At 49.7% G+C, this 139,588-nt stretch overlaps 5 protein-coding genes and 3 long non-coding RNA genes across 8 annotated transcripts; 3 read left to right on the top strand and 5 right to left on the bottom strand.

The window, feature by feature from the left end:
* The first annotated feature begins 25,244 nt into the window (after window positions 1-25,244).
* Window positions 25,245-70,291, top strand: LOC115603280 (leucine-rich repeat and fibronectin type III domain-containing protein 1-like protein). The gene is made up of 3 exons (XM_030475049.1): window positions 25,245-25,502; window positions 57,242-58,636; window positions 67,881-70,291. Exons 2-3 carry the CDS (start codon window positions 57,261-57,263, stop codon window positions 68,389-68,391), a joined length of 1,887 nt encoding a protein of 628 aa, XP_030330909.1. The 5' UTR covers window positions 25,245-25,502; window positions 57,242-57,260; the 3' UTR covers window positions 68,392-70,291.
* Window positions 70,292-73,198: 2,907 nt separating this feature from the next.
* On the top strand, window positions 73,199-83,623 carry LOC115603240. Its single transcript, XM_030474982.1, has 22 exons — window positions 73,199-73,210; window positions 74,565-74,629; window positions 74,882-75,033; window positions 76,918-77,039; window positions 77,508-77,587; window positions 77,727-77,852; window positions 77,977-78,056; window positions 78,171-78,291; window positions 78,420-78,509; window positions 79,503-79,607; window positions 79,952-80,129; window positions 80,474-80,547; window positions 80,722-80,871; window positions 81,053-81,207; window positions 81,414-81,528; window positions 81,606-81,731; window positions 81,874-82,050; window positions 82,258-82,413; window positions 82,547-82,648; window positions 82,863-82,965; window positions 83,090-83,149; window positions 83,230-83,623. Exons 4-22 carry the CDS (start codon window positions 76,919-76,921, stop codon window positions 83,355-83,357), a joined length of 2,247 nt encoding a protein of 748 aa, XP_030330842.1. The 5' UTR covers window positions 73,199-73,210; window positions 74,565-74,629; window positions 74,882-75,033; window position 76,918; the 3' UTR covers window positions 83,358-83,623.
* A 7,607-nt stretch (window positions 83,624-91,230) lies between these two features.
* On the top strand, window positions 91,231-98,756 carry LOC115603221. The gene is made up of 20 exons (XM_030474962.1): window positions 91,231-91,440; window positions 91,888-92,009; window positions 92,478-92,557; window positions 92,687-92,812; window positions 92,937-93,016; window positions 93,131-93,251; window positions 93,380-93,469; window positions 94,462-94,566; window positions 95,076-95,253; window positions 95,598-95,671; window positions 95,846-95,995; window positions 96,177-96,331; window positions 96,546-96,660; window positions 96,738-96,863; window positions 97,006-97,182; window positions 97,391-97,546; window positions 97,680-97,781; window positions 97,996-98,098; window positions 98,223-98,282; window positions 98,363-98,756. Exons 2-20 carry the CDS (start codon window positions 91,889-91,891, stop codon window positions 98,488-98,490), a joined length of 2,247 nt encoding a protein of 748 aa, XP_030330822.1. The 5' UTR covers window positions 91,231-91,440; window position 91,888; the 3' UTR covers window positions 98,491-98,756.
* A 15,921-nt stretch (window positions 98,757-114,677) lies between these two features.
* LOC115603241 (maestro heat-like repeat family member 5) lies at window positions 114,678-116,375 on the bottom strand. The gene is made up of 6 exons (XM_030474984.1): window positions 116,251-116,375; window positions 115,888-116,043; window positions 115,653-115,754; window positions 115,336-115,438; window positions 115,152-115,211; window positions 114,678-115,071 (listed from the first exon to the last, which is right to left on the bottom strand). Exons 1-6 carry the CDS (start codon window positions 116,326-116,328, stop codon window positions 114,944-114,946), a joined length of 627 nt encoding a protein of 208 aa, XP_030330844.1. The 5' UTR covers window positions 116,329-116,375; the 3' UTR covers window positions 114,678-114,943.
* A 1,457-nt stretch (window positions 116,376-117,832) lies between these two features.
* LOC115603243 lies at window positions 117,833-118,972 on the bottom strand. Its single transcript, XR_003989840.1, has 3 exons — window positions 118,941-118,972; window positions 118,218-118,395; window positions 117,833-117,873 (listed from the first exon to the last, which is right to left on the bottom strand). It is a non-coding gene; the product is annotated as an uncharacterized LOC115603243 (long non-coding RNA).
* A 1,316-nt stretch (window positions 118,973-120,288) lies between these two features.
* Window positions 120,289-120,787, bottom strand: LOC115603242. The gene is made up of 3 exons (XR_003989839.1): window positions 120,695-120,787; window positions 120,491-120,570; window positions 120,289-120,376 (listed from the first exon to the last, which is right to left on the bottom strand). It is a non-coding gene; the product is annotated as an uncharacterized LOC115603242 (long non-coding RNA).
* An 8,924-nt stretch (window positions 120,788-129,711) lies between these two features.
* On the bottom strand, window positions 129,712-131,402 carry LOC115603231 (maestro heat-like repeat family member 5). The gene is made up of 6 exons (XM_030474978.1): window positions 131,278-131,402; window positions 130,915-131,070; window positions 130,680-130,781; window positions 130,363-130,465; window positions 130,179-130,238; window positions 129,712-130,098 (listed from the first exon to the last, which is right to left on the bottom strand). Exons 1-6 carry the CDS (start codon window positions 131,353-131,355, stop codon window positions 129,971-129,973), a joined length of 627 nt encoding a protein of 208 aa, XP_030330838.1. The 5' UTR covers window positions 131,356-131,402; the 3' UTR covers window positions 129,712-129,970.
* Window positions 131,403-135,270: 3,868 nt separating this feature from the next.
* Window positions 135,271-135,769, bottom strand: LOC115603236. Its single transcript, XR_003989835.1, has 3 exons — window positions 135,677-135,769; window positions 135,473-135,552; window positions 135,271-135,358 (listed from the first exon to the last, which is right to left on the bottom strand). It is a non-coding gene; the product is annotated as an uncharacterized LOC115603236 (long non-coding RNA).
* Window positions 135,770-139,588: the final 3,819 nt, after the last annotated feature.

The raw sequence follows: 139,588 nt of genomic DNA, 5'->3' as shown, positions 1-139,588 counted from the left end.
TAACTGTGTTTATCAGACCGGAAGATGCAGCCAGCTGGAAAAAAGAAGAAAAAGGAAAACCACTTGGCAAAGCAGGTTCAGAAAGTCTGCAAGTTGCCCTCAACTTCTTTACTGCAAGGTTAAGTGAGAAAGGTCTGATCTTGCAGAGCAAACAGAAGCAATGTAGAGGGATTAAGATCCCCACAGCACCTCCATGAGCATGTGGAAATCTCCAAGGAATGACCTCAGGTTTGTTAATGAAAGATAACTCCTTTAACTCCTTGCTATTAAGTTTCCAAAGAGAAGGATGCTCATGCCCTCAGCCAGACCACTCAGGGCAGACTCCAGCCCTGAACTCTTTGATACCTCTTTTGCTCCTATTTTTCCTTGCACTAAACATAGAAAGAAAGAAGTGACAGCACTGCTGTAGGAGAGCACTTACAGCCAGACCCCTCTGTATCCTGCTGCCAGCTTGGCTTTCTCCAGCACAACAGTTTTCCATGACATTCACAATCCAATCAACTCCCTTGTGCCTTATGTAGGCCATCAGGAGTTGCAACACCAGGAGGCATGGCATAGGCATAAAACATAGGTGTATGAGTACCACTATATGCCACTCTGAGCCCAAATGAGCCCAAATTCCAGCACACTGCAGGCATAAGCTGGAATTGCATGCATGCAATGAAATCTCATGATGGGTGCAAGGTGGATATCATATTGGACATGCTAAAGAGGCAACCTAAAGCTCCTTTGAAAGCACCTGAGTCCAAAACCTTGACCTCATCAACAATGGATGCATAAGCAGAAGAACACTGAGAAAGTGTCATGGACTCAATGATCTTAAAGGTCTTTTCCAACCTATTTGGTTCTATGATTCTACGGAAATCAACTCCTAAATGTGGCCAGAGCAGCACATCTTCTAGCATGCAAAGGCAGAAGCTCAAAGCATCAGAGGAGAAGGGAATGGAAAGGAAGAGAAGGGAAGCGAAGGGGGGAAGGGAAGGGAAAAGACGGGAAGATATGTTTCACCTGAAAACAGGAGCTTTACAGGACAGAATCCAGCTTCAGACCCACGTTTGATTCTTCCCCTCTCCTTTGTGTGCAATAGCCTGGGCTGAGTTCTCATTTTGGAGGTGTTACCTGAATAGTAACGCCTGTTGGGGTTGTGTTTAAGCTTTCCTGTTTCCAAGTCAAGCCAATGCAATGATGAGGATTTGATTTGCCCTCGCAGAGAGCCTGGCTTGGGGCTTTCTCTTCATGCTGTGAAGACACCGTGTTCATCCAGAAAAAAACTCCATCACCATAATAAATACAAAAGAAGAACTTGAGCCAAACTCGTACTTCTGGGCAAAGTGCTCCATGTTGTGAAGTCAGCACCGAGCTGCAAATATCACTGCCTGGCATGGAGCTATCACCATCTGCCACTTTGCTTTAGGAGGACCCTTTCCTGAATGGAGAAGAAGAGGCATGGCAGGAATTTGCCTAATCACCCATGAATGAGGGGGCTGTGCCAGCATAGCAGGAGGCGTGCTCCAGACTGACAGCCAGCTCCAAGAGGCATTTAATAGCCTGGCTTTGCTTGCTGGGGTGGGACAGGCTTGGAACAGGCTGGAAGGGAAAGCGGCTGCTCGGTGTCAGAGCATCTCCCAGTTCACCCCAAGAAGAATGAGCGTCATGCAGGTAAGCACCGAGCAGTGGAGTTTAAGTGCAAGTGTAAGGATGTTCTCCTCTTGTCTCTTAAGAGGGCAGTAATTAAGCAAATCTGCTATTTCACATCATCGCCAAGTGTGCCTCGCCACAGCGAGGACCGTGACAAACACCAACACAGGGAGCAAACAGATGGCTGCGTCCCAAAGAATAGCAGCCCAAGATGAGCGCCAGAGCAGAGCAGCAACAGTGAGGATCATCAACATGGAGGTTTTTGCACTTTGCTACAGCCTTGGGGCTCACAAACCTCTGTTCTTCGTCTTCTGCTGAAGTTCAGAGAGTCAAAGCCAGGTCAAGGTTGGAAGGGACATCTGGATGTCATCTGCTCAAGCAGGGACATCCGGAGACGGTTGCCCAGGGCCATGTCCAGACAGCTTTTGAGTATCTGCCAGGATGGAGACTCATAGAATCACAGAATGGTTTGGGTTGGAAAGGGCCTTAAGCTCATCCAGTTCCAACCCCCTGCCATGGGCAGGGACACCTCACACTAGCCCATGTCACCTAAGGCTCTGTCCAACCTGGCCTTGAACACTGCCAGGGATGGAGCAGTCACCACTTCCTTGGGCACCCTGTGCCAGTGCCTCACCACCCTCACAGGGAAGAACTTCTTCCTTATATCCAACCTGAACTTCCCCTGTTTCAGTTTGAAACCATCGCCCCTTGTTCTATCGCTATAGTCCCTGATGAAGAGTCCCTCTCCAGCACCCTTGTAGCCCCCTTCAGACACTGGAAGCTGCTCTGAGGTCTCCACGCAGCTTCTCTTCTCCAGGCTGAACAGCCCCAGTGTTCTCAGCCTGTCTTCATACGGGAGGTGCTTGAGCCCCTGCTCATCCTTGTGGCTTCCTCTGGACTTGCTCCAACAGCTCCACGTCCTTCTTATGTTGAGGATCATGCTGCTGCTGCCCTGAAATCTACCCCCAGAGTTACAAACACTGCTCATTTTTAATGTTCTTCCTTTTCTCCTTCCTTCTGGTCACCTCATCTCCAGCTGAGCCCACTGCCCTGCCACAACCCACCCCATGTAGCTTTCCTCCCTGGCTCTGCCTGCAAGTCCCTCCTCCAAGAAGAGGGAAAAATCCTTTCATTGCCAAGGAAAATTGTCCCCAAAGCTTGTTGCAGTCTGGCAGGGAGCAGATGAATCATGCAACGGGCCTCTGAGCAATAACAGCAGGAGCCAGCTAGTGTTTCAGAAGAGGTAGCTCCAGGGCCACGGCCACTGCACAGTGAGTGCATCTCACACAGGTCTGGTGCTGAGTCCTTCTCTTCACAAAAAAGGAGGTTTTTTACATAAAATAACTCTCCAAAGCAAACTAAAGGATCTGATGGGGGACAATCCAGAAAGCTTCTCTGCGCCAGAGGAATGTTTTAGGGAAAACTCTATAGCTCCAGAAGATGCTACATTATAAAAGCACCATCTGTTTCTTTACATTTTCCTTCCATCTGGGTATTTTCTGGAGAGATTTTATAGCTTTTTGCACTTTTAAATACCTCCTTCCAAAAGAATAAGCATACTAAATGGGAAGGAAATCCATTGAGAGCTCCCTGGGGAGACTGGGAAGGAATAAAAGAACTTGAAGGATATTCTTGAGACGTTCCAATTAACAAAGACCTACACCCCAGCAGTGCTGGATTCGATTTGCAAATGGCAGGTGACTCTCCAATGAAATACAATTTGTTCCTTCTGTTTAATAAACTGCCTCCCTCCACCTGGGAGAAAGTAAAAGACGCTCTTGAGGGTTTAAAGGAGCATTTGAGAACTTAAACCCTGATGGAGAGGTCAGAGAGGGGCTCTCATCTCATGGCACAGCAAGAGCACCACGACTGTGCCATTCTTCCCACCATCAGACCACAAGATTCAATAACAACCAAGACAAAAGGACATCAAGTCTCCTTTGTGCTGGTGTTGTGCTGTGCCAGCACATCTCCAGAGAAGCTGATAGACTTACAACACGGTTTTACTCACTGTTTTCCCTGTGTTTTTCTCTCTTCCTGGAACTGCAGGAGAAGAAAACCCACAATCACTGCATGTCATTTGAATCCTGTTCGCAAGTGCCCCAGGGCAAGCACCACAATGTCATGACGAGACCCAGAGGAAACCATATCATTGCTCTTCCCCATGTGCCAAATCAAAACCTCACATAAATACTTAAAAGTTGACATCCCCCACCCCCGCCGAGCTCACACAAGTATTTCCTTAAGAGAACTCAGCCGTTTGGTGAGCTACAAATGTGGTATCAGTAAAAACTGATGCTATAACAAATCCACAGAGCAGAAGCAGCCAGACACGCCGTCTCCTCAATTCTCTCATGTTCACAAACGTTTATTGATGGACACATGCAGAGTATAAACCCTGAAATCTCTGTTCCAACAGTGCAACCATAACATGCCTCTCCTTGTTCATCCATAAACACCTCTAGGCTCGCTGCCCCAACAAAAGCAAACAACCCTCTCTTGCCCCAAGCCTTTAATTTCTGGTCTCCACACTGGCACATTGATCGATATTCCAGCCAGTTCGTTCCTCTTTCATGCTCAGTCATTCAGAGGCAGTTGTGACTAGAGTCAGAACTAGCTGAAAATGGTTGAAAATATGGGGCAGTAGTTGAAAATAGGGGTCAAGAGCTGATAATAGGGGTCAACAGATGAAAATAGGGGTCAGCCACAGAAAATGACACAAGATATTACACAAGGAAGGAGTTGTATTCAAGCAACTTCAGGCTGGATCCGGAGAGACAGCAGCAGTAGAATCAGACCTCAGTGACTGGCAGCTGTCAGGCTGGTTTTCCTCGAGGACAATACTACAGAGAGAGAAAAATAAAGAAGAGACAAGCACATCTTCCAAGTGCTGAGCCCTGACTTCCCAGCGGGGTCTAAAGAGCTAGAAAGGCCACGCTCTCCCCTTTATAACCCAAGGTGACAACTGAAGCTGCAGAAGGTGGCAAGAGGGAGAGTTTCTCTTGCTTGGATGGGCTGCAGCAGAGCTCTGCCACTTGAAGAGCAGCTGTGGAGCCTCCCTTACCCTGCCCCAACAGATCAATAACTCCCCAAGCTCCTGGCACATCTAAAGGATGCCCCCAGTTATCCCACTCCCCACTCATTTCAGTTGGTGAGGACCAAACACCAAGGGAGACCAAGAAGTGATGTGACCATGTGTCTGTACTGGAATAAGGAGGTCTCTGGCTTTGGCAGCGAACATCTCTATTTGCTGCTCAACAGAAGATGCTTCTGCAGCTGTGCTAAGCCTAAAGTTAGGCAAGAACATGCCAGCTCTGGTGGCACTTCCTTTACTCCCCCATAACATCTGGTCCTGAGAAGATCAGTGCTTTTAGGGCTGAAACCTGACGTCTTGCAAACAGCAGGGCTCACCTCATTTTTCTTGGGATAAGCCTGCTGACACTTTTTTAAGTAGACATAGTGCTTTATCAGAACCCCAGGGTTATATTTTAGGTTCTCTTCTCCTCTACAACACACCTCTGCACAAGCAAAGCCAACACCAAGGTAGAGCATCCCACTTTTGGCAGATGCAGAAAGTGGTCAAAGAGGCAGAATAAAGCACCAAGCTTACACAAAGCCTTTTGCACTCAGACACGAAGAATGTCACCTGCACCATTTATCACACAGACAACCTGGAGATGACTTGATTACAGTGCATCATACCTTAAAGAAGAGAAAACACCCGGTATTAAAGGATCTTTAAAAGCAGAGGAAGGAGCTGTATTGCAAATCAATGGCTAGAAGCTGCAGTCAGTGATTCAAATTAGTACCAAAGCTCATGCTCTTAATGATAAGTAGGATTGAGCTTTGAGGAAAACTGCCATGGGAGGTAGAGGATTTGCCACTTGTGCCTTGGTACCAAGACTAGATATTTCTGGAAGAGATGCTCTACTCCCATTTATTTCTTCCAAGGCAATTAGCTGTCATTTAACAATCAAGGGAACAGGAATAGTGACCCAGCAGCCTCTCCTTGTCATGCTGAGGGTAGAGGATCTAGTCAAAATCCAAGTAGGCTTAGACAAAACCTCAATCCCTGCTTTTAAAAAGCATGTCCTATATGGAGCTAGTTAATAAAAATAGATGCATGAGGTACCATTCAAATGCAAACAGATACCATGTAAAATGAAGCAAAGCCCTTGCCCAGAGATGTAGTTCAGGTGGGAACTGGAACATTTTGCTTGTGAGGTTTATGCTAAGTAAGCTCGGAGGGAGAGAACTCTTAGACTTTTGCAGTTGTTAGTATGGCAGATACATCGTTTGGTTTTAATTATCCTTGGGAAAAGTTAAATCAGCCTACAATAAGTAAGACCATATGGTTTTCCCTTGTCCTGTAAATACATGTCATTAAATCCCATTGAAGTTATCGACAAACAAACACCTTTTAACACAAACCTGGACATGCGTTCACATTTACTTTCCAACTCAAGGCCAAGCAGCCAATTCCTATTTACACCATGGATACTTTACAGATGCTTAAATAGAGCATAGCACACAGGAAAAAACATGTGCAAACTCCTCTGTAACTAATGGTTCAGGCTTGAAGTGTATTCTTACGATGTATTCTTTATCATACTGTGGCGCCTGTTGCCTTTAACAGTCTCTATATTAAGCTGCTTAAGCGATAAGCCACCATAACCTTACATGGGAAGAGCTTCTGAATAAGAAATAAATACCCATATCCATGTTTTACTGCTGATTTGGAAATTCATTTCCTTTTTTAAGCCATGACAACCATAAAACAATTGGTTGAAGGGGATGGAAATATGGATTTTTAGCTCCGTATCTGCTGTTTGCAAATGTCCTGGCTCTAATTCAGCCATGAATTCCCAGTTCTTCCTGGGAATAAAACCCAAGCAAAACATTTATTTAGTATAGAATGTAATTTTACTTCTCAGTCTGTAAAAGTGCATCTTTCCCAGGTAGCAGATAGACCAAAAGCTTTTATGCCATAAACAGGCTAAACCTGACATTTCTGCTCCTTGTTTGCACAGGAATCCAAACTACATTATGATGCTACAGTAGCAAACATTAAACAGATGAAGGCTCAGAAGTCAAATATGTTGATGAAAACCAGCTAAGGGCAAAAAGCCAGTGGGATACCAACAGCCCAGTGAGCTTCCATCCATTGTTCAAGCCAGTATTTCTGTGTGGAAAGCCACTTTATAATAGGTACGACCCTCCAGAGCTGAAGCTCCTTCACAAGTTCTAATTCCAATCAGGTTTCACTTCTTTTCCATTAAAAACATACTACTGGTTGCAGTGTCTTCTACAGAGATGGCCACCACCAATGCAGCAGCCCTGTACCTGCCACATCTACAAACAGTTCCCAAAGGCAAGAAAAATTGGCATCTGCCCCTAAATTCTTGCTATTTCCACTTGACATGAATATTCATGGAAAAGCTGATTCTTTGGCTTTGGAATCTCAACTCCGGTAATTCTGCCAAAGACTCCAATACGTAAGGAGAAATTAATGAGATTTTCTACTAGATCATTGGATGTTTTTTGCTTGTTAAAAAAGAGCTTGAAGAAGAAAACATATTTGTTAAACTCCTTTTCACGTGGGGAAAAGTCAGTTATTCACAGCTATCGTGTTCACGGTAGCTGTGCTTTTGCAAAGGGTCTCTAACCTTTAAGATAATTTGTAATGCACTGACTGGAGCATGGCAGAGCCATTGAGTCCTCAAAAGGAAGTTAAGCTGAATAATAACATAAAGGAAACACAGTGGAGGAAAGAGTTAGACAGTGAAAATGTCAGGAAGGTGGAAAACCTTCAGAAGAGTTCAGTAAGTTGCCTTGCAAAATACAATCTCCTGCTACCCAAGCAGGGCCTTTTATTAGGTGTTTTGGAAGAAAGTCCAGCCAATAAATCACTATTTTATGAGGAAGAGCCCTCAGCTTTCCAATACTAATAGCACAAGCTCAGAAATGAAATTAAAAGTGTATTTTGCAGAAAGCAGGAGGGGGAGGAAGAGGGGGAAGAGAGATAAATAGTTCAAAGGCCCTTCCACTTGCAAATGCTGCAACAGCCCAAATTGCTTGAAGAACATCCTCCAAATTCCTCCTCAACTTCACTCATACACCTTCTTCGGTTTGATTTCAGTTGGGAGGACAAGGATGACAGCAGAGGACCATGAAGTCATTCAGTATTGAGCACTACGAGAATGATCAGCAACCCAACATGGACAAACATATGCCTTTAAGCCCCATTATGAAGTTTAAGTGAATTGTAGCTGTTGAAAGGACATGTCATCCCTTGAGCCTTGATGTAGAAGCAAGTTTTGAGTCTTAGGGTTTGTTGACTATTTGGGTTTGTTGGGTATTCATTTTCAAAAACAAGGTTGGTCTTCAATGCAGGACCTTGGCCAGATGACCAATGGTGGATGGCCATTCCTATCCACCATGTTTCCCACAGCAAGGGGTTCAATCCCTCTGCATGACAACCTAATCAGTGTAATCAAGCTGGTTATATCTGGAAAACACAATACGGAAACCCCTTCCCAATAGCACTTTTAATCCTGGTTATAAATCTAACTTTACTTAAACCCTAGGCTGGGTACACTAGCTTGCTACCAGAAATAAAGCAAGATATCGGCGCATGTTGTGCTTGGTTGGTGTAACTATCTAATTAATCTAAGTAAAAAGCAGTTGCTGTGTTATTCCTGTGAAGCTGCCTCTTTGAAATGTCCCTTTTTTTTATAAGAAATATGGGTTTTTTGGGTTATTTTCAGTTTGTGCTGAACTTAAATTGCTTTTCAGTGAATGCAAAGCAAACAAAAGGGGCTTTGCCCTGCTGCAGCACGATGGGAGGATGTGCTAAGTGGGCATCTTGTGTGCATGTGAGAAAACAAATTAACGTCCAGAAAGCCACTCTTCTCGACCCCTCCCTGCCACAGTTCGGTTCAGGACAGGGCATTTTCACAGTGCAAAGGATGCTTCTTCATCTCCAAGCAAAAAACAAACCCCACCAAAACCCTGCAATCTACTGAAACGAAGAGATTCTCTGTGAAAGTGTGTGGGTGTAGTGGGAATGAGGTTTGGGATGCTCAGTGCTGCTTGTACAGGAAGCCCAGTTTTGACAGAAACAGCACAAAACAACAGCAACAACAACACTTTTTTCCTGATTATTGACAGGAGTTTTACATAGGTTTGGCCACTTCATTTCTTTGGGCTCTGCTGTCAAGCAGGATTAAGATCCAGGCTGCCAGTACAAGCCTCTTCCCAAGCTAGATTAGACCATCTCATCTTTGTAAGACAGAAGGAAAAAAGACCAACCCAGCAGAGGAAAATAGAGATTCTGCTCACACACAGTCGTGCCAGTGTCTCAAACTGCTCAGAAGCCAACGCTGCATGTTTTGAGCAGGCAACTCGCAGGAGACGGGATATGCACTTGCTATGCCTGCCCTAGTTTGCGTTCCCTTTACATTCTGTGGCCGTGAACAACACAAAGTCTTTTTGTGTTCTCCATAAACCAGCTAGCAGAGCCCCTTACTCCATCCTCTTGAGGCAGAGCATCTCTCCCTCTTGGCAAGAGCATCATTAAAGCTTGCATCAGTAGAGAAAACTAAGTGCAAGGGGTTATTCCCCATGCTTTCCTAGCAAAAGCTTCCTTCCTCCTCCTCGCTGTAGTTATCTTGGATGAGTTATCAAGCAGTATGATGGAAACACTAAGTAAAACCCTTACAAGGAGCCAGCTTTTTGGAAGTAGATGACAGCATAAGTATTCAGAAAAGGGCTGTAAGTGCTGTCAACATAATGTATGTCAAGAAATAGAGCCTGGTCGGGGATTTGGATTGCTCCTGTAAGACTCTTGTTTTGGTGTTGCTTATTCTTTAAAGACTTTCCTTCAATTTCTATGGGGAAGCAAATGTTTGATAGTTTATGGATCTTACTTCCTCTTATTAAAAAAGTGCAGCAGCAGGGTGTTAAAAATAGAATAACCTTCAGCATCAGAGTGAATGCCTCCTGCATACAAATCGAGCCAGAAGAGACAGATTCAGAAATGCTTTGTGTATACTTCATTTATCAGGATCTCTTCCTCCAGCTATGGCCTCTGCAAGTGCCCTAAATTGTCTTGTAGACTCATTTCCTTTAGAGAGAAACTCCATGTTTACCCTCTTGGAGATGAAAAACAAATCTCACACACGACTCATTATTTGCTTTAATCATCCTGATTCTGTGCTTACCATAATTAACCTGGAAGAAAGAGGCTGGTGGTTGTATCGCATCACTTGGTAAACCCGCTAAGTCAGCAAAAAGATTTATTACTTCTCATGCAACATGGGAAAAAAACAGGCTTTGAACCATGGACAACTTCAGTGTCGTAGATTTGTTGTACTTTTTATTAATATCAATATTTTACTTATTACTAAAAAAATCAACTGTAATTTTATTAATAAAAATACTTTAAAACAAGTATTATTTTAAATCTGAGATTTGATTGGGATGCTCATTAGAGCTTTGTATGCAGATACACACTTTCCAAGTTCTCCAGCATTCCATTTCTAGCCTGCAACTGCACAGGACACCAAGAGCTATATAAATACAAGCCAGCTTTGCCAAAACCAGTAGGAAAATTAAAAGCCAGGAAAAGAGTGGTAAAGAGATTTCTTCCCACCCTGACCTTACTATGAGATGCTTTCTTCCACTCATTTAATGAATGCCTTTCACATATTACCTCCAAACTGCACACGTGTGCACCATGCGCTGACTTTCAATGAAGATCCCTGGCACGGAATGAATGCAGACATCTGCAGCTCTGCAGGTTTTGCACTTCAAGGACCAACATTATGAACTCTTCTGGTTATGTGGATTTTTATATATATATCTCTATATATATTTGCCAAACTGCTTGAATAGAAGTACATTTCTCGCCTGTTTTCAGGTTCAAAGGTGAACATCTGATACCGAGCTTGAAGCATTCTCTCTTTTGTGTGCTCAGAAGAAATACATTAGTTTTTCAGTGCTGCAGAAGGCACCACCCCCCTGCCTGGGTTTTCTCCTTCATTAACATCAAAGAAAGGACCTCGTAGCCCGGATATAATCCAGCCATCAGGCTGACTTAGCAATGAGATGTTCTGTAGTGACTGACATTGCTCTCTAACTCAAGGGAAATAGAAAACCCAAGTGTGTGTGAGAATCAGTGTGGATATTCACCCCTCTTTTGACAACTCCAGTATGAGAGCAGCCCGGGAAAGCCAGCCTCAAGAACACATATCAACAAGCAAACCTAAAATCCCTGGGCTGCTCCATACTACTCTGGTGAGCAGTCCTATAGTATTTGATGCCAGGAGGACACTTGAGAGCCAAATGCCTTAGCCCAACACCTCAGTCAAAGCAATAAATCTGTGCTTGAGGCCAGTGATGTGCAGAACCTACTCTGCAAGATGCGGAGCACGTGCCAGCCACTGGGTGAGCAGGTCTCCATGAGGATCCACATCCAGACCAATTTCTGCTATCAAACACAGGCTTCCCAGGGCAGTGGTGGAGCCACTGTCCCTGGAAGTGTTCACACACCATGTAGACAAGGCCCTTAGTGACATGGGTTAGTGGTCGCCTTGACAGTGCTGGGGTAACTTGATGATCTTAAAGGTCTTTTCCAACCTGGTTGATTCTATGATTCTATTATTGGACTTCTATGCCTCAGCTGATCCTGTGATAGCAGATGGAATTCAAGAGTTTCTTTGTACACTAGGGGATTCAACTGGATCACTGCCATGAGTTGTTCTTGCCATCAGAAGCATTCACCCTTGAAGACTTGAAAAGGAAGCCTGTTCCAGAACGTAGTTACGCACCTCTTCCACCATGGAGTAAGTCTTTCCCTTCTTCCCATACATATAAGAATACTGTAGATGTGTAGTCATGCCACAGACCGTTTGGTTGTCTGGATTCCCTTCTACTTGGGTTATTTTGGAGACAATTCCTTTAATTTTGTCTTCACCAGGGTGGGCAGTACATTATTCCTTCACAAGGTATACACTCCCTGCTTTGCATAAGCTGCTATTACCAACGATTATACAAATTACTTAAGCTGCAGCTATTAGACTAAAAATACCAGATGATCCTAGCTATAATGATAAAAGAGCAAGGAAAATATCTCTAGGGCATCAGACAGGCTCATGAAAGGGAAGCTTTACAACTCCCTTTTCCATTGCTCCTTCAACTAATGCTCATAATTAAGTAAAAAGGGGAGAAGCCTTTTTGCTCTGCAGTTCTCTCCCTCTCCCCCTCCTTAAACTGTTCCATTAATCAAGTTGCTTTCAAAGTCAAACTGCAACAAACAGCCTCCTCTAGGAAACACATGACCCATTACTAGGCCTTGAGTTAACTGCATCTGCACAGTAATCAACTGAAAAGCAGTGCAGAAAAACTGTTTGAGGTCAAGTTGGATGTAGAGGTATGTAAGCCTGGTCCTTGTTCATACAAGAACCCTGCTGATGAAAAGCAGAGCAAACCTAAATCTACATACAAGAGGAGCAAGAAGTCTACTTCAGGTTAGTTATGCCCTTCTCCATCATTCCAGCAGCATAAGCAGTAACCAAACCATTGTGTGTTACTCAGGAATATAAAGACCTCTTCACAGCCAGAGAGTCGAGCATCCTTGCACTCACCAGGAACCCAAGAAAGAGGCACAATTTCTTGCAGTAAATTACTCCTCTCCATGTTTCTCGGGACTTCCCTCGGGCTTCCCACTTGCAGCTGATACAACCACAAGCAGCATTTTATGTGCAAGTCAGGGCTCCCAGTCTTTCTGACTGAATCATCTGCCACAGAAATCTAATTTTATCAGGAGCATAAAACAGTTCTTCTCATTTCCAGCCTGCAGGTGAGCGGCTGAACTGAACCATCAGTATTTCTAGCAGTGAAAAACTTGACATTCATATTCAAGGGTCTTACCCTTGCCAAGTAGACGTACTCATCATCCTGACTCCGCCTGTCCCAAGGTGGTCTTGAGGGACTTGAAGGCTGGTGTCTCTGAGCAAGCCCTGCTCAGAAGGGAAGGTGGAGGTGGCTTCTCTCTATTTGCTCTCCCTTGAACTCCCAAGACTTCAGGAAGCTGTGTTGGCTTCAGGACTGCATCCTACTCTTCCCTGGCAGCAAGCTCCGCTCCCACTCAAGCCTCTTTACTGCTCTTATGCCCATTCCCAAGCAGCTGGATAAGGAGATCATCAATGGGAGGACAGATTTCCACAAAGCACTGCTGGAGCCACTGCCTTTTTTCCCTATCAACAGTTTTTCTTCATCTGATCATCATTCTTCTACTGATCATCACAGTTTCTTCTCAGCTGCAGCCCCAGGAAAGCCACTTTCCAAGTCTTTCCCAAGACCAAGGCACTTTATGGCTTTGGGACCTGCATGATATGAAAACAAATGGATTTTCCTTCTCCCCAGCTGCTGGTTGTCTTTGATACTTTGCATGAAACAGAGAGTGAGGAGTGCTAAGAAGTGGGGATGCACAGTACATGCTCATTGGAAACCCTGAAGCCTTAAACTTTGCTCTGTAATGTCACCACCACCACCAGTTTTCAACAGAGTTCAAGTTTGCTCCCAAATTCTCTGGGTTTTGCAGGGTTAAGTTCATGCTGGGGAGAAATAAAAGACTCCATGAGCTCCGAAGCAAGTGGTCCTGTGTTTCATGGAAGGAAGCTCTGGGATTTTTCTGTACAGCAAACCAAAAGTCTGTATAATGAGATGATAATGCATTACAGAATGCTGGAATTGAAGAAGTTGAACATTATTTCAACCCCTCCTAAGTATCCACCTCCCTGTCGCTTCCATTTCTGTTGAGTTTTTGAGCTGCTTTAATAATTAAAGTCATTCAGTGCTTTGTTAAGATGTGCTATTTGAAGGAGGTGATTGAGGCAGCGAGAAGAGTAGGCAAGTACGTTGTCTCTCAACGTACAACCAAATGACATAGAAGCAAATCAAATAAAGGGGGAGCACCCAGGAAAGGAAGTTGGAGGAACTAAGGAGTTAGCAGAGAAGAAAAAGCGAGTTTAGCTGAACAAATCACTTGCCAGTAAGAAAACAAACTGATCCAACCATACTAAATATAACAATCCCCCCCCCAGTCTGGAACTCTAGTCCAGCACCTTTTCTGAGCGTGAGTCAGTTATCTTTACATCCAGGTTCTCTTCTAACCCCAATCACTGACAAGACAGAACCTGCAAGCCTTCCTCTCCAGAGCTTTTCAATATCACACTGAATCTTTTTGCTTCAGGGTCTGATTTCTTTTCTCTAGGAACACCTCCCATCTCCTGATCATGGGAGATTACAGGCAGAAATACTCAGCTGCCTGCTGGAGTCCGTCTGTCCATCCTCCAGACCTAAAGCAAGTTCTACCTTTTTCAAAAACAAAAACCAGGACTGAATTAACAGTTTCTCCACTAATTCTGGTGTATTACCCTTAAGAATGGGAACAGTAGCACAATGCATGCAGCAGTTAATACCTTAACCACTTGATTGGAATTGCTGGCACAAGCCGCGCTTGCAATTACTTTCCCTGGGTGTTACTTAAATACCAAAGCCACAATATGCCACCACCAGGCCCCCAACCTTGCTTTCTGAAAGACGAATTAAAACAGCTTCCATTGAGAGGGAAGATTATCACTTCAAAATCCCATTTAAAGACAATTTCGCCTGCTCAAGGCTTGACGCATGAGCCTGTAAATCCTTTCTGACCGCTCCAGGGCAGCATTAGAGAAAAATTCCACTGCACAACTGAATTTATTTTGAGCAGCACATCTGATAATCAAGACAAACTCCACGATATGGCAAATCAAACTCATGAGAGCTGGTGCAAACGGTGCTGCCTGTACAGGAGGCTGTGCTATTTCTTCCACCAGCTTCAAGCAGTGACTCACATCAATAGGGGAATAGGGTGCTTCTGTCTTGACTAACGTTGTTTACAATAGGACGCCCCACAGAGGTGACAGAGGCAAGCATCCCAGTGTATTACTAAAGTCCCTGGGTTTTTGGTACACAAATAGCAGAGCCTGATGCTTCACGACTTGGCCTTAACCACCTGCATTGTGCTCTCTGGGGAGAAGCGTTAGATGAGCTTCCACTTCTCAGCTATTTCACTGCAGCAGAACAGAACTCCCAAACATCATGTTTGCTGCTTCCCCTGCTCCCTTTGAAATAAAGATCTTGCTGCCAGCCAAGATGCACTAACTTCTACTGGGTCCTCTGAGGCCACCACAGCATGGAGTAATGTCAGGCATCTTCATGGATTACTGTGTTGAACCTCCAACACATGTTCAGGTTTGGAGAAGGACTTCATGGGGGTTGCAGATTTAAATGTTGATGTTAGGGACATAAATGCTGCTACTCAACATACTACTGCCTTTCTTTAGTGAAGCCTGGGGAAAAGAAACTTTCTAGTAGCAGTACAGCTCAGGTATTTTGGAGTGTACTCATAGCCAACAACAGCCTGGATAAACAGGAAGGAACAACAGTTAGCAAAAACCAAACAGCACAATCCAGAACCGATTCAGTGCTATTAAAGATAATTTTGAGTTACACCAGGTGTGATTCTATCACGATAGATGGGTCTTGCAGAATTCAGGCAAGTAGTTCATCAAGTCAGCAGCACATGCAAGGGCTTGCAAGGGAATTAAAAACTCAACTTGATGGAAAAAGTGCCAGAAAGCTGCTGCCCAGGCTCAAGCCACAACTTGTTATTGCCTTTTCACAACAAAAGGTCAGAGAACTTAGTACCATTGCATGGAGAAGTGTTATTAATCACATACAGCCTTCACTGCTGTATGCGGGGCGATAAGCAATAATACATGATTAATCTTGATGCTCCCCATGCAGCAGAGGGAAGCGGCTGGCTTGGGCCCTTCTGGAATTTAATAGGAAAAAGTTCAGTCAACTCTGCTATTGAATGATTTCATGACTTCAGAAGAGAGGTAACTAGCAAAGTTCCAGCTATGGAGCAAGAAATCCCTGTCAATGGGGTTGCAGATGTTTGCTTTCATGCTGAAACCAAGGACCACAGCAAGATAAAGAGAAAGATATAGGGCATTTAGCCTTAGTTCCCATGATCAATGTCTCCTTGGGTGGCAATGCATCTTCTCATGGGGAGCTAGAACAAGGCCAGAAGGCAGATGAAGAAGAGTATTCCATTAACAGACTTACCCAGGTCTTCTTCACCTCCAATATTTGCATTCCTCCTTTGGTTTGTTTGCTTCTCCAATATTAAACATGTTGGGTCACAGAGTCATGATGAAAAGCCAAACACTTGGTAGTGCTTGCACATCCTGCTCAACAAATTCAACCGAGCGACATGATTAATGCAGTTGAGTTCAGCAGCGCTAACAAAGCAAGTCAGGTACTTTCTGCTCCTCCTTTGCCATTATCTTGATGCTGGTTACATGGTGAAAGTTTTTGTTATCAAGTGACAGAGGCAAATGAATCAGACCTGACAAATGAGCTTTGATATGGAGACGTCATAGACTGAACGCTCAGCCCGTTGCTGTAAGAGTCACTCATCTACCTCAGATGTTACTCAGATGAGTTTAAGAGACCTAATTTGATTTCTGGAACAAAACCAGAGCCTAATCTTTCCCCCTCAGGTCTCTTCCCCCTGTCCCAGCAATACACAAAGAGCCACAGTGAAGAGGAAAGATACAAGACCTAGTAAAGTAAAAGATCTGCAGCACTGCTGGCTCACAGTTCACACGCTTCCAGGTGAAAGACAGAAATGAGCATCTGAATGAGACAACTTCAGGATGAAAGCAGTGGGTCTTCTCAGGAGACTCCACTGTCACTGACAGCTTTACATAAATCTCTGGCAAACCAAGACAAGTCTCATCTAACCCACATTAGACTGTTTTCAATGCCTTGGGTCCATCCTAGGCCCTATTTACCTACATTGCTATCAGCGACATCTTCTCTAGAAGAGGTACAGATAAAGAGGATCACATGTGCATTTGCCAATTTGGTCTTCATATGGCATTGCTTTCCCTTCTGATGAACTGCAGTTCCGTGTGGAGAAACACAGCAGAGAAGAAATACAACTCCAAGGTTGCCTATAGAAGCAATCCTCTATCAGCATCCAAGCATCCCCAGGAAGACGCAAAGGCGGTGCAATGAAAGAGTGGTGGCAAAGTGAGATCAATGGGCTTCGTGTACCTGCCTTCTCTCCTTTCAAGGAAAAAAAGAATCGTTCAGAGGTTGACATGGTAACCAGCTGCAGTGTGGGACACGTGTGGCACTTCACAAAGGTATAGCCCCTATTGAGGCAAAGATGCGCTGAAGTCCGCAATGCAGCCCCTGTGCTCCAAGCAGAAGCTGCGTGCAGCAGGATGGCATTCACTTGTAACATCTTGGAAGTTGAACAATAAGATGAATTATGGTATTTATCTCTCAAGAACCTTATCCTGCAAAAAATTAGCCGATGTGATAGAAATAACCGTGTTCAAACCAAAAGAATGGGAAGCCTGTAACCAACCTCAGTATGAGAGAAACTAAGAAGAAAAACAGACAAAGAGTAACAGTTAAAGAAGAGCATCCTAATAGCATGAAACAGGTTGGAGAGAGGGCTAGCAGCAAAGCAAGGACTACAGAGAAGGTTAGAACAACATGAGCAGTGGTGTGGCTGCCTTAGTGACCTCACAGGGACCAGTTCTCAGGTGCAAGAGCTGCCTCCCAAGAGGTGTTTGTGTCTACCCCTAACTTGGAGCAGACATCTCTTGTTAGCTTTTTCATTTGCTGAGGAGGCCTCTGACACTGATGCCAACAAGCAGAGGAGTCTTTTGGAAGAAAACACCCCAGTGCAACCTGAGGAGTGAGCACCATTTCAGGAAGGTGTTGCTTCAGCAGCTCAAAGCGGTCATTGTTTTGGGTCTGGAGACCAGTTCACATCAAAAAGCAGTTCCAACCGGGAAGGCTTATTAAAAAGGAAAAGAACAGGCTCAAGAGATGGTGAATGAGGCAAGGCGTTCTCTGCTAACATTTCCTTCTCAATGTGGATAGTACTGGTCTCAGCCCTGGCAGCAAATCTTCATTAACTCATTGCAAAATAATCCAAGATCCTCCATAGAAAGTACAATGTCATCTTTCATGATTGCTTCAACTGTCGCTTGGTTATTTCTTCCAATATACAAAGAACTTTTCCCAAGGTCTTCTTGGAAACCAGCAATGAAGAAGAATCACTGGCTACAGAAAAGGCTTTTCTAGACCAACTGAATTATTGGACTGAGCTGAAAACAGTCAACATTTCTAAAAGCAAAGACATGCCTGTACTTAAATGAGAAACTTAGCATGGAAGTGACATCCTGAACTAGGCCCACATCAACCCCTGCTCCTCCAGGGCCAGAAGAGAAGTCCCCTCATCTGAAAGCAGAGGGGCTTTATTGAGGCCAGGAGATGTGGATGCGATTGGAGACACTCAAGAGGACCCAAAGGTATTTCTTGACTTCCTTATATTCATAAAGAGCCACCAAAGGCGAAACATAGACTCATAGAATGGTTTGGGTTGGAAAGGACCTTAAGATCGTCTAGTTCCAACCCCCAACATGAGTAGGGAATGCTTGGCAACCAACTCATCCAACATCATTCTGTCTTGGTAACATAGCATAAAGATCCCGGGACTCAAGCTAAGAAAAGGTGAACCAGAAACAAAAGAAACTAAGATAAGGGGCAGATGACAAGATTAGGACGTGGGCTGTACTTTAGAGAAACCCTCAGGCTCTTGCTCTGGCAAGCAAGCCTGTAACATTTAAAAGCTGGCGGAGCCTAAGCAGAGAAGGGTGCTCTGATGTGGGATGATTCATAGCATGCAGGAACACAGATATGATATCCAGCCATCTCTAGAAGGAGGTGTCACAATGCATTTCCAAAAAACCACTCAGTCTGTTATTAGCTCAAGGAGACAGCCCTGAAGGCATGGCAACAGGTATTGAAAGACAGTGTTTCACTGAAAAGACTAAATCTTTCCCCAAGCTTCAGAGAGTTACCAGACAATTGGTTATCACAGTGACGGTTGGTGCTTGATGGGGAGTGGGCACCAAGGGGATGAGTTAAACCTGTTATCCAGACCCGGCTGTTCAATATAGAGAGGCATCAGAAGAAGCAATGAGGTGTTAATGGTCCTTCATCAACTCAGCTGTGAAAGCACATATCCCCTTAGGCAGCAAGGGAAGGTGTATTGCTCCAAGAGCGGCCACATAAGTCCCTCTTGCTTTATTTTACAGATGCAGAACAGAGTTTAAACCATGTTCAGCCTCGAGGATTAAAGGCAGGAAGGTGCTTCCACTGCTGGGCTTCAGTTGTGCCTCTGAGGCATTGAAATGAGACATCTGAAAAGTGGAAGCTGCTTACACCCACTCAAAACCTTAAAAAAGGGGAAAAAACCAACCCCAAACAAGCAAACCCAAAGGGAAAAAACCCTATTTTGGGGTTTTTACTGCAGGTATTCTGTGCTGCAGAACTTGCTCTTTCCTACTGAGAACGCTGATGTGCTTTTACCTTCCCAGGTCTCTTTGGAGTGTTACAGCGCGAATACCTTGCATGGTTGTTCCTCCATCAAAAGATTATTTCTTAAACCAAAGGGCCTCATTTGCAATTTTCCACAGGCAAGATCCAAGTTGACAAGTATTTAAAGTTTAGATTGGATACCTTCCCTGCGCTAATGCCAATGGGATGGTTTGGCCTGAAAATCCTGCACCGCCTTCCTCCTGTGCAGCCAAAAAAGCCACCTTCTCCACAGACAATGAGTCCCAAAGCCATTAACACAGAGGAATCGCAATTGCAATTCTGCAGTCTCTGCTCTCCTCCAGAAAGCCAGACACCAATAACAGCTTCTAATTTTGAAGTCATCAGTGATGCAAATAAATTCAGATTGCAGCTCTAAGAAATACGGTTCTTCCCAATTTCAAATGCCTCCAGCCTACAGACATTAACAGACACGGATTTGCTTGATCTTCTTCTAGGACAACACACAACTGGAGAGGGGAAATAGCTGGCGCTGTTCCCATCAGACAGCATCTGGAAAGCCAAATCCTGGTTTACACTGGCTCTGAAACAGGTCAGCTGGTAATGGGCAACACAAGGAGCTAAAGCCTGACTTCAAAAGCAACCTGAGCACCTCAAAGGTACTGTTTAACTTTGCTACTTTCAGCTCTGAAGTTAATCCTCTGCCACGAGAAGCTGGTTCAGATTCAACAGAAGAGGCTGGATGGACATATTGCAAAAGAAGTCAGCAGCAGCAGCAGCTGGGAAGGATTACTCCTCAGCCTGTAGCATAGAATCATAGAATGGTTTAGGTTGGAAAGGTCCTTAAGATCATCCAGTTCCAACCCCCTGCCATGGGCAGGGACACCTCACGATAGACCATCGTCACCCAAGGCTCTGTCCAACCTGGCCAGGGATGGAGCACTTATCAGTTCTCTGGGCACCCTGTTCCAGCACCTCACCACCCTCACAGAGAAGAACTTCCCTATATCCAACCTGAACTTCCCCTGTTTCAGTTTAAACCTATTGCCCCTTGTCCTATTGCTACAGTCCCTGATGAAGAGTCCCTCTTCAGCATCCTTGTAGCCCCCTTCAGATACTGGAAGGCTCCTCTGAGGTCTAAAGAAAGTAGTAAGTAGTAAAGTAAGTAGTAAGCAAAGGTTCCTAAAAAGAACTAAATAATATAAAGAAAGATAAATAACCAGGAGCTCTAAACTGTACTCGGATAGCAACATGCCTGTGTAATCCCTACGTTGTAGTTTTACATCCATTCTCATTGTGTCTAGGAGTTGCTTCTGTTTTCTTCCCTTGGCATTCTTCCTACCTGGAGGCTTATCACACAGATGTTTGTGCTGCCTGCTGCCAAAGCCCTGGATCTGACACAAGGCTCGCTTTCATCTCCAAATTCATGCCGTTCTGCTGCGGCCAAACAGCAATTGCTGCTGAAGTTCCTAGCGAGCAATTGGCAGGCTGGTAAAGGCAGTCACAAGCACCTCATGGTACTAACAGAACACCTTCCCATATTATTCCAGGAATCAGATTAGTGGATGCCCTTTCTTGCCATGCAATTCCACATACATACATCACCCTGGAAATACTCTCATTCGGAGATTAGGTCCTTGAATCAAGAGACCCTGAACAGGGCAAAACTTGCTGCATATACTAAAAAAGCCAAACCCCAAACTGCTTTGATGAACCACTTCCTCTAAGGCTTTCACAAATACATAGAGGTCTGTAGTGAGGTTGTTTGCAGAATTGCATTTATTACTATTTATTAGATTATTCCTATTTATTATCTATTTATTAGATGATTTATTACTGAAGTTCCAGCTCTCTTCTAGCACAGATTCCTGATGGATAGAAACCATTAGTCATAGCATCAGCCCAGAGCTGAATATGAAGCTAGATCACGGCCACACACCTCAGTTTTGGACCCTGCATACTCAGAAACACACGCAGATATGTGTACACACATCTCAGGTCAGAGAAGTCTATTATTCGGATGAAAAAGGGCTCAATTTCTCTCAAAAATACTGTTTCAGTATAAGATCTCTGAGAATTGGGAGCTGCTTCTGCAGGGTGGAGAATAGGATCTGTGCTCATCATGGGTACTGTGATGCTGGGAAGCTCAAAACACCTCCCAGGGGTCTCCTCTGGGAAGCACCAACTCATGTTGCTCCTCACCCAACAAAGCAGAGACCACATGGGCAAAGACTGCGACAGATCAACCCTCAACACCCTGGAGACCTTCAGCTTCCAGAATAGGTCAGGAAGAAAAGCCATAGGGTCCTAATAATTTTGGCTGCCCCCCAACCCCTTCCAGTTACATCTTTACTTCCACACTTGCCATCATAATCTGAATTTCCATCTAGGAAACTGGCCACTTCATTGAGACAAAGTGCCTGGAGGTACTGCCTTGGAGAGAAGAAGTTACCAAACCCTACCTGCCTTGTACCTTCTGCTGTACCTATCACAGATCCAAAGAGTAGGTCCAAAGGGCTTGAGACTGGAAACCAGTCCCACTCCCTTCTTATCGACTTCTCTTCCCCACCCTCCAGAGAGATGAGTTATTTTTGCTGCTCCTCCACAGGTAGCACACTCATTTTCTCTGGCATTTCTATTTGTCATCCCAGTGGACATCATTTAGTTTTTCAGGCCCTGCAGAGAGCAATCGAGCCAGTGGAAATTGTCCTGGCCTTAATTACATGTAGGGTCTTGTATTACAGCTCTCCTCAAGAAAACGTGGGGAGAAACAGCCTCACATGTGATGCTTTTACCTAACTTAAACCGAGTAGCCCTGGCCTGAAGTGCCATGGAATGATCAAGGGCAGAGTCATGAAAGCCTTCTTGAGACCCCACTTGCAGCAATGTGTGCAGATCTGGTGTCCTCAACAGAAGGACATGGAGCTGTTGGAGTAAGTCCAGAGGGGGCCACGAGGATGAGCAGGGGCTGGAGCAGCTCCTGTATGAAAACAGGCTGAGAACACTGGGGCTGTTGAGCCTGGAGAGGAGAAGCTGCGTGGAGACCTCAGAGCGGCTTCCAGTGTCTGAAGGGGGCTACAAGGATGCTGGAGAGGGACCTTCATCTGGGTCTGTAGTGATAGGACAGGGGGTGATGGGTTCAAACTGAAACAGGGGAAGTTCAGGTTGGATATAAGGAAGAAGTTCTTTACTGTGACGGTGGTGAGATGCTGGAACAGGTTGCCCATAGACTTGGAACTCCATCCCTGGCAGTGTTCAAGGCCAGGTTGGACAGAGCCTTGGGTGACAATGGTCTGTTGTGAGGTGTCCCTGCCCATGGCAGGGGGTTGGAACTGGATGATCTTAAGGTCCTTTCCAACCCAAACCATTCTATGATTCTATGACTCTCAGCGTTGGGAGCATGCAAAATTCCCATTCTAAGAGCAAGAATATGCAGAAAGAAGGAGCTGAGGAGCATCTTTAAAGGATGTCCAGTAAGTTCACTGCTCTGCCATTGATCCTGGTCCATGGAGGCAAAAATAGCACACCTAGGTGGACTAAAAAATCCCTGAGACAGCTGGAGATGAAGCAGGAAAGGTTCTTTGAGTGTCAGAGAGAGATATAGGAAAACAGAAAGAGAAGACTCCTCACCACCTATTAACACATAGAGCCATGGGCTATTCTCAGAGAAGCCAGAATACAGTCCTGATGCCATAGTTGTTTAAAATAACATTAAAATAAAATAAAATAGGAGAAAATAAAATAAAATATAATATTACAATTGAATTAAATTAAAATAAATTAAAATTAGAGAATTGGTAAAACAACCCATCAAGTGGCATAAAGCTCACTCTAAACCACTGGATGCAGAGGATCAGTGGAGGGGTCCTGCAAGAAGGAGAGGGTGGAGGGGCAAGCCCCTTTGTGCTCTGTATTAGTGTAGTGTATTAGTGGTGGATTTGGCAGCCTGGGGTACTGGTTGGACTTGATGATCTTCGAGGTATTTTCCAAGCCGGTTGATTCGATGGTTTTATGATTCTATATCTCACAATATTCAATCTGGAAACCAGAAATGATTTGCAGCCACAATTGAATCAGTTACAATAAATATTCTCCAAATGGAAGAACATTCAGACCCAGTTTTCCTCCACGCATTCCTGGGGACCTCTCATCTCAGCCCGGAGCTGTGCTCCTCATCCAGTTACTAATATCACCCATGCACAGATTAGAGCCATTAGCACCTCTACGTGGAAAACGCTGATGTGCAAGCACACAGCTACCTCTCATCACGAAGGGGAAGATGCTACTCGCTGTACATATTATAGCCTGCCCTATCCTGGCCTCCTCAGAAGCATGAATCATGTCTCCAGATATTTTTTGTACTTGGTATTACCAAGACATGACTCACGAGAGAGTAACGATTCAGCAACAATTCTCCTTCCCCAAACCTTCCACAGAGTAGAAATCATTCCACTGCCATTTGGGTTCCTCTAATAAAGTTATTTAGGAGATGAGCCTGCTCTGCGGTAAGCCATTATTCATATCAACACAAAAGGTATTGTCTTAAAACAAAGAAAACCCCTCAAAACACGCTCTTTAATCCATTCCATTTAAAGATCCCACAGGGTGAAACAAGGATTTGGAGAGTTTGTCGTTGTTTTGACTAAAGATTCCTCCAGCACAGCAAAGAGAGTATTTTGCAGGGTTTTTTCCTTCCTTTGCTTCCATGGATTTCACCACCTACACCTACATTTTACACCCGAGAGAACAGGAGGCAGTTTCTCACTACAAGAGGCCACTAAGCAAAAGCACAGTGACCCTGTGCAGGGCGGGTGGTTCAGCATTGCGCCCCTCATGCAGACATCCCTGCTCCACTTTTGTGCTCTTCAAATTACATGGAATAGGATAATAAATAGGAAATAAATGCTCCACCAAGCCCAACCTGACCCAATACAAGATGTGGTCCAAGAGCTGAACCAGCCTGGCCCTTTGAAGCCCCTGTGGTGCTCTTCAGCTGTGCACCAGAATAGACTCATAGAATCATTTGGGTTGGAAAAGACCCTTAAGATCGAGTCCAATCATAAACCTGTCACTGCCAAGTCCACCACTAAATCTTGTCCCTAGGTGCGATGTCCAAATGTCTTAAATACCTCCAGAGACAGTGACTTGAACACTTCCCTGGGCAGCCTTCCAATGCTTGACAACCCTTTTGGTGAAGAATTTTTTCCTAATATCCAATCTAAACCTCCCCTGGTGCTGGTTACTGGGGATTCTATGGAAAGAGACCATGCCACTAGCCTCACTAGGCATCACCAGAACCAAAAGAAGGCACTTAACCCTGCTAGACCCCATTGCTCCAAACCCTGTCCAACCTGGCCTTGAGCACTGCCAGAGATGGGGCAGCCACAGCTTCTCTGGGCACCCTGTGCCAGCGCCTCAGCACTCTCTCAGGGAAGAACTTCTGCCTTCTATCTAACCTGAACTTCGCCTGTTTCAGCCTCTCTTTGCGCTGAGAGATGCTCCAGCCCCTGCTCATCCTCGTGGCCTTTGGACTACCTCCGCGTCCTAAAATTCCTTTGTAAATGTTTAACATCTGCAGCTACCAGTGCCTTGTAATTAACCAGCGATTAATGGACAACCTCAATTCCTCAGTTAACAGGCAATCCCCAGCACAAACCCAGGCTGGGAGAGACTGGATGGAGAGCAACCTTGAGGAGAAGGACTTGGGGGTGTTGTGTGATGAGAAGCTCAATGTGACCCCGCTTCAGCGTGCACTTGAGCCCAGAACCCCCCCGTGTGCTGGGCTGCACCCCCAGAGGGTGAGCAGCAGGTCGAGGAAGGGAATTGTCCCCCTCTTCTCCCATGGCAGGGGGCTGGAACTGGATGATCTTTAAGGTCCGTTCCCACCCAAACCACTCTGGGGTGCCGTGATTAATTCCTCGGCTCTCAGCGGGTTCCCATCACAGGGGGATGCTGCTCCCTCCTACCCCAATACCAGACCACAGGGAGAGGGATCCGCTGTGGGTACTGCTCGGTACCAAGCGGAGGGGGACCGCATCTCCCCTCTCCAGTCGCCGCACCGGGGCTGCGGCCATCGGGCGGGGCGGGGCGGGGCGGGGCGCGCCGCCTTCTTTCCCCTTCCCCTCCTCTTCTTCCTCCTCCTCCTCCGCCGCCGCCGCTGCGCGGAGCCGGGGCGGGGCGGCCCCTGCGGCAGCGGCTCTGCCCGGCTCCGCCGGTGCGGGATGCTCCGCCGTTCCCCGGCGGGGCTGCAGCGTTACCGGCCATGGGCGGCGGCGGCGGTGGCGGAGGAGGAGGAGGAGGAGGAGGTGGAGAAGGAGGAGGAGGAGGAGGAGGAGCGGGGGACACGGCCGGAGTGATGCCGCCCCTGTAGGCTCACAGCAGGAGAGGTGAGCGCAGGGCTCCGCGGGGATGTGCTACCGGTTACCGTCCTCACCGCGGTGCGGGATGAGCTGGGAGGTGGGGGCTGCGGCCGGGCAGGGGCCGGTGGGGCGCGCCCGACCGACCTCCATCCTTCCCCAGCAGCGCTGCGGAACTGGGGTCCGTCCCCCCTCCCTGCCAGTGCGTGTCCTCCGCACTTCCCGTCTCTTACCGCGCTTTTACACGGAAGGGACGAGCCCGGAGGGATGGTTTCTTGATTTACGGTGATTTTCTTCTCCCGCTCCCGGTTGTTGATAAATTGCAGTGTCACTGTCAGATGTGCCGCTCGCCGCCCTGCTCGGTGTAACGCTCTTCCCGAGGTAGGATCCACCCTTCCCACCGCAGGCACACGCTGGAACGCGGAGCCGCTGAGATCGAGGGACTGGATGTTTGCAAGGCAGGAGGGTTCCTAGTGGGCATCTCGGGGTCGTGAACGTGATGGTTATTGATACTTTCATCCCGCTTTGCGTGGATTTCCCCCCCCCCCCCCCCCGCCCTTTTCTTCTGGAAACGGTACCGGCGTGATCAACATTCCCTGCTCCGTTGGCAGTCCCGGTTCTCTACATCTCGAGGGTGGCACAGCCTCGGGATGGCAGCCGGCGTTCACACCTTTGGGTTCGCTCTTTGTCACGGGGCGACCGATGCTACAGTCACCGCCGAGTGTAGTGTTGGTGTTGGGGGTGACTGGCTGTGTCATTGAGGCTGCCTGAGGTGATTCCCTGCAGTCGGAATAGCGGCAGGAATACACAGCCGATGGAGCCGGATTGAGGCTGCTCAAACGGGAGAAAATCTCCGACGTCGCGCTGGGGAGCAGAGCAGTGCCGGCTGGGATTGAGGGCCTGTTTACCCGGAAAATCCCTTGGAAAACGGGCTTGTGCTTTAGCAAAGGAAGATGTTGCTCTACAAGAGCCCCAGAATCTCCTAGCAGAGCTAAATATGTCTATATATATTTGCATTCTGCAGCTGTGAGTGAAAACTCTTGCTGTGAAGCACGTAGGATACTTGAGTGATATTTTTAAAGTTTAAAAATACCTTCTGTAGCCTTGAAAGACAAGAAAACAGCAGTGGTTGTGCTTAATGCTGAATTTTTGTGTGTGCCGGATGATCACAATTCATAGAAGTGGCCGTTCTCCCTCTCCCTTTACATAAATTAGGGAGAAATGGTCTGGCTTTAATCTTGCGTATGATTTCCCAGGTTGGTAACCTGGGTGACTCCAGTATCGCCGCAGGCAGTGCAGCATTTTCTCTCTGCTACCTACCGGCTTGCCTGGTGCTGGAGCATTTTGCTTCAGTGCAGTGCCTGCTCGCTGCGCTTACCACGAGAGGGCCCATTCTACGCCTGGCTTTGGTGATGTGCACTTGGGAATGGGGCTGCTGCATGCTGGATCCATGCTTTTCCCAGGGGATAATCTCATCCCCTGCCTGGTTTTTGCACTGATGTTCCTAAGGCTGGTTAATGTGTGTCATTTTGGGAGCTGATGTGATGTTTTTAGACATCTGTGTTACTAGAATCATAGAATCATGGCATGGTTTGGGTTGGAAAAGACCTGAAGATCATCTAGTTCCAGACCCCTGCTATGGGCAGGGATGCCTCACCCTAGACCATGTCACCCAAGGCTCTTGCAGTGGAGCAAGGAACCACTACAGAAAGTCCCACCTTCCTGTGGTTGTCAATTGCCAAGTCGAAATCTTCTGTTGGAAATAAGCAGCATGTTTAGGATGTCTTTTGCTGTCATGGGGGGCAACGTCCTACTTGGAGCTGGTGGGTTTGAGCTCAAGGGGGAGTTATGGATGTTTGCACTCCCACTTTGCAGGTTGGAGCTGGGCAGAGTTCTTGCTCTTGCTCCAGATGAGGTGTTTAATGTGGGTTCTTTGGAGAGGAGGAAGTTGTTACCTTGGAAAAAAGGACTATCACGGTCATCTCCTAGAATCATAGAATGGTTTGGGTTGGAAAAGACCTGAAGATCATCTAGTTCCAAACCCCCATCTGCTGCCAGAAAACCCCATCAAACAATTCTCAGCAGCTCACTGCTGCTGAGGACGGTGAAGGACTTGCTCTTCAGCAAGAGGTTCCTGTGCCCTTCAGCACCAGATACTCCTGACCAAGGGCCCTGATGGCAGCAGGAAAGAGGTCTCCAGGGGTGCTGCACTATGGGTGCCAGGAACTTTGCATGGCAGCTTGTTTGAAGGCTAAATTAGCAAGCTTACAGCCCAAAGCCTAGTTGGTGTTGTCTCCTGGCAGGAGCAGTGTATTCAATTCCCTGTTGGCCTCAAGAGTAAAATGTAACGCTCAGGTGGGGCAGGTTCTGGTAGTGACATGAATAGGGTGGGCTGCTTCTGAGAAACATGCTCCCAGATAAGCATGGATCATTCTTATGTAACGTGTCTCATCACATCTTGGAAGGGTTCAGTTCCTCTTCTTCCTCTCAAATCAAACCCAAAACCCCAACAGGCAGGGAACGTGAAGCTTTTCCCATCTCTTTCAATCACCTTTACTCACCACTGCTGGTGGTGGGTGTTTGGAGTGGGTTTTCCTACAGACGGTTGATGAAATGGCATGGTGACAGCTTATCAACCCATCAGTACCATCAGGCTGATGGGTTACTCCTACTTTATAAAAGAACCCACCAAAGAACACACAAATTGCTTGAATTAAGTAGGTACTAAATGACTGTATATATACATATATATATAAAATTTCCTTTTCACCAATACTTTCTGTGCACCCCAGGTTGGGATGCTGCAGGGAGACACTGAACACTCAGATGAGGAGGATGCAGGTGGCTTTCCACGTGGGCTCCTTGTTTCATAGAATAGTTTGGGTTGGAAGGGATCTTCAAAAGTCATCTGGTCCAATGCCCCTGTTTGGTCAGCCTTTGAACGACGGAGGAGATGGATGGACGAAAGCTAAATGTTTCCTGTTGGATTTGCAGATCTGTGTGCATCTCTGTTCCCCATCACAGAAGAGTTTTAGGTGATGGTGGTCATGGTTGAAATGAAGGTGAACTTCATTGGTGTGCACCAAGGAGTGTTTTATTTGCTGCTTGGTTTCAACTGGATTCCCTCTTGTTGCTCATGCTTCCCCTCTGTCCTGGGAAGGGTTCATGTCTTGGTTGTCCCTCAGAGGGAATAAGAAAATTGGGCAGATCGTTGCAAGGTGAACACATGGCCTTGATGCTCACAGGTGAGGTTCACAGATAGGCCACTCCCCAGTCCAAAACTGGGATTTGATTTGTTTTCATTCCAAGTGTTGGTTCCCAGCCTGCTCGTAGGTTGCTTGGGACAGAGACCTTGGGTCAGGGCAGAGACCTTCGGTCAGGGCAGATGTTCCTCTTTTTACTTATTTTAGAACATGGAGAAACATCAATGTCATCTGCATGTAAGATTTATTCCTACTGTAATAGAGGAAACATTCCTATGGATTGAACACAGGGAATTTTGTGGCAGGAAAATTCTTTGACATCTCCAAAGAGAAGCTGCACTGATCTATTTTTATTTATTTTTAATTTTTAATTATTTTTTATTTTATTTCTTTTGGTAACAAAGAGAATCTCCACTTCTCTGACCCAGTGCCAAGCTCTGTGGCCTGTTTTAGAAGAGCAATTAGCCTGGGCAAACTGGCAACACTTAGCCCCAGAGTGGCAGGAGTTCGCCATGAAGCAGAGTGTCTTTGAAATCTGTGCATATTCTTTTCTAATGGGTAACAATCACACTTCCAGCCACATTTCAAGGATCACTGAGCCTCTGCTGAGCCCTGTCATATGTGCTGTGTGCAATCCTGCAAAGCCCAAATAGCTCCTCCTTTCACTGCTTTTGCCTTTCTTATTCAAAGCTGAATTATTGATATTCTTTGGGATGCTCTGGGACACCCAGCTGGTTTCATCCAGGCTTTCGTGAGCTAAAAGTGGGAAGGTTTTGTTAAACCTCAGTCTTGCCCGATGTTAGCATTGTTATTGTCTCTACTGCAGCGTGCCCTTCACAAGGTATCAAAAAGAAGCATTTTGTGGCTCCATTGTCTGAGTCTTATCTTTATCGAAACAATTGCACATGACGCGTGACTCTCCTCAGTGCTCAATCTCAGCCGTTTCAGAGCAGTTTGTGGCACTCATGCACATTACAAGTCTGGCATTTCTTGCTGTGCTGGTCTTTAAAGGTAGCAGGTAACGCTGACCTCTGCTTGCCTTTGAACTTCCTGAGCTGGGAAGTTCTGGAGTTGCAGGGAAGAGTGGAAGTGATAGGAGGTGGGAGGCAGGCAGACAGGCAGCTTATGAACAAAGCTTTTAAATTGCTATACTAGAAGAGTTAATAGCTTGTGCCCACGTCACTGACTGGTTTTATTCTTCTTGCAATCTGATGTGAAATGGAATCGACTCTTAAGACAGATATGCTTTGGATTTTGGAGGTGTATTTGCCTGTCTGTTGTCTGGGATGGATGCTGGGAGCCTTGCTTGTGATGAAAATAACAGCTATTGATTAGAAAATGTCACCCGGGCTCTGGTTTAGCAAAGTCAGCAGCTTGATTTCAAGCACAGGCTCATCTGCTCCCCGTGGTGGACAAACACTAAATGAAGTGTGTGTTGGTGCAGAGGTGCGTGTCTCCAAATGCATCAAGCAGGAATATTTGGGTGGGAATCGGTGTCTTTCTCTTCATAGTGCCTGGAAAGCATCTCCTCTATGTCATAGTACAACGGTGATGTAACTGCTGCTCTGACTTTATATGTGTATATATATCTATTATATATACAAGGTGGAGCTGGAGGTGCAGCCTGACTTTTGTATTGGAAGAAGACCTTCCATGTTCGTGCTGAAGTCTCTGTGTTGCTGGCTTACTTAGATCATCTTCCCAGGTGACCTTTATATTCAGAAAGGGCATTTTCCCTCATTTTACTGGCTTTGAAAACAGTTTGGGCTTTGCCTGTCACTTTAGATTGTGACTGGAGCCAGACGGAAGCATGATTTGGGGGTTAAACTTGATGTGCTTTGGAGGTCCCATTCCAACCTAAGGTATTCTGTGGATTCATGGTATGCAACAGTTGTTAGAATCAGAAGTGTCCCCTTGGTGTGCTGTGTGCTGGGCTTTTGTATTCCTGCATAATAAATAATGATGGGAAACATTGCTTTTGGAGTATGTGTGTGCCCCTGTGCTGGTTGCAAGCCAAGTCTGGACAAGAGGTCATGTAGCTACATGACCATGAACTCAACCTGGTGTCCCCAGGCATGGTGCTGGTTGGGACTAGGACTGCCTCAACCACAGCTGGGAGTTCCTGCTGGAAAGCTGCTTCATGTCCTTTAGATGTGGAACATGGGGAGCATGAGCCCTGATCTGTCTCCAAAGTACTGTCTGTCTGCTTAAAGCTATACCTGCTGTGAGCATGAACCCTGCCCTGTAGAACTGGTTAAACCTGAGAAAATGGTTGAGAGAACTGCATTTGGCACCAGCTATCACCTTCTGTGAACCTGAGTCCGCTGCCCTGCTGTGGCTGCAAACAGCGAAGGTGGCTCTCCTGGAGAAGACCCTGCAAGGAAGGGCCACCAGCACTTGGCAGGAGGTCTGTGATGGTTGCAAAGCAGCTGAGCATCCTTCGGAAGCGATGAAGTGCAGTGGCAGAAGGGCAGCATGTTTCCTCTGTCAAGGGTTCACAGGCATTTCTTCACTGTGAAAAAGTGGGGTTAAACAAATATGTATTTCCTTCTCTTTATGGTTTTAAAACACTGAAAGGGCCTCGAAAACTGTGTAAATGAGGCCCTTAGTGACGTGGGTTAGTGGTGGCCTTGGCAGTGCTGGGGTGATGGTTGGACTTGATTATCTTAAAGGTCTTTGCCAACCTGGTTGATTCTGTGATCTATTTAGGCTTGTTGCTAGAATTGAACCTGTTTCTTTCTCCTCCCTCCACTTCCTCACCACAAGAGACTTGAGGCATGGACTCGCTCTTTGTTTCCAGCTGGAACGAAGCACGGTCCCTGGCACGGGTTGCATGGGTGACGTCCTTGTGAAGTTGGAAATAGCTGTGCTTGGAGCTGCCGTCTGTCCTGCTCAGCTGCTGCGGGGCTGAAATACATCACGTGGCCAAAAAACACCTGATTTTGATCATTTTTACCTTCCATTTTCAATGCAAATAGAGCCACGGGCTCCTTTCATTCTAAGCACGTGCTGAACAGCAAAGGGCGCTTGGAGTGGTTCTTGTTCCCCTGATGGCTTGTCAGGGCCTATTTTTTTTGTTATTAGACAAGGGTTCTCAGAGCAATATAATTTCCATTTTATTTAATTCTTTTAAAGCTGAAAAATGAGATGGGGAGGATGAGCAGTGGTATGTAGAGCTCCACGCTCCCCATCAAAGGGATCGGGGGTAATGCCCTCTTGAGGAAGGCTGTTTCAGCCACCAGAGGCTGGTTATTTTTGTAGCCTCTAATGATTTTGGTTCTAATAGGAGCTTGGTTTAGGGTTGATGTCCATGTGAAACACAAGACTTATGCAAACACTGGGTTACAAATGATTTCAGTCCTCAATATCTACTGTATAAAATCAGTAGGTAACGTAGAAGAGCATCTCTCACTCCTCCTTTCCCATGAAATGTGCTTTAAGTGTATGGGAGGATAAGGTGGATATGTTTGGACTTGTACTTTCAAACTGACCAGGCACATGGCAGCCTTCAGTTGCCAATGGAACCTCTTAGCACTTGCAAAAGCAGCCAGATTAGCTTTTTTCCTCACTCTTTTCACAGCTCTCCCTTCTCTTGCTGTAATTAGAAGCCATTTCTGTGTCTGAAATTACAGACTCTTATATTCACCTGAGAGCAGATCCCTCGCACTGAATTCCCCACTACTATTTATGCCATCAGCAACACAGAGAAATCCTAGAGCAGTGTTACTGCTCAACACTCTGAGGTTATTATAGAGCTACCAGTTTTGCTGTGATGGCACATTTCTCCTCTTTTCCTGTGGTGAAATGCAATACACTAAACCAGGTCATCATCAGCGTTGTCTGTATTTGTCCTACTTAGTGCTAGCTTTCTCTCTTTCAAACTAACTCCCAAGTGTGTGCTCTTGGTTTCAGATGGTTGTGGGGTATTTTGGTTTGGTTGGTTTTGTGTTTTGGGGGGAGGGGTTAATTAAAGGTATGCCTTGGGGGGCTAAATGATCCTGATTTAAGGTGAATTGGGGGTAGATGGATATAGAGGTTGAACTTATGGTTATTTTCTTATCAGGCTGAGCTGCCAGAGCACCAATAAGCAACTAAATGGTAAGATTTTTATTCATTATCTATTTTTAAGGGCCAATGCTTCCTTATAAATCACAGCTCCTTAATTCCCTTGACTAGTAGGATGCCCTGGGGCTGGATGTATATGTACACGGGTTCCCCCTGGCTTTGTATTTCCGAGGGATATTTGCATGACAATGAGGAACTGCACAGCATTGCTGGGTCGGGATTCCTGTGTCAAAAGGAATTGGCCTGATCTGTAGAATCTATAGGTGGTGGCTGCTCTGCCTTCCATTGAAAGAAGCCTTTTGACCCTGGTCTTGACCCACTGTTGGCCGGGATATGCAGGAGATGGATCTTTGGCTGTGACTGCTGGGCAGCACTGGGAAGGCTGTTGCCTTTTCTTGCAGCTTCTTTGTCTTCTGACTTTTCTTTGCTTCGTCTTTTGGAATGAAACCTTCCAAACCTGCCTGTTACCTTGCCTATGGATGGCATGAGTGGAGTGTGGCACAGCAGCACTGTCCTACCACGGGTAAATGTTTAGAGCTATTGAGGCTGTTCTTGGTTTTTGGCTACTTGGGTTTTGTCTTAATGCTTTGTCAAAGGTTCAGGTTACCACAGTTTGTCTTTATGTCAGGTTTCTACCCCTGAAATAGCTGTCTGTAGTGAGAGCTTAGGATGACTGAGGTCAGGAGCATGTGATGTGTGGAATGTGGTCCTTTTTGCACCTCTGTCTAGGTCAGAGGGTTGCTGCACTGGATGTGTTGCCCCAAAATTACTTGTATTAAGGAGAAAAAAAGATGAAAACAAAGAAAAAAAAAATACAGAGAAAAAGGCTTGGCAAAGCTTTGGTTCTTCATGAACGTTCCTATTTCGAGGTACCTGCAGGGTGTCCTCAACCTCCAGCTTGTGGCACTTGTAGAGGCTTAATTAAGTCTCATTTTGAAGCCCGGAATTTGTTTCTTTCCTCCAATTCTGCTCTTTTCTAAATGAAAACGTTCTGCCTTGAGTCACTGTAAGGAAGTTCTGAATTGCAAATGATGTGCCATCAGAGGAAAAGTGGGGGTTCCCCAACCCCCTGCCTAATCATACCCAAGCAGTAGCGCTATTAAAGGAGCCAGGATGGGAAAATCAACTGAAACTGGGTGCTTTTCCTGCATGAATGTAACCAAGGACCGGTTGCTCACTCTTCTCTGGAATGAAATGCCTCTGCTAGTAATAGTTTCCTAATAGCTCTGGGCTGTCTGCAGTGGCTGAACTCATTCCTGTGGGCTAGCTTCATAATTCCTTCCCCTGAACTTCCAATTTAGCACCCACACCTTAGTAATGAGCAGAGCTGTGAGCACTGACGGCAAGTGCTTTGGCAAACATACAGATTTCACACAAGTATATGGCCAAGATGGGTGGAAAAGCGGAGGATGCAGAAAAGGGAGGTGCTGTGAACTGTTCACATGGCATTTGCGGGGTCCGATTCCTTCTCCTTCGCTTAATTAGGAATGAAAGATGCTTTATGCTACAGATGCTGTGCATGTTACTTACATAGAAGGTGATCTTAGTTAGGAGGTGATCCTGCCCCTCTACTCTGGTGAGACCTCACTTGCAGCAGTGCGTGCAGTGCTGGTATCCTCAACGTAAGAAGGACATGGAGCTGTTGGAGCAAGTCCAGAGGAGGCCACAAGGATGAGCAGGGGCTGGAGCACCTCCCGTATGAAGGCAGGCTGAGAACATTGGGGCTGTTGGGCCTGGAGAAGAGAAGCTGCGTGGAGACCTCAGAGCAGCTTCCAGTGTCTGAAGGGGGCTACAGGGATTGTGGAGAAGGACTCTTCATTAGGGACTGTAGTGATAGGACAAGGGGCAATAGGTTCAAACTGAAACAGGGGAAGTTCAGGTTGGATATAAGGAAGAAGTTCTTCCCTGTGAGGGTGGTGAGGCGCTGGAACAGGGTGCCCAAAAAGTGGTGAATGCTCCATCCCTGGCAGCGTTCAAGGCCAGGTTGGACAAAGCCTTGGGTGACATGGTCTATTGTGAGGTGTCCCTGCCCATGGCAGGGTGGTTGGAACTGGATGATGTTAAGGTCCTTCCCAACCCAAACCATTCTATGATTCTTTATATACACAATCACCTAAGTGGTACCTTTGTCTGTCAGTATGTTACGTATTGCTTAACAAGTGACCTTGCTTATTATTTTGCAGCAAGATAAACCCCCCTAAAAATGAGCTAGAGATGACAATGAGTGGCCTTGAGCCTGAAAAATTCCTAATCAATGTTTTATTTAGGCGAGGATGGGAATAGTGGGAGCTGGATACAGGGCATGGAGGAACAGAGCCTGGTGGGAATAGCTGCAAGAATCAGCGGCTTGATCTGTTTGAAGTTCTTGCTTTCAAATGCAGATCAGCTCCTCTGTGAAGAGGGAAAACTACAGTCCTTGTCATGTCGGATCTGCTGTTTTAGGGCTTGGCTTCTGTGGTTGGAGGGGGAGGGAAGATGCTCCTTAACCCCCACCCCCTTTTGTGTGCATGTGGTGGTGTGTATGGTGATTTTGGGGTTGGGTTTTGATGTCTTTTTTGGGCATGTGTATGTTGATTTGGATTTTTTTTTTTGAGGAGGGTTTGGCAGTTTTCTTTGTGGTGGTTGTTTTGTGGTGGTGTTTTGAGGAGGAACTAGCTAAGCCTGGCTCTAGCAGTTGACATGCTCCCTAAAGTTAGTAAAGCCAACCCCAAGCACGGTTCCACTGTGCAGTGCAGTGCGCTGCAGAGAGCTCAGAATGAGTTGGGCTGTGCCAGCGTGCCACTGGTGTGAACCAGCCCTGATGGAGCCAGAAATAATTAACCTTGGGTGCAGAGCTGTGCTAATGCAGCTAAACTTCAGGGAATTACACCACAAGCAGCTCTGTGCCTGAGGTAGATGTTTTCCAGCTTGCTCAGAAGCTGGATTTCTCTAATGGGGATGCTGGAGCTGGGCTGATGAAGAAGCATCCTTTGCTTCTGATAACACGAGGTCTTGCAGGACATCCTATTCCCACTCACACCTCCCTACCCCAATGCGCAAGGAACAAATGCTGCTTGGATGTCCTTGTGTTCTTTGGGAAAGTCTCTGTGCTGCAGGAAATGCTGGCCAAATGGGAGTTATTTGGCTCGTTGTTTCTGGTTGATGGTATGAGGAGAGGTAAGATTTTCAAGTCATTGGTGTGGTGATCTCTGAGCAGTGACTATGTGACAATGCTGCATTGCATGGATATATAAGACTACTCTGGTGAGGCCCCACTTGCAGCAGTGTGTGCAGTGCTGGTATCCTCAGCATAGGAAGGACATGGAGCTGTTGGAGCAAGTCCAGAGGAGGCCATGAGGATGAGCAGGGGCTGGAGCACCTCCCGTATGAAGACAGGCTGAGAACATTGGGCTGTTCAGCCTGGAGAATAGAAGCTGCGTGGAGACCTCAGAGCAGCTTCCAGTGTCTGAAGGGGGCTACAAGGATGCTGGAGAGGGACTCTTCATCAGGGACTGTAGCAATAGGACAAGGGGTGATGGCTTCAAACTGAAACAGGGGAAGTTCAGGTTGAATATAAGGAAGTTCTTCCCTGTGAGGGTGGTGAGGCACTGGCACGGGTTGCCCAAAGAAGTGGTGACTGCTCCATCTCTGGCAGTGTTCAAGGCCAAGTTGGACAGAGCCTTAGGTGACAATGGTCTATTGTGAGATGTCCCTGCCCATGGCAGGGGGGTTAGAACTGAATGATGTTAAGGTCCTTTCCAACCCAACCTATTCTGATTCATTCACAGCTCTTTGGAGTGAACCAGCCATCCATGAGCACCAGCAGTGGAGGTGTGGGCTTGGAGATGGCTTCTCTTCACCTGGTCTGGTGGGGTCAAGGCTTGGGGAAGCCTTGATTCTCTTTTTTTGCTTCCTTGTGTTTCCAGTAGCTGTGGAAAAGCTGCTTCAGCTCTTTGGGTTTGCTAATATGATCTCCTGGAAGCAGGAAAAGTGGAAGATGCTGTATTGCTTAGCAAAGGCAGCAATTGGAATCTAGGAAGGGCTATTGTACAGAAAGACTAAAACAAGGCAATGCCAGGACCAAATACGTTTGATGGGGACTGTACTGCATTGATGTGCATCCCAACCAGTGCTGCAGAGCACAAACCTTAACCTGCTGGAAGAGTGGCACAATTTGGCCTTTTTGGCTGGGTACAAGGCCACAGTCTGGCGAAGATTCTCGCTTTAGAATGAGGTCAGTTCAGGAGGATTCAGGATGCTGAAATGCAGCTAATTCAGTTGGACGTGGCAACCCCGGGCTATAAGAAGCTTCTCCTCTAGTACAGTAAATCTCAGTGTCACAGTCTCCTTTACTTTTTACTCACTGGAATATAATCGTTCCCTAAACCACTCTGATGTCTGCTTTTCCATTTCCATTTTTCTGTGGCGTACACTCCATCAGCAGCTATTGGCATTTGTCTGGGTGCATTTTCTGCATCTCAAAGCATATTTGACTTTAACAAGAGGATGGGAATGCCTTTTACTTGTATATGCTGCATCTTTTAAAGTTGCTTTCTTGCGTGTATAATAGTCATTATTGCTCCATCTTTTTCTTTCTTTTCAGTTGTTTGTAAAGGTTTTTACAAGAGCTGATTCACTGCTGACTGCCATGTAATACAATAGTTGCTGTCTTTTAGATGGTGTTAAAATGAGTGTTTAAAACACTGCCTATAAAACACCAATTTATCACATCCTACTGAAAAAGAAAGTCTGTCAAAGCAGGGGGTTTTACATGCTTATTGCATTAGTATTCAAAGCTTGCAGAATACATGTTTATACTGGGTGGGTCTAGTTTGCATCTGCATCCCCCCATTCAATGTGTGAAGGATTAAGTTATTTTGCTGCTTTTTTTTTTTCCCCTTTTAAATGTTCCTCCCCCCACTTTCCAGTATGTTTTCTACTGGTGTTTGTGTGGCTGTTGCTGCAGAAATTCAGCCCTAGTGTTCTTCTGTCACAGTGTTTGTAAGTCTTTGAAGCAGGATGAATTGTAAGGGGAGGGGGAATCACTACCTGGTACCCAAAGAGAATCTCATTAGTTAGAGACTAACGAAGTTTGGCTCAAGCTGGGTTTTGTTTCCAAGCACACTCCTTTCCTTTCGTAGAAGAGGAGAGAAAAAAACATGATGCCTTTGAATGTGCTTCCAGCGAGTATTTGAGATGTTACTGGGATGAGTGCAGAGTAAAAGCATGCCTTAAGATTGATAACCCTGGGAATGAGAAAAGAAATAGTCGGAGTAGTTAATGGTAATCATATAGTTGCCTGTCAACCATGTCACCTCATCCAGCCCTTGCTCTATGGGATTCCTCTAGGTGTGCACAGTTCCTTATCAAAACATGGTGCGATTGCTGCAGGAGTTCTCTGGTGGTTTTGGAATGACTGAATCGAGCCAATTCACAAGCAGGAATAGGAGAATGGAAATGTTTGGGATTTGAATGGGATAGATGGGAATAAAGGTCTCAACGGGTTAACGTGCCAGGAATCTGGGATGCATTGGTAGCTTTTGGTACATGCAGAGCAGAGGGGGAAAGGCAAAGCTGCTTCTGGTGACACAGACCTGTCCTGCTTTGCATCAACAGCGATTCCCACAGAGACGAGATGTTTTTCTTTCTTTTTATGCCAACAGCTTTGTGGCATTAACTAATTGGCTTTAACTTTGGGGGAGTTAAAGCAAAATAAATCCTTAAGTGGATGATTTTGTTCCAAATGAAACTGCATTCAGTCGCTGTAGATGAGTGGAGTTGGCTAATCCTGATTTGCAGCCATTTAAAATCGGATTATAAATGGTCACATGAGGATTAAGTGCAGTTGAAATTATCTACAAGGAATGTAATTCAGATTAAATGTCTCTTGTTCTCGTAAAGGCAGTGGGTTTTGGATTATGGCACCTCTTCCTTTCTCAGAATGAATGTAAACCACTGCTGTAGGTCCCAAATTGAGCAGTCATTCCCCAGTAGCATTTTGTCTTTTGGGTTGTGGTTTGTGACAGGCATTTCACTCATATTCCACATTGCCCTGCTTGGTAAAAATGCAAGATTTATAAAGGAAACATTTAACTGATTGGATAACCTAAAAATCCAGCCTTGGGTAGGGGAAATGGAGTGAATAAACCAGAAAAAAATCCAAAGTACATGTTGCATGTGCTAGAAACAGTGTCATTATTCAGTAATGGGACATTGGTTGGACCTACATAATCTTTAAGGTTTCTTCCAACCCAAACCATTCTGTGATTACTCACCCACACAGATGGTGAAGTAAGATGAGAAAAGCAAGTGTTTTGGGACTGAATGGAGAGAGAATTGCTGAAGATGCCTCCATGGGTTTGCTGGGAGTTCATACTGAGAAGATCCTCCACGATGCCCTTCTAGCTGGAAAGGTATCTCATTGTAGGCTCCAGGATGAATGTCATATGGAGGTATTCCCTTCTTTTCCTGTGCTCCAGAACTCCTCCTCTCCATTTCACATAGAGGGAATGCTGTGATTGCTGATGCTGGCGCTTATGTCGAGAGCCCAGACTTACCTTGGCGCATACCTAGTACGCTTGGGCAGCTTCCTGACTTGTTTTCTGATTCATCTTCTGCTTAGGATGTGCTGGTTTTAAACCGCTTCAGAGACTTTTGAGGTCTGCAGAAGAAGGATAAACTGTGATGCCCCTACAGTGATGTGTTGAGAGACAGCCAGATGATGCACCAGTTTGTCATCCTGTTTATTCAGAGGAAGCTTGCTAGCTTGCCAGATTGATGGTGTTTATCAAAACTGTGCAGTCTTTCCATTTTGAGACAGCCCCTGCCACCCCAGCAGGTAACACTTGTCACAAGTACGTGGGCTTGGAAGAAACTTTGGTTTTACCTTGCCACCCCAGTGCAAGCTTCATTGGGTACCACGGGACAGAGGGGATGGTCAAGAACTTAAATGGCTCTCATTCATCATTGTTAGAGTTTGGTAAACTGACATGTCCTGAAATGCTAGATAGGATTTAGCTTTACCTGATGCACTATTTTCTCTGCTAGGGAGAACAGAAGAATTTCATTTCAAGGGTTTCATTAACACTTCTCAAAGTGATATAATCATTTATGTGAGAGCAGTAGAACCTGCTAAAGGGCTCTTAATGAGCCCTCTCCACTATAATTTCATAGGATTGCAGCCTGGATACTGCTTTTCATGTGTGAAAGCAGCACTTGGGATCCCAAATTAGCACCTGGCTGTGAGCTGAGGGGTCATTTTGTACTGCAGAAAACCAGCAGAACAAGCCCCAGTGTTTACTGGCAGTGGTTACCTGCAGCATGGGCTCACCGGGCTCACCCCCTTGGTGTGGGTTGCGTGCTGAGCAGTCAGGTATGCGTTTGCTACGCTTGGTTAGCACACACTGCCCTACAGCATCATGCCTCTCTCGTCCCATTTAATGAGCATCCTTCAGCTCTAGCACTCTCCATGCACTCCAGGACTGTTGCTTTGCCCTCTTGATGTGCTCATATCCTTGCCCTCTTCAGCTGCAGTAATTATACACCACACACTGCAAATAGTGACCTCTGCTTAGTACGCATTTTCTTTGCCTTGGTCAAATGACTGGGATGCTTCTCTAAACAGAATGATGAGATAGTATCTCTCTGTCCCGCTTTGGCCTTTGAACTACCCTCTGCTTCCAGGATCATTAATCCATTATAATATTTAGATAACTAATTTTGCCCCTGGCAGGATGATATTTAATGTGATGCTCTTGGAACTGAGGACGTGTAAGTGTTGCTCAACAGAGGGATGATTTCTTTCCTTTCATTGCAAGAAAAATGTGATTTGCATTACATGATTTAGTGGTGGCCTTGGCAGTGCTGGGGTAAAGGACTTGATGATCTTAAAGGTCTCTTCCAACCCATCTGATTCTATGATCCTATGATGTGCAGTGGATTTGAGATCCAGCTTTGGTTGCACGCTCAGAGTAAAGCCCTACCCAAAAAGGAGCAAAGCTGCACTGGTGGCACCTCTTAACCGATGTCTGGCTCTTGCATTTTGCAGGTTTGAGAGCAATCTGTACCAGGCTTTCTGCTTCCAGCTGAGCTTACTGTAGTCCCCGCACAGGAGAGGAGCCTTGTGCAAGCTATATCTTGAATGACTTAGTTCTGGAGACTTTAGCTAGGTCAGCCTTAAACTAGGGTCCGCAAGATGACTTCTTGTTTTTGCCAAGCCTGAGCACAATTAGATGGTGGTTGCAGTTGCTTTTGCATTTCAGATGGATGCTCCATCCCCTCCTTAAGCATCTGCAGCTTGCAGAGTTGAGCTTGGTTTTTTAGGCCTGAGCTGTCATCTCCTCTGACTCTTAACCGCAGGGAGTTGGTTTTATTACGACTGTGCCATGGGTGGGTGTTTTTGGGAAGGATGCTGTTAGAAGAGAAATGATGTTTAGGAGATACTCAGTACAATTAGAACTACAGCAATAACCTAGATTTACTGGAGCAGTATGGCTGTTTATTAAGTCTATGTGCAGGTCCTTAAATTCCTATTGGGCTTTTGTTTAGCTGTTGTTCTGTTTGTACTCGATATAATACCAGGAATGGGTTCTCTGCCAGAAACAATTCAGAAGATGAACTGTTCCATCCATGAAAACTTCAAAGTTGGTGGGTTTTTTCCCCTTAAGACAGAGTAGTTGCTGAAATAGCCCTTGGTTTTCAGAGAGCTGAATTTGAGAGTGCAAAGGTGGGATGAAAAAGTGTGATCTTAAAATCACAGCTACTTTATTGAGACCTGAGCCTTCGTACTAATTTAGTACAATTCACTCCCTTGACAAGCCACACTATAAGAACAGGGATGGTAGGAGATCCTCCACAAGCCTGCTGGCTGTGGAAGACTTAAGTTCCTAATATTAAAAGGTTGGATTCTGAGTTCTTTGGCTGTCCCCTAATTTTATCTTTGCTTCTCAGGATCATCTAGTTTGACAGAGAGACATTTTCTTGGGGAATTATTACTTGCCAAAGTAGAAGACAGTAAAGAACACATGGAATGGCTTTGACAGATACAGGGCTGTAAGGCTGAAGATCATGTACCAAAGCACCATTAACTCTTGAATGTGTGCAACATTTAGGGGAAGCTTTGTTAGGTGCTGACCATTAATGCTATTTTGGACTTTCTCCTCTATTTCCGACTTCTCTCTGTGTGCTTGGGTTGCTGGGTCTCTGAAAGAAGACTTCTGCAATGAAATTGTTACTTTAGTTCCAAAGCCCCATCATTCTGTCTATTTGCTTTGACTGCCTTAAATCTTTTATGGTGCTCACAAAGGATGATGTATTAGTGCAAAGTATTGAGTATGACTCTTGGAAAGGAAATCACCTTTACCGCTGCTTCATTCCTCTGTAATCTTCTCTCGCTGTGGACCTCAAACCCAGTATGTTTTGCTCAAGCTCTTATGAACTCATCTGAAACATTTCACTTCTCTTGCTGGCAGACACAGGATTTGTTTTGTGTGAGTTCTCTTGCTTCGTTTTAATCCTTCTAATAGAATTAGAGTCTTTGGTCCTTGGATCTACAAAGCCGTTACAAGCCTAATGACAGTGTGTGTAGCCTATGCATCTTGTGAATCCCCCCTTAACAAATACAAGTAGTGGATAGCAGAGACCAATTTTGACAGCAGACGTCAAAATTAAATGGATCTTTCAAAACTCAGTAGAGAGAATGTGCAGATGACTTGCCTGTGCTCTTGGAACCCTAAGGATAAATTCCATTCTGTTATCAGCAGATAACTCTTTCCCCCAGGCATCATCTTGGGAATAACCATAATTTCCTAAAAGGTGACTTGCATTTTAAAATGATGAACAACTATGATTTTTGAGCTGGTGGTAGTAAGGTGAAGTTTCAGTGAGTCAAGCTGAGGTGCAATATACTCCCCTCTCCACAAGCCATTGAGACAGGATGGCACAGTTGTGCTCCAGCACCTCCATCGTTGCCATCATCGAAACTCATATTAGTCTTGTCGCCCAAAGTAGATGTGGAGAAGTTGGTCTATTAAGGCATAGAATCATAGAACGGTTTGGGTTGGAAAGGACCTTAAGATCACCCAGTTCCAACCCCCTGCCATGGGCAGGGACATCTCACAATAGACTATTGTCACCCAAGGCTCTGTCCAACCTGGCCTTGAACACTGCCAGAGATGGAGCAGTCACACTTCTTTGGGCAACCCGGGCCAGTGCCTCACCACCCTCACAGGGAAGAACTTCTTCCTTATATTCAACCTGAACTTCCCCTGTTTCAGTTTGAACCCATCACCCCTTGTCCTATTGCTACAGTCCCTGATGAAGAGTCCCTCTCCAGCATTCTTGTAGCCCCCTTCAGACACTGGAACCTGCTCTGAGGTCTCCACGCAGCTGCTATTCTCCAGGCTGAACAGCCCGATGTTCTCAGCCTGTCTTCGTACAGGAGGTGCTCCAGCCCCTGCTCATCCTTGTGGCCTCCTCTGGACTTGCTCCAACAGCTCCATGTCCTTCCTATGCTGAGGACACCAGCACTGCACACACTGCTCCAAGTGGGGTCTCACCAGAGCAGAGGGGCAGGGTCACCTCCTTGGACCTGCTGCTCACTTTCCTTTTGATGCATCCCAGGACACGGTGGGTTTTCTGGCTTTTTGCTTTGTACGTGATTTCCTTCTCTTTATTTCTAATGGTCAAACCAAGCAATGAGGTGATGCCATCGATTTATTTCTGTTTTTCAGGAGCCTGCCTTCTTTTTCATGTTGTCCTGGTCTTATTTGTTCTTCTGAGTCTTGGGCTTTAAATTGTACTGCTGCCGTTCTCAACTCAGTCCACCCACTGCAGTTATTGGCTTCCTCAGCAAGGCAATTACACTGTCTATCTGACTGCAGAAAGGCCTTATCTGAAATTTTCCCCATTCACATCTATCAGGAGATTTGAGACTGACAGGGTTGGGGTTTTTTTAAGGAGTTTTGGAATTTTTTGCCATTTCTGAGCTTTTCTGTGCCTGTAGCTTATGTTGCCATCTAGCTGTCGAGTTGTGAGAACCCTTTTCTGGGTCCGCTTAATGGTGAACAGCCAAAGTTATATGGCAATTAAAGTATTCTTTCTATTATAAATAGAAATAATACATATAAATGTATTATATATGAATATAAGTATCTATGCAGTTAAAATATACCAGCTGTTCAGTGCGAAGGAGCTGCAGTATGGACCAAAGTAAGGTCCAAATTGTGACTCTCACTGGTGATGATCCCCAGCACTGGCATCTTGACACTAACCTTGCACTGAACTTGCGTTAGTAGTAAAAATCTAATCCAAAGCAAGAGATGAAAAGCACAAAATCCTCAATGCTGAAGTCATTGCAGGAGGCTGCTGGCATGTTTTGAGGATGAAAATGTCTTCTCTTTTTCTCCTGGGAGTGTTTTTGTTGTCTTGACACCTCCTGCCCAAGAAAACAGAAAGACCAATGCATGTGCATGTGTTAGACACTGCAAAGGAATTGAATAACGAATAATTCCATTTATTATTGATAACTTAGTCCAGTTTGGGATAAATGATTCACTACAATGGACTTAAGTGTATAGGTTGTTTCAATAAACCACCAGCAAAAGGACTATCTTGGTGCTGTCTCTGAACCATCCTCTTAAAAACCTGCAATTCTACACAATGTGGAGCATCCTACAGAGTCTTAATGAAAAAAGATAAGTTTTTGCATGCTTAGTGACTCTGGTCAGGTTTGGTACCTGCAGGTCACATATCCCATCTTATATATAGATAACATATATAAGGTATAATACTATATAATATATATTAGATATATATCTACAAGCTTCACACTGGCAGTGTTTGCAGAAGTACTGTGTAGTTCTTTGGACTTCCATTTCAAAGCAAGATGGATCAAGGAGGAATTAATTATATGAGAGAAAAAGATAACAGGCTTTGTTAGGCTTATTCCTGAATGGATGCCCAGAATTTACTGCACTTGGCTATTTTAACTTGCTGCCACTGCTGCTTTTCTGACCCCTCGGGAGTGGGCATTGCTTCAATTCCTGGTTCTTCAGTTAAGTCTCAGCTATTGTGCGTGTTTGTCACTCCTAATGCATTTCGTATTACTTCTGCTCTGCAGAGAGGGTTAGGAGTGGTTTTTAGAGAATGAGGAGTGGGTTTTAGGGGGTTAGGAATGGGTTTTAGAGAGTTAGAAGTGGTTTTTTAGAGAGTTAGAAGTGGTTTTTAGAGGGCTAGGAGTGGTTTTAGGGGCTTAGGAGTGGTTTTGGGGAAGGGACGTAGCCTCCAAGCCCACAGAGCATTTAAGATGAATTCATCAGTTGCTTTTTTGTTAGACAACCCCCTTGAGAACATTAAGGAAATGTAGTTAGAAACCTGTGAAAAAGCTTCAAGTTTTGAGGTCGCCAAAGTAAGGAGAGTGTTGGATGGGATTTCATGTCTAACGTCTGCTAAACCACACTTATCTGGACTAGCACAACAGAATTCTACAAGGATATAGTAAAAAGAGGCTGGAGCTTTCAGATTGTGATCTCCCAGCAGTGAGCAGCTTGGATTTCCATACCGCTTTTCACAAAGCGGAACATCTCAGAGTGCTTTGCAAAGCATTTAATTACTGGGAATGCTGACGCTGCGCTTCTCTGGCCTAACATTAAAAGCAGTCTGAGCAATAACAATATTCTTTGTTTGAAGTAGTCACGTTTGGAAGCCTTTCAGCTTTCAAGACTAATCTGAGGCTTCTGGAAGGTCAAAATATCCCAGAGACATCCATAGTTGCGTTCAACCATCCCCTTGCATACCTCAGCCTGCAGAAGCTATTTTAACTAGGGGAGGAATGTTATGATGACATCTGCTTTTAACAGCCAGTCTCTGAAGTGCTAAAACATTGCTGCAGGAAAGGGGTTTGTGTTGTGTGAGATTTTCTCTTTTATGCTTTCCAGTGGGAGGATGAAGAAAATGTGGTGGTGTAAATACAGAAGTTTGTGCTCAAAAGAACCCTATACAAAGCATTGTGCTTCCACAGGAAAGAGAAACCTTTATTCAGCATTGGAATCATAGCATAGTTGGGGTTGGAAGGGACCTTTGAAGGCCATCCAGTCCTTGCAGTGAACAGGGACATCTTCAACTAGGTCAGATTGCTCAGACCCTGTCCAACCTGGACTTGAATGTTTCCAGGAATGGGGCATCTATCCCCTCTCTGGGCAACCCGTGCCAGTGTTTTACCACCCTGATTGTAACAAACTTCCTTGTATCTAGTCTGAATCTTTCCTTTTAGTTTAAAACCATCACCCCTTGTCCTGTTGCTACAGGCCCTGCTCAAAAGTCTGTCCTCACCTTTCTTATAAGCCCCCTTTAAGTATTGAAAGGCTGCCATAAGGTTTCCCCAGAGCCTTCTCTTCTCCAGGTCTTCTTTTTAGTTCCTCTGGACCCACTCCAACAGGTCCATGTCTTTTCTGTACTGAGATCCTACTCATCTGCATGCAGAATACAGTCAAGAGGGGTTGAGGATCTCCCTGGAGAAGGCGGAGGGACTGAGCAGAGGGTCTTGTTTGCTTTAATTCAGTGGGTTGTAAGAGCTGGTGTGCTGCCATAGGGTATGTCATGGTGGCAAGAGCAGTGTGGAGAGGTTTCCTATGATAGATGAGGATTTGAAAATGAAAGCCAACACTTGTCGGGAATGGTTCAGGCACAGCCGATCCTTCCCATGCATAAAATGAGGCCTTGAGAGTTAAATATTGATGGGGAAAGGAAGGGAGTGCCACGAGAGCTGTACAGCAGCATACTTAATGGTTGCGAGCTGGCATACCTGCTCTGTGTTATGTGGAGGGCAGAAAAGTACTTCCCACCAACCCCAATTCTTTGTGTGTGGGAATTGTGCTAAATAATGGTGCCTGTGGAGCTGGAATCCCTTTTGCTTGCCAGATGCTGGAGCAAAAAACAGCTTTCTGGTGCTTGTGAAGTCCTTGTGTGCTGGACAATTCCAACTAGTTTTCTATTTCTAATATTAATTCACATATACCATACTTTTTTGGGAGAATGAGGGTGGTGAGACCCTTATTCAATATGAATAGTGGTGCATGCTTTTGCCCTGAACCACTAGCTCCTTTTCCTCTTGAATTAGGGAAGTTTAGTGTTGGAAATCATTGTGTATGGTATCTTTTAATGTTCTGGATTTTCTTGGTGGTGTTGACTCTCTGTTGCAGTTTAACTGGCATAAAGTGTTTGGATTTGGAGAAGCTGAGGTTCTCAATGACTTCTTTGCCTCAATCTTTACCAGCAAGTGCTCTGGCCATGCCACTCAAAAAGACATTTGGGAAAGTGAAGGCCTTAAGCCCACTGTGGGAGAGGATGAGATTCAAGATCATCTAAGGAACCTGGATGTGCACAGATCCTTGGGACCTGATTAAATTCACCCTTGGCGGGGTTGGAACTGGATGATCTTAAGCTCCTTTCCATCCCAAACCAGTCTGTGATTCTATAAATGAGAATACTTCGATGTGCTTATTGATGTGCAACATAAACAGGTCGAAGGTGTACCTAGTACTGATTTCTAGGAAAGAACCTGGTGCTGTTAAGCAAGAGGCGCTCTCCACTTCTTTTTGTAGTCACACGCTTGCCCTGAGAGAAGGAAAAGGAATATGGTGTGTTCAGAAAAAGCCAAAACCAACACCCTCCCCATGTTTGGATGCAAACACTTGTAAACCGCATTGAGCCAGGCTCACTGAGCACTGATTAAACATTCACTGGAGATGCTCAGCAGTGCATTTCTTAGTTCTAAAAATACTCTGTCTCCAAGCGCTGTCATTTAAGGAATTTCTCCAGTGGGGAAAAGGATATTCCTTTTAGCTACAGCAGAGCTCTGCAGAAACGGCCTCTGTGGATGGTCGGGGATTAACCAACTCTAATCCGTGCTGCTGTGAAGAGCTGAGATTGCAGAGTCGGAGCAAGCGTGTTTCAGTTGGGATTTCCTAGCCCTGTTCTGAAATGGGAACCTTTTGAGTTGTTTCTTATTGCCCGGGTCCTAAAGACAAACTGCCTCATCCTGAGGAGGCTGCAGAAATCAAGATAAACTACAAAACCAGAGGTGTAATAGTCTGCCTTCCCTGACAGCTCCTGCAGTGCCTGTTATGCATATGAGGAGCAAGAAGACATTCTGTAGCTTTAAAATCCATATAAAATAGTTTAAAACCCCAACAACTAACAAAATACCCCCACCCCCCAACAACCCTCCAAACCTAAACCAGAGGCTTTGTTGTTTAAACCCTTTCCCCTCCTTTGTCATATTTAACTCTAGTAATAAGCAAAGCTCTAGAGGCTTAGAGATTCTTGGGGTTGGTTTGTCTCTTTAGACAACCTTTATCTCCTGTGAGATAAAGTCAGGTTTAAGATTAATACTTTATCAGTCCTTTTTGGCAGCTCTGGAGTAAATTTTGTATTTTAGTTATATATATATTATATTTATTATAATTATTATATATATATATAAAAATTTTTTTCCTCCTGGTTTGTGATGTTATTGTAGGGCTCCATTGTTATCTTATTGTATTTGTAGGGTACAACCCATCTCCCTGTCTGGCAATCTCAACTTTTACATACCTCACTCTCCACTTTGATCCTTTTCTATAGGATTAGGAGCATTTCACAAATGAGGTGCTTTTGAGTGGCCAAGAGGGAGTTGCTTTTTCTAGCCAGTATTGGGTTTTGTCTCCTCCATAGCAGATGCGTGTATGATTATAGATTTGTTCCTTTTCTGTTGAAGGCTGCCAAACGTCTGTCCATCTCTCTTGCCAAAGCAGTTGACTCTTCCTGTGTAGGAAGACTGTAAAAAAAACCCCCAACAAAACCCCACCACCGCCAACTCCTAATTCTGATCTTCAGCTGCAATCAGTGCTGGAGCGGAGGGATGCCTAGTTCTCAGGTCAATTCATTGTGATAGAGAAAAATGATCTATTTTGCGGTATAGGGGTCAGCTGCATGGGATTCATATTGCAGAAAGAGTAGCCTTTTAAGCATGTTTTTTGGCAGATTATTGTCTAAAAAAATATTTAACATTTATTTCTGAAGGGAATGGTGGTAATTCTTGATGTTCTGGTTTTTTTACAGCCTTTGAGGAGCTCGATTATTTTGTTTTCCTCCCACAAACACTTCTGAATCCTTTATCTGCAAAGGTCAAAGTGAAGCTTAACATGCCTGGTTCTTTTCTTTCCCCAGTCTGCTGGATCTTGTGTGTTTTGAATAAGAATGTCAGTCTTGGTTAACTCTTGGCCTCCTTTTTGTCCTTCAGAGGCGGCGTATCAACTTTGCACTGGCCATGCTTTGGCCACTGCCAAATGCAGCATAAGCTGGACTAAAACTCATGCACACCACCACGTGCTGTGGTCCATGAGCTGCCTTCTTGAAGGTTTTGGGTTGATACGGATGTCTGAAGTGTGTATTGTCTCAATTAATGTTTTGATCTAATATGTCTAATATATCTAATACCTCACAGCAGCCTTCCGGTATCTGAAGGGGGCCTACAAGGATGCTGGGGAGGGACTCTTCATTAGGGGCTCTTCATTAGGGACTGTAGGACAAGGGGTAATGGGTTAAAACTTAAATAGGGGAAGTTTAGGTTAGACGTAAGGAAGAAGTTCTTTACTGTGAGGGTGGTGAGACACTGGAGTGGGTTGCCTAAGGATATTGTGAATGCTCCATCCCTGGCAGTGTTCAAGGCCAGGCTGGATGGAGTCTTGGGTGACATGGTTTAGTGCGAGGTGTTCCTACTCATGGCAGGGTGTTGGAACTAGATGATCTTCAGGTTCTTTCCAACCCAAACCATTCTATGATTCTATTCTATGTCATCTTAGAATATACACCCAGCAAGCTCCATTTGGATCAGATTGCTTCTCTGCACACCTTTGCTTGGCTGCAATAATTGTATATCTGCAGCATAAATATGCTTCCTGAAGACCATCCTAGTTAGTAAAGCAAATTAAGAATGGTGGTAGAGCCTGTTGAGTAAGTTCCACGTGTAGCATGAACTGATTAATAATCACACTGGATAGTGAATGGTCTCTATAGCTTTAAGTTAATAAAGGAGAATACTCCATCTTTTCCTTGCATGGTGCAGTTATCTGGTGAGATGCACTTAAATGCATTAAATCAGGGAAGGCAGTAGAGAGAGATCCTGCTTCAAAGCTAATAGAAGCTATTGTTAGCCAGAAGGAAAGGAACACACAATAAGCTTGGCACAATTGTTCTGCACAATTACAACTCAAAAAGTCATCATAAAGCCGTCGTTAATCTTGAGGCCGGGGGGTTTCTAAGCCTCTTTGGAAACTGCTTCATGCTGGGCAAGGGTACATAGCTTTGTGATATGGGTTCATTACTTTGTGCAGCATATGGCACAGACTGGCATTTTTCTTTTCTCCCAGCTCTGCTGTGGATTTAAGTCCCAGCACAAGGTAGAGGTGATGGGAAATGCTGAATAAATCATAGAATGGTTGGGGTCAAAAGCACCTTAAAGATCACCTAATTCCAACCCCTCTGCCACAGACAGGGACAAGTTCCACTAGACCACGTTTCTCCAAGCCCCATCCAGCCTGGCCTTGAACACTGTCAGGGATGGGGCAGCTACAGATTCTCCATTCAACCCATTCCAGTGTCCCACCACCCTCACAGGGAAGAGCTTCTGCCTGAGATCTCATCTCAATCTCCCCTCTGGCAGGCTAAAGCCATTCCCCTTGTTCTGTCCCTCCATCCCTTGTCCAAAGCCCCTCTCCAGGTTTCCTGTAGCCCCTTTAGGCACTGGAGCTGCTCTAAGGTCTTTTCTTAAGGAGTCTTCTCTTCTCCAGGCTGCCCCAGCCCAGCTCTCTCAGCCTGGCTCCAGAGCAGAGCTGCTCCAGCCCTCGCAGCATCTCTGTGGCCTCCTTTGGACTCGCTCCAACAGCTCCACGTCCCTCTTCTGTTGTTGCCCCAGAGCTGGATGCAGGAGGGGGTGTGTCTCAATACCTACCCCTGAGGAACACCTGAATGTTGTGCTTGCATTGCAAAAGCAGAGCCCTGTGGTGCAGTGATTGCGTCTTGTTGGTCATTCTCTATCCTGCCTTTTTTGCTCTGCTATTTGCAGGCAGTGGGTTGCCTCTTTGTGACAGTAGTAGAGCTTGTGGGGCTACCAAAATGATTTGGAATTTTGGATGCTGCTTTGATAAACTATGACATGGTTTTCCTAAAGCAGAAAAAGAAGGTTTGAGTGGTAAAAACCAAGCAGTTCTCTACTGATAATTTAACTAAGTTTGATAGTAAATGTGACAATGGCTTAACAAGATTCACTGGCAAGGTACACTTGATTATGTACTGCAAAGAGGATGGGGTGAAGCAAAACTGTCAGGACACCCTCCTATTAAGTTGTGAGGAAAAGGACCTCTTTGCATTTTAAACTCTTTCTCAGAGGATGTTTAGCTGTGACTGGATCCAGACTTAGTCCAGCCTTGGTCAACAGTTTGTCTAAAGGATTATATGTACACAATCAATCCTTTATATCACTTAAGTAAGATTTAAAAGTTTCAGCATGCTATTAATCAATTACCAAGGATTTGTTACTGCAAGGATTCTCTCAACCTTGAGGAGTAACCTTGAGGTATCTCTACTCAAGGGAAGATCCTGGTGTGCTGCTGTGCAGGAGAGCCCAATGGGCCCTGGGCTGTCCGCTGTTCATGGAGTAAGAAGATTGACTTACAGTCATATTTGCTTACCAACTGTGTTTCAGTTCATGCTCAACTAGCCTGTTAAGCAAGACTTATAGCCCTTACCTATTGTATTCCTATCTGTCTCCTCAAAGTCTAACTACAGCCAGATACAGCCATCACAACCATCACTGGTGGCTATTTATTAAGCAGAAAAATTGGGAAGGGAGAAGCATATTGCCACAGGGTCATGCCTAAGCCCTGTCCCAAAATGAGGTGTTCAGGGGAACATGCCTCCCTTTTACGTGATACCCTTTCTAAGTGCTGCTGCCTTAGAAGTGCTAAAGCTGTCAGAGATAAAGGCAGTTACACGCTCTTGAGAAATGAAACAGCAAATGAGAGGGAAAGCAAGGAGGTATCAGTGCCAGTTTTCAGCAAGAGACTTCCCAGTGCCTAACAATGTCTTTCAGTGATGCATTGCAGAGATCAGCTGATAAAGCATGCTTTGCTGGCCTACAGAAGAGTTTTTCCATCCCAGTAGACTCAAGTATACTTCTGTCAGTGCCAGCAACAAATGACTTCTTCAGATGCATTAACACTAAACCAACGTGTACGTTCCCATTAATTCCTCAAATGCAAATGAGCAAGACTTCAGTTTAAGTGAATTTTGCTTAAAATGCCTCTTTTAAAGACGTTTTTTCTTGCCTTTTAAGCAAAGGCATTTATTTCAAGTCTTGCTGAAGCAGTTGAAAGCAGCCTCCTTGTTGTTAAGGGACTAAATTTTGGGCACTCACAAAGGGCTAACTTGATTTCTTTTGTACTGTTTAAAGAGGAAAGGAATTGCATAAGGATAAATAAATAAATACTCTTGGTGTTATGCTGATCTCGACTCCCTAACACAGAGTTAGAAAGAGTTAGCACAGAGGAGAGTGATTATCTTTACAATGGTTGCATTGAAATCCATTGCTCAGTGACTAATCTTCAACGTGCTAAGCACAACCACAGGGAAGAAGGGAAGTTTGAGAAGAATGAAGCATTTCTCTGTAGAAAGAGACTATTTTTCTATGCAACCCACTTCATATTGAACCAAAGGTGATTTTCATCTGAATATTATTCTTTTGTTAACGTACTGTCTACAAATACTATCATTTCTTTGTCAGAGTAATGACATACCTGCCTGCATACATACTGAGCATGCAATTTTATGCTTGTTAGACTTTGAATGGTGGGAACGGTGGTGGCATGGGATTTGTAATGAAATTATTGTCTGCCAGCCTTGTTAGAAGTGTCATTAGCTGTCAGCAATTGTAAAACATTTGGGGCTGGTTAAAGCCTGGAGTTGGTAACACTTAGTGTTGAGCATCTCGTAGCAAATGCCTAAAGTAATGCTTCGTTACTTGGTGTTTTGCTTCATAAAATCCTGGCTTTTCCCCCTTCCAGTGACTTGAGAGAGAAGAGCTGATGCATAATGATTCCTGTTTAAGAAGACAGCATCATGGCACCTAGTATGAAGCCAACATTGCTTCAACAGTGACTCAAAGCAAAGAACGTGAGTCATTTGGAGCACCTCCTACAGCTGGCCCTTATGCTCATTGCAGTGGATTCCCTCCCATGCAGGCTTGGCCCACAGACAGCACTGTCTGGATTGAGGTCACAGTTCACATGGGATGGATGCCGTGATGGCATTTTAAGAGGATGCTGGGAATTGCTGAGGAATGCTTTCTCAGGAATGCAGCAGATGGCACTGGGAGAAGTAGATGTTGTTCTCTTTACAGCAGCAATGGCAGTTTATAGTGTCTGTGATGCAAAACATGACTGGTGCTTAGGGACATGGTTTAGTGGTGGCCTTGGCAGTGGACTCGATGATCGTAAAGTTCTTTTCCAACCTAAATGATTCTGTGGTTCTCTGGGATTCTTAATGCCACTGAAGGAGCCTGCAAATAAGGTCAACATTTCTTGTGTTCCCTGCTCAATCCCTCATAGTATGGTTTGGGGTGTCAATCTTCTACAGATGGTTCCATGCAGTTTCCTTGATGTTGCAGCTGAATATATCTCCAAATAACATCAAGTCGTATAATGACTGTGGTCTGGTTAGGGTCAGTTAATAGTCTGTACCAATCACAAGAATGGGATCTGCAGAAGTGGCTTCAGAAAGTAGTAGTATGTGGGGAGCAATTGCTGTAGTGTGTGTGGTGGGTTTTAGGGGGGTTTGTTTAGTTTGCATTTCAGTAGTGTGATGTTATCTGCAATATGAATGCTTACACCAGTAGTAAGCAAGTAAAGCCCAACTGCTTTATCCCGGAGCAGTTTCCTACTGGGCATCGCGTGCCGTGGCGGTGTACAACCGGAGCTGCACACCCAGTATTTCATTTTACAACCCTGTGCACTGCCACTTCCAATTGTGATGCTAAAGCTCTTTCCTATGCAGGAGGCTTTACTAACTCATAAAATTAGTATATAATTCTGCAGAGAAAACTGCCATTTTTCCAAGGATTTCCCCTAAATTTGCCTTCTAGCTTTGAACTCAGAAGGGTTTTCGCAGCCCTGCTATTAAAGCTCATGTAGGAGCTGTGCAATTGAGGGACTGCCACAGCAGGTGGATCCCCAGCTAATAGCAACTGTGATTCTGCTCCTTGAGGCGCTGGGAAAGGGCTGCCTTGTCCTTTTCTACACCACCAAATGCCTCACTCTGAGGTATACAAATAAGTGTCAAACATATGAGGGTTCATGAATCGGCACTGGAAAGGAAGAAGAATTGATAGAGGACTTAGTGCAATGACATTGGTCCTTTTGAGTAGCTTGCGGAAGGTCTAAGCATGATCAAAACCCCCCAGTTAATATGTCAGCCCTTTAAGTGTGGTTTGGTGAAGAGCAAATGCATTTGTTTCGTGCAGAGAAAGTGGGTGAGTTCTAATGGTTTGAAGACTCGTCTGACATTCAAAGACTTGAGTAAGAAATTCCTAATGATTGGAGTTTTTGTTGCTTCCTTCTTCTCCCACCTTTCTCACACCTGACATTCTCTTCACCTCCTGCCACTGCTTGTTTCCACTCTTTCATTTCCACTACTTGAAAAGAATCTTTGAGTCCTTAAACAGCATAATAGAGCTGCCTCAACATATTTCCTCATATTTATGAGAAGTGTGTACCTTTTTAGTGGCAACACTAAGTCCTTTGGGGTTGCTAAGCTGTAGGAAAATGCTGCTCCAGCAGTCTTGATCACTAAGGAAAGATCATCCAAGAAGTGCCATGAAACTGAAGTGTTGGGACCGTTTCTTCTTGTACCCAAGACTGGAGTCAGATAAGCTTTTGCAGTGAGGTGTAGAATACGTGGTTTGAAATCTCTGTACAACGTTCTCTCTAGGTGTGTTTGGCATAGATTGGTGCAGGGGATTGTTACTCACCGGGTGCAGGACTTTGGTGACCTGTAGCCAGATCATATAGCGCAGCACAGTTTGCATTGTGCAGCTTGTAAACGTAAATGTGGAAGGTCATGGGAGTGATCTTGGGCATGTTTTGTGCAGGTTTAGCTGAAGCACTCATGGGGCAGTTATAATGCTTTTCAATGGTTGCACATCCCTCTCGAAAGCTGCCTTGTGATGGAGGAAAGTGGCTATCACTTCTACATGACACTGGTGTAAGTAGAATCATAGGATCATCATAGAATATTTAGGTTGGAAAGGACCATTCAAGTCACCTAACACAACCCCCTGCCATGGGCAGGGACAAGTTCCACTAGAGCAGGTTGCTCCAAGCCCCATCCAACCTGCCAGGGGTGGGGCAGCCATGGCTTTTGCATTCAAACCATTCCAGTGTTCCACCACCCTCACAGGGAAGAACTTCTGCCTGAGATCTCATCTCAATCTCCCCTCTGGCAGGTTAAAGCCATTCCCCCTTGTCCTGTCCCTCTATCCCTTGTCCAAAGCCTCTCTTCAGGTTTCCTGTAGCCCCTTTAGGCACCAGAGCTGCTCTAAGGTCTTCTCTTCAGGAGCCTTCTCTTCTCCAGGCTGACCCAGCCCAGCTCTCTCAGCCTGGCTCCAGAGCAGAGCCACTCCAGCCCTCGCAGCATCTCTGTAGCCTCCTTTGGACTCACTCCACCAGGTCCATGTCCCTCCTGTGCTGAGGACTCCAGAGCAGGACTCCTGGTGGGATCTCACCAGGGCAGAGTAGAGTGGGAGAATCCCCACCTTGACCCGCTGCCCACAAGTAGGGGATGAAAACTCAGTGCTAAGAATTCCATTTCAAAGTTCTTTGTCTGAGGGCTGTTGAGTTGGTTGTATTTCATGCAGCTGCTGTGAAGCTATAAATTTGATCTACCCAGACTAAGGTTCACATTCTGCAACTGTGATACTGTAAATCTGTATCTTATAGACCTGTTGCTGTGTAAATGGGCTCTAGCTCATGGAAATCATTAAAATCAACCAAACCAACTCACAAATCAAACCCAAAACCAAACATACCATATGAATCTGCTGACTTAAAGCAAATTGTGCCCTTGTAATCAAAGGCTTTGGTAAGTCTCTCTCACAGGTAGCTGACTCAGCAGATGATGCTGTTGTCTCCGACTCTGTGCTTAACTGAGCATGTCTTATGTTGCATTTCTTGTTCTTAATGTAGTTGGTTATTCTTACACTGCATTTGTTCACCCTATGAAGAAATTGCCCTATGAAACTATCTTTAACCAGCTGTGATTTCTGGTGTGCTGGAACTTATATGTCAAATAAAACTATATGTGCTCTGCTGCAGAAACCCACTACCCTTCCTTTTGGAGTAGGATTTGCCAACTGGAGTTTGGAATTGGGTTGTTCCAGGACGCTCGTATGAAACACATACTTTCTTTACATTACCGGCTGAGAGTTTCAGCTCTCATGGTTGCTTGAGTCACCACACTTAATGCTTAGCAATTTTCCAGCAAGCTGGAGGTAAAGCAGAAATAAAAGTCTATCTTTGCTATAGCAGGCAAAGCGCTTCAGATACAGTGGGAAATAACTTGGCAGACACAAGATCTCACAGAGGTAATTTCATTGATGAAGACCATGTGTAATTATGGCATTTATTTTACTAAAGCTGTTACCTGTGCTACATAGAAAAACCCCCACATCTCTGCTTAAACACAACCTTAGAAATGCCTTTAAAGGTATTTCTCCTTCTTATTTGCTGTAGAAGTCTGAGACCTCTGCCACCTCCTGGGGGAGAAATAAACCCTTGTCCTTAAAACATGCATTTCTGCAAAGAGCTCACTCCTCAGAAGGACTTGAACCCAGGACGAGGTCATAGATGAGCTTGAAGGGTAAGCTAAAAAAGCTGTTGGACATCTGTAATGGCAAAAGAAGTGAGGGGAGTATAATCACAAGGTGATGGAGTGATACGTGGGGTGAAATGAGGTTCTGGCCTCAGCAAACAGTTGGATCTGTGTAAAGTTAAGTACCTGGTACTCTGAACCTAAAAACCCCTGTGTATTTATTTGCTTTCCCCTCTCACATTCCTCTCATCAAGTCTCAGCTTCACATCTTGTTTTGTTCCACCTATTAAACTACAACTGTCAACATTGGTGGTTGTGAAGAGCTGCTAGTAAGTAGATAACCCTGTTAGTGCATCCCAGAGCAGCAGTAGTGATGGACTGCTGCCTCACAGTCAACCTAACATGTTGCTGTCAGGAGGAGAGCAGAGCCAAACTAGCACAGAACTTGAAGCTCTTAGCTCTAAAGACAGCCAAGTTAAAATGAGCTGGTAAGTTCACTACTGTCTTTGGAAGGTGTTTCCAGTTTGCACACGTGGACTTGTAATGAAAACTTCAATGTAAACCTATTTCCGAGACCTACTTTAAATATATTTACATGCATTTCTTCTTCTTTTCCCCCTTTAGGTCTGTTATTTTTCTTACGATGGAAAGGCTGGTTGTCTATCTACTGGTTATTAGCACAGCTGTGAAGGCCATGATGTGTCCCAAAAGATGCATGTGCCAAAACCTGTCTCCATCCTTCACAATTCTCTGTACGAAGACAGGGCTTCTCTTTGTGCCCCCCAGTATTGACAGAAGAACAGCAGAACTAAGGTTAATGGATAACTTTATCACTACACTTAGGAGGAAAGATTTTGCAAACATGACTAATCTAATTCACTTGACACTATCAAGGAATACAATAAGTCAAATCATGCCTTATGCATTTTTTGATCTTAAAGGCCTTCACGCCTTACACTTGGATAGTAATAGACTGACTTACATCAATGAAGATCATTTCAAAGGTTTAATTAACCTTCGGCATTTAATACTCAGTAACAACCAATTAAACTATATTTCTCCTGGGTCACTGGATGACTTTATTGAAACAATTGAAGACCTGGATCTGTCCTACAACAATCTTGTTAATGTTCCTTGGGAAACCATTGCCAAACTCTCTAATGTCAATACAATCAGTTTGGATCATAATCTCATTGAGTTTGTGCCAGAGGGAATCTTCTCCAACCTTCACAAACTTGCCCGTCTAGACATGACCTCCAACAAGTTGAAAAAGATCCCTCCTGATCCTTTGTTTTCCAGAATACCTGTGTACACCAAGTCTAAAGGATCTCCACTGTCATCCCTGGTGCTTAGCTTTGGAGGGAATCCCTTGCACTGCAACTGTGAACTCGTGTGGCTGAGACGTCTTACCAGAGAGGATGATCTAGAAACCTGTGCCTCTCCACCAGAACTGATGGGCAAATACTTTTGGTCTATTAAAGAGGAGGAATTTGTCTGTGAACCCCCGATGATAACGCACCGAACCCCCAAACTAACAGCAACAGAAGGCCAAAGCATCTCTTTGAAGTGCAAAGCTGTTGGTGATCCAGATCCCTATGTTCGCTGGATCTCACCCGATGGGAAGCTGGTCTCTAACACATCTAGGACGATTTCTTATGAGAATGGTACTCTTGATATTCTGGTTACTTCTCTGACTGACAAGGGCACATTTACCTGCATAGCATCCAATGCTGCGGGAGAGTCGACAGCTCCAGTCGAGCTCCTTGTTACCCCATACCCTAACCTTGCTAACAGTACCAACTGTGATAAAGACGTGGAGCCTGGCCCCTCAGATATTCTCATCTCTGCCAAGTCAAGCTTTCCAAATGAAACAAAGGCTCAGCAAGAGAAGGTGGTCGTGGTTGCTGAGCTGACATCGTCCTCTGCTCTTATCCAGTGGCCACCTCAGCAACACCTCCCTGGGATTCGGATGTACCAGATTCAGTATAACAGCTCTTCTGATGACATACTAGTGTACAGGTAACCCTAACCCCTGCTCATACCTCTGTGAAGGAGGTAGTGGAAGTAAGGAAAAAGGATAGACTAATTTGACATACTCTGTCTAATGAGAGCTGTCTTGCAAGCAGTAACTATAAAGGAGGGAATGAGAGACAATGGCTGCCTTAGACTTTGCCCATTAAACTCCTGGTGTTGAGGAGTTGCTGATGAGCAATATTTTAGTCGTGAACATTTAAGGGAATTGAGATGGATATTTTGGTTACCTTTCATGCTGATTAAGTGCAATTATGGTATTCAAAAAGATGGGGAAGAGAGAAAAAATCGAGATGCCCAAAGTAGCATTCTGCCTGTATGGATATGCTCTTACCATATTATGCCAAACCTCCAGCCTTATCAGTAGTGGTGTGCTTCCTTTTCATAGAGTCATAGTGTGTCTTGGGTTGGAAAGGACCTTAAGATCATACAGTTCCAACCCCCTGCCATGGACAGAGACACCTTCCACCAGAGCAGGTTGCTCCAAGCCCTGTCCAACCTGGCCTTGAAAAATGCCAGGGATGTGGCAGCCACAGCTTCTCTGGGCACCCTGTGCCAGTGTCCCACCACCCTCACAGGGAAGAACTTATGCCTAAAATCTCATCTCAGTCTCCCCTGTTTCAGTTTAAACCCATCACCCCTTGTCCTATCACTACAGTCCCTGATAAATAGCCCCCTCTCCAGCATCCTTGTAGCCCCCTTCAGCTATTAATGCTAAAACACCCATCTCCGTCTCTTTGAGGAAGTGTCATGAGTTAAATCCAGCCATTGTATTACCAGCATTATCCTCACAAAATCACAGCACTGCACCATCTACTAGGAAGGAGAAAAATAACTGTTACAGCTGAAACCAGGACAGGAGGGATGCCATTCATCCTCCCGTTGTCACGGCTACGAGCTAGAAAGGAAGCAGGAGGACTCAGTTGAGGGTAAGCAAGGGTCTCTGAAGCGGGGGTGGGAGGATGCCTTGGTGGTATCTGACAGGATGGTGAGGAGCTGGCTGGAAGATGAAGCCTCATTTAATTGTCAGCTGTGAGAACATTTGTGACATTGCTGCAGAGTTGTGAAGTGAAGGGAAATGTGAAGCAGAGATGTCTTGATAGCTGTGACTGGGGTTTCTAAAGGGACTTTATTTGCTTCTCCCACTGGAAAGTAAAGAGAAGCAACTACAGCAAGCACGGCCAGTCATATATGAGAGTTGTTTAATGGGCTTTTCCATCCTTTGCCCTAACAACTGGTCAGCTAACTTGGCAACCTCCATACAACCACAGCAATTCAGGCTCAATGAGTTTTAAACTTTCCAAAGCCTCTATAAATAAATGAGTGACTCACATGGTAGCTTGTTAATAAATCTCTGTAGAGTTGAGTCAACTGCTGCTGCTGCTGCTGAATGGCCTTGGTCCTAAAGAAGAGCTGTATGGAAGGAATGGGGAAGAAAATTGTATTTGTATGCCTCTTTCTTGGCCTGGATTCCTGTTAACTGAGAGGCTCAGGTTGGTAACAAGCCTGTAAAATAGTTGATGCTTCAACTCACAGAGCAGTGATTTCAAATGTAATAGATTGTAGCATAATGTGCCTCTCTGAAATGGAAATTCATGTTTTCTCCTTCAGTTCCCACAGTGAGTAATCATCAAATATATATCCTTAAAGGAAGTTTAAGTGACAGGAATGATAATGGGGCAGCAATTTGCAGTTATCTGAACAACTGCTACTTCAAGCTATGTTATAATGTCAGTGTTTTAAGTCAAGCATATTAACGTGCAGAGGAGAAACAGGAGTCCCCACATTTATTTGCTGACCCTTTGCATGGTCAAGACCTCTCTCACACTCCATGTTCCTGGGAAGGTGTGTAAGCATCTCTTTTGTGGAGTCACTCTTTTGCTACATGAAGATGCAAAGAGAAGTGTAGTAGCACCCAGCACAACCTGGCAGTGCTTCAGTCCTGCCAAAGAAGCTTGACAGAAGGTGGAAAGCTTCCTTCTACCTGGAGCACACTGTGCTGGTGATAGCTTTGCTGCCTGGAAGAAGTATTAAGCAGTGCAGGAAGCATCAAACCTGTCGGCTCCATCACGTTGAGTGGTGCTGTGGGAAGAGCAGTTGCTATGGCAACTTTGCTTTATCTTGAGAACTTAAGTTGTTCCTTTGACTCCTTTATTTTTCCTCACCTTTCCATTTCCTCCTTCCTGCACGTAAGAGCAATGGAATTGCTCCTTGTTTATCCTACGTTGGGAGACTCACAAATCAACGTTTATCACAGTGGCGAATGTGGAAAGGGAAACAGGAGCTTCTGGCTTTGTCAGTTCCTGTGAATCACTTAACTCCTCTCTTGGTGTGATATGGAAACTATCACACTGACCTATCTCCTGGGACAAGGGTTAGCAAAGAAGGGAAACAGTTATGGAGAAAGGAAAATTGCATCTGAATTAAGCTTCTGGCAAGCTGAGTAACACCAATCCAGAATCAGTAAATGAAGGTGCAGGTAGCAATTTCCAGAAAGCATCAATACTGAAAGCATGAGCCTCCTTTGTTTTCAGTATAAAGGTCAGAAACTGTTGTTGAACAGCCATGTATAATCAAGACTTGTAATAGCAGCTTTTCCTTCTCTGAGCTATAAGTCACTCTGTATTCTTTAAACAGCTTACAGTCTTGCTGCTGATTGCAGTTCCTGGGCAATTCGGGCTTCACAATGCTGTCATTTTAGTTGAGCTGTGATTGCTCAAGTATGCTGCCCAGGTTTCTAGTGCTGGTCCTGGGGAAGAGATAGCAGCAGAATTAACCTTTCAACACTAAAATAGTAATGACAAACATCATACAAGCTTTAGAAAGCACTAATTAATCTGGGAGAGAAGCCACGCTATTTTATTGCTGCTTTGTCATGACACGCACATGTTTGTGTGTACGTATACGTGGGAGGATGTGTCCTCCATAGAGGAGAAAAGGCAAGAAGTGTAATTAGTAATAGTTCCCATTAGATGGCTCCCAAAGTCCAGCAGTGATGGCAGCACTGAGGACACAGACCAGAGTTTCATGACCAGCAACTCTATCATATTACAAGCCATTATTATAAAGAGAGCCCTAGCCCAGGTCCCATGGATGATAAGCATCACTGCAGGGAAAGGCTGGCATGGATTGTGGTTTATAGGTGTTAGTGCTCCTGAACCACTGTATACTGCAAGTAAGGTGTGACATAATACAACTCCAAGCCCAACAGCAACAACTCTGAGAGCAAATAAATCAACGTTGTGACGACTATTAATCTGAAACAATGAATGCTTATCACAAATATGATTAGACACACTCTGGTCAGATCTGTTGTTATCTCAACCCTGTGTGCCCCACGCTGTGGTTTAAACCCACTGTTCTCATCTCAACCTGTGAGTTTCACATCCTTCCCACTCTCCTCCCCATCCTGCCCAGGGCTGAGCAAGTAACTCAGCCTGGTGCTGAGTTACTAGCTGGGTTTAAACCACCACATAGATGAAAATGCACCTCTTCTGCATGCTGATGGAGTGCACATGTATCTTTATGAAAATGACTCCTTGCATTAGGTTATGGGACAAAAGGCTTATCTCCACATCACCTCCTGGGCCACCTTTCTCCTTTAGCCTCCCTCGGAGTGCAAGAGAGAAGCAGGGCCACAACTGGTGCTCAGAATCCCCTGAAGGGAACTGATGGTCCAGCAAAGAAAAAGAAGTGATTCTATATTTCCAAGCTAGGCTGGATTAACTTCATTTTGTACCACAGCTGATACAAGCATCAGTTTACTAATGCTTCATAACAGCCTGATTGATGTCCTAGTCAAATAGAAGCTGGATCTCATAACATCAAAGGCAATAGTCTCCTAAGCATTGAATTTAATCTTTCATAGCTAGCAGTCATCTAACTTTAATTAGCTGCAGCTACATGCAATAAATTAGAAGATGAGTATTTAGTAGTGATGCTTCTCGGTAGATAACGGAAAGACTACATACTGCATAAAACTGCTGATAATATGTCCTTGTTTTCTCTGTTGAGCGAAAAACTTGGGAATTGAGAGGCAGACGGCTTTTAATATGGAGTACGAAGTACTGTTGTTTAAAGGGCAGAGCTGTCACTCTTGGGGAAAAGGTGATATATTGCCAGATCAATATAGCAATGATTGCATCTGTTGCGTGAAAAGCAGTTGGAATCAGCCACGCTACGTCTGCTCAGAAATGCTTAAATTAGTGTAGTGCAATGGACCAGGCTGGGTTTCAAACAGTGAAGTTTCAAAGAGGGTTTATAGCTCCTCATCAGTCAGGCACGTGCCATAAGACTTTTTGTTCCCTTTCTGGGTGCCCTTGACATGCTGGACGTGCAGTCTAGATGGACTCAGGGTTGCAGGTGGAGCTGCTGTATGTGCTGTATGGAGTATGTCACGTGTCGGGATTGACGTGGATATCTGCACACAAGCAGTGGCTTTTGTCAAGAGGAAATCTTGGACAAATGGTCCTGTTTGCATTTCTTCACCTCGCCAGCACTCATTCCTTAAAAAGCAGGATATATCAATGGAAGTCCAGAAATACAGGAGCCATCTGACATCTGTAAATATAGGGAATCACATAACTTGTCACTCTTTGGCTTGAATTTAGGTAGCTTTATTCCTTATCTTGTAGCATAACAGTTGTCATGGCAGTTTCCAGGCTTCTTCAGGGAGGTTCTTGGAAATATCTTCTTCAGGTTTCACTTTGTTGGGAAAAGTCTTATGTTAAAACCTCAGAGCAGCCTTCCAATATCTAAAGGGGGCTACAAGAATGTGGAGAGGGACTCTTCGTCAGGGACTGTAGCAATAGGACAAGTGGTGATGGGTTCAAACTGAAACAGGGAACTTTCAGGTTAGATATAAGGAAGAAGTTCTTCCCTGTGAAGGTGATGCAGCACAGGGTGCTCAGAGGAGCCGTGGCTGCCCCATCCGCGGCAGTGTTCAAGGTCAGGCTGGACAGGGCTTGGAGCAACCTGCTCTAGTGGAAGGTGTTCCTGCCCATGGCAGGGGGTTGGAACTGGAGGATCTTAAGGTCCTTTCCAACCCAGACTGTTCTAGGATTCTGTGTTCACATAGTTGACTGTGTTTCCTTTTGTACTGTTGATGCAGAAGTGTGTATATGTATATATATATGCACTTAATTAGCATGAATAAGAATGAATTGTTATCGTTGGTTCTATGCTTCCCTTGTGAGACCCCACCTGCAGGACTCTGTTAAGCTCTGGGGCTCCCAACATAAGAGGGATGTGCAAGTCCAGAGGAGGCCACGAAGATGGTCTGAGGGCTGGAGCAGCTCTGCTCTGGAGCCAGGCTGAGAGAGCTGGGCTGAGTCAGCCTGGAGAAGAGAAGACTCCTTAAGAGAAGACCTTAGGGAAGCTCTGGTGCCTAAAGGGGCTACAAGAAACCTGGAGAGGGGCTTTGGACAAGGGATGGAGGGACAGGACAAGGGGGAATGGCTTTAACCTGCCAGAGGGGAGATTGAGATGAGATCTCAGGTAGAAGTTCTTCCCTGTGAGGGTGGTGGAACACTGGAATGGTTTGAATGCAAAAGCTGTGGCTGCCCCATCCCTGGCAGTGTTCAAGGCCAGGTTGGGCAGGGCTTGGAACAACCCGCTCTAGTGGAAGGTGTCCCTGCCTGTGGCAGGCGGTGGGAACTGGATGAGCTTTATGGTCCTTTCCAATCCAAACCATTCTATGATTCTGTCAAATTTTGGCATGACTCGTGTGAAAGCTCTGTAACTAAGAAACCTGCCCTCAGTGCTTCATGACTGTATCTTCTGTGCATGGTCTCTGGTGTCCCTCCAGCTCATCAAACTCCCCATCCCTTCCGTTCACTGCACCCTTCGCCTCCCAATTGAACAGCTGGAATGGCAGAAGAGTTTCTGTTTCTCCAACTTCTGAAATGACAGGATTGGATTGGTGGCAGAGGGATTGGACAAAGGAAAAGGGATTCATTTGATGCAGTATTACATTTTGCTACAGGCAGCATCATTATCAGAGTCCCAACAACAGATTCCATCTCTGTTTTGAGCTGTTTTGGTTTATTTTTGTTGTTGTTGACAATGCTGCTTGGAAATATTTCCAATCTCCCCAAAGGATGTTTTGTCAGAAGTTTTGTGAACAGATTTCACTGTTCAGCTTTCACCAAAGGGCTTTACTTGTTACTGGCTGACTGCAGATGGCAGTGGAAAGGCTGGCACGGATTGTGGTTTATAGATGTTAGTGCTCCTGAACCAGACACATTAGCACTGTTTGTTTCAATCTGACAGTTACTGCTATGGATCCCTAGGAAAGATGTCGCTTGTGGGCCAACACTGAGCATGTGGAGACTCTGACATTAGAGATGTAAGAGAAAAGATAGTACACTTTCAGCAATAAAACCTGATTTGGTGCAGTTGTGTCTAAAATCCAGTTTCAGCAGTGGTTAGAGGTAATAGGAAGCCAGTTCCTGATGGAACTCGTGTAAATGAAGAGGGGTTTTGAGATGAGTAGTTATTGTGAAATAACATAAGAACATTTCTCGAAGAGTTAAAGAAAAGACCAAATCCCTCCCCCCCTCAAAAATAGCCAAGGAAAAGGTTTTTGCATCCCCAGTAATTTGAGAGTCTTGTAGTGGACATAGTTCTTCAGTTTCTGTATCACAATTGTGAAATGTCTAATTATATATGTGTGTACATATATACAAAAATTATTTTTTATATATATATATAAATAATTAACTAATTATTTAGGTAAATGACTTTGATTGCTGCAAGCTCTGAGTTTGAAATGGAATAATTCCACTGAGAGGTTGATAAGCTTTACCCTGCTTAAAATCACTGTATCCCAGTCACTAGGAGCTGCCAAGAATCATATGGCATCCTGGATTTGTTTCATAACAAACCTACAATCTAGTCAGTGGTGCTTAAACTGTTCTTAGGTCAAACTATGTGCTCATGGAGGTGTTTGTTCTGAAGATGCCATCCTCTAAAATGCAGTCTGTGGTAGAATGGTAAAGGTTTTAGATGATACTCTGGCTCCCAATATCTACCCCCATGTTTTCTGGCCTTTCCTACAAGCCCTCACCATTCACCACAGCCTGGCACTAAAGACCTGCCTTTGTTACAACTGCTGTGCTCAAGCTTGTGCTAATTTAACCACTATTTGATCATTTCTAGCATTACTGAAACAAAGTAAATAGGGTATAGGGAAGACTATACTGCAGAGGTCAATAAGAAGTGAGTGAGGAAACATGCAGAGGTTAACTACTGACACAGCTGTAGGCAGATTGCCTACTCAGCTGTGAGCTGTCCTTACTCATTTGGAGAGGTTTCCTTGAAACTTCCTAAATATGGCAAAATAGCTGCCTTTCCAGGGAGATGTGGCTGTGAATAACTGCTTAGCCAGTGAAGAAACCTTCTCTTCACTGCACTACCTTATCTGCTTCTCTGCTTAGTCATGGAGCTGAAAATAGCCTTGCATTACCCGAAAAACTAATAGAAACCAACTATATATTTGATCTTATTGAACATTTGTACATAAGATTTGCCCAGGAGATCAGAACCTCCTCTTATTGATGCCAGCTACTGTGAAATAGTTCCAGCAATAGCTGGGCACACTGTAATACAACATAGGCTGTACAGAGCTTTCCTTGGTAATTAGTCAGATTTGAGTCCCATTGAAACTCCTGACAATAATGCAATGCAGAAAGTTGTTGGAAAGGAAAAAAGGGAGCATCAAAGGCTGCTGAATAAGGCAAATAATATGGATATTAAGCTCGAAAACAGTACTTTGCATAATTTTTCCAATTACACACCCCTCTCACAGATGGGCAGACTCCTAAGGACTAGAAAGCCACTTGCTGCGTGGTGTTTCCTTTCTATTCCTGTTGCTCCTCTGATCTTCCAAGCAGTGCCTTTTTCTCCAGAGGTTATCTATGACATCCCTTCTTTATTTGCAGATCTGTGCGCTGAGGTTTGGTGACAGTGTTGCTGATGTCAAGCAATTGCAGACAATGTAGCTAGTCCTTTTCTGGAAGCCATGAGAGATTTCAAAGCCTTTTTAATGTTGAAGGCGGGCAACTCAATTCTCCACCTTCTCTCTCAGTTGCACCCCTTTGTATGAGAAGCAAGAATCTTCTGCTTAGTTTCTGCGCAACGTGGTGTTTGAACTGAGGGAGGAATGCAGTCCAGTGTGAGCCTCGTGTTTGGTCACTAGGAAATGCTGCTGAAGTCTGGAAAGTTAGTTAGATGAGGTGGTTGTAGTGAGGTGGGGTCGGTCTCTTCTCCCAAGGAACAAGGGATGGGTCAAGAGGAAGCGGCCTTAAGCTGCACCAGGGGAGGTTTAGGCTGGATGTTAGGAACAATTCCTTCCCCAAAGGGTGCTCAGGCATTGGAACAGGCTGCCCAGGGCAGTGGTGGAGTGACCGTCCACGGAAGTGTTCACACACCGTGTAGATGAGGCCCTCAGTGGCATGGATTAGTGGTGGCCTCGGCAGTGCTGGGGAACGGTTGGACTGGATGATCTTAAAGATCATTTCCAACCTGGTTGATTCTATGATTGGCAAGGGAATGGTTTTGTGTTTTAATAGTCACAGAAATTCAGTTGTTACAAATCAAATGGTAGCAACCTGTGCTTGGAGAATGTTCTTTGGAAGGTGTAGCTCTTCTTTCTTTCCAGTCTAAGCATTGTATAGTCCTTAGTCCCATGGATGACTACTTGGAAAAGCCTGTATGATGAGATGTTAGTTGTCTTCATCACCACCCCATCATCACCTTTGTGGCCAGGAGGAACCCACCCAATATAAATGGATGTAGTTTCACTGACTCCTCTGCAACAGTGCTACTTTACTCCAATGAGGAATCTGAGCCAAACATATGGAGAGCTGGTGTGCGATGAGATGCTGTGGGAATTGGTAACATAGCATATAGCTCTTCTTTTGGGATCCTTCACATCTGTTGATTTAGCACCAATGCTACTTTGCGGTAGACCAAGTGTGATTTCACCTCTGGCCGTTGGTACGCATGTGCACTCTAGTCCAGGCTGGTTCGAAAAGCCAAAGTAAAGATATTGTCATAGTTAAAATCTGTGTCTTCCATCCCTACCCAGTAACCTAGGGAATGCTGCTTGTTCCAGTTGCCGTGTCCATCTTCTGCTCTGTTAGTTTCCTTACCATGGTGGCATTGATAGTCAAAAGAGCTCTCCTTAGGCTCTATCAGCTTGGAAGTTTACTGTACTCATTTTCTCTTCCAGGATGATTCCAGCTGCAAGTAAATCCTTCTTCTTGACTGATCTGGTTGCAGGACGTGAGTATGACCTCTGTGTTCTTGCCGTTTATGACGATGGATTAACATCTTTGACCGCAACCAGAGTGATCGGATGTGTGCAGTTCACAACCCAGGAAGAATACAAACAGTGCCGATCCCTTCACGCACAGTTCCTTGGAGGAACCATGATCATCATTATTGGGGGTATCATTGTGGCTTCAGTTCTTGTTTTTATTTTCATCCTCCTCATGAAATACAAAGTCTACAACAACCACCACAAGAATAAAACTACTAAAGTGAATAATGTCTGCTCTCAAACCAATGGAAGCCAAAGTGGCTCGATGGCTCGATCCACTTCTAAACTTGCAGAGAGACGGGAAAGTTTGCACCAGGAATGCTCGGGCTCTTCCATCAAAGGCAAAACTGTTGTAGATTTGGATTGTGACAAAGCAACTCCAGCCAACACAACCTTTTTAACAACTGAAGCGTTACCTTAATGGCCATTTGACGGGACAGGACAAACCTGGTGGTATTGCTTGAAACATTTGACTGCGAGTGGTTGTATTTTAAGCTTCACTACTATTGTCTATTTTTAAGATCAGATGGTTTAAAGAATATTTTTTTAATCTGTATACACTTCTTGCATTCTTAACTATTTTGTTTCAATATTATTAAATCTAAGTGTGTGATTTACAAGATTTTTTTACCGGTTCTTTTATAGCACACACCTCTGGTATCAAGGCAGCAGCATGGTGAAGTTCTACTTAGGTTGTCTCGGGGGAAATGCACTGTGTTTTCATTTGGTTACCAAACTAGCAGCAAAACTGTATTCTCAGGATCCTCAGACTTCCTTTCTCATGGCAGAGTCCCTTAGAAGCTTAAACTACTCATCTCTTCAAGGAACAATTTGTTATAAAGTTAGTAGCTTCTCAATACAGTTGTTGGGGTGTTTTTTTGCCATAAGTATGTTGTCTACATGCTGCTCACAGAAGAGGTAAAACTAGCAAAGGTTTCCCATAGGAAAAAGAAAAGGACACTCAACATAAAAAAGGAGAAATTTAAAAGTACTTTAAGTACTTTAGCGTATTCTCTCAATATTCACTGGCACAGAAATATGAACTCGTATTGTTGGCTGCTATCTGTTGAGACTGTGCCTTTGAGTAATTTCCTCTCATTCTTAGTAGTCACATTTACCTTTGTTTTGGGAGGAAGAAGACCTGGGTTTGTTTTTCTAAATGGTAAACCTTTACAAACCAGGTTGAAATTCCATGTGTTTCACTGTACACATTTTTGGTCTGCTGTAAACCGTGCCACAGCCTCCCCATCTGAAAGCCTTTTGTTGATTGAGGACCCACAGATTAAAGCTTATGTGCCCGAGGACATTGCACTATCTCACTATGACACTGCATCTTCATCTGGCTTTGATATCAGTCTCATTTCTGTAACATTGCATGAAGTGTACTGTAAGTGGCTGATAGATGAATTACGTGAATGTGTCTGATCAAGTAATTTTAATGCATCGGATATTGAAATATTCCTTTTGTTTCCAGGGATACGGTCAGATCGAGTTTTGGGGTTGGAATAACTTTCACAAAGCCAGTGAGGAGCTTGTGACCTCAAGTAGACAAAATGCTCCTTTTGCCATCATCATTGGATGGTGACTCTTTGCAGTGCTTTGGTTGTGACTGGCTTGTGTCTTTTAAGGCATGACAACTTGGCAGTTAGCAGAAAGAGAAGTATTTTCCCTAAGCTTGTCCCTTTAACAGATTCAAAGTATTTCTCCTGTTTGGATATGAAATAATGGGCCAAGAGAAGTTAGGTAACTCTTAAGTAAGCCTAAAAGTGAGGCAGAGACAGCCAAAAGTTGTTTAACTACTTAGCACTTAAGTACTGTGTCTTAATGCAGTTAGTCTTACAAACTGCCAAAGTAGGAGGCGTTTCTTGATGTTTCTGTGATGCTGAGGCCTCTCTTCTGATTTGATTGTCAAATATCAATGGAGGAAAATGTAACTCGAGGGATTCTGTTATCAGGGATATTTATGACAGTGAGGTCAGACTATGCAGCCACACTCACGGTAGTGTTCTTTGTTGTGCAATCATGCAAATGGATGCTTCCTGTTATGTAGATGATGGTGATGGGGCTTCTGCTTTCCAAGGGTGCAGACTCAACACTGGAATCCTGAGGTATAACCACCTGAACCTGCCTATGGTCACTCAATTGAAATGCTTTCATAATGCCCACCTCTTCAAGAGAGCCAATTCCTTCATCTTTGTCCAGACACCAAAGTCAACGCTGGAACGTGAACATAGTTTTCTTACTTACTGCAGCCTGATTGCTATGTGTCACGAGTGGCTCAACCCACCTGTACATTAAATCTGTCTATTGGTAATATCCTGCCATTTCCTACCAGCAGCAATTTCTGTCATGCCCTTTTATTTGTTTCCTACTTGTTACATATGGAAATGTTTCACTGCTGAGCAGCACTGGTGGGCTTCAGGGCCACTATAAATGCTGTATCTTGACACTTGGGAGGTACGCTCATGCTAACAGGGGTATCAGAGCAGCCCAGCCTACCTCTTCTACTAGCCCTTGGACCACAGGCACCACCAGCATGTTAGTCTATTCCGTAACTGCTGTTCTGTCTTGAAGAGGGAATCCACCTTGAAGCAAGGGTGGATTGCCATGTTGGTGGCACTGTTCTGGAGGGCACCTTGTGTAGAACGTGCCCAGCTATTTGTATTTGTCCTAACACATTAGGTTTAGGAGCAAGGTCTGGACATTCATGCTTTGAAACCTGGTTTATGGGGCATCAGAGCGCGCTGCCCTGTACGGTCATATACAGATGGAGGTTTAGGGTTTGGGTCAGGGTTAGGACACTGGGTGAGAGCCAAGGTGGTCAAGGGCCTTGTGTGAAGGAAGAGTGGATTCAACACATTGTGCTGGATCTCAGTGGGTTGTTTCTCTCAGAGACAATAGCAGTGGCTGGTAGGGTTGATGTGGGCAGCATGGGTCTTATGGGGAGATGGGTTAGGGGCTGGAGAGCGTGTCAGGGCTTGTCTTGGTGGGATGTGGGGAGTCTGGAGGGGGAATGTGTGGGACTTGGCTGGTGGGAAGGGCAGGGGGCACAGCATGTTGCACTCTAAACATCATCATGTGTCTGTGAACCCTGCAGGTTAGCCAATGGGCTGGAGGGTGCATGAGTGTGCAGCGTAGAGGATGCATGCAATTGGACTTTTAGGTGGAAAAGCAAGGAGCAATAGCAATGCCAGTGGCACCACTGCGGAGCTCACTGTGTGCAGAAGAGGCCCAGCACCAGCTTTCATTCCTGGCCCTTCGGCAGTGGGAGCAGCCCAGACGTTTGTGTTCTACGCGCCTGGTACTGGCACAGACTCAGGCAGTCGTTATAGAGGTTTCACGCAATTGGACTTTTAGGTGAGAAAGCGAGGAGCGAGAGCAACGCCGGTGGCACCGTCATGGAGCTCACCGTGTGCAGAAGAGGCCCAGCAGCAGCTGGGGGGGGGGGGGCGGTGGGGGGCGGTGGAAGGGCGGGCACTAGGAACCAGCGTGCGGCGGGCGAGCGGGCACTAGGACCGGGAGGGAGGGAGGTAGGGCGGGCATTAGGGCATTGGCAGACGGGCGGGAGGGCGGGAACTAGCCCCAGCGGGCGAGCATTAGAACCCGGCGGGAGAGCCCTAGGACCCGGGGGGCGGGAACTAGGACCGGGCGGGCTGGCGGGCTCTAGGATATGGCGGGCGGGCGGGCAGTAGGACCGGGAGTGGGGGCGCGAACAAGCACCCGGTGGGCAGGCGAGCGAGTATGTCCTAGGACACAGGGGGTCGGCGGGAGGGCGGGCACAAGGGGGGGGGGGGGGGGGCGGGAGGAAGGGCGGGCACTAGGACCCCACAGGCGGGCAGGTACTAGGAGCTGGTGGGTGGGCGAGCACTAGAACACGGCGGGAGAATGCACTAGGACCCGGCGGACGGGCACTAGGACCTGTCGGGCGGGCACTTGAACCCAGCGTCTGGTGGGCGAGCAGGGACTAGGAGCCAGCAGGGGGGCACTAGGACCTGTCGAGCGGGCACTTGAACCCAGCGTCTGGTGGGCGAGCAGGGACTAGGAGCCAGCAGGCGGGCACTAGGACCCAGCGGGGGACATGCAGGCGGGCACTAATACCCGGCGGAGGAGGGGTGGGGGTGGGGTGCGGGAGGGCGGTCACCAGGACCGACCCGGAGGCGAGCACCAGGACCTGTCTGGCGGGCATTTGGACCCAGCGTCTGACGGGCAAGTGGGCACTATCACCAGCGTGCGGTGGGTGGGCGGGCACCAGGACCCGGCAGGTCGGCGGGAGGGCGGGTACTAGGACCGGGCGGGCGGGTGGAAGGTCGGTCACTAGGACCAGGCTGGCGGGCACTAGGACCCGGTGGGCGGGCATTAGGACCCGGCGGCGGGCAGTAGGACCCAGTGGGCGGGCACGAGGACCCGGCGGGCGGGCAGTAGGACCCGGTGGGAGGGCAGTAGGACAAGGCGGGCGGGAATTAGGACCCGGCGGGCAGGCACTAGGACCCGGCGGGCGGGCAGTAGGACCCGGTGGGCGGGCAGTAGGACCCGGCGAAAGGTCACCAGGACAGAGCGGGGGGCATGCAGGCGGGCACTAGGACCCGGAGGCGAGCACTAGGAACTGTGGGGCGGGCACTTGGACCCAACGTCTGGCGGAAGGGCGGGCACCAGGAGCCAGCCTGCGGTGGGCGGTCGGGCACTAGGACCCGGCGGGACAGCGGGGGAGCGGGCACTAGGACCGGGCAGGCGGGGGTGGAAGGTCGGGCACAAGGACCCGGCGGAAGGGCACTAGGGCACAGTGGGCGGGCACTACGACCCAGCGGCTCCAAGGAAGGATACAAAGCTGCTGCTGGGCGTCTTCTGCAAGTGGTGAGCGCTGCAAAGGTACCACCAGAATTACACTAACTCCTCGTGTTCCCACCTAAAAGTCCAATTGTGTGCAACATCTGCTGCGCCCACTCGAGGCTGTGCTGAGCAACTCGCATTGAGCATGAACGTGCGGGCCCTGCTCCCACAACAGAAGAGGCAAGACTGAAACCTCTGGTGGGCCTATTCTGTACACAGTGAGATCCGCAACGGTGCCACCGACATTGACCTCACTCTTCGCTTTCCCACCTATCAGTCCAATTGCGTGCATCCTCTTAGATGTAGGCTCGAGGCTGTGCCGAGCCCATCGCATTGAGCACAAACATTTGGGCCCTGCTCCCACAGCCGAAGAGCCAGGATAAAATTCTGGTGCTGGGCCTCTTCTGCACACGGTAGGCCTTGCAACAGTGCCACCGACATTACTCTCGCTCCTCGCTTTCCCACCTAAAAGTCCAATTGCGTGCATCTTCCACGATGCAGGATCGGGCTGTGTCGAGCATGTCGCATTGAGCACGAACGTCCGGGCCCTGCTCCCACAGCCGAAGAGCCAGGACTGAAAGCTGGTGCTGGGCCTCTTCTCCAAGCAATGACCTCCACAACGGTGCCACTGGCATTGCTCTCGCTCCTCACTTTCCCACCTAAAAGTCCAATTGAATGCAACATCTACGGTGCACATTAGAGGCTGTGCCGAGCCCGTCGCACTGAGCAAGAGCATCTGGCCCTGCTCCCACAGCCGAAGAGCCAGGACTGAAAGATGGGGTTGGACCTTTTCTGCACACGGTGAGATCCGCAACGGTGGCGCTGGCAGTGCTCTCCCTTCTCACTTTCCCACCTAAAAGTAAAATTGAATGCAACATCTACAGAGCCCACTTAAGGCTGTGCCAAGCCCTTCGCATTGAGCACGAACGTCCGGGCCCTGCTCCAAAAGTTGAAGAGCCAGAACTGAAAGCTGGTGCTGGGCCTCATCTTCACCGAGTGCCCTCCGCAACGGTGCCACCGGCATTGCTCTCGCTCCTCGCTTTCTCACTTAAAAGTCCAATTGAATGCATCCTCTACGATGCAGGCTGGAGGCTGTGCTGAGCCCGTCTCATTGAGCATGAACGTCCGGGCCCTGGTCCCACAGCCGAAGAGCCAGGACTGAAAGCTGGTGCTGGGCCTCTTCTGCACATGGTGAGCTCCACAACGGTGCCACCGGCATTGCTCTCGCTCCTCGCTTTCCCACCTAAAACTCCAATTGAATGCAACATCTATGATGCAGGCTGGAGGCTGTGCTGAGCCAATAGCATTGAGCACGAACCTCCAGGCCCTGCTCCCACAGCCGAAGAGCCAGGACTGAAAGCTGGTGCTGGGCCTCTTCTGCACATGGTGATCTCCACAATGGTGCCGCCGGCATTGCTCTCACTCCCCGTTTTCCCACTAAAAAGTCCATTGAATGCAACATCTACGGTGCCCACACGAGGCTCTGCCGAGCCCGTTGCATTGAGCACGAACGTCCGGGCCCTGCTCCCACAGCCGAAGAGTCAGGACTGAAAGCTGGTGCTGGGCCTCTTCTGCACACGGTGAGCTCCGCAACAGTGCCACTGGCATTGATCTCACTCCTCGCTATCCCACCTCAAAGTCCCATTGCGTGCATCATCTACGGTGATCCTATGATTCCATGATTGTTCTGTAGTTATTACACTGTTCTTTTCTCTAACCTGTGGGTATTACACTTCTATGATTCTCCTCCCCGTTCCCGTGGCGTAGTTTCAGTGATTCAAGGAGGACGCTGGTTGAGAGCCAAGTGGTCAAGAGCCTTGCGTGGAGGACGGGTGGGTTCAACACATGTTGCTGGGTCTAAGTGGGTTGTTTCGCTCAGAGACAATGGCGTTGGCTGGTAGGGTTGATTTGAGCAGGGTATGATGTGCGGGGAGATTGGTTAGGGAATGGGGAGCGTGTCAGGGCTTGTCTTGGTGGGATGTGGGGAGTCTGGAGGGGGAATGTGTGGGACATGGCTGGTGGGAAGAGCAGGGGGCACAGCATGTTGCACTCAAAGCATCATCATGTGTTTTTGAACCCTGCAGGTTAGCCAATGGGCTGGAAGGTGTGCGGATCGAGAGCGAGGGCAGCCTGTCCACGCTGCCCTTCTTCAACCTCTCAGAGGAGGACTGTGGCAACTACATGTGTGTTGCCACGAACAAGCTGGGCAACAGCAATGCCAGTACCATCCTGTATGGTAGGTGCCCTGTTTTTTTGCAGCACGGTATAGTGAGGAGGAAGAAGAAGAAGAGGAGGAGGAGGAGGATGAAGAGGAGGAAGGTGAGTGGCCAGCGATGGAAGCAAGTGGGGTTTTTTTAGCAATGCCAGCCCATGGAGATGCTGAATGGCACGAGCCCTGAGCGGCAAGGATTCATCAGAGGATGCTGAGGAGATCTGCATTGGCCCATGCAGGAGGGCACTGCTTGGTGGTGGTCAGTGGCGGTCACGGTGGGTGTTTAGGGGTGAGCAGTAGACGGTGAAGAGACAGGACATCATTGAAACGCAGGCGCGAGGAGAGGGCCCCAGCAGGTAAGGGCACACTTTGGGGACACACTGTAGGCTATTTGCAGGTTATCCTCTTGGCAGGGATACAGGCAGTTGTTAAGGGGTGCAGGCAGTGTGAGGTTGGGACGTGTAGATGTCAGGTGGTGTGGGTGTCACGTTGGGTATCGTAGGTGTCAGGCTGGGTAGTGTAGGTGGCACTTGAGGCAGCAGAGGTGTTGGGTTAGGTAGCATAGGTGGCACTGTGGGTGAGCTCCTGCGGCTGACTCAGGGTTAGCACAGCTTTATTAGACCGGTTCCATCAGAGGCGCTTGGAAGTGGGACAACGTGTGCTCAGCACTGAAGGCGTGCTGACATGGGACATGGCATCATCCAGACATGTGGCCTGTCAGGTGCATGGCGATGTTATATGTGCCCGGTGTCCACCCCGAATGTTGTGTCCCTTCTGGAATCGCAGCTCTTGTCACCAAACATCCCGGGGTACCCGACCTGTCACCTGCAGTTTTTCTTCACCCAAGGAAGTTGTGAATGCTCCATCCGTGGCAGTGTTTAAGGCCGGGTTGGACGGAGCAGAGTGAATGCAGGAAGGTCCTCAAGCTCTCCTGCTCACATTCCTCCCTCAGGGCATCTGAGCTCCCAAAGCTGTCGCTCTTGAGTGGGAATGCAAAGAGCTGCCCCCTCCGATGGGAGGAGATGTTCTGGTGGTGGAGGATGTCTTCCCTGATGCAGAGGAGCCAAACCTGTTCCCACTCAGGGTGGACATTGCCTCGAAACCCGGCGCTGCCTTGGCTCTTGTGACATCACCCACCACCTATGGTGCCACAAAGCACCGGCGCTGAGGTAGGCACAGCCAGGTATAAAGCCAGGGCTGTCCCTGTGTGTGGCACTTGACAGAAGAGCTCACGGAGTGGTTGAGTCTCTCGTGAGCAAGCTGCATTGCTGGTACCGCACCTCAGTGGATTGCGGAGAGAAAGCTACGGAAAGACAACTTCTGACCAAGTACGTGTGAAAAATCCTCCTCTCCCCTCCCCAAGTGCATTTTCCTCCTCCTCAGCTGGGGTGTGATGGAGGTGATCCCATCTGGTCTCCTCCCAACCTCATCTCATCGCATGCCATCACCTCAGCTGAGCTCATCTTCATCCCATTTCATCTTCATCTCATTGCATTGCATCGCATCATCTTCCTCACACCACATCATCACACCACATCACGACACCACATCTTCACCTCATCTCATCCATCTCATCTCATCTCACCCATCGCATCTCATCATCTTCCTCATTTCATAGAACATATCACCACACCCCATCATAATCCTCATATCAAGTCATGGCTCATGGCCCTGCAGCAGGTTCTCCCACAGCTTCAGTCTAGACCTCAGGTGGGTCACCTGGGCAACGGGTCAAAACGGAGCCCTTTCTGACCTCATTTGTGACACCCCACTGCACTGCTCAGTGCAGCAGATGATGATGGGACAGGGCAGGAGCAAGGAGCCGGTGGGTTGCTCCTGAGCTCAGCCCTGATGCGTTTGGTTCAAGCTTCCCCCTCCACCACCTCGATCCCTTTCCTTGATCTACAGGATGGCGGAGAAACTCCCCGGATCCCCCAGGAGGGCCTGGGAGGAGGAGGACGGGGCTCCCCAGAACAGCAGATCTTCACCGGAGTCCTATGAGGAACCCCCGGGCCTCCCATTGAGGGCTGGTGAGTGAGGGGCCCTGTTGGTCTGGGACCAGGACAAGGGGTGATGGGTTTAAACTGAAACAGGGGAGGGTCAGGTTGCATATAAGGAAGAAGTTCTTTCCTGTAAGAGTGGTAGAGGCGCTGGCACAGGTTGTCCAAAGAGGTGGTGAATGCTCCATCCCCGGCAGTGTTCAAGGCCAGGTTGGACAGAGCCTTGGATGATACAGAATCATAGAATGGTTTGTGTTGGAAAGGACCTTAAGCTCATCCAGTTCCAACCCCCATGCCATGGGCAGGATCACCACACACTAAACCGTGTCATGGTTCCATGTCATGGAACTAGATGATCTTCAGGTCCTTTACAACTCAACCCGTTCTAGGATTCTATGACTCTATGGTGCTCGACACCAGCACCACATTTCCCTGGCATGCTGGTGGAGGGCAGAGCTCCTTCCTCTGCTCTCCAAAGCTCTCCTCCTCCTTTATTAGATGCCACCTGGTTACCCGTTTACAGACTGGAGCAGAACAATGTGGAGCGCATTGAGGCCTTTGTCAAAAGCCCAACAATGGTAGGCATAGCCATTGTGAACAGGGGCTCTGCTGGTGGGTGCTGGTGGGTGCTGGCTTCAACCAGGCCCCCCCTAGAGTCCAGTCCTGCTGTCCCCTCTCAAACTGCCTGTTTGTGTCTCTGTCCCCCCTGGTTTCCAGGATGAGTACGATAAGATTGGCTTTCTGGAGAGCATCTGCTGCCTGTTGTGCACCGCCAGGTACTGCGGCTTGCACCAGGGGCTGGATGTCTTCTGCCACAATTGCCATCTGGCAGAGATGATCAAGGTGAGGAGAGCACCCTGGGGATGCTATGGGCAGGGGGCAAGGCCTCCAGCACTCAGTGAGGGCAGCATTGGTGGCACTGGGTGCTGGCATCTACCACATCCCTTATCCCCATTGTGCTCTGCAGATGCTGCTCCAACAGGAGCCCATGGACCAACTGTTCACCAAGGTGCGGCATCTCGCCATGGATGCCATAGCAGAATTGAGGTACCACAACTGCCCATCCCTCCTGGGGACCCCAGAGCTCTGTGTCTGCCTGCCCAAGGCCTCGAGGCACTGCTCCCAGCACCAGTGTCCAACTGGAGCCCTCTCTCTTTGCAGCTCAGTGGAGACAGGGCTGGCAGGCCAGGAGGAAAGCCTCCTGGAAATCTGCTGCAGAAGTGTCTTCTTCCTTCCTCCAAAGGAGGAGTTTTCAGACATACACACATACTACTATATCTACGTAAGTGCTGGAGGAGCTACAGGAGCCCACAGCTCCCTGCGGCTGCTCCCTGGTCACGCAGTGCTGCGGGATGAGCATAGTTTAAGCCCAGCTGGCACCTTAAGTGCTACGCTCTGTCCTCCTTGCAGATGCTGGAATCCATGGACAACATGCTCCGGAGGCTGGTGCTCAACTCTCCTGCCCCCAGGGCCAGCGAGAAGCTGCAGAACATCCTGCAGGTCTGGCATGTGCTGAATGGGGTTCACAGGGGCTGTCCCTCACCCTGGGAAAAGCGCTTTTGCTTGAGTGGATGGTCCCCACACCAGTGCCATGCACAGAGAGCGCCCTGCAGGGATGGTGCCCACCTCCCTTGGGTAACCAAGGCCCTTCTGGAGCACAGTGGCTGCAGAGGGTGGCATCTACCTACGTGCCCAGACGCAAGGGGCAGTTATACGAAGCCAAAGGGGCAGGAACCCCACTAGAGGCTTTGCTGCCCACTCTCAGGAGACTGATCCCCCCTGGGCTGGCATCTTTGCTGCCTCTCATCAGCCTGGTTTGGGACCAGCTTGGTGGGACCCATGGGACTTGTTAGGAAAATTCCCTTCCCCTTAACTATTAGATAAGCCACTCTTTAAAGTATTAACATGTCTTTTATATATATCTGCATATATATATACGTATATTTATTTATATGTACACTGTAAGCATAGAATCATAGAATGGGTTGGGTTGGAAAGGACCTGAAGATCATCTAGTTCCAGTCCCCTGCCATGGGCAGGGACAGTGATGAGGTAGTGGATTTTTGCTGCTAGTTTCAGCCCAGCCCTGGAAATGAGGATATGTCTTCTCTTAGGCCTTTGTGGCAAGGACATCAGCCACAGCCAAGGGGACAAAGACCTTGGTTTTGTCTTCATTCAGCCTTGGCCATTGCACGGCAGCCCATCCTGCACTGTGCCTGGGCCTGTTTCCCTGCAGGCTGCAGGCACCCAATGTACTTCCCCAGCTTCTTCTCACCCCAGAATGTCCCTTCCTGTACTGGTGCCCCTCCATCCTCCCCTTGACACACAAAGCCACGGGCTGATCCTGACTCCCTCGGGGTGATGTTCAGCATCAGGAACCCCAGTAGAGGCTCAGAGGAAGCCTTGATGGAAGGAGTGCGGGTCCAGCCCATGCTGCTCCTGCTGCAGCACGTGTCTGCTCCCAGGGCACACCAGCAGCTTCTCTCTGCCCAGGTCCTGCTGAGCTTCACCAGCTCTGAGAGCGCCGTGGTGCGGGAGAGGGCCCTGGGGAGGATCAGGACCCTGAGCCAGTTGCTGCTTCACCATCACACACTGAGGGTAAGGACCAGGCAGGCTCCAGCCAGAGCATCTCCCCCTCCCTGCACACCAGAGCAGGCGGCAGCTCTCCCCGCATGGGGCTGCTTGGGGAGACGGGGCCCTGCAAAGCCTGCCTGCCCTCTGCCTTCTCCTCCTCCTCCTTTCTCCTTCTCCTCCTTCTTCTTTATCCTTCTCCTTTCTTCTCCTTTCTTCCTTCATTTTTCATTCTCCTTCAGATTCTTCTTCTGGTCTTTCTCCTTCTTCTCCTTTCTTCTCCTTTCTTCTCCTTTCTTCTCCTACATTCTTCTTTGGGTTCTTCAGGTTCTTCACCTTGTTCTTCTTGTTCTTCCACCTTCCTCCCGCAGGGCTTGCACCCGACTGAAACAGACCTATGCAGCCCTGTCTCCCAAGAAGAACTCTTAGTCCTGCTCCTGGGACAGCTTCTGGGTCGTCTCATCCTTTTCCGATTTGCCAAGGATGAGGCAAGCTCTCCAGCTTGGAGTGCTCTTTGGTGCCTCTATAATTACCTCCAGCATCAAGAAAGTAAGAGAAGTTGTGGTGGGCTTCATCCCTCTGCACACACACGTCTCCTGGTGGGGCTGCTTCTCGCCTTCCTCCCTCCTTTCAGCATCTTGAGCCCTGCTCTTCTGTGGTCCCCACAGCCAAAGCTACCACTGACTCCCATGTCCCAAAGGCAGGATTTCCCTGTTCGTGAAGAGCAGCTCCATGCCTGCAGCACTCCAGTGCCTGCAGCAAGAAGCTCTTCCTGATGCCCTCCAGTAACCTCCTTGAGCGCTTGTGTCCTGCAGGTCTCGGGGTGGTTTGGGAAGCTTGATGACAAAGCTGCTGTGTCCTTCTGACTCTTCTGTGTCTCCCTTGCTGTTCAGGCAGGCCAAAGCCAAAGGGGGAAGGAGAAGAGCTCACATGGGAAGAAGAAAACAGAGCCCAAGACCTTACCATGGTAATGAGCTCCCCCCATTGCTGGGACTCTGTGGCAAGAGCAGGGCACGTGTGTGAGCAGAAGCATCCAGAAGCAGCAGGGGCTGGCGTGGCCTCACTGTCCCTGGTGGGACGGTTCCTGCTGTCCTCAAGCAGGGACAATGCGGTGCCCATGAGCCCAACCTTCCTCCCCTAGGCGTTTGCAAATTCCCTTTATCCACGGGAGAGGACAGACTTTGTCTGCGTGGCCATCGAGGCGATGAGAGACTCCAGCATCTTTGAGAAGTGGGTAGCAGAAGACATTCTGGATCTGGTCATGAGAGACGTTGACTTCTGGCTGGCAGATGTGAGTGGCCTGTGGCTGGGTTGCCATGCCCTTCAGTCCTGTCAGGCCTTCTTCCTCCCTCCCTCCCTCCTTCCCAAACCTAGGAGGTGACTTGAAGCCACTTTCATGCAGCAGAGAGGGATGGGAAATGGCTGCACTCCAGTGGCAGCAGCACCATCCTCCCCTGTGTTCCCCCCTCCAGGTGCCAAGCATCGTAAGGAGCATCCATGAAAGCCTGCAGCAGAGCAGCAGAGATTCAGCGTGGTGCAAGCTGGGCGCCCTCCTTATCCTGCTGGTCCTGAAGCACCCGAGGGCATTGACCATCAGCATGGTGCTCAACATTCCCTTAAGTGACAGGTATCAGCCTTGAGGGCTTGTTCCCTGTGGGCAGAGGGGCCTGAAGAAACTCTGGCTTCCAGACCCAAGGCAGGGGAGTTGGAACTAGATGATCTTAAGGTCCTTTCCACCCCTCCCATGGGGAGCACCACCTTTGCCCTCTGCTGCCTGCCCACGGCATCCCATGGGATGCATGGACCATGCTGACACAGCTCTCTGGCTTGCAGCGCTGGCATGGACATGTGGGAGCTGATCCTCACCATGCCCAAGACTTCGGAGGCCTTACAGGAGCTGCTCGGGATACCGCAGGACACACGAGACACCTCCATCCCTGCCTTGGTTGTGAGTTAAAAAGGGCCTTGATGGCCTCCAGCGAGCCCCGCAGGCTCTGTAGTGGCTCACTGCTGTGTTTCCTTCAGGCCATGGCCTCCAGTGAGGATGCTGGTGAGGAGTCCCATGTCGAGAGCTCTCAGGACCACCCAAGCCTGCGGACAGTGTCCCTGTTGCTTGAGAACCTCATTGTGCTGTCGGAGAGACCTGACTTGGTGAGCAGGGCATGGTCATGGGGAGCCCTCTTGGGGTGGGTCAGGGCATGGTCATGGGGAACCCTCTTGGCAATGGTGCACCTTGGTGAGTGCAGCGTTGTGTCAGGGTTTTACAACCAGGAACCTCCATCTCTTCCTATAGGCAAGGAAACTGCAGATCCTCCTGCCACACATGATGGGCAGGCTCCAGAATGCCAAGGAAGAGATCAAGATAAAGGCCCTGGTGATCATAAGGAACGCGATGGGCCACCTACAGAAGAAGGAAGCCAGCCCCATTGCTGTGCAGCTGGTTGGGGACCTCCTGCCCCTCTTTGATGGAGTAAGGCTGCTGGGCCGTGAAGACGGGCACCCTGCAATGACTCGGAGCAGGGGCTGCTCCCTGGCCTCTCATGGGATGGTTTCTGGGCTTTGCATCCCAGCACAGCTTCCCCCTGCTGCAGGATCTGCCCCCACAGCTTCCCCCCTCACATCAGCATGGGCAGGGAGCTGCTCTTGCTCAAAGTCCCCCTTTCCTCCTTGCCACCAGGAGTCCAGCCAGCTGCGAGAGCTCTCCATCCGCCTCTTCAGAGTCCTGCTGGACTCGGTGGTGAGGGGCGACAAGAGGAGGATGAGGAGCAGCGCACAGGGTTTTCTGGTCCCGCTCTTCCTCCACATGAGCGACCAGAGTGACAGCGTGGCCGAGGTACAGATCTCCGAGCCCCCCATCTTTGGGCCAGGGCATGTCCCACCTTCCTAAAGGCGGGATCACCCCAGGATCACCCAAGCTCTCCTTCCCCAGGCCATGGTGCCTTCTCCTATGTCCCGCTCTTGTGCAGGCCTCCAGGGAAACCCTCCTTGCTGCAGCAACGCTCCTCGGGTGGCGAGAGCTCCAATGCCCATTGAAGACAAGGCAGACATGGAGGATTGCAGAGTGCTTGGTGAGGGGCTCTGCGCTCTGCAGCCATGTCTCTTCTCCACGTCCCTCTCCCATCCCTGTGCCCACTGGCACCCCTTGGACCACCCTGCCCATCCCACGGGGCTCCTGGCTGGGAGATGGGAACGGGCAAGGGGAAAGGGAGGCGCTGGGAGAAGGGACTGCTGCAGCCAAGCGGGGAGGCTCTGTGGCATCCCATCCCCTTGTGCTCTCTGCAGCTGGAGCGGAGCAGGAAAAGGGCTGAGGAATACCTGGACCAGAGCGTGCCGTACCTGGAGGATGCTCAGGCCCCCTTGCGAGAGGCAGCCATCAGGTTCATCGGTGAGTCACAGCCCCTGGGGTCCCTCTTTAGGCCGCCGGGCCCCAATCCCCACCGCTGCCGCCCCGGGGATCCCTGGGCTCAGCACCGATGGGGAGCAGGGGGCTGATGGATCTCTGTGCCCAGGACTGGCCGCGCGGCCCCTAAGGGGCAGGAACCAGGTGAAGCTGGAGCAGATCTGCCAAGGTGAGGAGGGAGCAGGCTCTGGGGAGGATGCCTGGGGGTCTATGGGAGGCTCATCTCGGCTCTGTCCCTTTGGCTCACAGCCCTTGAGACGCTGCTGGAGGAACGCGATCCCGTCATCTGTTCCCTGGCAATTCAGACCGTGCTCATCCTGAGAAGGCCACCGGTGCGGCGCACGTTGGGATGGCGCCTGCGAGCGCTCTGCTGCTGATGCTGGACAGCTGGGAGCGGCAGCCCTTTCCTTAGGGAAAGGGGTGTCATCCTTAAACCTGGACTAAAGAGCTTCAGAAACAAAAGAGCTAAAAGAGCGGCTCCTGAGCTGCCGCGTTCCCAGCGCTCCATCTTCTGGAGACAGCAGGGGCAGAGGGACCCTTGCTCTGAATAGCACCAGGCAGCAGAGAGGCATCCAGCCAGCACAGACTCCAAACCTGACACCATGTCATCCAGCAATAAAGAAGTGGAGGTTTTGTAAAGGGCTCTGTGTGTGAAAGCTTGAAAATGGGCAGTTTAGAAGTGCAGGTAACAAGGAGAAGCAGCGGTTCCTTATGAGCCCCTAGAGCTTGAGGAGAAGTAGAAGACTGGTACCACGTGGATCAGGAGAGTAACGGCCAACCTCAGACAGCTTAGGAAAGGGGGTGCCAATGGGAAATGAAACGGTGTTCCTAAAGGAACTTGCTCCATTCTAATCCTAAAAGTCACACTCCTTGAGCTAAGAGACCCTTGCCCACAGAGACCCTTACTCACGGGACATGTGTAGTCAAGTAGAAGTCTAGAAGAGTTAGGGTTGGAAAGGACCTTAAGATCATGTAGTTCCAACCCCCTGCCTTGGGCAGGGACACCTCACACTAGAGCAGGTTGCTCCAAGCCCCTGTGTCCAACCTGGCCTTGAACACTGCCAGGGATGGGGCAGCCACAGCTTCTCTGGGCACCCTGTGCCAGCGCCTCAGCACCCTCCCAGGGAAGAACTTCTTCCCTATGTCTGACTGAAATCTGCCCTGTTTAAGCTTGAATCCGCTGCCCCTTGTGCTATCACTACAGTCCCTGATGAAGAGCCCCTACATAAATATATCTGGTGCCCTTAAACAGAGACGAGAGAATGTAAGAGCCAATATTGCACATAGAGACTGCTGCGCCTATGGCAAACAGGGATCTTCCCTGTTTGCCATGTGTCCAAGCGGGGAGCTGGCAGGCGGAGGGTGCGCTGCAGCAGTTCTCCAGCCCCAGGCACCTCCATCCCTTCCAATCCCCGTGGTACCCCTAAAACACCCCAAAATCCACCTTGTATGCCAAACCCGCCCAGCCTCAGGCATCTCTGTCCCTCCCAACACTGCTGGTACCCCTAAATGTTCCCAAACCCCACCTTTCTTAGGCCCCAGAAGGAAGGATCCCCACACACAGCATGTTGGGGTGCAGGGATGCTGCTTTGGGTGACAGCCCCAGCTCATGGCCCTGCAGGAGGTTCTCCTACTGCCACCGCTCAGTCTAGACCTGGGAGGAGATGCAGTGGTGGGATACAGGCACCTGAAGTCCCCTCCATTCATGGTCTCCCCGAGCCTTCTCTTCTCCACACTGGACGTTTGCACTTTGGGAGCTGCTATCTCGGTCCCTGGAGACTGGTGTCCAGTGGGGCTTTATGCAGATGGAGTTTTAGGTGGGTACGTAAGGGAGGATATCCATGTTGGTGGCACCGTTCCGGAGGTCTCCATGTGTGGGAATTAAGTGGATGTTTCCGTAAGTGCTCCTAAGCCCCCCTGGATTCCTGTTGGTGGGTTTCAGCTCCAGGATGAGCAGTGAGATGAGTGGGAGCAATGTGCTCTCAGGTGGGTTTGGTTACCCTTAGCAGGCACCAGAAGGTTCTCTGAAGCTGTTGATTGTTCTGGGAGGGTTGGGCTTGCAGAGGAAGGTGTGCAGGGAGTTGGGTTCCTTTTCTTGTGGTTTTCTGAGGTGGAAAGTATGAGCTGAACTTGGCTTTGCTGTGGGAAGAAAGTAGTTCTGGTTTGTTGGAGGGCTGGGCTCTGCTGATGTACATGGGCTTCTCCACTTGCTGCCTTGAGCCTTCTGTGTGCTTCTGAGGGAGAGCTTAGTGCTGCCTTCTTCCTTGAGGACTGACAACAAGAGCATGGCAGAGAAAGAAGGTAAGGAGAGCTGGAAGGGATTTGCATGCTGCCCTGAGAGTGGGATGCAGAAAGAAAGTTGGCTCTTTTCTAAGGTCTTAAACCTCTGAATGATGAGTTTGGCCTGAGGGTAGCCAGTGATGGTGCCCTTCTTGGAGCAGGATTCCTCTGTGCCCTGTGCTGTGGCGTGGGTAGGCTTTAGAGAAGTTGCTTGCCCTGCTTTAGAGCCTGGTTGTGCTCCCTATTGTTGGTGTGAATGCTGCTTGCCTTAGCACCAGGCAATGCCCAAATGCATGTTGTGTCTTTGTTAAGAGGTACTTTTTGCTTTGCTGAGTGCTCCCTGTTCCTTGCACTGAAACATGGAGGGGTCTAAACCAATGCCATTGGGCTCTGTGCCTGTGGTTGTTGCAAACAGTACTGACTTGCTGGCCCCAAACCCCTACCTCTCTTTAAAAAATCTATATATTCTTTGGACTAGGCCTTGCTTACAGCATGCAGCAATTGCATGAGCTGTATCTAATCGTGATTTTGTGTTTGAAAGCATTTCATGCGAGTGGCTGGTGTCAGTGTCACCATGTATAAGGAGGGAGAAATAAGCACAGAGCAGCCAGATAACACGATGAAAGTGTCCAAATAAGTCTGTAGAGGAACTCAGTGTGAGACCTTTGCATGAGCCCTGTGCCTCCTCTGCTCTTCCTCAGCTGCTGCCCTGGGCTGTGATAGCCCAAAGCAGAAGGAAAGACTCATTGTCTGCCCAGGTGCTGTAGAAACAAGTGCCTGGGCCAAAGGGCTGATGAGATCTCCCCCACAGCTGGTCTCGGCCTACCTTGGGCCCCCTTGCTGTGTCTGGGAGAGGGGAAACTGAGGCACAGAGCTGCTGGGTCATGTGCAGGGCTTGCAAGATCCCTGCTGGTGCAAGCATCAGGTAGGTGCCTGTTGGAAACTGCAGCACTTGTAATGGACGATACTGGGTGGCAGAGTAGGTCCTTGCTGACGTTGGGCATATATGTGCCAGCAGGTGTACTCCTGCCAAACCTTCATCTTGGCTCTTGAGATCAGAGGCAGACTGAGGTTGTGTCCTTGTGAAGCCCTGCTCTGGGTCTTTTTCAAGCTCTCCATCTCTCCCCTTAGAGCCTTTCTGGGATGATTTCAGTGGTCTGTGCCTCAGTTTCCCTACCTGTAAACCAGGAAGAACAGCAATTTTCCCCTGCTTCTCTGGTTTTTCCAATTGACTCTTTTGATTTAAACCCCCTCTGTGTTTCTTTGGAAAGCAGCTCCCACTAGTAAATGCTAACTAGTCCTTTTCAGTCTCAGGTTTGAGTCAGCGACACAGGCATCAGCCGTTCTGTGCTGCAGCAGAAAGAGTGTGCCGGTGACCCCAGTCCTGCACAGACAGTAAAGACAGGGTACAAAGGAAAACAGGGGGAAACAACAAAGTCTAAAGCCGTTTTTCAGGGTTCCAGCACATTCTCCACAATGTTTGCATCTTTTTGGCACTCCCTGATGTTCTGAAGAGCTTTGATGATGCTGGATTGGATTAGCAAATAGGTTTAGACCACTCCAGTAATGCTTTTGCTGGTCTCACGTTGTCAATTCTTGTTTGTTTTTCCTCAGCCTTGTTGCTGCTCTTGTCTGCTTGTGATCGTCCAGAGCAAGACTAGAGGAAACGCAGGCAAGGCTGCTGGAATCCCTTCCATCTTCTCCTTGCGCCCCAGAAACTTGATCATCTGACAGTAAGCAATATTGCTATGCTTTTATACACCACACATAACCTGTCAAACTGCTTTATTTCCAAGTTACCATCATGTGTTACTCAGGAGCAACTGAGACATTTTGGGTTAGCTTTGTACATACATATTGATGAGAAATCCAAAGCATGTTTTTCTGTAGAAAATACCTATGTTTATATCAGACTCAAATAGATCTGGAAAAGAGGTTGTTCCTTCTGCTCCTGCTGAAGTCTGTTTAGAAGAGATCCCAAGCAAGGATGGCTCTGTCTAAATCACAAGTGTTATTAGTTTGGGATCATTTCATTCCCTGGAAAGGCTTCTGAAGAAACATATCAGCGTATTGGGAATCCGATGGGAGACGGAAAGGGCTTTGCTAGTGTTTACTGGGACTTGAATGCTTGTGGTGGAAGGAAAACAAGAAGTAGTCGTGTAGTTGCAGGAGCTGAAGAAAGTGAGGCAGGTGCTTAGTAACTTGGAAATGACTTTGAATTCTTCAAGTTGGTTCTGAAGGAAGTTTCATTGCTCTCTTTGGTTCAAAGACAGGTTTCTGTTAGGCTGGGAAAGGCATTTCTAACTCTTGAAGGAGGTGGTAACCCCGTGATTTGAAGCATGGCACCTATCTACCTTCCCTTTCCCAGCAGTTCATCTGTTTGTTCTGGTCAAGCTTTGTCCTGGGATTTGCAAGTGATGTCCAGAAATGTCCGCTCTGCCTTGCAATGATTTCTCTCTAAGCTAGAAATGCAGAGGAGAGGCCGCTGCGGGTTGTAAGGGTTGCATTGGAAAGACACGTTTTGTCCTGGTCGGTTGGGGGCTGAGTTGGGAGGAGGCAAATGGATGGAGTGATTACTCATGAGCGAGAAAAGGGCTGATAATATCTCCTGTTCAAGATGTTGCAAAAAGCTGAGGAATGGATTTTTCTTGGCAGATCGTTGCTGTGAATGTTAGTGGAGCTGTTGCGATGCAAGCCATGTGTAGGTGATGCTCAGCAGCATAGTCCTGGGACTACGGGTTTGGGAGCAGCGGCTGGACGTTTGCATTCCGTAGCTGTGCTCTGGGACACCGAAGTGCACTGAGCAGAAGGGAAGTACACAGATGGTGTTTAAGGTGGCAGAGGAAGGGCGTATTGCCATGTTGGTGGCACCGTTGCAAAGCTCACCCTGTGTAGGTAATGCCCAGCACCAGCTTTCTGTCCTGAGGGAGAGTCAGAGCCAGCCCGAGTCCTCTCCTCGCTCTCCCAGTGCTGCACTAGTCAGTAGTTGATGCTTGAGGGGGGATTTGCTAGATGACCACCACCCTCATTCCCTGACTACCACAGAGCAGAAACGAGCTGGTGATTTAGTGTTAAGGCCAGAAATAGAGAAATCAGTCTCAGGGAATGCTAGCAGGGTCGCTTCTGTAAGCTGAGGCAGCTCACCTCAGTGAGCAGAGCTAATGGTGCCAAGATTGCCACCCTTAGGTGCTCCCACAGCCGAAGAGCCAGGACTGAAAGCTGGTGCTGGGCCTCTTCTGCGAACGATGACCTCCGTAACGGTGCCACCGGCATTGTTCTCGCTCCTCGCTTTCCCACCTAAAGGTCCAGTTGTGTGCATCCTCCACGATGCAGGCTCGAGGCTGAGCCGAGCCGGCCGCATTGAGCTTGAACGTCCGGACCCTGCTCTCACAGCCAATGAGCCAGGATAAAAAGCAGGTGCTGGGCCTCTTCTGCACTCAGTGCCCTCCGCAACGGTGCCATCGGCATTGCTCTCGCTCCTTGCTTTCCCACCTTAAAGTCCAATTGCATGGATCCCCTACGATGCAGGCTCGAGGCTGTGCCGAGCCCGTCGCTTTGAGCACGAACGTCCGGGCCCTGCTCCCACAGCCGAAGAGCCAGGACTGAAAGCTGGTGCTGGGCCTCTTCTGGACATGGTGAGCTACAAAACGGTGCTACCGACATTGATCTCGCTCCTCGCTTTCGCACCTAAAAGTCCAATTGAATGCAACATCTACGGTGCCCACTCGAGGCTGTGCCCATTTCGTCGCATTGAGCACGAACATCCGGGACCTGCTCCCACATCCGAAGAGCCAGGACTGAAAGCTGGTGCTGGGCCTCTTCTGCACATGGTGATCTATGAAACGGTGCCACTGGCATTGCTCTCGCTCCTCGCTTTCCCATCTAAAAGTCCAATTGCGTGCATCCTCTACGTTGCAGGCTCAAGGCTATGCAGAGCCTGTCTCATTCAGCACGAACGTCCGGGCCCTGCTCCCACAGCTGAAGAGCCAGGACTCAAAGCTGGTGCTGGGCCTCTTCTGCACATGGTGAGGTCCGCAACGGTGCCACCGGCATTGATCTCACTCCTCGCTTTCCCACCTAAAAGTCCAATTGAATGCAACATCTACGGTGCCCACTCGAGGCTGTGCCGAGCCTGTCGCATTGAGCACGAACGTCCGGGCCCTGCTCCCACAGCCGAAGTGCCAGTACTGAAAGCTGGTGCTGGGCCTCTTCTGCACATGGTGAGCTCCGGAACGGTGCCACCGGCATTGCTCTCACTCCTCGCTTTCCCATCACAGAGTCCCATTGCGTGCATCATCTACGGTGATCCTATGATTCCATGATTGTTCTGTAGTTATTACGCTGTTCTTTTCTCTAACCTGTGGGTATTACACTTCTGTGATTTTCCTCCCCGTTCCCTTGGCGTAGTTTCAGTGATTGAAGGAGGACGCTGGTTGAGAGCCAAGTGGTCAAGGGCCTTGTGTGGAGGAGGGGTGGGTTCAACACATGTTGCTGGGTCTAAGTGGGTTGTTTCGCTCAGAGACAATGGCGTTGGCTGGTAGGGTTGATTTGAGCAGGGTATGTTGTGCGGGGAGATTGATTAGGGAATGGGGAGCGTGTCAGGGCTTGTCTTGGTGGGATGTGGGGAGTCTGGAGGGGGAATGTGTGGGACATGGCTGGTGGGAAGAGCAGGGGGCACAGCATGTTGCACTCGAAGCATCATCATGTGTTTTTGAACCCTGCAGGTTAGCCAATGGGCTGGAAGGTGTGCGGATCGAGAGCGAGGGCAGCCTGTCCACGCTGCCCTTCTTCAACCTCTCAGAGGAGGACTGTGGCAACTACATGTGTGTTGCCACGAACAAGCTGGGCAACAGCAATGCCAGTACCATCCTGTATGGTAGGTGCCCTGTTTTTCTGCAGCAAGGTATAGTGAGGAGGAAGAAGAAGAAGAGGAGGAGGAGGAGGATGAAGAGGAGGAAGGTGAGTGGCCAGCGATGGAAGCAAGTGGGGTTTTTTTAGCAATGCCAGCCCATGGAGATGCTGAATGGCACGAGCCCTGAGCGGCAAGAATTCACCAGAGGATGCTGAGGAGATCTGCATTGGCCCATGCAGGAGGGCACTGCTTGGTGGTGGTCAGTGGCGGTCACGGTGGGTGTTTAGGGGTGAGCAGTAGACGGTGAAGAGACAGGACATCATTGAAACGCAGGCGCGAGGAGAGGGCCCCAGCAGGTAAGGGCACACTTTGGGGACACACTGTAGGCTATTTGCAGATTATCCTCTCAGCAGGGATACGGGCAGTTGTTAAGGGGTGCAGGCAGTGTGAGGTTGGGACGTGTAGATGTCAGGTGGTGTGGGTGTCACGTTGGGTATCGTAGGTGTCAGGCTGGGTAGTGTAGGTGGCACTTGAGGCAGCAGAGGTGTTGGGTTAGGTAGCATAGGTGGCACTGTGGGTGAGCTCCTGCGGCTGACTCAGGGTTAGCACAGCTTTATTAGACCGGTTCCATCAGAGGTGCTTGGAAGTGGGACAACTCGTGCTCAGCACTGAAGGCGTGCTGACATGGGACATGGCATCACCCAGACATGTGGCCTGTCAGGTGCATGGCGATGTTATATGTGCCCGGTGTCCACCCCGAATGTTGTGTCCCTTCTGGAATCGCAGCTCTTGTCACCAAACATCCCGGGGTGCCCGACCTGTCACCTGCAGTTTTTCTTCACCCAAGGAAGTTGTGAATGCTCCATCCGTGGCAGTGTTTAAGGCCGGGTTGGACGGAGCAGAGTGAATGCAGGAAGGTCCTCAAGCTCTCCTGCTCACATTCCTCCCTCAGGGCATCTGAGCTCCCAAAGCTGTCGCTCTTGAGTGGGAATGCAAAGAGCTGCCCCCTCCGATGGGAGGAGATGCTCTGGAGGTGGAGGGTGTCTTCCCTGGTGCAGAGGAGCCAAACCTGCTCCCACTCAGGGTGGACATTGCCTCGAAACCCGGCGCTGCCTTGGCTCTTGTGACATCACCCACCACCTATGATGCCACAAAGCACCGGCGCTGAGGTAGGCACAGCCAGGTATAAAGCCAGGGCTGTCCCTGTGTGTGGCACTTGACAGAAGAGCTCACGGAGTGGTTGAGTCTCTCGTGAGCAAGCTGCATTGCTGGTACCGCACCTCAGTGGATTGCGGACAGAAAGCTACGGAAAGACAACTTCTGACCAAGTACGTGTGAAAAATCCTCCTCTCCCCTCCCCAAGTGCATTTTCCTCCTCCTCAGCTGGGGTGTGATGGAGGTGATCCCATCTGGTCTCATCTCATCGCATGTCATCACCTCAGCTCAGCTCATCTTCATCCCATTTCATCTTCATCTCATTTCATCGCACTGCATCGCATCATCTTCCTCACACCACATCATCACACCACATCACGACACCACATCTTCACCTCATCTCATCCATCTCATCTCATCTCACCCATCGCATCTCATCATCTTCCTCATTTCATAGAACATATCACCACACCCCATCATAATCCTTATATCAAGTCACGGCTCATGGCGATGGGACAGGGCAGGAGCAAGGAGCCGGTGGGTTGCTCCTGAGCTCAGCCCTGATGCGTTTGGTCCAAGCTTCCCCCTCCACCACCTCAATCTTTTTCCTTCATCCACAGGATGGCGAAGAAACCCCCCAGAACCCCAAGGAGGGCCTGGGAGGAGGAGAACAGGGCTCCCCAGAAGAGCAGATCTTCACCGGAGTCCAATGAGGAACCCCCGGTCCTGCCATTGAGGACTGGTGAGTGAGAGGCCCTGTTGGTCTGGGACCAGGACAAGGGGTGATGGGTTTAAACTGAAACAGGGGAAGCTCAGGTTGCACATAAGGAAGAAGTTCTTGCCTGTGAGAGTGGAGAAGCGCTGGCACAGCTTATCCAAAGAGGTGGTGAATGCTCCATCCCTGGCAGCGTTCAAGGCCAGGTTGGACAGAGCCTTGGGTGATATAGAATCATAGAATGGTTTGGGATGGAAAGGACCTTAAGCTCATCCAGTTCCACTGATGTCCTCCACAGGCAGGGACACCACACACTAAATCGTGTCATGGTTCCATGTCATGGAACTAGATGATCTTCAGGTCCTTTCCAACCCAACCCGTTCTAGGGTTCTCTGACTCTATGGTGCTCGACACCAGCACCACATTTCCCTGGCATGCTGGCGGAGGGCAGAGCTCCTTCCTCTGCTCTCCAAAGCTCTTCTCCTCCTCTATTAGATGCCACCTGGTTACCCGTTTACAGACTGGAGCAGGACAACGTGGAGCGCATCAAGGCATTTGTCAAAAGCCCAACAATGGTAGGCATGGCCATTGTGAACAGGGGCTCTGCTGGTGGGTGCTGGCTTCAACCAGGGCCCCCCTAGAGTCCAGTCCCGCTGTCCCCTCTCATACTGCCTGTTTGTGTCTCTGTCCCCCCTGGTTTCCAGGATGAGCACCAGAAGATTGGCTTTCTAGAGAGCATCTGCTGCCTGTTGTGCACCGCCAGGTACTGCGGCTTGCACCAGGGGCTGGATGTCTTCTGCCACAAATACCATCTGGCAGAGATGATCAAGGTGAGGAGAGCACCCTGGGGATGCTATGGGCAGGGGGCAAGGCCTCCAGCACTCAGTGAGGGCAGCATTGGTGGCACTGGGTGCTGGCATCTACCACGTCCCTTATCGCCATTGTGCTCTGCAGATGCTGCTCCAACAGGAGCCCATGGACCAACTGTTCACCAAGGTGCGGCATCTCGCCATGGATGCCATAGCAGAATTGAGGTACCACAACTGCCCATCCCTCCTGGGGACCCCAGAGCTCTGTGTCCCCCTGCCCAAGGCCTCGAGGCACTGCTCCCAGCAGCAGTGTCCAACTGGAGCCCTCTCTCTTTGCAGCTCAGTGGAGACAGGGCTGGCAGGCCAGGAGGAAAGCCTCCTGGAAATCTGCTGCAGAAGTGTCTTCTTCCTTCCTCCAAAGGAGGAGTTTTCGGGCCTGGACACATACTACTTTATCTTCGTAAGTGCTGGAGGAGCTACAGGAGCCCACAGCTCCCTGCGGCTGCTCCCTGGTCACGCAGTGCTGCGGGATGAGCATGGTTTAAGCCCAGCTGGCACCTTAAGTGCTACGCTCTGTCCTCCTTGCAGATGCTGGAATCCACGGACAACATGCTCTGGAGGCTGGTGCTCAACTCTCCTGCCCCCAGGGCCAGCGAGAAGCTGCGGAACATCCTGCAGGTCTGGCATGTGCTGAATGGGGTTCACAGGGGCTGTTGCTCACCCTGGGAACAGCGCTCTTGCTTGAGTGGATGGTCCCCACACCAGTGCCATGCACAGAGAGCGCCCTGCAGGGGTGGTGCCCACCTCCCTTGGGTAACCAAGGCCCTTCTGGAGCACAGTGGCTGCAGAGGGTGGCATCTATCTACGTGCCCAGGCGCAAGGGGCAGTTATACGAAGCCAAAGGGGCAGGAACCCCACTAGAGGCTTTGCTGCCCACTCTCAGGAGACTGATCCCCCCTGGGCTGGCATCTTTGCTGCCTCTCATCAGCCTGGTTTGGGACCAGCTTGGTGGGACCCACGGGACTTGTTAGGAAAATTCCCTTCCCCTTAACTATTAGATAAGCCACTCTTTAAAGTATTAACATGTCTTTTATATATATCTGCATATATATATATGTATATATATTTATATGTACACTGTAAGCATAGAATCATAGAATGGGTTGGGTTGGAAAGGACCTGAAGATCATCTAGTTCCAGTCCCCTGCCATGGGCAGGGACAGTGATGAGGTAGTGGATTTTTGCTGCTAGTTTCAGCCCAGCCCTGGAAATGAGGATGTGTCTTCTCTTAGGCCTTTGTGGCACAGACATCAGCCACAGCCAAGGGGACAAAGACCTTGGTTCTGTCTTATTCAGCCTTGGCCATTGCACCGCAGCCCATCCTGCACTGTGCCTGGGCCTGTTTCCCTGCAGGCTGCAGGCACCCAATGTACTTCCCCAGCTTCTTCTCACCCCAGAATGTCCCTTCCTGTACTGGTGCCCCTCCATCCTCCCCTTGACACACAAAGCCACGGGCTGATCCTGACTCCCTCGGGGTGATGTTCAGCATCAGGAACCCCAGTAGAGGCTCAGAGGAAGCCTTGATGGAAGGAGTGCGGGTCCAGCCCATGCTGCTCCTGCTGCAGCACGTGTCTGCTCCCAGGGCACACCAGCAGCTTCTCTCTGCACAGGTCCTGCTGAGCTTCACCAGCTCTGAGAGCGCCGTGGTGCGGGAGAGGGCCCTGGGGAGGATCAGGACCCTGAGCCAGTTGCTGCTTCACCATCACACACTGAGGGTAAGGACCAGGCAGGCTCCAGCCAGAGCATCTCCCCCTCCCTGCACACCAGAGCAGGCGGCAGCTCTCCCCACATGGGGCTGCTTGGGGAGACGGGGCCCTGCAAAGCCTGCCTGCCCTCTGCCTTCTCCTCCTCCTCCTTTCTCCTTCTCCTCCTTCTTCTTTATCCTTCTCCTTTCTTCTTCTTCTTCTTCTTCTTCTTTCTTCTTTCTTTTTTCATTCTCCTTCAGATTCTTCTTCTGGTCTTTCTCCTTCTCCTCCTTCCTTCTCCTCCTTCCTTCTCCTCCTTCCTTCTCCTCCTTCCTTCTCCTCCTTCCTTCTCCTCCTTCCTTCTCCTCCTTCCTTCTCCTCCTTCCTTCTCCTCCTTCCTTCTCCTCCTTCCTTCTCCTCCTTCCTTCCCCTCCTTCCTTCCCCTCCTTCCTTCTCCTCCTTCCTTTCTTCTTCTACATTCTTTTTTGGGTTCTTCAGGTTCTTCACCTTGTTCTTGTTCTTCCACCTTCCTCCCGCAGGGCTTGCACCCGACTGAAACAGACCTATGCAGCCCTGTCTCCCAAGAAGAACTCTCAGTCCCGCTCCTGGGACAGCTTCTGGGTCGTCTCATCCTTTTCCGATTTGCCAAGGATGAGACAAGCTCTCCAGCTTGGAGTGCTCTTTGGTGCCTCTATAATTACCTCCAGCATCAAGAAAGTAAGAGAAGTTGTGGTGGGCTTCATCCCTCTGCACACACACGTCTCCTGGTGGGGCTGCTTCTCGCCTTCCTCCCTCCTTTCAGCATCTTGAGCCCTGCTCTTCTGTGGTCCCCACAGCCAAAGCTACCACTGACTCCCATGTCCCAAAGGCAGGTTTTCCCTGTTTGTGAAGAGCAGCTCCATGCCTGCAGCACTCCAGTGCCTGCAGCAAGAAGCTCTTCCTGATGCCCTCCAGTAACCTCCTTGAGCGCTTGTGTCCTGCAGATCTCGGGGTGGTTTGGGAAGCTTGATGGCAAAGCTGCTGTGTCCTCCTGACTCTTCTGTGTCTCCCTTGTTGTTCAGGCAGGCCAAAGCCAAAGGGGGAAGGAGAAGAGCTCAAATGGGAAGAAGAAAACAGTGCCCAAGACCTTACCATGGTAATGAGCTCCCCCCATTGCTGGGACTCTGTGGCAAGAGCAGGGCACGTGTGTGAGCAAAGGCATCCAGAAGCAGCAGGGGCTGGTGTGGCCTCACTGTCCCTGGTGGGACGGTCCCTGCTGTCCTCAAGCAGGGACAGTGCGGTGCCCATGAGCCCAACCTTCCTCCCCTAGGCGTTTGCAAATTCCCTTTATCCACGGGAGAGGACAGACTTTGTCTGCGTGGCCGTCGAGGCGATGAGAGACTCCAGCATCTTTGAGAAGTGGGTAGCAGAAGACATTCTGGATCTGGTCATGAGAGACCTTGACTTCTGGCTGGCAGATGTGAGTGGCCTGTGGCTGGGTTGCCATGCCCTTCAGTCCTGTCAGGCCTTCTTCCTCCCTCCCTCCCTCCTTCCCAAACCTAGGAGGTGACTCGAAGCCACTTTCATGCAGCAGAGAAGGATGGGAAATGGCTGCACTCCAGTGGCAGCAGCACCATCCTCCCCTGTGTTCCCCCCTCCAGGTGCCAAGCATCGTAAGGAGCATCCATGAAAGCCTGCAGCAGAGCAGCAGAGATTCAGCGTGGTGCAAGCTGGGCGCCCTCCTTATCCTGCTGGTCCTGAAGCACCCGAGGGCATTGACCATCAGCATGGTGCTGAACATTCCCTCAAGTGACAGGTATCAGCCTTGAGGGCTTGTTCCCTGTGGGCAGAGGGGCCTGAAGACTCTCTGGCTTCCAGACCCAAGAACCCATGGCAGGGGAGTTGGAACTAGATGATCTTCAGGTCCTTTCCACCCCTCCCATGGGGAGCACCACCTTTGCCCTCTGCTGCCTGCCCACGGCATCCCATGGGATGCATGGACCATGCTGACACAGCTCTCTGGCTTGCAGCGCTGGCATGGACATGTGGGAGCTGATCCTCACCATGCCCAAGACTTTGGAGGTCTTACGGGAGCTGCTCGGGATACTGCAGGACACAGGAGACACCTCCATCCCTGCCTTGGTTGTGAGTTAGAAAGGGCCTTGATGGCCTCCAGCGAGCCCCGCAGGCTCTGTAGTGGCTCACTGCTGTGTTTCCTTCAGGCCATGGCCTCCAATGAGGATGCTGGTGAGGAGTCCCATGTCGAGAGCTCTCAGGACCACCCAAGCCTGCGGACAGTGTCCCTGTTGCTTGAGAACCTCATTGTGCTGTCGGAGAGACCTGACTTGGTGAGCAGGGCATGGTCATGGGGAGCCCTCTTGGGGTGGGTCAGGGCATGGTCATGGGGAACCCTCTTGGCAATGGTGCACCTTGGTGAGTGCAGTGTTGTGTCAGGGTTTCACAACAAGGAACCTCCATCTCTTCCTACAGGCAAGGAAACTGCAGATCCTCCTGCCACACATGATGGGCAGGCTCTGGAACGCCAAGGAAGAGGTCAAGATAAAGGCCCTGGTGATCATAAGGAACGCGATGGGCCACCTACTGAAGAAGGAAGCCAGCCCCATTGCTGTGCAGCTGGTTGGGGACCTCCTGCCCCTCTTTGATGGAGTAAGGCTGCTGGGCCCTGCAGATGGGGCACCCTGCAATGACTCGGAGCAGGGGCTGCTCCCTGGGCTCTCATGGGATGGTTTCTGGGCTTTGCATCCCAGCACAGCTTCCCCCTGCTGCAGGATCTGCCCCCACAGCTTCCCCCCTCACATCAGCATGGGCAGGGAGCTGCTCTTGCTCAAAGTCCCCCTTTCCTCCTTGCCACCAGGAGTCCAGCCAGCTGCGAGAGCTCTCCATCCGCCTCTTCAGAGTCCTGCTGGACTCGGTGGTGAGGAGCGACAAGAGGAGGATGAGGAGCAGCACACGGGGCTTTCTGGTCCCGCTCTTCCTCCGCATGAGCGACCAGAGTGACAGAGTGGCCGAGGTACAGATCTCAGAGCCCCCCATCTTTGGGCCAGGGCATGTCCCACCTTCCAAAGGGTGGGATCACCCCAGGATCACCCAGGCTCTCCTTGCCCAGGCCATGGTGCCATCTCCTACGTCCCGTTCTTGTGCAGGCCTCCAGGGAAGCGCTCCTTTCTGCAGCAACGCTCCTCGGATGGCGAGAGATCCAACACCTCCTGAAGACAAGGCAGACATGGAGGATTGCAGAGTGCTTGGTGAGGGGCTCTGCGCTCTGCAGCCATGTCTCTTCTCCACGTCCCTCTCCCATCTCTGTGCCCATTGGCATCCCTTGGACCACCCTGCCCATCCCACAGGGCTCCTGGCTGGGAGATGGGAACGGGCAAGGGGAAAGGGAGGCGCTGGGAGAAGGGACTGCTGCAGCCAAGCGGGGAGGCTCTGTGGCATCCCATCCCCTTGTGCTCTCTGCAGCTGGAGCGGAGCAGGAAAAGGGCTGAGGAATACCTGGACCAGAGCGTGCCGTACCTGGAGGATGCTCAGGCCCCCTTGCGAGAGGCAGCCATCAGGTTCATCGGTGAGCCACAGCCCCTGGGGTCCCTCTTTAGGCCGCCAGGCCCCAATCCCTACCGCTGCCCCCCCGGGGATCCCTGGGCTCAGCACCGATGGGGAGCAGGGGGCTGATGGATCTCTGTGCCCAGGACTGGCCGCGCGGCCCCTAAGGGGCAGGAACGAGCTGAAGCTGGAGCAGATCTGCCGAGGTGAGGAGGGAGCAGGCTCTGGGGAGGATGCCTGGGGGTCTATGGGAGGCTCATCTCAGCTCTGTCCCTTTGGCTCACAGCCCTTGAGACGCTGCCGGAGGAAAGCGATCCCGTCATCTGTTCCCTGGCAATTCAGACCGTGCTCATCCTGAGAAGGCCACCGGTGCGGCGCACGTTGGGATGGCGCCTGCGAGCGCTCTGCTGCTGATGCTGGACAGCTGGGAGCGGCAGACCTTTCCTTAGGGAAAGGGGTGTCATCCTTAAACCTGGACTAAAGAGCTTCAGAAACAAAAGAGCTAAAAGAGCGGCTCCTGAGCTGCCGCGTTCCCAGCGCTCCATCTTCTGGAGACAGCAGGGGCAGAGGGACCCTTGCTCTGAATAGCACCAGGCAGCAGAGAGGCATCCAGCCAGCACAGACTCCAAACCTGACACCATGTCATCCAGCAATAAAGAAGTGGAGGTTTTGTAAAGGGCTCTGTGTGTGAAAGCTTGAAAATGGGCAGTTTAGAAGTGCAGGTAACAAGGAGAAGCAGCGGTTCCTTATGAGCCCCTAGAGCTTGAGGAGAGGTAGAAGACTGGTACCACGTGGATCAGGAGAGTAACGGCCAACCTCAGACAGCTTAGGAAAGGGGGTGCCAATGGGAAATGAAACGGTGTTCCTAAAGCAACTTGCTCCATTCTAATCCTAAAAGTCACACTCCCTGAGCTAAGAGACCCTTGCCCACAGAGACCCTTACTCGCGGGACGTGTAGTCAAATAGAAGGCTAGAAGAGTTAGGGTTGGAAAGGACCTTAAGATCATCTAGTTCCAACCCCCTGCCTTGGGCAGGGACACCTCACACTAGAGCAGGTTGCTCCAAGCCCCTGTGTCCAACCTGGCCTTGAACACTGCCAGGGATGGGGCAGCCACAGCTTCTCTGGGCACCCTGTGCCAGCGTCTCAGCACCCTCCCAGGGAAGAACTTCTTCCCTATGTCTGACTGAAATCTGCCCTGTTTAAGCTTGAATCCGCTGCCCCTTGTGCTATCACTACAGTCCCTGATGAAGAGCCCCTACATAAATATATCTGGTGCTCTTAAACAGAGATGAGAGAATGTAAGAGCCAATATTGCACATAGAGACTGCTGCGCCTATGGCCAACAGGGATCTTCCCTGTTTGCCATGTGTCCAAGCGGGGAGCTGGCAGGCGGAGGGTGCGCTGCAGCAGTTCTCCAGCCCCAGGCACCTTCATCCCTTCCAATCCCCATGGTACCCCTAAAACACCCCAAAATCCACCTTGTATGCCAAACCCACCCAGCCTCAGGCATCTCCGTCCCTCCCAACACTGCTGGTAGCCCTAAATGTTCCCAAACCCCACCTTTCTTAGGCCCCAGAAGGAAGGATCCCCACACACAGCATGTTGGGGTGCAGGGATGCTGCTTTGGGTGACAGCCCCAGCTCATGGCCCTGCAGCAGGTTCTCCCACTGCCGCCGCTCAGTCTAGACCTGGGAGGAGATGCAGCGGTGGGATACAGGCACTTGCAGTCCCCTCCGTTCATGCAGCGAGGACAGGGCACAGCAACGCTTGTATTAGCACCAGTGTGGCCAGCCGGAGCAGAGCAGTGACTGTCCCCTTCTACTGGGCACTTGGTGAGGCTGCACCTTGAATCCTGTGTCCAGTTCTGGGCCCCTCACGACAAGAGGTGCTGAGCGGGGCCACAGAAGGGCAATGAAGCTGGTGAAGGGCCTGGAGCACAAGTGTGATGAGGAATGGCTGTGGAACCTGGGGGGTTTAGTGTGGAGAAGACATGGGGGACCTTATCGCTCTCTACAACTCCCTGAAAGGAGGTTGTAGTGAGGGGGGGGCGGTCTCTTCCTGTCCTATCACTTTTTCCTTGGGAGAAGAGCCTGCCCCCCCTCACTACAACCTCCTTTCAGGGAGTTGCAGAGAGCGAGAAGGTCCCCCCGAGCCTTCTCTTCTCCACACTGGACGTTTGCACTTTGGGAGCTGCTGTCTCGGTCACTGGAGACTGGTGTCCAGTGGGGCTTTATGCAGATGGAGTTTTAGATGGGTACGTAAGGGAGGACATCCATGTTGGTGGCACCGTTCCGGAGGTCTCCATGTGTGGGAATTAAGTGGATGTTTCCGTAAGTGCTCCTAAGCCTCCCTGGATTCCTGTTGGTGGGTTTCAGCTCCAGAATGAGCAGTGAGATGAGTGGGAGCAATGTGCTCTCAGGTGGGCTTGGTTCCCCTTAGCAGGCACCAGAAGGTTCTCTGAAGCTGTTGATTGTTCTGGGAGGGTTGGGCTTGCAGAGGAAGGTGTGCAGGGAGTTGGGTTCCTTTTCTTGTGGTTTTCTGAGGTGGAAAGTATGAGCTGAACTTGGCTTTGCTGTGGGAAGAAAGTAGTTCTGGTTTGGTTGGAGGGCTGGGCTCTGCTGATGTACATGGGCTTCTCCACTCGCTGCCTTGAGCCTTCTGTGTGCTTCTGAGGGAGAGCTTAGTGCTGCCTTCTTCCTTGAGGACTGACAACAGGAGCATGGCAGAGAAAGGAGGTAAGGAGAGCTGGAAGGGATTTGCATGCTGCCCTGAGAGTGGGATGCAGAATGAAAGTTGGCTCTTTTCTGAAGGTCTTAAACCTCTGAATGATGAGTTTGGCCTGAGGGTAGCCAGTGATGGTGCCCTTCTTGGAGCAGGATTCCTCTGTGCCCTGTGCTGTGGGGTGGGTAGGCAGTAGGTTATGTGCTTTAGAGAAGTTGCTTGCTGTGCTTTAGAGCCTGGTTGTGCTCCCTATTGTTGGTGTGAATGCTGCTTGCCTTAGCACCAGGCAATGCCCAAATGCATGTTGTGTCTTTGTTAAGAGGTACTTTTTGCTTTGCTGAGTGCTCCCTGTTCCTTGCACTGAAACATGGAGGGGTCTAAACCAATGCCATTGGGCTCTGTGCCTGTGGTTGTTGCAAACAGTACTGACTTGCTGTGCTGGCCGCCAAACCCCTACCTCTCTTTAAATAATCTATATATTCTTTGGACTAGGCCTTGCTTACAGCATGCAGCAATAACATGAGCTGTATCTAATCGTGATTTTGTGTTTGAAAGCATTTCATGCGAGTGGCTGGTGTCAGTGTCACCATGTAGAAGGAGGGAGAAATAAGCACAGAGCAGCCAGATAACACGATGAAAGTGTCCAAACAATTCTGTAGGGGAGCTCAGTGTGAGACCTTTGCATGAGCCCTGTGCCTCCTCTGCTCTTCCTCAGCTGCTGCCCTGGGCTGTGACAGCCCAAAGCAGAAGGAAAGACTCATTGTCTGCCCAGGTGCTGTAGAAACAAGTGCCTGGGCCAAAGGGCTGATGAGATCTCCCCCACAGCTGGTCTCGGCCTACCTTGGGCCCCCTTGCTGTGTCTGGGAGAGGGGAAACTGAGGCACAGAGCTGCTGGGTCATGTGCAGGGCTTGCAAGATCCCTGCTGGTGCAAGCATCAGGGAGGTGCCTGTTGGAAACTGCAGCACTTGTCATGGACGATACTGGGTGGCAGAGTAGGTCCTTGCTGACGTTGGGCATATATGTGCCAGCAGGTGTACTCCTGCCAAACCTTCATCTTGGCTCTTGAGATCAGAGGCAGATTGAGGTTGTGTCCTTGTGAAGCCCTGCTCTGGGTCTTTTTCAAGCTCTCCATCTCTCCCCTTAGAGCCTTTCTGGGATGATTTCAGTGGTCTGTGCCTCAGTTTCCCTACCTGTAAACCAGGAAGAACAGCAATTTTCCCCTGCTTCTCTGGTTTTTCCAATTGACTCTTTTGATTTAAACCCCCTCTGTGTTTCTTTGGAAAGCAGCTCCCACTAGTAAATGCTAACTAGTCCTTTTCAGTCTCAGGTTTGAGTCAGCGACACAGGCATCAGCCGTTCTGTGCTGCAGCAGAAAGAGTGTGCCGGTGACCCCAGTCCTGCACAGACAGTAAAGACAGGGTACAAAGGAAAACAGGGGGAAACAACAAAGTCTAAAGCTGTTTTTCAGGGTTCCAGCACATTCTCCACAATGTTTGCGTCTTTTTGGCACTCCCTGATGTTCTGAAGAGCTTTGATGATGCTGGATTGGATTAGCAAACAGGTTTAGACCACTCCAGTAATGCTTTTGCTGGTCTCATGTTGTCAATTCTTGTTTGTTTTTCCTCAGCCTTGTTGCTGCTCTTGTCTGCTTGTGATCGTCCAGAGCAAGACTAGAGGAAATGCAGGCAAGGCTGCTGGAATCCCTTCCATCTTCTCCTTGCGCCCCAGAAACTTGATCATCTGACAGTAAGCAATATTGCTATGCTTTTATACATCACACATAACCTGTCAAACTGCTTTATTTCCAAGTTACCATCATGTGTTACTCAGGAGCAACTGAGACATTTTGGTTTAGCTTTGTATATACATATTGATGAGAAATCTGAACCATGTTTTTCTGTAGAAAATACCTATGTTTATATCAGACGCAAACAGATCTGGAACAGAGGTTGTTCCTTCTGCTCCTGCTGCAGTCTGTTTAGAAGAGATCCCAAGCAAGGATGGCTCTGTCTAAATCACAAGTGTTATTAGTTTGGGACCATTTTGTTAGATATATAGAGTAATTAGACTTGTGAGTTGCTTGATTTATGTTCCGTTAAGCCTGTTGCTAACAGTTTGAAACTTGCTGAGTTTTCTAGTACCGCATAAAAAGTCCTGACAGCAAAGACAGACCTTGGCCGAGCTGGGTGTCTGCACTCAAGGCTACTGGAAAGTTTGGTAACTAGGACGTGGAGATAAATATATGAGACTATCCAAGCGAAGCAGTACTCCCCAGGCGAAGCAGTACTCCCCAGGTTACTTCAAAGCAGAACCTTTAAGATAAGAAACGAAGATGCATACCAGTACCAGTCAGAAAGAGATAAGAAGAATGCTGGTGAAAGCATCATCGTTGGAACCTATCCAGGACTCAAAAGGTGAAAAGTACACAGCGAGGAAGACGTCTTACTTCATCTGAGGAAGATTACTTACTTCATCTTGAGACCCCTGCCCACGACCACCAGGAGGCACTGCGCAAGCGCAGAACATATGGAAATGACTTTTGTACTCATTATAATACGAAGCGGGGATAGGTCATGAATATGTATCAGCATAGTGGGAAAGGTGATGCATATGTAATACTTTACAGGATAAATTGTGAGCACGTTGTAACGGTCTTCGGAACCAGATTTGGGTGGGTACCCCTGGTTCCCGGGGCCTCGGAATAAAGCACCACATATAACCTCCTTAGAGTGGTTATGTGTTCTTCTCTCGGCTCACAATTTCATTCCCTGGAGAGGCTTCTGAAGAAACATATCTCTGCAACGGTGCCACCGGCATTGCTCTCGCTCCTCGCTTTCCCACCTAAAGGTCCAATTGTGTGCATCCTCTACGCTGCAGGCTTGAGCCTGTGCTGAGCTCGTCGCATTTAGCACGAACAACCGGGCCCCGCACCCACATTTGAACAGCCAGGACTGAAAGTTGGTGCTGGGCCTCTTCTGCGCACGGTGAGCTCCGCAACAGTGCCAGCGGCATTGCTCTCGCTCCTCGCTTTCCCACCTAAAAGTCCAATTGCGTGCATCCTCAATGATGCAGGCTCGAGGCTGTGCACAGCCCGTCACATTGAGCACGAAAGTCCGGGCCCTGCTCCCACAGCCAAAGAGCCAGGACTGAAAGCTGGTGCTGGGCCTCTTCTGCAAACGATGACCTCCGCAATGGTGCCACCGGCATTGCTCTCGCTCCTCGCTTTCCCACCTAAAAGTGCATTTGAATGCAACATCTACTGTGCCCACTCGAGGCTGTACTGAGCCTGTCACATTGAGCACGAACGTCTGAGCCCTGCTCCCACAGCCGAAGAGCAAGGATAAAAAGCTGATACTGGGACACTTCTGCACGTGGTGCGCGCTGTAACGGTGCCACCGGCATTGCTGTCGCTCCTTGCTTTCCCACCTAAAAGTGCATTTGAATGCAACATCTATGGTGCCCACTGCAGGCTGTGCTGAGCCCGTCGCATTGAGCACGAACGTCCGGGCCCTGCTCCCACAGCCGAAGAGCCAGGACTGAAAGCTGGTGCTGGGCCTCTTCTGCACATGGTGAGCTCCGCAACCATGACTCTAGCATTGCTCTCGCTCCTCGCTTTCCCACCTAAAAGTGCACTGAAATGCAACATCTATGGTTACCACTCGAGTCTCTGCTGAGCCTGTCACGTTGAGCACGAACGTCTGGGCCCTGCTCCCACAGCCGAAGAGCCAGGACTGAAAGCTGGTGCTGGGCCCCTTCTGCAAATGGTGAGCTCCGCAATGGTGCCACCGGCATTGCTGTCGCTCCTCGCTTTTCCACCTAAAAGTCTAATTGAACGCAGTATCTACGGTGCCCACTCGAGGCTGTGCTGAGTCCGTCACGTTGAGCACGAAGGTCCGGGCCCTGCTCCCACAGCCGAAGAGCCAGGACTGAAAGCTGGTGCTGGGCCTCTTCTGCACATGGTGAGCTCTGCAACGGTGCCACCGGCATTGCTCTCGGTCCTCACTTTCCCACCTAAATGTCCAACTGAATGCAACAACTACGATGCAGGCTCGAGGCTGTGCCGAGCCCGTCGCATTGAGCATGAATGTCCGGACCCTGCTCCCACAGCCGAAGAGCCAGGATAAAAAGTTGTTGCTCGGCCTCTTCTGCACATGGTGAGCTCTGGAACAGTGCCACTGCATTGCTCTCGCTCCTCGTTATCCCACCTAGAAGTCCAATTGCGTGCTTCCTCTACGATGCAGGCTCGAGGCTGTGCCGAGCCCGTCGCATTGAGGAAGAACGTCCGGGCCCTGCTCCCACAGCCGAAGAACCAGGACTGAAAGCTGGTGCTGGGCCTCTTCTGCACACAGTGAGCTCCGCATCGGTGCCTCCAGCATTGGTCTTCCTCTTCGTTTATCCCACCTAAAAGTCCAATTGAATTCATCCTCTACAGCAAGCACTCGAAGCTGTGCCGGAGCTCGGCACGTAGAGTACAAACATCCGGGCCCTGCTCCCACAGCCGAAGAGCCAGGACAGAAAGCTCTTGCTGTTTATCACCTCTGCATGCTGAGGTCTGGAACGGTGCTCTTATCGTGGTATTTTCCCCTCAGTTTGCCACCGAAAACTACATTTTCTTTCTGCCTCTCTACTGAGTGCTCTCAGTCATTAAGTAGCACAGCTCGTAGAAGGCAAATCTTGCAGTGTCTGCTCCCACACCTTGTGTGCCAGGATGGAAGGCTGGTGCTAGGCATCACCTACCTCTGTTGAGCTGAGGATTGGTGCCATCAACATGGCAGTCCCCTCTCACTTTGCCACTGGAAACAGCACCAGAGCTATCAAGGACAGAATGCTGGTGCTGGACTTCTACATGGGCTAGAAACAGTCTGATGTTTTATACCTTTGTCAAAGCAGAATAGAGGAGATTAACTACCTTCATAGCCATGTTGTGAAGCACAAGATGTAATCCTGGTGAAAGTGCCGGTGTTTTAGCTTTAGTGGAGAATCTTTTTCTCTATTTGGCCCTTTGTTTGTTACAGACATCAGCTAGAAAAGAAAACAGACTGTGGCTCATCAGGCTACTTATATCCCAGCTGGTTGTTTGCCCCACCCCTGTCCTAGGGCATTGAGAGAAGGGTTGTGGGTGGGGCCTGGCGTATATGAGGCACAGCCTTTCATTAGGGAGCTCATTCAGTTCCTAGGCTTCACTAGGGTTACTTCTCTGCAGTTCATTCAGTCTTTCATAGCTTCTAAGATTTGGGATTTTCTTTTTCTTCTTTTTTTGTGCAGTTAGTTTTTGATGCTTATTGAAATAGAGGAGATTTTCAGGACATGTCAACTTTTACCAGTGTATGTATTAGTAAGTATCTTTGTATGGGGTGGGTTTTTTTTTCAGGGTAGTATATTTGTAGCATGTGTTGAGGTTTAGTAAGGCAGTTTAATGGTATGCTCTATTTTTTGGGGGAGTTTGGGGTTTTTTTCTAGTACTGTGTTTTGTGTGGGGTTTTTACTGAAGGTAGAGTTTTGAGGTTTTTTTCTGCTGCTTTTATTCTGTATTGGATTAGTAGCTGAAATATTTGTTGCTTGTAGGACTTAAGGAGACGTTATCCAGTAGACACAAGGTTACATGTGGATTTCTACTTGGAATTTCAGGGTGTGTCAAGGAAGTTCTGTGGAGAAAATGGATTGTGTCTTTCTCAGCAAGGGCTGGCTTATTGCTTTTCACAATTATTTGCAGAGTACCTTGCTGTCCCTAGAACCTGTGCATCTTGTTGTAGGCTGCTAGTAAATGATCAGTCTCACAACTTCGTGTATGCTGTAGGTTCGTAGCAAGGCCCAGCATCTCAGGCAAGATAGGAGATAAGAGGTACTGCAAAATGCAGGGGGAGGGTTAGAAGAACAGCTCTTGAGGAAGAGCTGGTGCAGGGGGTTCAGGAGTGCAAGTACAGGGGAGGGGGAGCTGTCAGGAAGGAGCAGGGTTCCTCTTGTGGGGTTCAGGACCCAAGAAAGGGTTTAAAAAGCTTTAGACTGAGGGTGGTTACCAAAGAGCAGAGGGTTCATCAGCCTTTTGCAGTCAGATTTTGGTGTCGGTGATGTCTCTTTCATTTTAGTCTCCCTACAGCTCATGACAGGTACGGCAAAGTCACAAGAGATACAACATTAATGCCTCGGGCCTGTGCCTCTTAATCTGCAGGGCTGTGCGGAAGACAAGTATCATCTTATAAAAAAACAGCACTGGCTCAGGCAAGGAGAGCAGTGACAAGCACGTCGAACCTTGTTTGTGTTAGCCAGGTGATGCAGAGGGCCAGATGTGGCAGCCAGACATAACAGGCTAGGGTTAAGGTTGGGGTTAGGTTAGAATTAGGGGAAGGGATAGGGTTATGGGTAGGGTAAGGGTTAGGATACAGTTAGAGTTAGGTTCAGGTTTTAGGGTTAGGGTTAGTGAGTTTAGGGTTAGGGTTAGGTTTTAGGGTTAGGTTTTAGGGTTAGGTTTTAGGGTTAGGGTTAGCGTTAGAGTTACAGAGGGTTAGGGTTAGGTGTTAGAGGTTAGGTGTTAGAGGTTAGGGTTAGAGGTTAGGGTTAGAGGTTAGGGTTAGAGGTTAGGGTTAGGGTATGGTTAAGTTTAGGATTTAGGGTTAGAGGTTGGGGTTAGGTGTTCGGGTTAGGGGTTAGCGTTAATGGTTAGGGTTAGGGTTTAGGTTTAGGGTTAGTGAGGGTTAGGGATTAGGGTTAGGGGTTAGGGTTAGGATTAGGGGTTAGGGTAAGTGAGGGTTAGGGTTATTGAGGATTAGGGCTTAGCGTATGGGTATAGGGTTAGGGCTTAGGGTTAGGGGTTAGGGTTAGGATTAGGGGTTAGGGTTAGTGAGGGTTAGGTGTTAGGGGTTAGGGTTGGGTTAGGTTAGGGTTAGTGTACGGTTAGGGTTAGGGTTCGTGCTCAATTCGACGGGCTTGGCACAGACTCGCGCCTGCATCGTAGATACTGCATTCAATTGGACTTTTAGGTGGGATAACGAGGAGTGAGATCAAGGCCGGTGGCACCGTTGCTTAGCTCACCGTGTGCAGAAGAGGCCCAGCACCTGCTTTCAGTCCTGGCTCTTTGACTGTGTGAGCAGGGCCCGGACATTCGTGCTCAATGTGACAGCCTCGGCAGAGCCTCGAGCCTGCATCTTAGAGCTTGTAGTCAAATGGACTTCTAGGTGGGAAAGTGAGGAGCGAGAGCAATGCGGTGATACCGTTGCGGATCTCGCTGTGCGCAGAAGAGGCCGAGCGACAACTTTTTATCCTGGCTCTTCGGCTGTGGGAGCAGGGCCCAAATGTTTGTGCTCAATGCGACGGGCTCAGCTCAGCCTTGACTGGGCACCGAAGAGGTTGCATTCAATTGGACTTTTAGGTGGGAAAGCGAGGAGCGAGAGCAATGTAGGTGGCACCGTTGCGGAGCTCACCATGTGCAGAAGAGGCCCAGCACCAGCTTTCAGTCCTGGTTCTTCGGCTGTGGGAGCAGGGTCCTGACGTTCGTGCTCAATGCGACGGGCTCGGCACAGCCTCCAGCCTGCTTCTTGGAGGATGCACGCAATTCGACTTGTAGATGGGAAAGTGAGGACGGAGAGCAATGCCAGTGGCACCGTTGCAGAGTTCACCATGTGCAGAAGAGGCCCAGAACCAGCTTTTTATCCTGGCTCTTTGGCTGTAGGAGCTGGGCTCTGACGTTCGTGCTCAATGCGACGGGCTCGGCACAGCCTTGAGTGGGTACCGTAGATTATGCATTCAATTGGACTTTTAGGTGGGAAAGCGAGGAGCGAGAGCAATGCCGGTGGCACCGTTGCGGAGCTCCCCATGTGCAGAAGAGGCCCAGCACCAGCTTTCAATCCTGGCTCTTCGGATGTGGGAGCAGGGCTGGAACGTTCATGCTCAATACGACAGACTCGGCATAGCCTTGAGTTGGCACCATAGATGTTGCATTCAATTGGACTTTTAGGTGGGAAAGCGAGGAGCGAGAGCAGTGCCGGAGCCACCGTTGCGGAGCTCACCATGTGCAGAAGAGGCCCAGCACCTGCTTTCAGTCCTGGCTCTTCAGCTGTGGTAGCAGGGCCCGGACGTTCGTGCTAAATGCGACGGGCTTGGCACAGCCTCGACTGGGAACCGTAGATGTTGCATTCAATTGGACATTTAGGGGGGAAAGCGAGGAGCGAGAGCAATGCCGGTGGCACCGTTGCGGAGCTCACCACGTGCAGAAGAGGCCCAGCACCAGCTTTCAATCCTGGGTCTTCGGCTGTGGGAGCAGGCCCTTGACGTTCGTGCTCAATGCGATAGGCTCGGCACAGCCTCGAGCGGGCACCGTAGATGTTGCATTCAATTGGACTTTTAGGTGGGAAAGCGAGGAGCGAGAGCAATGCCGGTGGCACCGTTGCGGAGCTTACCATGTGCAGAAGAGGCCCAGCACCAGCTTTCAGTCCTGGCTCTTTGGCTTTGTGAGGAGGGCCTGGACGTTCGTGCTCAATATGACAGACTCGTTACAGCCTCGAGTGGGCACCATAGATGTTGCATTCAATTGGACTTTTAGGTGGGAAAGCGAGGAGCGAGAGCAATGCTGGTGGCACTGTTACGGAGCTCACCATGTGCAGAAGATACCCAGCACCAGCCTTTTATCCTCGCTCCTTGGCTGTGGGAGCAGGGCCCGGACGTTCGTGCTTAATGCGACTGGCTCGGCACAGCCTTCAGCCTGCATCGTAGATGTTGCATTCAATTGGACTTTTAGGTGGGAAATCGAAGAGTGAGATCAATTCCGGTGGCACCGTTGCAGTGCTCACCATGTGCAGAAGAGGCCCAGTACTAGCTGTCAGTCCTGGTTCTTCTGCTGCGGGAGCAGGGCCCGGACGTTCGTGCTCAATGCAACGTGCTCGGCACAGCCTCCAGCCTGCATCGTAGATGTTGCATTCAATTGGGCTTTTAGGTGGGAAAGCGAGGAGTGAGATCAGTGCCGGTGGCATGGTTGCGGAGCTCACCATGTGCAGAAGAGGCCCAGCACCAGCTTTCAGTCCTGGCTCTTCGGCTGTGGGAGCACCTAAGGGTGGCAATCTTGGCACCATTAGCTCTGCTCACTGAGGTGAGCTGCCTCAGCTTACAGAAGCGACCCTGCTAGCATTCCCTGAGACTGATTTCTCTATTTCTGGCCTTAACACTAAATCACCAGCTCGTTTCTGCTCTGTGGTAGTCAGGGAATGAGGGTGGTGGTCATCTAGCAAATCCCCCCTCAAGCATCAACTACTGACTAGTGCAGCACTGGGAGAGCGAGGAGAGGACTGGGGCTGGCTCTGCCTCTCCCTCAGGACAGAAAGCTGGTGCTGGGCATTACCTACACAGGGTGAGCTTTGCAACGGTGCCACCAACATGGCAATACGCCCTTCCTCTGCCACCTTAAACACCATCTGCGTACTTCCCTTCTGCTCAGTGCGCTCCGGTGTCCCAGAGCACAGCTACGGAATGCAAACGTCCAGCCGCTGCTCCCAAACCTGTAGTCCCAGGACTATGCTGCTGAGCATCACCTACACATGGCTTGCATCGCAACAGCTCCACTAACATTCACAGCAACGATCTGCCAAGAAAAATCCATTCCTCAGCTTTTTGCAACATCTTGAACAGGAGATATTATCAGCCCTTTTCTCGCTCATGAGTAATCACTCCATCCATTTGCCTCCTCCCAATTCAGCCCCCAACCAACCAGGACAAGACGTGTCTTTCCAATGCAACCCTTACAACCTGCAGCGGCCGCTCCTCTGCATTTCTAGCTTAGAGAGAAATCATTGCAAGGCAGAGCGGACATTTCTGGACATCACTTGCAAATCCCAGGACAAAGCTTGACCAGAACAAACAGATGAACTGCTGGGAAAGGGAAGGTAGATAGGTGCCATGCTTCAAATCACGTGCTTTTACCACCTCCTTCAAGAGTTAGAAATGCTTTTCCCAGCCTAACAGAAACCTGTCTTTGAACCAAAGAGAGCAATGAAACTTCCTTCAGAACCAACTTGAAGGATTCAAAGTCATTTCCAAGTTACTAAGCACCTGTCTCACTTCCTTCAGCTCCTGCAACTACATGACTACTTCTTGTTTTCCTTCCACCACAAGCATTCAAGTCCCAGCAAACACTAGCAAAGCCCTTTCCATCTCCCATCAGATTCCCAATACGCTGATATGTTTCTTCAGAAGCCTTTCCAGGGAATGAAATGGTCCCAAACTAGTAACACTTGTGATATAGACAGAGCCATCCTTCTTTGGGATCTCTTCTAAACAGACTGCAGCAGGAGCAGAAGGAACAACCTCTTTTCCAGATCTATTTGAGTCTGATATAAACATAGGTATTTTCTACAGAAAAACATGCTTTGGATTTCTCATCAATATCTATGTACAAAGCTAACCCAAAATGTCTCAGTTGCTCCTGAGTAACACATGATGGTAACTTGGAAATAAAGCAGTTTGACAGGTTATATGTGGTGTATAAAAGCACAGCAATATTGCTTACTGTCAGATGATCAAGTTTCTGGGGCGCAAGGAGAAGATGGAAGGGATTCCAGCAGCCTTGCCTGCATTTCCTCTAGTCTTGCTCTGGACGATCACAAGCAGACAAGAGCAGCAACAAGGCTGAGGAAAAACAAACAAGAATTGACAACATGAGACCAGCAAAAGCATTACTGGAGTGGTCTAAACCTATTTGCTAATCCAATCCAGCATCATCAAAGCTCTTCAGAACATCAGGGAGTGCCAAAAAGATGCAAACATTGTGGAGAATGTGCTGGAACCCTGAAAAACGGCTTTAGACTTTGTTGTTTCCCCCTGTTTTCCTTTGTACCCTGTCTTTACTGTCTGTGCAGGACTGGGGTCACCGGCACACTCTTTCTGCTGCAGCACAGAACGGCTGATGCCTGTGTCGCTGACTCAAACCTGAGACTGAAAAGGACTAGTTAGCATTTACTAGTGGGAGCTGCTTTCCAAAGAAACACAGAGGGGGTTTAAATCAAAAGAGTCAATTGGAAAAACCAGAGAAGCAGGGGAAAATTGCTGTTCTTCCTGGTTTACAGGTAGGGAAACTGAGGCACAGACCACTGAAATCATCCCAGAAAGGCTCTAAGGGGAGAGATGGAGAGCTTGAAAAAGACCCAGAGCAGGGCTTCACAAGGACACAACCTCAGTCTGCCTCTGATCTCAAGAGCCAAGATGAAGGTTTGGCAGGAGTACACCTGCTGGCACATATATGCCCAACGTCAGCAAGGACCTACTCTGCCACCCAGTATCGTCCATTACAAGTGCTGCAGTTTCCAACAGGCACCTACCTGATGCTTGCACCAGCAGGGATCTTGCAAGCCCTGCACATGACCCAGCAGCTCTGTGCCTCAGTTTCCCCTCTCCCAGACACAGCAAGGGGGCCCAAGGTAGGCCGAGACCAGCTGTGGGGGAGATCTCATCAGCCCTTTGGCCCAGGCACTTGTTTCTACAGCACCTGGGCAGACAATGAGTCTTTCCTTCTGCTTTGGGCTATCACAGCCCAGGGCAGCAGCTGAGGAAGAGCAGAGGAGGCACAGGGCTCATGCAAAGGTCTCACACTGAGTTCCTCTACAGACTTATTTGGACACTTTCATCGTGTTATCTGGCTGCTCTGTGCTTATTTCTCCCTCCTTATACATGGTGACACTGACACCAGCCACTCACAGGAAATGCTTTCAAACACAAAATCACAATTAGATACAGCTCATGCAATTGCTGCATGCTGTAAGCAAGGCCTAGTCCAAAGAATATATAGATTTTTTAAAGAGAGGTAGGGGTTTGGGGCCAGCAAGTCAGTACTGTTTGCAACAACCACAGGCACAGAGCCCAATGGCATTGGTTTAGACCCCTCCATGTTTCAGTGCAAGGAACAGGGAGCACTCAGCAAAGCAAAAAGTACCTCTTAACAAAGACACAACATGCATTTGGGCATTGCCTGGTGCTAAGGCAAGCAGCATTCACACCAACAATAGGAAGCACAACCAGGCTCTAAAGCACAGCAAGCAACTTCTCTAAAGCACATAACCTACTGCCTACCCACCCCACAGCACAGGGCACAGAGGAATCCTGCTCCAAGAAGGGCACCATCACTGGCTACCCTCAGGCCAAACTCATCATTCAGAGGTTTAAGACCTTCAGAAAAGAGCCAACTTTCTTTCTGCATCCCACTCTCAGGGCAGCATGCAAATCCCTTCCAGCTCTCCTTACCTCCTTTCTCTGCCATGCTCTTGTTGTCAGTCCTCAAGGAAGAAGGCAGCACTAAGCTCTCCCTCAGAAGCACACAGAAGGCTCAAGGCAGCAAGTGGAGAAGCCCATGTACATCAGCAGAGCCCAGCCCTCCAACCAAACCAGAACTACTTTCTTCCCACAGCAAAGCCAAGTTCAGCTCATACTTTCCACCTCAGAAAACCACAAGAAAAGGAACCCAACTCCCTGCACACCTTCCTCTGCAAGCCCAACCCTCCCAGAACAATCAACAGCTTCAGAGAACCTTCTGGTGCCTGCTAAGGGTAACCAAGCCCACCTGAGAGCACATTGCTCCCACTCATCTCACTGCTCATCCTGGAGCTGAAACCCACCAACAGGAATCCAGGGAGGCTTAGGAGCACTTACGGAAACATCCACTTAATTCCCACACATGGAGACCTCCGGAACGGTGCCACCAACATGGATGTCCTCCCTTACGTACCCACCTAAAACTCCATCTGCATAAAGCCCCACTGGACACCAGTCTCCAGTGACCGAGATAGCAGCTCCCAAAGTGCAAACGTCCAGTGTGGAGAAGAGAAGGCTCGGGGAGACCATGAATGGAGGGGACTTCAGGTGCCTGTATCCCACCACTGCATCTCCTCCCAGGTCTAGACTGAGCGGTGGCAGCGGGAGAACCTCCTGCAGGGCCATGAGCTGGGGCTGTCACCCAAAGCAGCATCCCTGCACCCCAACATGCTGTGTGTGGGGATCCTTCCTTCTGGGGCCTAAGAAAGGTGGGGTTTGGGAACATTTAGGGCTACCAGCAGTGTTGGGAGGGACGGAGATGCCTGAGGCTGGGTGGGTTTGGGGTACAAGGTGGATTTTGGGGTGTTTTAGGGGTACCATGGTGATTGGAAGGGATGGAGGTGCCTGGGGCTGGAGAACTGCTGCAGCGCACCCTCCGCCTGCCAGCTCCCCGCTTGGACACATGGCAAACAGGGAAGATCCCTGTTTGCCATAGGCGCAGCAGTCTCTATGTGCAATATTGGCTCTTACATTCTCTCGTCTCTGTTTAAGGGCACCAGATATATTTATGTAGGGGCTCTTCATCAGGGACTGTAGTGATAGCACAAGGGGCAGCGGATTCAAGCTTAAACAGGGCAGATTTCAGTCAGACATAGGGAAGAAGTTCTTCCCTGGGAGGGTGCTGAGGCGCTGGCACAGGGTGCCCAGAGAAGCTGTGGCTGCCCCATCCCTGGCAGTGTTCAAGGCCAGGTTGGACACAGGGGCTTGGAGCAACCTGCTCTAGTGTGAGGTGTCCCTGCCCAAGGCAGGGGGTTGGAACTACATGATCTTAAGGTCCTTTCCAACCCTAACTCTTCTAGACTTCTACTTGACTACACATGGCCCGTGAGTAAGGGTCTCTGTGGGCAAGGGTCTCTTAGCTCAAGGAGCGTGACTTTTAGGATTAGAATGGAGCAAGTTCCTTTAGGAATACCGTTTCATTTCCCATTGGCACCCCCTTTCCTAAGCTGTCTGAGGTTGGCCGTTACTCTCCTGATCCACGTGGTACCAGTCTTCTACCTCTCCTCAAGCTCTAGGAGCTCATAAGGAACCGCTGCTTCTCCTTGTTACCTGCACTTCTAAACTGCCCATTTTCAAGCTTTCACACACAGAGCCCTTTACAAAACCTCCACTTCTTTATTGCTGGATGACATGGTGTCAGGTTTGGAGTCTGTGCTGGCTGGATGCCTCTCTGCTGCCTGGTGCTATTCAGAGCAAGGGTCCCTCTGCCCCTGCTGTCTCCAGAAGATGGAGCGCTGGGAACGCGGCAGCTCAGGAGCCGCTCTTTTAGCTCTTTTGTTTCTGAAGCTCTTTAGTCCAGGTTTAAGGATGACACCCCTTTCCCTAAGGAAAGGGCTGCCGCTCCCAGCTGTCCAGCATCAGCAGCAGAGCGCTCGCAGGCGCCATCCCAATGTGCGCCGCACCGGTGGCCTTCTCAGGATGAGCACGGTCTGAATTGCCAGGGAACAGATGACGGGATCACTTTCCTCCGGCAGCGTCTCAAGGGCTGTGAGCCAAAGGGACAGAGCTGAGATGAGCCTCCCATAGACCCCCAGGCATCCTCCCCAGAGCCTGCTCCCTCCTCACCTCGGCAGATCTGCTCCAGCTTCAGCTCGTTCCTGCCCCTTAGGGGCCGTGCGGCCAGTCCTGGGCACAGAGATCCATCAGCCCCCTGCTCCCCATCGGTGCTGAGCCCAGGGATCTCCGGGGGGGCAGCGGTGGGGATTGGGGCCCAGCTGCCTAAAGAGGGACCCCAGGGGCTGTGGCTCACCGATGAACCTGATGGCTGCCTCTCGCAAGGGGGCCTGAGCATCCTCCAGGTACGGCACGCTCTGGTCCAGGTATTCCTCAGCCCTTTTCCTGCTCCGCTCCAGCTGCAGAGAGCACAAGGGGATGGGATGCCACAGAGCCTCCCCGCTCGGCTGGAGCAGTCCCTTCTCCCAGCGCCTCCCTTTCCCCTTGCCCGTTCCCATCTCCCAGCCAGGAGCCCTGTGGGATGGGCAGGGTGGTCCAAGGGATGCCAACGGGCACAGGGATGGGAGAGGGACGTGGAGAAGAGACATGGCTGCAGGGCGCAGAGCCCCTCACCAAGCACTCTGCAATCCTCCATGTCTGCCTTGTCTTCAGGAGGTGTTGGAGCTCTCGCCACCCGAGGAGCGTTGCTGAAGCAAGGAGCGCTTCCCTGGAGGCCTGCACAAGAACGGGACGTAGGAGATGGCACCATGGCCTGGGCAAGGAGAGCCTGGGTGATCCTGGGGTGAACCTGTCCTTAGGAAGGTGGGACATGCCCTGGCCCAAAGATGGGGGTCTCTGAGATCTGTACCTCGGCCACGCTGTCGCTCTGGTCGCTCATGTGGAGGAAGAGCGGGACCAGAAAGCCCCGTGTGCTGCTCCTCATCCTCCTCTTGTCGCTCCTCACCACCGAGTCCAGCAGGACTCTGAAGAGGCGGATGGAGAGCTCTCGCAGCTGGCTGGACTCCTGGTGGCAAGGAGGAAAGGGGGACTTTGAGCAAGAGCAGCTCCCTGTCCATGCTGATGTGAGGGGGGAAGCTGTGGGGGCAGATCCTGCAGCAGGGGGAAGCTGTGCTGGGATGCAAAGCCCAGAAACCATCCCATGAGAGCCCAGGGAGCAGCCCCTGCTCCGAGTCATTGCAGGGTGCCCATCTGCAGGGCCCAGCAGCCTTACTCCATCAAAGAGGGGCAGGAGGTCCCCAACCAGCTGCACAGCAATGGGGCTGGCTTCCTTCTTCAGTAGGTGGCCCATCGCGTTCCTTATGATCACCAGGGCCTTTATCTTGACCTCTTCCTTGGCGTTCCGGAGCCTGCCCATGATGTGTGGCAGGAGGATCTGCAGTTTCCTTGCCTGTAGGAAGAGATGGAGGTTCCTTGTTGTGAAACCCTGACACAACACTGCACTCACCAAGGTGCACCATTGCCAAGAGGGTTCCCCACGACCATGCCCTGACCCACTGCCAAGAGGGCTCCCCATGATCATGCCCTGACCCACTGCCAAGAGGGCTCCCCATGACCATGCCCTGCTCACCAAGTCAGGTCTCTCCGACAGCACAATGAGGTTCTCAAGCAACAGGGACACTGTCCGCAGGCTTGGGTGGTCCTGAGAGCTCTCGACATGGGACTCCTCACCAGCATCCTCACTGGAGGCCATGGCCTGAAGGAAACACAGCAGTGAGCCACTACAGAGCCTGCGGGGCTCGCTGGAGGCCATCAAGGCCCTTTCTAACTCACAACCAAGGCAGGGATGGAGGTGTCTCCTGTGTCCTGCAGTATCCCGAGCAGCTCCCGTAAGACCTCCAAAGTCTTGGGCATGGTGAGGATCAGCTCCCACATGTCCATGCCAGCGCTGCAAGCCAGAGAGCTGTGTCAGCATGGTCCATGCATCCCATGGGATGCCGTGGGCAGGCAGCAGAGGGCAAAGGTGGTGCTCCCCATGGGAGGGGTGGAAAGGACCTGAAGATCATCTAGTTCCAACTCCCCTGCCATGGGTTCTTGGGTCTGGAAGCCAGAGAGTCTTCAGGCCCCTCTGCCCACAGGGAACAAGCCCTCAAGGCTGATACCTGTCACTTGAGGGAATGTTCAGCACCATGCTGATGGTCAATGCCCTCGGGTGCTTCAGGACCAGCAGGATAAGGAGGGCGCCCAGCTTGCACCACGCTGAATCTCTGCTGCTCTGCTGCAGGCTTTCATGGATGCTCCTTACGATGCTTGGCACCTGGAGGGGGGAACACAGGGGAGGATGGTGCTGCTGCCACTGGAGTGCAGCCATTTCCCATCCCTCTCTGCTGCATGAAAGTGGCTTCGAGTCACCTCCTAGGTTTGGGAAGGAGGGAGGGAGGGAGGAAGAAGGCCTGACAGGACTGAAGGGCATGGCAACCCAGCCACAAGCCACTCACATCTGCCAGCCAGAAGTCAACGTCTCTCATGACCAGATCCAGAATGTCTTCTGCTACCCACTTCTCAAAGATGCTGGAGTCTCTCATCGCCTCGATGGCCACGCAGACAAAGTCTGTCCTCTCCCGTGGATAAAGGGAATTTGCAAACGCCTAGGGGAGGAAGGTTGGGCTCATGGGCACCGCATTGTCCCTGCTTGAGGACAGCAGGAACCGTCCCACCAGGGACAGTGAGGCCACACCAGCCCCTGCTGCTTCTGGATGCCTTTGCTCACACACGTGCCCTGCTCTTGCCACAGAGTCCCAGCAATGGGGGGAGCTCATTACCATGGTAAGGTCTTTGGCACTGTTTTCTTCTTCCCATTTGAGCTCTTCTCCTTCCCCCTTTGGCTTTGGCCTGCCTGAACAACAAGGGAGACACAGAAGAGTCAGGAGGACACAGCAGCTTTGCCATCAAGCTTCCCAAACCACCCCGAGATCTGCAGGACACAAGCGCTCAAGGAGGTTACTGGAGGGCATCAGGAAGAGCTTCTTGCTGCAGGCACTGGGGTGATGCAGGCATGGAGCTGCTCTTCACAAACAGGGAAAACCTGCCTTTGGGACATGGGAGTCAGTGGTAGCTTTGGCTGTGGGAACCACAGAAGAGCAGGGCTCAAGCTGCTGAAAGGAGGGAGGAAGGCGAGAAGCAGCCCCACCAGGAGACGTGTGTGTGCAGAGGGATGAAGCCCACCACAACTTCTCTTACTTTCTTGATGCTGCAGGTAATTATAGAGGCACCAAAGAGCACTCCAAGCTGGAGAGCTTGTCTCATCCTTGGCAAATCGGAAAAGGATGAGACGACCCAGAAGCTGTCCCAGGAGCGGGACTGAGAGTTCTTCTTGGGAGACAGGGCTGCATAGGTCTGTTTCAGTCGGGTGCAAGCCCTGCGGGAGGAAGGTGGAAGAACAAGAACAAGGTGAAGAACCTGAAGAACCCAAAGAAGAATGTAGAAGAAGAAAGGAAGGAGGAGAAGGAAGGAGGGGAAGGAAGGAGGAGAAGGAAGGAGGAAAAGGAAGGAGGAGAAGGAAGGAGGAGAAGGAAGGAGGAGAAGGAAGGAGGAGAAGGAAGGAGGAGAAGGAAGGAGGAGAAGGAAGGAGGAGAAGGAAGGAGAAGAAGGAAGGAGGAGAAGGAAGGAGGAGAAGGAAGGAGGAGAAGGAAGGAGGAGAAGGAAGGAGGAGAAGGAGAAAGACCAGAAGAAGAATCTGAAGGAGAATGAAAAAAGAAAGAAGAAAGAAGAAGAAGAAGAAGAAGAAAGGAGAAGGATAAAGAAGAAGGAGGAGAAGGAGAAAGGAGGAGGAGGAGAAGGCAGAGGGCAGGCAGGCTTTGCAGGGCCCCGTCTCCCCAAGCAGCCCCATGTGGGGAGAGCTGCCGCCTGCTCTGGTGTGCAGGGAGGGGGAGATGCTCTGGCTGGAGCCTGCCTGCTCCTTACCCTCAGTGTGTGATGGTGAAACAGCAACTGGCTCAGTGTCCTGATCCTCCCCAGGGCCCTCTCCCGCACCACGGCGCTCTCAGAGCTGGTGAAGCTCAGCAGGACCTGGGCAGAGAGAAGCTGCTGGTGTGCCCTGGGAGCAGACACGTGCTGCAGCAGGAGCAGCATGGGCTGGACCCGCACTCCTTCCATCAAGGCTTCCTCTGAGCCTCTACTGGGGTTCCTGATGCTGAACATCACCCCGAGGGAGTCAGGATCAGCCCGTGGCTTTGTGTGTCAAGGGGAGGATGGAGGGGCACCAGTACAGGAAGGGACATTCTGGGGTGAGAAGAAGCTGGGGAAGTACATTGGGTGCCTGCAGCCTGCAGGGAAACAGGCCCAGGCACAGTGCAGGATGGGCTGCGGTGCAATGGCCAAGGCTGAATAAGACAGAACCAAGGTCTTTGTCCCCTTGGCTGTGGCTGATGTCTGTGCCACAAAGGCCTAAGAGAAGACACATCCTCATTTCCAGGGCTGGGCTGAAACTAGCAGCAAAAATCCACTACCTCATCACTGTCCCTGCCCATGGCAGGGGACTGGAACTAGATGATCTTCAGGTTCTTTCCAACCCAACCCATTCTATGATTCTATGCTTACAGTGTACATATAAATATATATACATATATATATATGCAGATATATATAAAAGACATGTTAATACTTTAAAGAGTGGCTTATCTAATAGTTAAGGGGAAGGGAATTTTCCTAACAAGTCCGGTGGGTCCCACCAAGCTGGTCCCAAACCAGGCTGATGAGAGGCAGCAAAGATGCCAGCCCAGGGGGGATCAGTCTCCTGAGAGTGGGCAGCAAAGCCTCTAGTGGGGTTCCTGCCCCTTTGGCTTCGTATAACTGCCCCTTGCGCCTGGGCACGTAGGTAGATGCCACCCTCTGCAGCCACTGTGCTCCAGAAGGGCCTTGGTTACCCAAGGGAGGTGGGCACCACCCCTGCAGGGCGCTCTCTGTGCATGGCACTGGTGTGGGGACCATCCACTCAAGCAAGAGCGCTGTTCCCAGGGTGAGCAACAGCCCCTGTGAACCCCATTCAGCACATGCCAGACCTGCAGGATGTTCCGCAGCTTCTCGCTGGCCCTGGGGGCAGGAGAGTTGAGCACCAGCCTCCAGAGCATGTTGTCCGTGGATTCCAGCATCTGCAAGGAGGACAGAGCGTAGCACTTAAGGTGCCAGCTGGGCTTAAACCGTGCTCATCCCGCAGCACTGCGTAACCAGGGAGCAGCCGCAGGGAGCTGTGGGCTCCTGTAGCTCCTCCAGCACTTACGTAGATATAGTAGTATGTGTCCAGGTCCGAAAACTCCTCCTTTGGAGGAAGGAAGAAGACACTTCTGCAGCAGATTTCCAGGAGGCTTTCCTCCTGGCCTGCCAGCCCTGTCTCCACTGAGCTGCAAAGAGAGAGGGCTCCAGTTGGACACTGGTGCTGGGAGCAGTGCCTCGAGGCCTTGGGCAGGGGGACACAGAGCTCTGGGGTCCCCAGGAGGGATGGGCAGTTGTGGTACCTCAATTCTGCTATGGCATCCATGGCGAGATGCCGCACCTTGGTGAACAGTTGGTCCATGGGCTCCTGTTGGAGCAGCATCTGCAGAGCACAATGGGGATAAGGGACGTGGTAGATGCCAGCACCCAGTGCCACCAATGCTGCCCTCACTGAGTGCTGGAGGCCTTGCCCCCTGCCCATAGCATCCCCAGGGTGCTCTCCTCACCTTGATCATCTCTGCCAGATGGTATTTGTGGCAGAAGACATCCAGCCCCTGGTGCAAGCCGCAGTACCTGGCGGTGCACAACAGGCAGCAGATGCTCTCCAGAAAGCCAATCTTCTGGTGCTCATCCTGGAAACCAGGGGGGACAGAGACACAAACAGGCAGTATGAGAGGGGACAGCGGGACTGGACTCTAGGGGGGCCCTGGTTGAAGCCAGCACCCACCAGCAGAGCCCCTGTTCACAATGGCCATGCCTACCATTGTTGGGCTTTTGACAAATGCCTTGATGCGCTCCACGTTGTCCTGCTCCAGTCTGTAAACGGGTAACCAGGTGGCATCTAATAGAGGAGGAGAAGAGCTTTGGAGAGCAGAGGAAGGAGCTCTGCCCTCCGCCAGCATGCCAGGGAAATGTGGTGCTGCTGTCGAGCACCATAGAGTCAGAGAATCCTAGAACGGGTTGGGTTGGAAAGGACCTGAAGATCATCTAGTTCCATGACATGGAACCATGACACGGTTTAGTGTGTGGTGTCCCTGCCTGTGGAGGACATCAGTGGAACTGGATGAGCTTAAGGTCCTTTCCAACCCAAACCATTCTATGATTCTATATCACCCAAGGCTCTGTCCAACCTGGCCTTGAACGCTGCCGGGGATGGAGCATTCACCACCTCTTTGGATAAGCTGTGCCAGCGCTTCTCCACTCTCACAGGCAAGAACTTCTTCCTTATGTGCAACCTCAGCTTCCCCTGTTTCAGTTTAAACCCATCACCCCTTGTCCTGGTCCCAGACCAACAGGGCCTCTCACTCACCAGTCCTCAATGGCAGGACCGGGGGTTCCTCATAGGACTCCGGTGAAGATCTGCTCTTCTGGGGAGCCCTGTTCTCCTCCTCCCAGGCCCTCCTTGGGGTTCTGGGGGGTTTCTTCGCCATCCTGTGGATGAAGGAAAAAGATTGAGGTGGTGGAGGGGGAAGCTTGGACCAAACGCATCAGGGCTGAGCTCAGGAGCAACCCACCGGCTCCTTGCTCCTGCCCTGTCCCATCGCCATGAGCCGTGACTTGATATAAGGATTATGATGGGGTGTGGTGATATGTTCTATGAAATGAGGAAGATGATGAGATGCGATGGGTGAGATGAGATGAGATGGATGAGATGAAGTGAAGATGTGGTGTCATGATGTGGTGTGATGATGTGGTGTGAGGAAGATGATGCGATGCAATGCGATGAAATGAGATGAAGATGAAATGGGATGAAGATGAGCTGAGCTGAGGTGATGACATGCGATGAGATGAGACCAGATGGGATCACCTCCATCACACCCCAGCTGAGGAGGAGGAAAATGCACTTGGGGAGGGGAGAGGAGGATTTTTCACACGTACTTGGTCAGAAGTTGTCTTTCCGTAGCTTTCTGTCCGCAATCCACTGAGGTGCGGTACCAGCAATGCAGCTTGCTCACGAGAGACTCAACCACTCCGTGAGCTCTTCTGTCAAGTGCCACACACAGGGACAGCCCTGGCTTTATACCTGGCTGTGCCTACCTCAGCGCCGGTGCTTTGTGGCATCATAGGTGGTGGGTGATGTCACAAGAGCCAAGGCAGCGCCGGGTTTCAAGGCAATGTCCACCCTGAGTGGGAGCAGGTTTGGCTCCTCTGCATCAGGGAAGACACCCTCCACCTCCAGAGCATCTCCTCCCATCGGAGGGGGCAGCTCTTTGCATTCCCACTCAAGAGCGACAGCTTTGGGAGCTCAGATGCCCTGAGGGAGGAATGTGAGCAGGAGAGCTTGAGGACCTTCCTGCATTCACTCTGCTCCGTCCAACCCGGCCTTAAACACTGCCACGGATGGAGCATTCACAACTTCCTTGGGTGAAGAAAAACTGCAGGTGACAGGTCGGGCACCCCGGGATGTTTGGTGACAAGAGCTGCGATTCCAGAAGGGACACAACATTCGGGGTGGACACCGGGCACATATAACATCGCCATGCACCTGACAGGCCACATGTCTGGGTGATGCCATGTCCCATGTCAGCACGCCTTCAGTGCTGAGCACGAGTTGTCCCATTTCCAAGCGCCTCTGATGGAACCGGTCTAATAAAGCTGTGCTAACCCTGAGTCAGACGCATGAGCTCACCCACAGTGCCACCTATGCTACCTAACCCAACACCTCTGCTGCCTCAAGTGCCACCTACACTACCCAGCCTGACACCTACGATACCCAACGTGACACCCACACCACTTGACATCTACACGTCCCAACCTCACACTGCCTGCACCCCTTAACAACTGCTTGTATCCCTGCTGAGAGGATAACCTGCAAATAGCCTACAGTGTGTCCCCAAAGTGTGCCCTTACCTGCTGGGGCCCTCTCCTCGCGCCTGCGTTTCAATGATGTCCTGTCTCTTCACCGTCTGCTGCTCACCCCTAAACACCCACCGTGACCGCCACTGACCACCACCAAGCAGTGCCCTCCTGCATGGGCCAATGCAGATCTCCTCAGCATCCTCTGATGAATCCTTGCTGCTCAGGGCTCGTGCCATTCAGCATCTCGATGGGCTGGCATTGCTAAAAAAACCCCACTTGCTTCCATCGCTGGCCACTCACCTTCCTCCTCTTCATCCTCCTCCTCCTCCTCTTCTTCTTCTTCCTCCTCACTATACCTTGCTGCAGAAAAACAGGGCACCTACCATACAGGATGGTACTGGCATTGCTGTTGCCCAGCTTGTTCGTGGCAACACACATGTAGTTGCCACAGTCCTCCTCTGAGAGGTTGAAGAAGGGCAGCGTGGACAGGCTGCCCTCGCTCTCGATCCGCACACCTTCCAGCCCATTGGCTAACCTGCAGGGTTCAAAAACACATGATGATGCTTCGAGTGCAACATGCTGTGCCCCCTGCTCTTCCCACCAGCCATGTCCCACACATTCCCCCTCCAGACTCCCCACATCCCACCAAGACAAGCCCTGACACGCTCCCCATTCCCTAATCAATCTCCCCGCACAACATACCCTGCTCAAATCAACCCTACCAGCCAACGCCATTGTCTCTGAGCGAAACAACCCACTTAGACCCAGCAACATGTGTTGAACCCACCCCTCCTCCACACAAGGCCCTTGACCACTTGGCTCTCAACCAGCGTCCTCCTTCAATCACTGAAACTACGCCAAGGGAACGGGGAGGAAAATCACAGAAGTGTAATACCCACAGGTTAGAGAAAAGAACAGCGTAATAACTACAGAACAATCATGGAATCATAGGATCACCGTAGATGATGCACGCAATGGGACTTTGTGATGGGAAAGCGAGGAGTGAGAGCAATGCCGGTGGCACCGTTCCGGAGCTCACCATGTGCAGAAGAGGCCCAGCACCAGCTTTCAGTACTGGCACTTCGGCTGTGGGAGCAGGGCCCCGACGTTCGTGCTCAATTCGACAGGCTCGGCACAGCCTCGAGTGGGCACCGTAGATGTTGCATTCAATTGGACTTCTGGATGGGAAAGCGAGGAGTGAGATCAATGCCGGTGGCACCGTTGCGGACCTCACCATGTGCAGAAGAGGCCCAGCACCAGCTTTGAGTCCTGGCTCTTCAGCTGTGGGAGCAGGGCCCGGACGTTCGTGCTGAATGAGACAGGCTCTGCATAGCCTTGAGCCTGCAACGTAGAGGATGCACGCAATTGGACTTTTAGATGGGAAAGCGAGGAGCGAGAGCAATGCCAGTGGCACCGTTTCATAGATCACCATGTGCAGAAGAGGCCCAGCACCAGCTTTCAGTCCTGGCTCTTCGGCTGTGGGAGCAGGGCCCGGACGTTCGTGCTCAAAGCGACGGGCTCGGCACAGCCTCGAGCCTGCATCGTAGGGGATCCATGCAATTGGACTTTAAGGTGGGAAAGCAAGGAGCGAGAGCAATGCCGATGGCACCGTTGCGGAGGGCACTGAGTGCAGAAGAGGCCCAGCACCTGCTTTTTATCCTGGCTCATTGGCTGTGAGAGCAGGGTCCGGACGTTCAAGCTCAATGCGGCCGGCTCGGCTCAGCCTCGAGCCTGCATCGTGGAGGATGCACACAACTGGACCTTTAGGTGGGAAAGCGAGGAGCGAGAACAATGCCGGTGGCACCGTTACGGAGGTCATCGTTCGCAGAAGAGGCCCAGCACCAGCTTTCAGTCCTGGCTCTTCGGCTGTGGGAGCACCTAAGGGTGGCAATCTTGGCACCATTAGCTCTGCTCACTGAGGTGAGCTGCCTCAGCTTACAGAAGCGACCCTGCTAGCATTCCCTGAGACTGATTTCTCTATTTCTGGCCTTAAAACTAAATCACCAGCTCGTTTCTGCTCTGTGGTAGTCAGGGAATGAGGGTGGTGGTCATCTAGCAAATCCCCCCTCAAGCATCAACTACTGACTAGTGCAGCACTGGGAGAGCGAGGAGAGGACTCGGGCTGGCTCTGACTCTCCCTCAGGACAGAAAGCTGGTGCTGGGCATTACCTACACAGGGTGAGCTTTGCAACGGTGCCACCAACATGGCAATACGCCCTTCCTCTGCCACCTTAAACACCATCTGTGTACTTCCCTTCTGCTCAGTGCACTTCGGTGTCCCAGAGCACAGCTACGGAATGCAAACGTCCAGCCGCTGCTCCCAAACCCGTAGTCCCAGGACTATGCTGCTGAGCATCACCTACACATGGCTTGCATCGCAACAGCTCCACTAACATTCACAGCAACGATCTGCCAAGAAAAATCCATTCCTCAGCTTTTTGCAACATCTTGAACAGGAGATATTATCAGCCCTTTTCTCGCTCATGAGTAATCACTCCATCCATTTGCCTCCTCCCAATTCAGCCCCCAACCAACCAGGACAAGACGTGTCTTTCCAATGCAACCCTTACAACCTGCAGCGGCTGCTCCTCTGCATTTCTAGCTTAGAGAGAAATCATTGCAAGGCAGAGCGGACATTTCTGGACATCACTTGCAAATCCCAGGACAAAGCTTGACCAGAACAAACAGATGAACTGCTGGGAAAGGGAAGGTAGATAGGTGCCATGCTTCAAATCACGGGGTTACCACCTCCTTCAAGAGTTAGAAATGCCTTTCCCAGCCTAACAGAAACCTGTCTTTGAACCAAAGAGAGCAATGAAACTTCCTTCAGAACCAACTTGAAGAATTCAAAGTCATTTCCAAGTTACTAAGCACCTGCCTCACTTTCTTCAGCTCCTGCAACTACACGACTACTTCTTGTTTTCCTTCCACCACAAGCATTCATGTCCCAGTAAACACTAGCAAAGCCCTTTCCGTCTCCCATCGGATTCCCAATACGCTGATATGTTTCTTCAGAAGCCTTTCCAGGGAATGAAATGATCCCAAACTAATAACACTTGTGATTTAGACAGAGCCATCCTTGCTTGGGATCTCTTCTAAACAGACTTCAGCAGGAGCAGAAGGAACAACCTCTTTTCCAGATCTATTTGAGTCTGATATAAACATAGGTATTTTCTACAGAAAAACATGCTTCGGATTTCTCATCAATATGTATGTACAAAGCTAACCCAAAATGTCTCAGTTGCTCCTGAGTAACACATGATGGTAACTTGGAAATAAAGCAGTTTGACAGGTTATGTGTGGTGTATAAAAGCATAGCAATATTGCTTACTGTCAGATGATCAAGTTTCTGGGGCGCAAGGAGAAGATGGAAGGGATTCCAGCAGCCTTGCCTGCGTTTCCTCTAGTCTTGCTCTGGACGATCACAAGCAGACAAGAGCAGCAACAAGGCTGAGGAAAAACAAACAAGAATTGACAACGTGAGACCAGCAAAAGCATTACTGGAGTGGTCTAAACCTATTTGCTAATCCAATCCAGCATCATCAAAGCTCTTCAGAACATCAGGGAGTGCCAAAAAGATGAAAACATGTGGAGAATGTGCTGGAACCCTGAAAAACGGCTTTAGACTTTGTTGTTTCCCCCTGTTTTCCTTTGTACCCTGTCTTTACTGTCTGTGCAGGACTGGGGTCACCGGCACACTCTTTCTGCTGCAGCACAGAACGGCTGATGCCTGTGTCGCTGACTCAAACCTGAGACTGAAAAGGACTAGTTAGCATTTACTAGTGGGAGCTGCTTTCCAAAGAAACACAGACGGGGGTTAAATCAAAAGAGTCAATTGGAAAAACCAGAGAAGCAGGGGAAAATTGCTGTTCTTCCTGGTTCACAGGTAGGGAAACTGAGGCACAGACCACTGAAATCATGCCAGAAAGGCTCTAAGGGGAGAGATGGAGAGCTTGAAAAAGACCCAGAGCAGGGCTTCACAAGGACACAACCTCAATCTGCCTCTGATCTCAAGAGCCAAGATGAAGGTTTGGCAGGAGTACACCTGCTGGCACATATATGCCCAACGTCAGCAAGGACCTACTCTGCCACCCAGTATCGTCCATGACAAGTGCTGCAGTTTCCAACAGGCACCTACCTGATGCTTGCACCAGCAGGGATCTTGCAAGCCCTGCACATGACCCAGCAGCTCTGTGCCTCAGTTTCCCCTCTCCCAGACACAGCAACGGGGCCCAAGGTAGGCCGAGACCAGCTGTGGGGGAGATCTCATCAGCCCTTTGGCCCAGGCACTTGTTTCTACAGCACCTGGGCAGACAATGAGTCTTTCCTTCTGCTTTGGGCTATCACAGCCCAGGGCAGCAGCTGAGGAAGAGCAGAGGAGGCACAGGGCTCATGCAAAGGTCTCACCCTGAGTTCCTCTACAGACTTGTTCTGACACTTTCATCGTGTTATCTGGCTGCTCTGTGCTTATTTCTCCCTCCTTATACATGGTGACACTGACACCAGCCACTCGCATGAAATGCTTTCAAACACAAAATCACGATTAGATACAGCTCATGCAATTGCTGCATGCTGTAAGCAAGGCCTAGTCCAAAGAATATATAGATTATTTAAAGAGAGGGAGGGGTTTGGCGGCCAGCAAGTCAGTACTGTTTGCAACAACCACAGGCACAGAGCCCAATGGCATTGGTTTAGACCCCTCCATGTTTCAGTGCAAGGAACAGGGAGCACTCAGCAAAGCAAAAAGTACCTCTTAACAAAGACACAACATGCATTTGGGCATTGCCTGGTGCTAAGGCAAGCAGCATTCACACCAACAATAGGAAGCACAACCAGGCTCTAAAGCACAGCAAGCAACTTCTCTAAAGCACATAACCTACTGCCTACCCACCCCACAGCACAGGGCACAGAGGAATCCTGCTCCAAGAAGGGCAACATCACTGGCTACCCTCAGGCCAAACTCATCATTCAGAGGTTTAAGACCTTCAGAAAAGAGCCAACTTTCTTTCTGCATCCCACTCTAAGGGCAGCATGCAAATCCCTTCCAGCTCTCCTTACCTCCTTTCTCTGCCATGCTCTTGTTGTCAGTCCTCAAGGAAGAAGGCAGCACTAAGCTCTCCCTCAGAAGCACGCAGAAGGCTCAAGGCAGCAAGTGGAGAAGCCCATGTACATCAGCAGAGCCCAGCCCTCCGACCAAACCAGAACTACTTTCTTCCCACAGCAAAGCCAAGTTCAGCTCATACTTTCCACCTCAGAAAACCACAAGAAAAGGAACCCAACTCCCTGCACACCTTCCTCTGCAAGCCCAACCCTCCCAGAACAATCAACAGCTTCAGAGAACCTTCTGGTGCCTGCTAAGGGTAACCAAGCCCACCTGAGAGCACATTGCTCCCACTCATCTCACTGCTCATCCTGGAGCTGAAACCCACCAACAGGAATCCAGGGAGGCTTAGGAGCACTTACGGAAACATCCACTTAATTCCCACACATGGAGACCTCCGGAACGGTGCCACCAACATGGATGTCCTCCCTTACGTACCCACCTAAAACTCCATCTGCATAAAGCCCCACTGGACACCAGTCTCCAGTGACCGAGATAGCAGCTCCCAAAGTGCAAACGTCCAGTGTGGAGAAGAGAAGGCTCGGGGAGACCATGAATGGAGGGGACTTCAGGTGCCTGTATCCCACCACTGCATCTCCTCCCAGGTCTAGACTGAGCGGTGGCAGCGGGAGAACCTCCTGCAGGGCCATGAGCTGGGGCTGTCACCCAAAGCAGCATCCCTGCACCCCAACATGCTGTGTGTGGGGATCCTTCCTTCTGGGGCCTAAGAAAGGTGGGGTTTGGGAACATTTAGGGCTACCAGCAGTGTTGGGAGGGACGGAGATGCCTGAGGCTGGGTGGGTTTGGGGTACAAGGTGGATTTTGGGGTGTTTTAGGGGTACCATGGGGATTGGAAGGGATGGAGGTGCCTGGGGCTGGAGAACTGCTGCAGCGCACCCTCCGCCTGCCAGCTCCCCGCTTGGACACATGGCAAACAGGGAAGATCCCTGTTTGCCATAGGCGCAGCAGTCTCTATGTGCAATATTGGCTCTTACATTCTCTCCTCTCTGTTTAAGGGCACCAGATATATTTATGTAGGGGCTCTTCATCAGGGACTGTAGTGATAGCACAAGGGGCAGCGGATTCAAGCTTAAACAGGGCAGATTTCAGTCAGACATAGGGAAGAAGTTCTTCCCTGGGAGGGTGCTGAGGTGCTGGCACAGGGTGCCCAGAGAAGCTGTGGCTGCCCCATCCCTGGCAGTGTTCAAGGCCAGGTTGGACACAGGGGCTTGGAGCAACCTGCTCTAGTGTGAGGTGTCCCTGCCCAAGGCAGGGGGTTGGAACTAGATGATCTTAAGGTCCTTTCCAACCCTAACTCTTCTAGACTTCTACTTGACTACACATGTCCCGTGAGTAAGGGTCTCTGTGGGCAAGGGTCTCTTAGCTCAAGGAGCGTGACTTTTAGGATTAGAATGGAGCAAGTTCCTTTAGGAACACCGTTTCATTTCCCATTGGCACCCCCTTTCCTAAGCTGTCTGAGGTTGGCCGTTACTCTCCTGATCCACGTGGTACCAGTCTTCTACCTCTCCTCAAGCTCTAGGGGCTCATAAGGAACCGCTGCTTCTCCTTGTTACCTGCACTTCTAAACTGCCCATTTTCAAGCTTTCACACACAGAGCTCTTTACAAAACCTCCACTTCTTTATTGCTGGATAACATGGTGTCAGGTTTGGAGTCTGTGCTGGCTGGATGCCTCTCTGCTGCCTGGTGCTATTCAGAGCAAGGGTCCCTCTGCCCCTGCTGTCTCCAGAAGATGGAGCGCTGGGAACGCGGCAGCTCAGGAGCCGCTCTTTTAGCTCTTTTGTTTCTGAAGCTCTTTAGTCCAGGTTTAAGGATGACACCCCTTTCCCTAAGGAAAGGTCTGCCGCTCCCAGCTGTCCAGCATCAGCAGCAGAGCGCTCGCAGGCGCCATCCCAACGTGCGCCGCACCGGTGGCCTTCTCAGGATGAGCACGGTCTGAATTGCCAGGGAACAGATGACGGGATCGCTTTCCTCCGGCAGCGTCTCAAGGGCTGTGAGCCAAAGGGACAGAGCTGAGATGAGCCTCCCATAGACCCCCAGGCATCCTCCCCAGAGCCTGCTCCCTCCTCACCTCGGCAGATCTGCTCCAGCTTCAGCTCGTTCCTGCCCCTTAGGGGCCGCGCGGCCAGTCCTGGGCACAGAGATCCATCAGCCCCCTGCTCCCCATCGGTGCTGAGCCCAGGGATCCCCGGGGGGGCAGCGGTAGGGATTGGGGCCTGGCGGCCTAAAGAGGGACCCCAGGGGCTGTGGCTCACCGATGAACCTGATGGCTGCCTCTCGCAAGGGGGCCTGAGCATCCTCCAGGTACGGCACGCTCTGGTCCAGGTATTCCTCAGCCCTTTTCCTGCTCCGCTCCAGCTGCAGAGAGCACAAGGGGATGGGATGCCACAGAGCCTCCCCGCTCGGCTGGAGCAGTCCCTTCTCCCAGCGCCTCCCTTTCCCCTTGCCCGTTCCCATCTCCCAGCCAGGAGCCCTGTGGGATGGGCAGGGTGGTCCAAGGGATGCCAACGGGCACAGGGATGGGAGAGGGACGTGGAGAAGAGACATGGCTGCAGAGCGCAGAGCCCCTCACCAAGCACTCTGCAATCCTCCATGTCTGCCTTGTCTTCAGGAGGTGTTGGAGCTCTCGCCACCCGAGGAGCGTTGCTGAAGCAAGGAGCGCTTCCCTGGAGGCCTGCACAAGAACGGGACGTAGGAGATGGCACCATGGCCTGGGCAAGGAGAGCCTGGGTGATCCTGGGGTGAACCTGTCCTTAGGAAGGTGGGACATGCCCTGGCCCAAAGATGGGGGTCTCTGAGATCTGTACCTCGGCCACGCTGTCGCTCTGGTCGCTCATGTGGAGGAAGAGCGGGACCAGAAAGCCCCGTGTGCTGCTCCTCATCCTCCTCTTGTCGCTCCTCACCACCGAGTCCAGCAGGACTCTGAAGAGGCGGATGGAGAGCTCTCGCAGCTGGCTGGACTCCTGGTGGCAAGGAGGAAAGGGGGACTTTGAGCAAGAGCAGCTCCCTGTCCATGCTGATGTGAGGGGGGAAGCTGTGGGGGCAGATCCTGCAGCAGGGGGAAGCTGTGCTGGGATGCAAAGCCCAGAAACCATCCCATGAGAGCCCAGGGAGCAGCCCCTGCTCCGAGTCATTGCAGGGTGCCCATCTGCAGGGCCCAGCAGCCTTACTCCATCAAAGAGGGGCAGGAGGTCCCCAACCAGCTGCACAGCAATGGGGCTGGCTTCCTTCTTCAGTAGGTGGCCCATCGCGTTCCTTATGATCACCAGGGCCTTTATCTTGACCTCTTCCTTGGCGTTCCGGAGCCTGCCCATGATGTGTGGCAGGAGGATCTGCAGTTTCCTTGCCTGTAGGAAGAGATGGAGGTTCCTTGTTGTGAAACCCTGACACAACACTGCACTCACCAAGGTGCACCATTGCCAAGAGGGTTCCCCACGACCATGCCCTGACCCACTGCCAAGAGGGCTCCCCATGATCATGCCCTGACCCACTGCCAAGAGGGCTCCCCATGACCATGCCCTGCTCACCAAGTCAGGTCTCTCCGACAGCACAATGAGGTTCTCAAGCAACAGGGACACTGTCCGCAGGCTTGGGTGGTCCTGAGAGCTCTCGACATGGGACTCCTCACCAGCATCCTCACTGGAGGCCATGGCCTGAAGGAAACACAGCAGTGAGCCACTACAGAGCCTGCGGGGCTCGCTGGAGGCCATCAAGGCCCTTTCTAACTCACAACCAAGGCAGGGATGGAGGTGTCTCCTGTGTCCTGCAGTATCCCGAGCAGCTCCCGTAAGACCTCCAAAGTCTTGGGCATGGTGAGGATCAGCTCCCACATGTCCATGCCAGCGCTGCAAGCCAGAGAGCTGTGTCAGCATGGTCCATGCATCCCATGGGATGCCGTGGGCAGGCAGCAGAGGGCAAAGGTGGTGCTCCCCATGGGAGGGGTGGAAAGGACCTGAAGATCATCTAGTTCCAACTCCCCTGCCATGGGTTCTTGGGTCTGGAAGCCAGAGAGTCTTCAGGCCCCTCTGCCCACAGGGAACAAGCCCTCAAGGCTGATACCTGTCACTTGAGGGAATGTTCAGCACCATGCTGATGGTCAATGCCCTCGGGTGCTTCAGGACCAGCAGGATAAGGAGGGCGCCCAGCTTGCACCACGCTGAATCTCTGCTGCTCTGCTGCAGGCTTTCATGGATGCTCCTTACGATGCTTGGCACCTGGAGGGGGGAACACAGGGGAGGATGGTGCTGCTGCCACTGGAGTGCAGCCATTTCCCATCCCTCTCTGCTGCATGAAAGTGGCTTCGAGTCACCTCCTAGGTTTGGGAAGGAGGGAGGGAGGGAGGAAGAAGGCCTGACAGGACTGAAGGGCATGGCAACCCAGCCACAAGCCACTCACATCTGCCAGCCAGAAGTCAACGTCTCTCATGACCAGATCCAGAATGTCTTCTGCTACCCACTTCTCAAAGATGCTGGAGTCTCTCATCGCCTCGATGGCCACGCAGACAAAGTCTGTCCTCTCCCGTGGATAAAGGGAATTTGCAAACGCCTAGGGGAGGAAGGTTGGGCTCATGGGCACCGCATTGTCCCTGCTTGAGGACAGCAGGAACCGTCCCACCAGGGACAGTGAGGCCACACCAGCCCCTGCTGCTTCTGGATGCCTTTGCTCACACACGTGCCCTGCTCTTGCCACAGAGTCCCAGCAATGGGGGGAGCTCATTACCATGGTAAGGTCTTTGGCACTGTTTTCTTCTTCCCATTTGAGCTCTTCTCCTTCCCCCTTTGGCTTTGGCCTGCCTGAACAACAAGGGAGACACAGAAGAGTCAGGAGGACACAGCAGCTTTGCCATCAAGCTTCCCAAACCACCCCAAGATCTGCAGGACACAAGCGCTCAAGGAGGTTACTGGAGGGCGTCAGGAAGGGCTTCTTGCTGCAGGCACTGGGGTGATGCAGGCATGGAGCTGCTCTTCACAAACAGGGAAAACCTGCCTTTGGGACATGGGAGTCAGTGGTAGCTTTGGCTGTGGGGACCACAGAAGAGCAGGGCTCAAGATGCTGAAAGGAGGGAGGAAGGCGAGAAGCAGCCCCACCAGGAGACGTGTGTGTGCAGAGGGATGAAGCCCACCACAACTTCTCTTACTTTCTTGATGCTGCAGGTAATTATAGAGGCACCAAAGAGCACTCCAAGCTAGAGAGCTTGCCTCAACCTTGGCAAATCGGAAAAGGATGAGACGACCCAGAAGCTGTCCCAGGAGCGGGACTGAGAGTTCTTCTTGGGAGACAGGGCTGCATAGGTCTGTTTCAGTCGGGTGCAAGCCCTGCGGGAGGAAGGTGGAAGAACAAGAACAAGGTGAAGAACCTGAAGAACCCAAAGAAGAATGTAGAAGAAGAAAGGAAGGAGGGGAAGGAAGGAGGAGAAGGAAGGAGGAGAAGGAAGGAGGAGAAGGAAGGAGGAGAAGGAAGGAGGAGAAGGAAGGAGGAGAAGGAAGGAGGAGAAGGAAGGAGGAGAAGGAAGGAGGAGAAGGAAGGAGGAGAAGGAAGGAGGAGAAGGAAGGAGGAGAAGGAAGGAGGAGAAGGAGAAAGACCAGAAGAAGAATCTGAAGGAGAATGAAAAAAGAAAAGAAAAAAGAAGAAGAAGAAAGGAGAAGGATAAAGAAGAAGGAGGAGAAGGAGAAAGGAGGAGGAGGAGAAGGCAGAGGGCAGGCAGGCTTTGTAGGGCCCCGTCTCCCCAAGCAGCCCCATGCGGGGAGAGCTGCCGCCTGCTCTGGTGTGCAGGGAGGGGGAGATGCTCTGGCTGGAGCCTGCCTGGTCCTTACCCTCAGTGTCTGATGGTGAAGCAGCAACTGGCTCAGGGTCCTGATCCTCCCCAGGGCCCTCTCCCGCACCACGGCGCTCTCAGAGCTGGTGAAGCTCAGCAGGACCTGGGCAGAGAGAAGCTGCTGGTGTGCCCTGGGAGCAGACACGTGCTGCAGCAGGAGCAGCATGGGCTGGACCCGCACTCCTTCCATCAAGGCTTCCTCTGAGCCTCTACTGGGGTTCCTGATGCTGAACATCACCCCGAGGGAGTCAGGATCAGCCCGTGGCTTTGTGTGTCAAGGGGAGGGTGGAGGGGCACCAGTACAGGAAGGGACATTCTGGGGTGAGAAGAAGCTGGGGAAGTACATTGGGTGCCTGCAGCCTGCAGGGAAACAGGCCCAGGCACAGTGCAGGATGGGCTGCGGTGCAATGGCCAAGGCTGAATAAGACAGAACCAAGGTCTTTGTCCCCTTGGCTGAGGCTGATGTCCATGCCACAAAGGCCTAAGAGAAGACACATCCTCATTTCCAGGGCTGGGCTGAAACTAGCAGCAAAAATCCACTACCTCATCACTGTCCCTGCCCATGGCAGGGGACTGGAACTAGATGATCTTCAGGTCCTTTCCAACCCAACCCATTCTATGATTCTATGATTACAGTGTACATATAAATAAATATACATATATATATATATGCAGATATATATAAAAGACATGTTAATACTTTAAAGAGTGGCTTATCTAATAGTTAAGGGGAAGGGAATTTTCCTAACAAGTCCCGTGGGTCCCACCAAGCTGGTCCCAAACCAGGCTGATGAGAGGCGGCAAAGATGCCAGCCCAGGGGGGATCAGTCTCCTGAGAGTGGGCAGCAAAGCCTCTAGTGGGGTTCCTGCCCCTTTGGCTTCGTATAACTGCTCCTTGTATCTGGGCACGTAGGTAGATGCCACCCTCTGCAGCCACTGTGCTCCAGAAGGGCCTTGGTTACCCAAGGGAGGTGGGCACCACCCCTGCAGGGCGCTCTCTGTGCATGGCACTGGTGTGGGGACCATCCACTCAAGCAAGAGCGCTGTTCCCAGGGTGAGCAACAGCCCCTGTGAACCCCATTCAGCACATGCCAGACCTGCAGGATGTTCCGCAGCTTCTCGCTGGCCCTGGGGGCAGGAGAGTTGAGCACCAGCCTCCAGAGCATGTTGTCCATGGATTCCAGCATCTGCAAGGAGGACAGAGCGTAGCACTTAAGGTGCCAGCTGGGCTTAAACCGTGCTCATCCCGCAGCACTGCGTAACCAGGGAGCAGCCGCAGGGAGCTGTGGGCTCCTGTAGCTCCTCCAGCACTTACGTAGATATAGTAGTATGTGTCCAGGTCCGAAAACTCCTCCTTTGGAGGAAGGAAGAAGACACTTCTGCAGCAGATTTCCAGGAGGCTTTCCTCCTGGCCTGCCAGCCCTGTCTCCACTGAGCTGCAAAGAGAGAGGGCTCCAGTTGGACACTGCTGCTGGGAGCAGTGCCTCGAGGCCTTGGGCAGGGGGACACAGAGCTCTGGGGTCCCCAGGAGGGATGGGCAGTTGTGGTACCTCAATTCTGCTATGGCATCCATGGCGAGATGCCGCACCTTGGTGAACAGTTGGTCCATGGGCTCCTGTTGGAGCAGCATCTGCAGAGCACAATGGGGATAAGGGACGTGGTAGATGCCAGCACCCAGTGCCACCAATGCTGCCCTCACTGAGTGCTGGAGGCCTTGCCCCCTGCCCATAGCATCCCCAGGGTGCTCTCCTCACCTTGATCATCTCTGCCAGATGGTATTTGTGGCAGAAGACATCCAGCCCCTGGTGCAAGCCGCAGTACCTGGCGGTGCACAACAGGCAGCAGATGCTCTCTAGAAAGCCAATCTTCTGGTGCTCATCCTGGAAACCAGGGGGACAGAGACACAAACAGGCAGTATGAGAGGGGACAGCGGGACTGGACTCTAGGGGGGCCCTGGTTGAAGCCAGCACCCACCAGCAGAGCCCCTGTTCACAATGGCCATGCCTACCATTGTTGGGCTTTTGACAAAGGCCTTGATGCGCTCCACGTTGTCCCGCTCCAGTCTGTAAACGGGTAACCAGGTGGCATCTAATAGAGGAGGAGAAGAGCTTTGGAGAGCAGAGGAAGGAGCTCTGCCCTCCGCCAGCATGCCAGGGAAATGTGGTGCTGGTGTCGAGCACCATAGAGTCAGAGAACCCTAGAACGGGTTGGGTTGGAAAGGACCTGAAGATCATCTAGTTCCATGACATGGAACCATGACACGATTTAGTGTGTGGTGTCCCTGCCTGTGGAGGACATCAGTGGAACTGGATGAGCTTAAGGTCCTTTCCATCCCAAACCATTCTATGATTCTATATCACCCAAGGCTCTGTCCAACCTGGCCTTGAACGCTGCCGGGGATGGAGCATTCACCACCTCTTTGGATAAGCTGTGCCAGTGCTTCTCCACTCTCACAGGCAAGAACTTCTTCCTTATGTGCAACCTGAGCTTCCCCTGTTTCAGTTCAAACCCATCACCCCTTGTCCTGGTCCCAGACCAACAGGGCCTCTCACTCACCAGTCCTCAATGGCAGGACCGGGGGTTCCTCATTGGACTCCGGTGAAGATCTGCTCTTCTGGGGAGCCCTGTTCTCCTCCTCCCAGGCCCTCCTTGGGGTTCTGGGGGGTTTCTTCGCCATCCTGTGGATGAAGGAAAAAGATTGAGGTGGTGGAGGGGGAAGCTTGGACCAAACGCATCAGGGCTGAGCTCAGGAGCAACCCACCGGCTCCTTGCTCCTGCCCTGTCCCATCGCCATGAGCCGTGACTTGATATAAGGATTATGATGGGGTGTGGTGATATGTTCTATGAAATGAGGAAGATGATGAGATGCGATGGGTGAGATGAGATGAGATGGATGAGATGAAGTGAAGATGTGGTGTCGTGATGTGGTGTGATGATGTGGTGTGAGGAAGATGATGCGATGCAATGCGATGAAATGAGATGAAGATGAAATGGGATGAAGATGAGCTGAGCTGAGGTGATGACATGCGATGAGATGAGACCAGATGGGATCACCTCCATCACACCCCAGCTGAGGAGGAGGAAAATGCACTTGGGGAGGGGAGAGGAGGATTTTTCACACGTACTTGGTCAGAAGTTGTCTTTCCGTAGCTTTCTGTCCGCAATCCACTGAGGTGCGGTACCAGCAATGCAGCTTGCTCACGAGAGACTCAACCACTCCGTGAGCTCTTCTGTCAAGTGCCACACACAGGGACAGCCCTGGCTTTATACCTGGCTGTGCCTACCTCAGCGCCGGTGCTTTGTGGCATCATAGGTGGTGGGTGATGTCACAAGAGCCAAGGCAGCGCCGGGTTTCGAGGCAATGTCCACCCTGAGTGGGAGCAGGTTTGGCTCCTCTGCATCAGGGAAGACACCCTCCACCTCCAGAGCATCTCCTCCCATCGGAGGGGGCAGCTCTTTGCATTCCCACTCAAGAGCGACAGCTTTGGGAGCTCAGATGCCCTGAGGGAGGAATGTGAGCAGGAGAGCTTGAGGACCTTCCTGCATTCACTCTGCTCCGTCCAACCCGGCCTTAAACACTGCCACGGATGGAGCATTCACAACTTCCTTGGGTGAAGAAAAACTGCAGGTGACAGGTCGGGCACCCCGGGATGTTTGGTGACAAGAGCTGCGATTCCAGAAGGGACACAACATTCGGGGTGGACACCGGGCACATATAACATCGCCATGCACCTGACAGGCCACATGTCTGGGTGATGCCATGTCCCATGTCAGCACGCCTTCAGTGCTGAGCACACGTTGTCCCATTTCCAAGCGCCTCTGATGGAACCGGTCTAATAAAGCTGTGCTAACCCTGAGTCAGCCGCAGGAGCTCACCCACAGTGCCACCTATGCTACCTAACCCAACACCTCTGCTGCCTCAAGTGCCACCTACACTACCCAGCCTGACACCTACGATACCCAACGTGACACCCACACCACCTGACATCTACACGTCCCAACCTCACACTGCCTGCACCCCTTAACAACTGCCTGTATCCTTGCCAAGAGGATAACCTGCAAATAGCCTACAGTGTGTCCCCAAAGTGTGCCCTTACCTGCTGGGGCCCTCTCCTCGCGCCTGCGTTTCAATGATGTCCTGTCTCTTCACCGTCTGCTGCTCACCCCTAAACACCCACCGTGACCGCCACTGACCACCACCAAGCAGTGCCCTCCTGCATGGGCCAATGCAGATCTCCTCAGCATCCTCTGATGAATCCTTGCCGCTCAGGGCTCGTGCCATTCAGCATCTCGATGGGCTGGCATTGCTAAAAAAACCCCACTTGCTTCCATCGCTGGCCACTCACCTTCCTCCTCTTCATCCTCCTCCTCCTCCTCTTCTTCTTCTTCCTCCTCACTATACCTTGCTGCAGAAAAACAGGGCACCTACCATACAGGATGGTACTGGCATTGCTGTTGCCCAGCTTGTTCGTGGCAACACACATGTAGTTGCCACAGTCCTCCTCTGAGAGGTTGAAGAAGGGCAGCGTGGACAGGCTGCCCTCGCTCTCGATCCGCACACCTTCCAGCCCATTGGCTAACCTGCAGGGTTCAAAAACACATGATGATGCTTCGAGTGCAACATGCTGTGCCCCCTGCTCTTCCCACCAGCCATGTCCCACACATTCCCCCTCCAGACTCCCCACATCCCACCAAGACAAGCCCTGACACGCTCCCCATTCCCTAATCAATCTGTTTCTTCAGAAGTCTTTCCAGGGAATGAAATGGTCCCAAACTAATAACACTTGTGATTTAGACAGAGCCATCCTTGCTTGGGATCTCTTCTAAACAGACTTCAGCAGGAGCAGAAGGAACAACCTCTTTTCCAGATCTATTTGAGTCTGATATAAACATAGGTATTTTCTACAGAAAAACATGCTTTGGATTTCTCATCAATATGTATGTACAAAGCTAACCCAAAATGTCTCAGTTGCTCCTGAGTAACACATGATGGTAACTTGGAAATAAAGCAGTTTGACAGGTTATGTGTGGTGTATAAAAGCACAGCAATATTGCTTACTGTCAGATGATCAAGTTTCTGGGGCGCAAGGAGAAGATGGAAGGGATTCCAGCAGCCTTGCCTGCATTTCCTCTAGTCTTGCTCTGGACGATCACAAGCAGACAAGAGCAGCAACAAGGCTGAGGAAAAACAAACAAGAATTGACAACATGAGACCAGCAAAAGCATTAGTGGAGTGGTCTAAACCTGTTTGCTAATCTAATCCAGCATCATCAAAGCTCTTCAGAACATCAGGGAGTGCCAAAAAGATGCAAACATGTGGAGAATGTGCTGGAACCCTGAAAAACGGCTTTAGACTTTGTTGTTTCCCCCTGTTTTCCTTTGTACCCTGTCTTTACTGTCTGTGCAGGACTGGGGTCACCGGCACACTCTTTCTGCTGCAGCGCAGAACGGCTGATGCCTGTGTCGCTGACTCAAACCTGAGACTGAAAAGGACTAGTTAGCATTTACTAGTGGGAGCTGCTTTCCAAAGACACACAGAGGGGGGTTAAATCAAAAGAGTCAATTGGAAAAACCAGAGAAGCAGGGGAAAATTGCTGTTCTTCCTGGTTCACAGGTAGGGAAACTGAGGCACAGACCACTGAAATCATCCCAGAAAGGCTCTAAGG

Source organism: Strigops habroptila, unplaced genomic scaffold (genome assembly GCF_004027225.2).
Source record: "Strigops habroptila isolate Jane unplaced genomic scaffold, bStrHab1.2.pri NW_022045628.1_ctg1, whole genome shotgun sequence".
NCBI classification, from domain to species: domain Eukaryota; kingdom Metazoa; phylum Chordata; class Aves; order Psittaciformes; family Psittacidae; genus Strigops; species Strigops habroptila.
Note: the sequence above shows the minus strand (reverse complement) of the source record. Positions and strands in the feature narration are given on the sequence as shown.

Excerpts from the sequence above, each read along its gene's own strand:
- LOC115603280 (XM_030475049.1), top strand. The coding sequence starts at position 57,261 with ATGGAAAGGCTGGTTGTCTATCTACTGGTTATTAGCACAGCTGTGAAG. Across the intron at positions 58,637-67,880 it reads GATGACATACTAGTGTACAG|GATGATTCCAGCTGCAAGTA; the intron begins GTAACCCTAACC and ends TTTCTCTTCCAG.
- LOC115603240 (XM_030474982.1), top strand. The coding sequence starts at position 76,919 with ATGGCGGAGAAACTCCCCGGATCCCCCAGGAGGGCCTGGGAGGAGGAG. Across the intron at positions 78,057-78,170 it reads GATGCCATAGCAGAATTGAG|CTCAGTGGAGACAGGGCTGG; the intron begins GTACCACAACTG and ends CTCTCTTTGCAG. Across the intron at positions 81,208-81,413 it reads AACATTCCCTTAAGTGACAG|CGCTGGCATGGACATGTGGG; the intron begins GTATCAGCCTTG and ends TCTGGCTTGCAG.
- LOC115603221 (XM_030474962.1), top strand. The coding sequence starts at position 91,889 with ATGGCGAAGAAACCCCCCAGAACCCCAAGGAGGGCCTGGGAGGAGGAG. Across the intron at positions 92,558-92,686 it reads TTGTCAAAAGCCCAACAATG|GATGAGCACCAGAAGATTGG; the intron begins GTAGGCATGGCC and ends CCTGGTTTCCAG. Across the intron at positions 93,017-93,130 it reads GATGCCATAGCAGAATTGAG|CTCAGTGGAGACAGGGCTGG; the intron begins GTACCACAACTG and ends CTCTCTTTGCAG.
- LOC115603241 (XM_030474984.1), bottom strand. The coding sequence starts at position 116,328 with ATGGGCCACCTACTGAAGAAGGAAGCCAGCCCCATTGCTGTGCAGCTG. Across the intron at positions 115,755-115,887 it reads AGAGCGACAGCGTGGCCGAG|GCCTCCAGGGAAGCGCTCCT; the intron begins GTACAGATCTCA and ends GTTCTTGTGCAG. Across the intron at positions 115,072-115,151 it reads GCTGGAGCAGATCTGCCGAG|CCCTTGAGACGCTGCCGGAG; the intron begins GTGAGGAGGGAG and ends TTTGGCTCACAG.
- LOC115603231 (XM_030474978.1), bottom strand. The coding sequence starts at position 131,355 with ATGGGCCACCTACTGAAGAAGGAAGCCAGCCCCATTGCTGTGCAGCTG. Across the intron at positions 130,782-130,914 it reads AGAGCGACAGCGTGGCCGAG|GCCTCCAGGGAAGCGCTCCT; the intron begins GTACAGATCTCA and ends GTTCTTGTGCAG. Across the intron at positions 130,099-130,178 it reads GCTGGAGCAGATCTGCCGAG|CCCTTGAGACGCTGCCGGAG; the intron begins GTGAGGAGGGAG and ends TTTGGCTCACAG.